Source organism: Larus michahellis, chromosome 2, assembly GCF_964199755.1.
Source record: "Larus michahellis chromosome 2, bLarMic1.1, whole genome shotgun sequence".
Taxonomy (NCBI): Eukaryota; Metazoa; Chordata; class Aves; order Charadriiformes; family Laridae; genus Larus; species Larus michahellis.
In genome coordinates, this window is record NC_133897.1 from 81441684 (window position 1) to 81585862 (window position 144179).

General features: G+C 39.6%; 1 long non-coding RNA gene across 1 annotated transcript; it reads left to right on the forward strand.

The window, feature by feature from the left end:
- The first annotated feature begins 48919 nt into the window (after positions 1-48919).
- Positions 48920-94230, forward strand: LOC141738316 (uncharacterized). The gene is made up of 3 exons (XR_012585370.1): positions 48920-49560; positions 92134-92307; positions 94043-94230. It is a non-coding gene; the product is annotated as an uncharacterized LOC141738316 (long non-coding RNA).
- Positions 94231-144179: the final 49949 nt, after the last annotated feature.

Below are 144179 nucleotides of genomic sequence, written 5' to 3' on the forward strand. Positions count from 1 at the left end.
CTTTCCAACAGTCTCGGCAAAAACAGGGACCCTTTTGGATGTACATATTCTTAGATTTGTTTTTCTACCTTTCCCCCAGGTATTAGATATATATGGTTTGAATTCTGCCAGCCACAAGCAAAGGCTGAGGAGAGGAAAAAAAAAAAAAGGAAAAGAAAATACTATGGTTCTCTACTTTGAAATTCTGGGCAAAGGAGGAAGAAAATGATATTCATATAATTGGAGAGTATGCGAGAAGGTTCCTTTAACAAGGTGCATTGAAAGAGTTTTGAATAGAGGAGGATTTTAAAGAGGGGATAGAAGATTCTTGTTGATTTTTGTCTGTATACCAACTACACTTATTCCAGCACTCTTGATCATGGTAAGATTTGTTGTTGTTGTTGTTGTTTTTTGTGCATGTGGAAATTACTTCTTCTAAACATTAAACTCAAATTATTTTTCTCTCTCTCTCTTTTTTTTTTTTTTTTTAAATTTCTCATCAGGAGTTTTTTTTTCCTTTCTTTAGGTCACCAGGGATGCAGAAAAGTGCCCAGGTTGCTAGACCCAGTCTTGTAACAGCAAACCTTGTAATTGATCCTGGCAGAATGGAAGGACGAGCCCGAAAGTTCAGAGCAAACACACACGGTGCCTTGGCAACGCCCACGAGCTGAAAGCTGACCTGGAAACTGTAAGATACGTGGTATAGCTGTAACAGCTTTTCTACAGCCTACACCTAGAAACCATTCATACGCATGGGAAGAGAGCAGAAGTACAGAGACGATTAAACAGAAAAAAAATAATTATAAAATCAGCAGTAACAACGCTAGTAAAGCAGGGAAAAATGGCTAGTACAGACTTGCTTTTTTGAACTTTTCAAATTGCTTCCCTTTGGCTTAAGTGAAAGTATACATTTTCGCTTAACATATATTGTTTTCGGACGCGGCAACAATATAATTAGTCTTCAACTCAAGACCAATACATAGCCGAGTGTAAAAAGAAATGCCTCCCCTCCCCACTGCCCCAACCCCCCCCAAAACCACAATAGCAATCAGTCACCTCCATACAATTAGTGCACCGGCTCCTTACCTCTGAGGGCTAGAGCTAAAATCCTTTGTTATGACCCCAGTAAAAATGAATTTGGTGATCTAGTGCATGTCATAAAAGTACAACACTATCTTCAGTTTCTACTGGCTGAAAGCTCCATCAGGGAAAGGGTGGGGTTTTTTTTCTATCTGAGAGTCCTTGAACCAAATACGGAGAGTGTATAAATAAGTGTAACCCACTGACCCTCTGTCCCACACTGTGTCCTACATATTTGAGCTTTGCTGTGCTGAAAGGAAGGAATTACATTCCCAGAGGGATGTGCAGGAAGATTACTGCCTTTTTTTTTTTTTTCTTTTTTTTTTCCTTTTGTCCTTCATAAGATAGCATGGCATTGCCTTTCAAAGGATCCTCCTTCATGTTACCTTTGTGTAATCTCATGCATAGTCTAATTATTGACTATCCCCAGTGGTAATCTGGCTAGTAGCTGAGCTGTCTGTACTGCAGTGCAGCTGGATCTGCATCACAGGTAGGTGCCGTTGAACAAGATTACAAGTGGCTAACATGGATTTCAGCGGGAACAAGATTTTAAGTGGCTAACATGGATTTCAGTGGGAACATAGACATGAAAGCACAATTTTTACCTCAGTCTTTGTAAGCCATGAGTAATTATTTCAATAACCAAACCCCACATGGATGCCATTGTGCTGTTGCCTAATTACAATTTAGTGTTAACTTGGGTTTACCCAACAAGCTACAAGCAGTCTCCTGGCTGTCAAAGTGGGGACAATGTAAAGGATGATGTACAAAAACCCTACAGATGTTTTTGTAGTATCTGGTGATGAGGGAATGCAAAGGTGAAAACTTGCTTTAGTTGGGTGAGAGGCACAGTGTCCCCAGGCTCAAAGTGATTTCTTCTCCCCACCTTCCCTTAAGGGCTGGCAGTTTATAACTGCCAGCCTGCCCGAGATGTGGTTTTGCTGAGCACAACTCTGGGATCTTAGTTTGATGTACGATATTTGCCAGTCACAGGTTTTTAATGCCTGTATTTTTCAGACACTTGAAAAATACAGAGCGAAAAGCACTCAGTTGAACCCATTGCCAAGTGATAGTTGCTCTCAGTTTGGATCAGTGCCCTGGTTTACAGCTGTCGTGATCTTCATGGGGAAAGACTGTGGAAATAAATTGACCTTATGGCACACCTGGAAGGCCAAGAGACTGTCTTTGCCAAGCTATACATAGTCAGGAGGGTTAAGTTATACAGCCAGGTAAATGGTAATGCTAGCTGTTGTCATACTTTATTTAGCTGACTCTGGCTGTTAAGGCAGTCCTTTAGGGACATTCCTTTGAAGCTGGCAACCTCTGCATACTAAAAATAATCAGTGCTGAACAGAGTCAGCGACCAAGGGAAACAGTAATCCTAAAACATTGAAGCCTCCTATCTTCAAGATTTAACTTGTGTGGTTAGGGCTGGACCTGTCAAAATCTACATGAGATGGGTGCTTGGTGGGTGATCTCTCCTAGAAAGGTAGGATTTTCAAGTTGCTGTTTTTTTCCTCCTCTATGCAGTCACTCAAAATGCAGGGCTCTGAGTTATAAAGCTGGTGATTCAACAGAAGCAATACAGAAAATAGTTGCCAATCAGTCATTCCTTACAGACATCCCCTCTAGCGTATGCATGCTGGCCTTTTTAGGAGGTAAACGTCATTAACCTTTCTTTTTTTAGTTTGGATTCCAAGGTGGTTTTTTTTATTTAAATTCAGTTCACACTTGCAACATGCTCTCCTTTTGTAAATGCTGTGCAGTATGCAGATCACTCCATCTTCTTCTGCTCCTTGTTGCTCGCCGGCTGCAGAGCCAGAACTTTCCAGCCAGAAACTACTGCAGTGATTTGCCTCCAAGGGCTCTGATGGAAAAAGCCATCAGTGAGGATGGTTCTTGCTGGATATGTCCTTCAAGGAGAAATGCCTAGTGATCCTCCTGAGCACAGTATCAGCCAAAACGCCTCTCTGCCTACTTGCTCCCGAAGTGGGAAATATGCGGTGGGCTTTAGACTGAGGCCAGGGTTTCAATGCAATTTCAGTCCCTGTCTTTTCTACTTATTTTAATAGTACAGAGAAAGCTGCTATTTGGCCAATGATATAGGTGTGCTCTCTTCCCAGCAGTGAATTTCGTGACACTGTCCTGTTTTAAATGCTGTGGGAAGGTTGGACGTCTGTTTAACCCCCTGCCTCCTGAGTCACCACTTCCAGTTCACTGGTTAAAGGACTGGGAGTAAAAAGAAGAGAAAATCATAGTGGTCACAGGAAAGTCAGGGATTATGGGTAAGAAGGCGTGTTTGGTAGAAATTTGAACCTTATTTCTCCCTGTAAACATTTTGCAAAAAATCTAGTGTGGAAGAGGAGAAGTATTATGCAAAAAACTACCAAAATTGCTGATGTGTCTACAGACTTGATGTGACTTTCCAACTTGAAGTTTAACAGAAGTCAAATTTAATAGAAGTCAACTTCAATGTCTTGATGATTGGGTATTCAGTCTTTCTTTCACTGAACTCAGTCCTAAAGCTCCCATGGCCATCAGCATGGACAGAATTGAGCTGGAGGGTTAAAAATCACAATCCCAAATATACAGAAATGACACTATGTATGAAGTATACAAAACTGAAATGAATCCAGTGCAATCTCAGTGAGGTTCTTGCCAACTTTTGTACCAGGGACTACTCTTGCTCTCTAACATTTGTAACTTTTCAGATTGTTTTTAGCTGGCAGAGTAGTAAGCTTCCCACAGAAAACACTAGCATCCATGACTTCATTATATTGATAATTGTCATTTACCAGTCACAAGGGAAACCTTGAAGCTTTTCTTGGCTCTGTCTCTTACAATGAGCAGGAGAACCTCCGTGAGAGGCTATTTCTTGCAGTGTTTCACCCAAATTGCTTCTCTGTGAGACCAGAGAGTGGAGTTCACTACCCTGGAGAGATTTTTCCAATCGCTTGCTCCATCAAGGATCCTTCATGTCCTGACATTAAGTGTAAGAGAGAGAGCCATCCCTGAAGGGACTCTAAGCCATCTCTTTGCCAAATAAAACCAGGCTTTCAAGCTCTTTGGATAATTTGACAACCTACCCTTTTTCAAAATACAGTTTCTCCCAGCTATTGATTCCATAAATCAGAAGCAAAGCCTCATGCTGTATAGATGAATTACATTAATAGCTAGAACATCTCTTCCCTCATGAAATCATGTGACCTTCCCCTGGAAAATCTTGCAGATTTGGATTGTGTGGGTGAGAAGAAGAAAGTGATGATAATTTTCTGAAGATGCTCTACAAAATTCTCTGCCCCTGAGTTCTCTTAGTTCCTTAAATCCTGTTCCCTAAAGGAACGTAAAGTTGTATTCTCTGTTTTGATTGTATCTATTTTTGTGTCCCTTCTGCATTTTTTCTCTAGTCCCTTTTCTGCCTACTACACTGAACTACTTATATACATTGATATAAAAGCAACTACTTCTGCATCTTCAGTTAGCTAGCTATGGGCAAGTCTTTAGATAGCAGATTTGCTGCTCCCCCTCAAGATATTTTTTCCCAAGTGGGATTGGAACATCTGAAAAAGACCCAGTGTAGTTGGGTAACACCAAAGAGGGATGTCTCAAATGCGAGAGGTCTCAGTACCCATTGGCCAGCTGCTACACTGACGACGTTACTACAATTCGGGACCGTGATGGCCTGAACCATTCCCGGACTTCTCTGTCCTGGAGGACAGCTGAAATTCATGATAACTTCTCACTTCTTTTGAAAAGGTCTTTGTACTAGCAGCAAGAGAGAATGATAATTCTCTAAACCACGAATGGTCACTGGTTTTGTAAGTTGTCTGTGCCAGTTTCTTGTCAAGCTGCCAGAGAATTCTTTCTGCTCATTGAGCCTTGAATTGTTCTACAAGGTTGATGTGACTTGCAAGGTCTCGGTTCTGAGTAGATTCACTGAGATTGCTTGTAAATACATACTGATCACTGAATTTCGTATTAATAATAAATAATAATACTGAAGTGATAATAATTGTGAGTGAACCTGACTTACCACTTGATTGCTTCCACTTTTCTTTGGGAGCATTAAGAATGGGAGTTAATTTAAATTGTATGTATTATTCAAGGCATGTCTTTTAAGCATCTGATGGCATCATTAATATACATGTAGAGGGCAATTTTGGAGACACGTGTTTGATATAGAAGGATTTGGAATGTGTAACAAGTAATGATTCTTTCTTTTGTGAAGTTGTAATTAAGTTATTAAAAATTCATCCTTCAAAATACGAAAATACATTTCTGAATGCATCAATTTGTTTTAAATATGATGCATATTTTAAAATTTGCATAAAAGATACTGTAGCTTGCTTTATGGATCCTACCAGTCACTGTGTTGATATGGTGAACAGAAGAGCCATGGAATTTTAGGAAGTAACCAAATTTATGATGAGCTAGATACCATTGCCAGGGATTATCTGATGCTCTGCCTCTCTCTGACTCTGGCAATGCTGTGGCTGAGCTCACATATTTCATAAAATAGTAAAGGTATTTCAGCCTCCAGCAAAGGTGTAGACCCTGATGTCTCTGGTACTTGTACCTCTCACACTGAACTGCTAAACACTGGAGAGGACGGGGCCGATCTGGGCAAAGAATTCTGGGCAGAGTCTCTCATGGAAAGAGACTTATGTCTCTCAACACCCTGTTGTTGAGTGTACTGCGTAAAGATGAAATATATGTTGCCTCTCCAGCAAGTTCAGGCCCCTGGAGGGCGTTTAGCATTATACTTAAGAGTGTAAAGGAAAGAGAAAATGCAGCCAATGCCCACGATGCAAACTGTAGCTTCTCTCATTCCCACCTGGTATTTCCCAGCCAGGCAGCTAGTCACTGACGTTGAGCGAGGTCCCTGCATTAACTGCGCTTTGTTTCCTAGCGACTCATGGGAATAGTTTTGGTTGAGTGGTTTGATTTGCATGGCTTCACATTCGTTGAGTTTTGTTTTGAATTCTGGACTTGAGTTTATTTAAATTCTCCAAAGTGACGTTCATTGAAGTTGCCAAGTTTCACTTGGTTTTGTGTTGAAAGTGACGGTATTCTGGCAATTTTTCCGGATTAGTAAAAGGATTAAGGTCTGATAACTCATCAGTATTAGAGGCAGGCGCTTCATACTGTTAAAAAGCTGCAAAGACTACTTTTTCCTCTGTCCAATGGGAGGAGGCTTCTGTTTCTAGACATGATAGGTCCTATGACATCAAGTATTAATCCTGGAATACTATTCAATATGGAAAAGTTATTTCTGGTAGTCTTTAGACCTTTCCAAAATGCATAAGCTTTTATCTCTCCTTCTGAGGTTTTTAAAATGGGACTTAAGAGTATTAAGGAAACCCTGTTTCTTTGTCAGCAATAGATGACATGCAACACCAATAACATTTCTCAGCTTTCAAATGCTGTTAAAAGAATGTGCCTGTGACATGTGTGGTCTTTCATTGCACAGAAATATACTCTGGCATGACATAAAGCTTTTACCTAAACTATATGAAATAATTTGCCTAATGCGATTGTGGTTTTGCTACTCATGGGTAGTGGAGCTATCTCAAAGTCATATTTGTGAAAGACTTACTTATTTTCCATCTCTGAAGTGGGGCGGCTGAGCAGCAGGAACCTCTGCAGAGGTTCTTTCTGACTCAGCCATTTCCAGTGGAGATTTCTGCTGGAGAAGCTTCCTGCATGATCCTTATTGAATGGGATAGAGTTGGGAAGCAAACTTTCTGGGCAGCTAAACTAAAAACAACTTTGCAGTCAGTATTACTGTTTAGAAAATGCATCTGCTAGAATCTTGTTGCTGAACAAACAAAGAATAATAATAGGGTGACAGTTGGAATAAATCTGTTTAAAATTGCAAATGAATTTGCATGGGAAGGGAAATATTTACCTCCTCTCTCTGTCACTTCTCTGTTTCTACCAGGACTCCTGATGTCATTGGCCTTTAAGCATCGATGGTGGATGCCTTTAATAAAAATAAGTCATCGCCTACAAATATTTTGCATTTATCCTCTTAACTGGGAAGCTTCCTCACAAAATTGCCTGTTAGTCTGCTGCCTACCACTGAACCAGATGTAATGTCCAATAATCAGTGAAAGCACTGGAATTAGAGATGCTTGTTTTGTAAGCAGAGATTTCCCATGCTTTCTGTTGGTCCCATTATGTTGTGAGACCACAGGTTATAAGAACTCTTTTTCTTTTTTTTTTTTAAAAAAAGGCTTACTTAGCTCAATTTCCATTAAATCTAATAATTTCCTGCAAAATAATATATTAGAGCATTTTAGATTTATATAAAATGTGGCATTTATAATTTTCTTCCCTCAAAGAAATTGAAAATGTTTCTGTAAGACCTCTACTTTAGAGACAGAAGATGAGCAATTGCTGTGTTGGAAACAACACAGACAACAGATAAAATTCACAAGGCATAAGTGGATTATCAATGCATTTCATTGCAGTGATAATCTCCGAAAGTGTTATTGGTTTGGTTGAGATCATCTCCACAACACACGCACACACGCAAAAGGATTTGTCACCAATGAGCATCCCAAACGTTTGAAAACCATGTTTGTAATGCATACCCTTTTTATATCATGTCAGAATACATTCTTCCTACTTTCTAGATCTCTCTTCACTTAGAGACAGCACAGTCATCTGTTCCAGGTCAGTTTCTGATGGCTTCTCTCAATTAAGCAGCACGCCTGTGCATATGTTCAGGGCTGCATGACATGGGAAAATTGTGTCTAAGATAAGTAAGGCTACTAAAAGCTGGTTTCAAGTAGAGAGTATATTTGAGATTTGACTTTTTTAAAATACAAATTCAGAGGCGTTTTGGGTGCTCACAACAAGGAGTCTTTGTCTAATGACAATTTATACTGAATGTTACTTCGAACACAGTATTATGAATATTTCAGCGAGGTCTGCAGTCAAATATCCTAAAACACGTTCCATGACCCAATATGCAAATCAGCTGTGGGATATGAGAGGGCTGTTGGGGCTTACTCTACATAGATTTAGACTGTTTTAACAAAGGTTATTTATTAAACATTATCGACATTGGTTTTTTCACCACTTTCAAAATTCAGGAGGGTATTTTATTTTCTTTAGGGAAACAGCTAAAAAGTAGGTCGGGAACCATGACTGAGAAGATGCCACTCCAGGGAAGGGAAAGGTTAAGTTCAGTTCCAATAAGTAAAATAAAAAGTTTGGGAGGCTGCTGTCATTTGTGAAAGAAGAACCTCTTCTGACTTATTATTATACATTGAACTGTTTAATATGTCTAAGTTGTTGTTCTTTGACAATATTAAGGTTAACGAAGGGAATTCCTACCACTACATGATTCAGGGAGTTAAAGTGAGGGCTATTGGAAGAATTATTATTTATATTACAGAGACAAGTCTGGAAGCATATTCCATGGATAAAAAAATATCATGTAACAGAATCAATATAACCAAAATTGTATGATGCAAATTTGGTGACTTTGTGCAATCACAAAATCCACATAATACGTTAAGTAATTTTGGCAATTGCCCCAATGAAAAAACGGATACAGATTACTGGACCGTATTCTATCCTGCTTTGTACTTTGTGAAATTCCTGCTGGATATAAGAAATATATGAGATTAAAATTGAACAAAACCATATTGCAAACCTAAACAGAATTTAAAGGCTTAGGCTCCTCCTGGCAGCAACTCATATTCGCAAAAAGTAAGGATGTGTACGCAAACATGTGCCAGTTTGTCAGGAGAGAAGGGCAGAGTTTGGGACGTTTTGATTTTTTCCTTTCTGCCTCAAATATCATTGAACTCCCACAGAGATGGGGAAATCCCCATTGACTTAAAATAAAGCAATGGACAAATTGATCAACGATGCACACCCACACCCAAAAAAAAAGTGGTGATGTTGCTTACTTAAGTCTTTAGCCAGCAGGCTCTGAGAGAACCTGGGAGCTGCCGGTCCCCATGACTGAGGACAGAGACCACGAGATACCACAGTTGCAGCACGTCGTCTCATGTGGTCAATGCGTGTGGGAAGAGGCTAGCTTGAAAAACCTCTCTCTTTTTGCAAAGGGAAGAGGGACTAGTGAAGCCAGAGTGCTCCCTCCATCTCAAGGGCTGTCTCTGCTCCGCAGGGTCATGAGCTGTGGCTGTGTGCATGAAGGGAATATACTCTTACGGGAGTGCAGGAGTCAGCATGTTTCCTCTGCAAAAGCTGGAGAATTGCAGAGGAACGGTTTGGGCCAATGAAGCAGTGTCATTTTACATCGGTAGAAAATTGGCACCTCTCTCTCTTTCTCTGAAATGCAGCACTTTAGTGCTGACCTCTGCTCAAAATGAAGTGTGGTGAACCTGTAATTAGGAGAAGTTCAAGTGACTTGCACAACAGAAAAATTAGAGTTATGGGGTTCACTTACACAGTATTCTTGTAGGCTGCTGTTGAAGCCTCCTGGAATTTCTGTCTTCCTGCCCATCTCCTCATCTTTTGCCCTTAAAGTCCTGGCGCTCAAAGTCATAGGTTTATTTTGACCTTCAGTTTTTACTAAGAAAAAAAAGTGAGTCCCTAGTCCTAAAGCTGCAGAGATAGATAAGCTTGAAAGTGTGTTCTTTGAAGCCTCATGAATAAGAAAACTCCTGATTTTAAAATATTTGGGGATAGCAGGGCTACTCCAGACAAGAAGCTACCAGATGCCTGTATCAGCATGCTTCTGAATTAGGCAGTAAGCCTGTTCAAAATATAACTATTTCACAATAGTATTAAATATGCTTCCTCCTGTTGCTACCTTATTCTTTTCTGTGTAAACAAGTTCTAACAGCTTCTTTTCCATCCCTATTCAAACAAATGCTAGCTTTTGTAACCTAAAAGAAAATGAGTAGCAGGTGAAGACTTATTTTTAATGATGCTGAGAACAAATGATTATTTAACTAAAGATCTCAGCAATTGTTTTCTACTAATCCCTATAACTCCTCACAAGTATTAACAACAGTTTATGAAATCTAGAACTTTGAAATGCTCATTTTTCTGAAAAAGTGACCCTTTGTCATCTTTATTTATTATTAATATCTTATTACATGTACATGTGAGTCTGGGAAACATATGCATATAAGTACACGTCCAAATGTGCCTGCATGTATTAATTACCAAATCATATTTGTTACCCATATAAGACGTTTCATGCAATACATAGAGCAAGCAAACTGATGTTTGAATATACATTAAGTCTACAAGGTACGCTCTGGCTAGCCAGATGACACAGCACAATTCATATCATTTTCTCAGAAAATTCTGCGGTTGAGCCTTGTAACATCTATTTCAACTGAAGCGTCTCTTTCACAAGGAGATCCAGGCAATTCTGAAGCACAGAGTAGTGCACTGAGTTTGGGTTTTTCAAGCTGTACTTGTTCATTTCCTTTAAGAAACACGGTGACATGATTTGTTGTGAAAGAGGTGCTGGGACCATGGGCTGCTGCGAACCATAGTCTTGGGGGAGGAGAGACCTCCAGAAGACCTGTGCCCATTCTGGTGAGCAGCTAACAGTGTGGTCAGAGCACGGTGGTGGAAAAACTCTGTCTTGCGACACTGCTGACCTGACTGGAGGAATGAGCCAGCATGGGTGAGGAGCTAATTCTGGAGTGATTTAGGCAAGAAAAAGGAGCACAAAGAATTATAATGTTGAGGCAAGTAATGCTATCCTATCAGTAGTTCCTGGAATGAGATCCTACTTTGGGATAGATGTTAAACTGACAAGAAAGACCTTGTTCGGTGTTTATTGTCTTTCAGGTATTTATTTCTGCAGATGCCTTCTTGCTTCTTCAGTTGTGTGCAAGGTTTTTTTCTAGATAATGTTTGAGCTTTAATACCAACTAGCTTTCAAACACAAATCATTCAGTAGTGTGGCTTCCAGTCCATTTCCTGGAAGCCATTGCAAACAATATGCTTTTCAGGCATTCAACATTTTCACAAATGGTTTTGTTATTCTTGTCTGGTTTCACAAGTAAATCAGACTGACAGGGTCGAGAATACCCACGATACAAACCACTCTCTGTAATAAGCAGGCCCTCTCAGAGGAAATCCGAAGTCTGGTGAATGCCAAGAAGAGCGTATGCCAACGGTTTAACTCTCTGTTCAGCTAAATGGCCGATCACTGCGGCGACACTGGAGTGCGGTGGGTGAGGTATGACTTGAGTCATCTTTCTTCTCCTAGATCAAAGCACAGCAGTTACGCGTGTTACACCTCTCTGCCTTGTCTGCCTTGCGGCTTTGTAAAGCTTCGGCTTTGTGGAGCACCCGAAGACAAACATCCGTACTTGGTGGGCTCGGAGCTGTGGGGGATGCTGTGGTCATGGAAGGAGATAGGAGATGGGGACAGTGTGAGGAGGCTCTTGAACAGGTCAAACATGTTTATTTTTGCTAGGAGCTGGAACTGGGGCTTGCCTTCCCCCCCTCCCCCCCCTCTGTATTTTAACAAATTTGAGAAAAAATTGTTTTTCAGAAATTTTTCAGGGACAAACTTTTTGACAGTTTATTTGCAATTACTTTTTTGTTTAATAAGATCAAACTTGAAAACAGACATTAGGTATTAGTGTATAAAACAAATTAATTTTCATTATTTTGCATCCGCTGTCATCTAATTTTATACCTTAATTTTGATATTAGAAGAAGCAGAGGGTTCTTTTCAACTCATCTTCTCTATATCTTTCCTCGTTTTATAGTTCTGCAATATGTAACCTTTTCTTTAATCTATTAATTCTGTTATTTGTTGGTTGGTTGTTTTTTTTTTCTCTATCAGTTTGTCCTGAATGAAAGCCAAAACTGGATCGTCCTGAGATTTACATAACCAGATGGTACTCTGTTTGGCATCTTTCATTCCTATGATACCAAGGCTGATCACACGCTACTCTTAGTAGTTCATCAATTTCAGATCTGAACAGTGTTCTTTAGAAATCCTGAGAGAATATCGCTCTGTCCTTGTAATTTGTTATTGCTCATTTATTAATATATTCTAAAAGCTTTCCTACCGATACTTCAGTTAGAGACACTTCTAGGACTTTCCTCTGTAAATAAGGACTCTGGTATGAAAACATCCTTTCCTCCAGTGTTAGCTTTATGCAAAACATGTGTTTAGTTCTTCTGCTATTACCACTCCAAAGGAGATCCCTGTCTTTTTCATCTCTCATTTGGGAGCATGTTAGCTCTGCATTCTACAAGTCTCTCTCAAAAAATTTCACAAGCGCTGGTTCTTGAATAGACACAAATGAATGCTTAATGAAACACATTAGTGTATAAAAGATGGTCCAGTGAGTGTACAGACTGCTTTTACTGACAAGCTGTCTATTTGGGAAATATCACATTAGGCTTGTTCATTGATAACGCAAAACTCCATGCTATTTCCCTGTGTGCAAAATGTGGTACTGATTAACGGTACCTTTTTGTGGCATGGTTAATTCTGCTTTAAGTGAGTCTTCTCTGAAGATACTTGCAGCACATGAGGCCGTGTGTATAATACTTACACAGCAACGAAAGACTACGTTTGATTTCAAACACAGAACTTGGGAGTAGGCTGGGCTACAAAAATCCCTTCTCAATATATGGTAAGAATATCCATGAGGAAGCCTGGGGTATAGTAACTTGTGAGCTGTGAACTCCTCTGCTAGTTTGAAATGGACTGACTTCTCTGGGTACCCAAGCCTGGAACAGGCTGAAGCTGATAGAAAGTTTGAAATTAGTAGCATTTTTTCTTAAAAAAAACTTGTAATATGAGTCAAAGTGTTGGAAAATGCCTTGTAGGGGGCAAGTGATACAAACATGGCCCGGAGCGGGGGGGGAACTACCTGTAAGCCTCATGAGGTTTTGTAAAAATGCCATTTAGATATCTCTCAGTAATGCTGATGCTGAGATGTCATTTCACCATTTTTCTGCTGGCTGCATCAGCAAGGCATTGGGACACTTACAATGAAAGTGTTTCAGCATATTTCTTCAGCTAGCATCTCCTTTTTATTCCAGTCAGGACAGAAGAAAACTCATCTGAAAAATCCAAGAGGGGGATGGAAATGCTGACACTTCAAATGCCCAGTTCAAAAAATCTGATGCCCACGCTACTTTTCATTCCCACAGCTCCTGAATAGATTACACATGTTCCCTTTAAGGACAGCTTGTGTCATTGCAAACCGCGTTCTTGATGTCTAGTTGCACCGTGCCTGTGTTTGTGTAGGGTTTTAATCATGGATAGTATACCTGAGCATTCATCACTTTCTTGTTATTCCTGATGGTTGCTTTTTTTCTGTTGCTATTGGTAAAAATGTTTAAAATGGTTTCTGCTGTGTCCATATTTGCTCTTGAATCAAAAGGGAGTAGTTGCTGAAAATATAATTCAGGGAATGTGTTTTAATTTTTTTCAGTCAAGCTCAACACTTTTTGCAGGATTTTTATCCAGTAGAGAAGGGCTACCGCTGAGTAGATTATTACATTCCATTGTTCGCCTGGAAAGAGAAAACACAGTCTATGAATAAAGGAATAAATTAATTTAAGTGGCACAAAGTGCAATAAATTTTATTTTAATTCTAAATGGAATTGTTGTCATTTAACCCTGTGCATGATTTGTATTCAGAAGTGGTATCATTGCCCCGGTATGTCTGTTAATACTGTAGCAGTTTGGTTTTCTTTCCTTCTTTCTTTCATCTCTCTGAGTCTTTTACCAATCCTTTGTTTATTTTCTTTTTTATTTTCCTTTTTATTTTCTTTTTTTTTATTTATTTTTCATTAGGATAGGAACAACAACAGATCCTTTACCTCTTCTAGTGACTGATCTTCTCCTTTTCCAGAAACTGCCATCCTGCAATGTATGACTCTGAAATTACCATGTTTTGAAGCAAATAATGCAATCCCTTGGAGAAATTTGAGTCTCCCTTTCCTAGTGCTATAAAACTCCCTTTTCTCCTGGCTAGAAAATGAGAAACCAGGCTGTGAAACCTGATCTGTTTTCTTTCCTGAGCCCTCTGCTAATTTACTAGCAAGTTGCATGTTCAGGACAGAATAAATATTTCTTTGGAAAGCTGTACAGAGACTGACGGCTATTCAAAGCTGCTCAGAATTTTAGAACATTAGGAAATACCCTGTCTGCTGCAGAGTTAGTGGGCAAGGGTTAAGGCAACTTATTGTTTTACTATCCAGCTGTACTAAACGTGTTAATATTTCAAATGTTCCAGGAAGACAAGATGCACATCTGGTTTGCTACCAGAGTGCACTAAATAAATATTCATAGTGTAAATACGAAGCATTTAAGAATGTCTTTGTTCCAAAATATACACCTGTCTCATTCATATAATTAATTCAGATAGGCAGAAGACTTTTTTAAAACATTATCTAGACTTATGAAGGGTTAACTCTCAACCAATTTAATTTCTGTTTTGATGAAAAAAAATTCTCTTCAACTAGTAACTCTGAAAAAAAAAAATTGCGCACATGGAAACCTTAGAAACGGGCTGACTGTTAGCGAAATGATTGTCACCAGGAGTATTCAGTAAGACTTAAGCGGAGAGTAGCCTTTCTCTGGTCTAGAGTAGATATTTGTTACCTTTACCTTTACTTCTTAATGTTAATCCTGGGGAATAAATGATTGCTGCTCAAGGCAAGAAATAAAAAGCTATGAGCTCAGCTGGATGCAAAATGACAAAGAGGCGGTGGAGTCAGTAAAACAGTACTGATTTAAACCAGTGGAGGATATATAACTAACCTAAATCACCTAAATGAAATCAGCCACTTACAAAATCTTGCAACGACAGGTCTGAATAATTTTCAGAGATGGTAGTAGTCATAGGTTCTCATGCTATCTAAAGCTGATTTCTTATTTCAGACTTGAGGATTCAAGACCTAATTGATTAACTTTCTCTCAAAGGAAATGTCAGTGGCTGATGTGTGGAGGGGAAGATTGTGAGGGCATACAGAAGAGGCCAAGGATGCCTCCAAAAGGAATTTTAAATGCTGTTACTAAACACAATTTCTTGTCTTACCATTTTTTCATTAAAAATAACGTGTTAGAAGAGAAGAAAGAGACAGAGCAACTGTTTAACTAAGCTGCTTTCACGAGTGAGACTTGTGGAAGGGCCAGACCTCTGCAGCGTGCTGTCTCACACAAGCATTGCTGTCAGAGGCTGGAGCATCACTTTCCATTGAAGTGCCTGTGGCAGGCAGGATGGTCCATCTTCTGTGAAATGTTTTTGGTTTTTTTTTATTGACTCTTTTTCTTACATTTGTTTTTATGGAAATTTAGAACATCTCCTGTCCTTTTCCATATTAACAGAACGTAACTCCAGGAGAGCACTTAAATACAAACCCACTTATTCTTGTCTCAAAACCCTTCTCACTCCCCTCCCATTTTTTTTTTTTTCCTGAGCAAGACATAAGACAATCTCAGAAACATGGCATTAAAACAGCCTGTTAAATTCTGATACATCCCAGCACGTGCCATTTCCTCCTCCTTCATTTTAAAGATAATTTTGGAGGTTAATGAACTTAAACGTAATACTTTAAAATAATCACTAGAGATAACAGAAAAAAAATCAAGCAGTTCCCCAGACTAGAAGGAAATGTTTGATCCTAGACTCACAGGCTCATTTAAATTCACTACTATAAGTCCATCACTTTCAACTATTGATCTATGATAAGACATTTTTATTAATTTTTCCTTAGAAAAATTCACTAGCATTGAAGAAGATTCAGCATGCAGGGGGGAAGAGCTCCTTAATTTGACTGATTAGGCCAATTTACTTAGGCTTTCCTAAAAAGTGAAAGGATGCACTGTAAATCTTGGACTTCATCTCTGAAATGTTTAGTCAATCCCCAGCAATTAATCCATACCTCGCTTTCTCAGACTGACATATATCATGCAGCGCCCTTTACAAGAACCACTTGTATCTGTGCATTTTGTTTTCTCATCCAGCTGGGACAAATTCAATTAGCTAATATCTCCTTTACTCCCTTGCTGCAGCTACACAGACCGTGAGCATATTGGTAGGAGGAGCGGTCCCTGTGTATTTCTTACCCCTCTGGCACATGGGTGAGATGGGACAAGGTCTGGGTGGAGCTTGGCCTGAGGAGGTTTCCTGTCACTTTGTGTCCTCCTGTGCAGCCTATTAGGATGGCAGTACATACACACTGCCCGACGTCTAACAAATATATCCCAGAGCAGTAAGGGTTGAGGAGATGATCTCTTCCTTTTTGAGGAAAGACCTGTATTCCGGTTTGCTTTTTTAGCTGGACATACAGGGGACATACGGCAAAGCCAAGATTTAGCTTTTTCTTTGCCATCTTCTTGTAAAAAAGGACCTTTTTGTAGCCTTTCTCAATTACCTTAGACTGTAAAGAGAGTTTTCTTTGAAAAATTGTTACAAGATCAGCCAGGCTGAAGTTGATTATGACTGTCAAGACATCAGGACACAAGGATACAACAGATTTTCTCCCCTCATGTAGTTTCAAGACAAAATTGAACATATTCTGAGGTTTTAATTAATTAACTAATTAATTCCATTTTTGAAATGTGGGCTCATTAGGGTTCAAATTTTTGAACTCTGGGATTCCCTCAGGTCCCAGAACACCAAAAAATAACAATCCCAAAGTTCTTGAAAGTTGCTTGAGAAGGGCGGGTCATGCCACATATGCGTTCTCTTGTCTTTGCTTTTATTAACTATTATGATTGCTTTGAAATAACTGATGAAAGTGCTATGTGGATGTTATTATATGAAATGATTTTACACCTGTGTCTGTTCCTTGAACAACAGGACCAAATACCTGTTCTTGCAGGTAGGCAAGCAGCACAATGTGTTTCAGTGGAGTTCCTACTTTTTCTTTCTGTACCCAAATTATTACCCAAATGTAACAAGTTCCATGGCCTAATGCATACTTGTTATGGGAGGTTTTTTCACCACTTCTTAATTTTGTTAGACAGCAGAGAAAGAAATAACTTGTTTGGATTTGAAGATTCAGTTGCTGTGTCTTGAATATTACTGCAGAGCTTTGTATAGTAGAGTTTTATTGTAATTTTTCTTACTGATGTTCATTTGCTGCAGTAACTGAGACGCAGCTGAAATGCAGGAGATGGATTTCAGTATACCTGAATTCTGCTTTTCTTGCTGTGAATTTTTTGAAATCAAACTTTGTGTGTCACCCCAGTCACTGCTCCCAGCCTCTGATCTTGTCCTTGTGATTCAAACGTTTGAATTTTACCCGTAACAGAGATGTCTACAAATCTTACAGGTTTCCCACTGTTGAAATAGAAAATAGCCTCCACCAACGACTAAAGCTGAGAAAAAATGAAGTGTTAGGAAGATGTTAGTTGCACTTGTATTTTATTTGGTTTTTTGGGTTTTTTTAATCTTTTCAGAACATACCTAGTAGGCTGTTGAATGACTGTGCTTCACAAATTGCTTGCCCAGCTGTATAAATTGTGGAGAAAATAATAAGAATTAAGAACATTGAATAATTTATCATAAAAAGTGAAATTTGTCAAATAAATTATTCAGTGATATTATCTGACAGCTGTAACTGTGCAGCTTAATTAATGAATGTATGCAAAGCACTTTAATCTTCAGTTTATGAAAGGGATTAGTTGACAAAGTTGCATTCAGGAAGAGGGGCCTGAATCTAAGGGATATAAGAAATCTAAGATGTTCCTTCCAGTACAATCACATAAAAAATTGTTGTCTACAATGCATTATAGTAAGTGTCAGAAGTTGCCCGCGCATTGGGTATGGTGGTGTTCTATTATTCTTATTACAAAGAAAAACCTTAAAGCTATTAGATACCATTGATTGTACTGTTCTTGGTGGGCACGAGATTTTGGAAAGTCTACCAAATACACATAATCTGGTCAGAAAGGCTTTGGATTTTGCTGAACTGTCTAAGGAGGAGTTTGCTTTATCCCCCAGCCCTGTTTTTGTATACATTGGTCACATCCTTGAGAAGATTACAATTAACTACATTTGTTCACTTCCAGTTTCCCTCTAGCTAGTGCAGATACCTCACAATTCACGTACATCCTCTTCAAAACAAATCCTATAGCTGCTATTCACCTGGAGAAGCACAAGAAAAATTGCCTGCAGAATTCCCTGAATTCAACCGAAAGCCTCTCAAAAACTTCCCGGTGTTTTTAGACCAAACTCTGAAATAGTTTTTCCTTCGCATGGGATTCTGCTCCTTGTCCACCCTGGCATTAATGGTTCCTTTTGTTGGAGGCCCCAGTGGAAAGGACAAAGCCTGAACTAATATGGATTTCAGTTTATTTTTCCAACTTATGTTCAGTATAAACCTCTCACCAATTCAGAATCAGTACACAACCCTAGGCCTAGGCTGTTTGTCACTGAATATTACTCACTTGGATAAAACCTGGAAACTTTGATCCTAATTCTTGTGGCATCCTTGTAAGTGCTGTGTTCCACCTAGAAACTCTAAAATAAGTTATGTTTCTATGAATTTACTGGCAAGGCTTTTGGTTTGCATTTTTCTTTGCAAAATGTGCCAATTGTTTCTGAAGCTGCGTATATATGCAATGCAAAAATTACTCTGGCAATCACAGATTTTAATTAACAGAAGAATAAACAGGTGTATAAGAACTCTGAAACGTCTTCATCCATTAGCAGTTATTGTTCTGATCACATCAATAACTTACACAGTCTTTGGAAAGTCTGGAACGCTTTTTGCCAAAGTTACTATTTTTTTTTATTTTTTGGCATTCATTACGCCAATGTATCTTAGCAGTGCCAGAGAAATAATCACCTTTTTACATTTTTATTTCCTCCAAGCTGCTTCCTTGAACTGTGTTTCTCAGGGAAAACTAAGGTTGTAGTACTATTTATACAGAAACCTACTATTGCTAAACAAGCTAACATTTTCATTGAAATGGCTCCCAGTTAATTATGAATATGTATGACCCATAAATGGTCATTTGGCTTAAACGCAAAAAAGTATTCCTATGGTCCAGAAAAGAAGCCTGGTATCTGTTTTTCTTACAAAATATGGGCTCATAGCTTTTGGAAATTGTTAGAGCCCATATATCTGCCCCAAATAGTATGAATACCATTTTGTGTGTGTTTTCAGCTTGCAGCAATCAGGTAAATATATAAAGTAGCACTTGTTCTCCTTATCCAGTTGGTCTTAATTTTGAACTTCATTTGAAGAAACTAAAAGCTCCTGGGACAGACCTCTTCCCTCCCTCCCCTCGTCTCCCCCTCCAAGGACAATAAAAGTGCAGCCTGAGGTCGGGAAAAATTTGATTCTCAGCAGCCACGTCCAGTCAAGATATTCTGACACCAATGGCTTGCTGCATAAAAAGGGCACTGGAGCAGCCTGCGGCCTCTGGTATGCAGCAGTGTTCAGCCAGTTACATAGCCCTGGGGGAGTCTATTCACTTTACTGGTGAAATAGCACGGGGACGTTGTCTGCAGTGCAACAGAGAAAGAAATAACAGAAGGATTATGTAGAGTGATTTTTAAAAAAAAAAAAAAAAAAAAGAAACCAAACAACAAAATAAACCCCACCAATCTATTAAAAACAGAAAACATGGCAGAAAAAAACCAGAAAACAGAAAGAAGCATATGGATTAATCTCATTAAGGAGAAGCAGACTGCTTGAAGCCCCTTTGTCATTTCTTCTTTTTTCCTCTGCTTCTATTTTATCCTTGTCCTTTTCACCGATTTCCTTGAGCTTTTTTCTGCTTCTGGAGTAGTTTTCAAAGACCGTTGGCAGCACAGAGGCTGTATTCTTTAGAAGTCATGTGCAACTTTATCTGTAATAATATATGATAGATGAAGTGATAATGTACAATATGTCTTAAGCATGGCAAAATGAGAGCTATGAAAAATTTGAAAACTTAGTAAGATAGATAGCCTTTCTCGAATTACACAAAATAACTGGTTCATTCTTAATTTAAAACTTTCTGCCTGATGCATTAATATTTAAAGTGTTTTAAACTCATATGTTTTTAACAGGAGAGAGACTGCTATATCCCCAAAGAATGATATTCAAGCCCCTCTTAGTTCTCAGTCAACTAGGATGAGGTTTATTCTAAGGAGAAACATATATTTTGCTGTTATATCAAGTCCATTTACCATAACTGATAGTGTTGGGTTTGCTTTATTCTTTTTTTCAAATATAAAATGCTACACAAGACATTGAGACACAACCTCACTGATTTCTTAAGTGTTTCTGTGAGGCAGAGTAAGATTACGTATTTTGAAGGTATTCTATAAATGTAAATTATAACTGACACAAATCAACGGGAACTAGATTATCTAATCAGTTCTCAGCTCATAACCTCCCTCTAAATTTAACTGAAGTGGTAGGGACTATTTTCTTCTGGAGTCTGAACGAGGTGTCATTTTCAATCCACACTTCTTTTTGTTTATGTATTTTTGAATGTCTGATATCATCTCTTCTTCTGTCAGTGCTGAACTGTAAGTTGGTGTTAAAGGTCTAGCAAACTGTTCTGGGTAATCTAATCATTGCCCAATATGATAACAGTGCCGTGGCTTATCCATTTTGATGGTCATTTTCAGTTGCAGGTCTGCATGCAATAGGAAATAGAGTAAGACACACGATATATTTTATACTAGCTGTAAAAGAATGAAGACCTTCTAGCTTCAGCTTCAGAAAGAATTTTAGCAACTGCATATTAATGAAGCCATAGAACATAATCATGAGCTTAGTCTTATGCCAAACGTGGTGAATTGGTGAATTGAGGCCTCAGTCTCCTTGACCTTCACAGGAAATAATCTGGTCAGCCAAAGGTGAAAGTGTCCATAATCAAATCACAAAAATCTTGATAATTCCAATCCCCTTTTAGACACTTCTCTCGTTTCAATTAGCAATCCATCAGAACTGAAAAGTAAAGCAGGGGAAGAGATTTGTTTAGCTCCTTCCTGGGTCTGGGAAGCTAGCTGCTGAATATGTTACTTTAATAAAACCCATGGGAAACTTGGAAGGCTTGGATTTGTTCTGTTGTTATTAAAAGAATGTTTTAGTAAAATGCATAATTTGATTTTGTTCTGTTTGCCATTTGATCAAGTAAACTTGATTTCCATGTATTCAAGTTCCTTTGCCTGCAAAGCTGCTTCGCTTCTTTAAATAATAATTTCATTTTGGCTCAGTTTTTACAGAGAACATTGGATTCCTTTTGAATTTGAAATCATGGACTAAGCAAAACGTAAGGCTTACATTGCTGGGCCTGGTTTCCATTGCCATTATGGCCTATTGACGTTAATCAAATTTTGTAACAGGACCATGTAGTTGATGTGAATAAAGTTAAGGTCCAGCCTTGGGCTCCTTTGCTATTCCAGAGCACAGTAGAAGGGCATGGTGCAAACTAGAATCAGGTCCCTGTGATACATTTTTGTCTGAATATACTAGACATATATAGACATATAGACACTGAATATACTAGAACAATACTAGAAACAGCTGAATATTTGAAAGGAGTAGTTTTAAATTACTGTAGCACTGGCATGCAAGGCAGATGACATCGAACAGCTGGATGATCCCAAAAGTTTTCTAAATCAGACAGATTTCATAGTGAAGGGATAGGGCAAAATCACTATTTTCTATATATTTAAGCACTAATTGTTCAGATCACTATGTGGGCTATTTTGCTACTGTTTACTGAAAGCAATATAAGAATGAAAAACATTTGAGAATAAATTAATCTGGGAGTCATCCATCACTGCATATTTTATGTATTTGGTACTGTGAACACAGCAAAATGGGGCACATCCGATGTATTTATTCACTGAGCTCCTAACAAAATGCAATACTTGACCTTTAGCTTTACTGCCTCTCCTAAAAGCAGAAAGCAGAGGCTGCTAGTCAGCACTCTTGAGTATCAGCTCAGCTCTGCTCCTATTAGTCTGGCTTGGGGCATGGTGATTGGGAAAAATTCCATAAGAAGAAGATCTCTCTTGTGTTTTCCCACTGAGATACCAAAATTTACATCACACATGCAAAAAGTCCCAGGGTTAATGACTACCTCTATGGAGCCTTGAGGTTCATAAGAACATAAGAACTTCCAATTTTTTTTAATGTGTTTTCCCTGTGGCTTATGGTCCTGCTGCCATCATTTAGAATATACCTCCGTTGCAATTTTCTCCCAGATTCTCCTGTCTTAGTTCCTACACCTTTTTAGCTTTTTTTTGTTTTTTGAAGACAGAGAGCTCTTTCCAGGTGGCTCTTAGTTTTACAACACTCATCCCAAACAGCTCCTGCCTGACTTCGTTTCCCTTTCTCTGTGTTTCTTTTTGAACAGCCTTTGTCCATTCTTGCAACTTCTGTTGCACTGTTGGTCTGGCATGAATGCTACCAATGGTGCAAACACTTGTGTAAATCGAGCACACATATTTCCACCTTCATCCTCTAAGTCTATATAATGGAGTAAAGTTAATAGAAAAATTATGGAAAGATCTAGGGAAAATGCATGTCATGAAACAACGCCTTTTTAAGGGCAGTTTAATTGAATGAAATATCCACATTTATAACTTGATCTTTAAACTTGTATCCCAACTTTAGGTATACAAAAAATAACACATGCAATTTGTATTTTTTTTTTTTTAACTACAAGAGAACCAGGCATCCCAATTTGCTTGGGGAACACAGTCTCTGCTGTTTTGGAAGCAAATGCTCATATGTGATAAAACATGGGTACAAATTAAAAGCGTTTATTTTAAAAACTGGAACCCAGAATGCTTTTTCACATGGGAAGCATAGAATATAGTCTTGTGAAATGACATTGAAAAGACTAGTGATAAGAGAGGGCACTATTAGTTCTACATAAAATAATGACTAATTTTAACACATGCTCTGTCACTTATCAGAGAGGAACAAAAGGAGATTCAATGAATTTGAAAGGAAACAAATTTTAAACCAATAAAATGAATTTCCCTTTAGTACAATGACTAACTGGCATACTTAAGTCATTACCACAAGATACAGTATCAGAAATAAACATTTCTGTGAATAAGGAGAACAGCTATATTAGGCTGGATAGAAAATTTATGTGGGATATAAACCCTCATGATTCAGGACATAAACCAGCTACTAAATAACAGGGGTTGGCAAGACATGTTCCCTAAGGGCAGAATAATCTTATATGGTGCTTCTCATACTTTGCTGTGACACATTTTGAGGTACTAGAAAGTCTTGAAAAAAAGGTACCAGATTAGGTGGAACAGTGATATAATTAAACATAGCAATTCTTTTGCTCAAAGATACTGTTCCTGAGCATGAGTTTTCACAGAAAGTGGCAGATATCTCTAAACTTTAGATTATGCTGAACATAAAAGAAACTTCAAAGCTTTTACCTTAATGTTCTTTTTTAAAAGAAGATAATATGTATTTTGACATGCAGCCCTCTACCCTAGTGTTCCTAGTTTCCTATCTGATGAATCGGCTCACTTCAGATAGCCCTGGTAATTTCCAGCATTAAACCATGTCTCTCTTTGCACTTCCTTTTCCTTACTTAACTTCACACCCTGAATATGAAGCAGTGCTCAAGGCAACTGCTTGTGGTTTGTCCTGTCAGTTCCTAAATGGGGAAACATGTGATGTGGCAAACTTCTTGTCCTACTTATCTTCATTCAAAACGTTTTACCCTTTTAATCCCACAGGGACATTTTGCAGAAACTTCACACCTTCATGTCACTTTCTGTTTAGTTTCAAGGCTGCCTGAATTGCAATTAATCGACATCTGGACTTTCATTTGAGACAATGTCACTTCCTGAGAACATTTCCGGATGACACAAAGTTATCTCTTATGCTCTGCTGTTTAATTAGACATTCTAATTAACTATTCTTCATGTCCCTTCATATTTCTTGTGCTCTCCAGGGGAAAGTTCTCCTTACCCTAAGGGTTCTGAGGAGAGTTTTGTCAGGATTTGCTGCCTTCTTCCAACTAGGAGGAAAACTGGCCTAGATTAAGTAAACTGCTATCAGTATCATGTTTGTTTCCTTTCATACTGTGAGAGGATTTAATTACAAAAATTGGTGTAGAGTATTTGAATTGTCTTATTTGATATGCGTAGGTGGTCTTAGAAAGATCTAGCTGAAGGAAAAGATGTGGTCTTGAAACTAGACCAAAAGGTAGGATCAGGAGTCTCCTATGCTGTCATGCTCTCTACTGTTGTTATGTTTTCTACTTTATCTATACGTGACTCCCTTTAATTCAGCATTCTTTTGCCTCACCTCAGAAAGCACTTGTTCAGTCTTACCGTATTTCACAGGTTGGTGGTGTGAACATCAGATAAAAGGAACTGCATATTGAGCAGTAGAAAAGAATCTCTCATGTCTTTTCTTGTCTGTGGGAAGAAGAGAAGAAGAAAAGGTAGAGAGTTGTATTACTACCACTTGATGTTAATGAAACAATAACAAAAAAGGTAGGACTCAGAAGGTTATATGTAGCCCACCCCCTTACTTTAGAGTGAAATCATCCATAAGCTTGTCTTTCATAGTAGGTGATTGTGTAAGTTGCTTTTAAAGCCCTCCAGTGATGAAGGATCCTTAGCTCTCATGGGCATGCTATTCCAGTATTTCGGGGATTTTCTTTGTCCTACTGGTTCTCCTAGGGGCTTACCAACATCTTCATTGTTGCTGTTCATGCTCCATAGTTCTTATGCCAGCAACGAACATGAAAAGCAGCTGATACCTTTCTGCTTTGCTTTTGGCTTTTGCACAGTTGAAGTCTGTTCTAATGTCACTCCTTCTGCTTGTCTCCTCAACCCTGTGAGCCTTCACTTTATTTTCTTTAGCCTAACGATGTCAATTCTTGCAGCTTTTCCTGGGTAATGTTTTCTAGATCATTGCAGTTTGAGTCTTCTCTGTTGATTTTGACAGATCTGCCTCTTTCTTGATGTGTAGTTCCCAAACAGGACACAGTTTACTTTCTGAACTGAATGAAAGGGACTACTGGGTTAGCTAAATATCGCACAATAGAAAACAATACCAACCCCCACTTTGGTTGCAAGAAAGGTTCTTGTTTTGCAAGGACTTTTTGACTTGTGTGATGGTCCCCTGCAGGCCCTGAATTCTTATCAGAAGGAGCGCTTCACAGCGAGCTCTTCCCCACCTTGAATTGCTGTGGCGCTTCCCTCACTTAGTTTCATATTTTTCTTCTTCAGACCATTTCTCCAGTTTGGCAAAATCATTTAGAATTAAAATCGTGGTCTCTGCTACACTCACTGTTCCCGCTAGCTGCGTGTCGTCTGGAAGTGAAACAGGCATGCTCCCTATTCCCTCATCCCGGCCGTTAATAAATATGTTTCACTGAACCAGAACAAGGGCAGACCCCTTCTGTACCCTGCCTGACGCATCCTTCCATTTTGACAATTTCCTAGCCATTAAGATTTTTTTACAGCTGTTCAACTGAGCTTTATCTACAAAGTCTCCCCTATTTTCCTAGCGTGGCTCTGGGGATGTCACATATGACTATGTCAAAAGCCTAAGTGATACCAAGATATGACTCCTAATGCTTCTCCTTTATTTACAAACCTAATTACCTGTTGTATAGCAAAATGAGACTTGTTTGACACGATACGATACGTTCTTGACAAATCCGTGTTGGCTGCCACCCGTTCCCTTATTATCTTTCAGCAGTTTCAGGACCCGTCTCATGCCAGTGACGGGTGCGGGTGTCCCGGTGCCGGCGGCGGGTGCTGCGGGGCGGCCCCTGTGTTGCCGGGCCGGGGCTGCCCCGTGCCGGACACAGCCGGTTCCAGCCGGCTCCAACGGCCCCAGCGCAGGGCACAGCTGAGCCCCTCAGCCACGGGCGGGCGCCGCGGGGAAAGCCTGGCTCAGAAAGGGCAAAATGCTGCCCGGCAGCCAGGGCTGAGGGAAACCGGGTGAGAAACAGCCCTGCGAGCCCCGAGGGGAGAGCGGGAGGAGGGGAGGAGGGGCTCCGGGCGCCCCCGCGGAGATGCCCCCGCGGCCCCGGCAGAGACCCGGGTCAAGAATGAAGGCGTGAAGCTGAGCATGGGAAAAGGGGTGGAATGGGGGGATGGTTGTGTTCATTTTGTCTTTGTTTCTCAATGTCCAAATCTATTTTTATTGGCAATAAATTAAATTAGTTTTTCCCAAGTTGAGTCAGTTTTTCCCATGATGGTAACTGGTGAGTGACCACCTTGTCTTTATCTTGACTCATGAGACTCACCATCTTATTTTCTCCCGCTGCCCTGTTCAAGAGGGGGCGTGAGAGAGTGGCTGGGTGGGCATCTGGCTGATGGCCAAGGTCAACCCATCGCAGCAGTCTACAAATCTTAGATTTTTTCAAGAATTGCAGTTTATCTGATTAGTCCATAATTTCCTTGTTCCTTTTCCCTAATCTTCACTTTTCTCTTTTGTAAAGATAGCCACCATGTTTACATGTTTCATTCTTCTGGTGCCTTACCCACCCTCCACAGATTCTCAGAAATAAGTATCAAGTGCCCTGAAATTATTTTTTTCAAAGGATTCTAGGACAGAATTGAGTTTATTTGAAAGCATCTGATTTACACATAGACCGTTAAGCTTAGTTCTTCCCTTAGTCTAAACTGACATTTGACCAATTTTGCTACTGATACTGTGGTAGCTATCTTAAATGACCCGCTGGACACTTGGACCCTCATCCAATGCTATTACTATGAACCAGTTCAGAATAGTGGGATGTAGATGGGCAGACTACTTTTTTAGTTTTAAATATACTTGGTTTACCAAGGCTGCATATCTGAAAGATTTGATGCTCGCTTTCCACAGTTGATATAAAAAAATCTTATCATGAAGACTTGAAATTTCAGTTCTAAATTGCTTCTTTGGGTTGCACGTTATTTAAGAGTCTGAGCTAAAGGGACAGAATCTGACATTTATATTTTTTTGTCATCTATATGCCTCTTGTCATTGGCTGCACAAGCAGCTACTCAGAGGGTGATGAAGGAGCCAATACGCTGTGTCAGTGCTACTGAGGGATTTCCGTGTGCATGCAGAATGCTCAACACCTAAGCCTTTTTCTGTTCCATTTTTTTCCTGCAAAGTAACACAAAGTATTTGTAAATGAATGGCAGGATCTAGATGTTTGTATAAGTTAGGAGAGCATTATCTCTTCCTTTCTTAAGACATTTTGATCCATGAAGAGCAAGAGAGAGTATAGCTGCAGGCTGTAAGAATATCCTGATACCTCTAAACTGTGCAACGTACAAGGCCTTTGCTAGAGAAATCACCATGTGTTCCATGGTTATACAGCATAAGTTATTGTCTATGGCATTGTTGGAGATTGCAAAATAACACCTCCTGATTGAAACTGTGCAGCCTGATAACTCCATTCCATTCGGGCTAAACAAGATCAAGTCCTGTGCTTCGTGTAAGCCTCCAAAAAAATTTCTTGCAAATCAGACCTTTGTGTCTCAAGGGATTGGATCTTCCGGACTCCTCTGACAGGCACTGAGGTGGAGGATCAATTTCATTTTAGTTTTGGGTCAAGCCCTGCTAGGAGGTTTAGAACTAAACAATGGAACTATCTGGGGAGAAGGAAGTTTTTTACATATTAATTATCAATAAGCAGTGCTTGTGACAAAAGACTACCTTACTCCATTATTCTTAGGAAAGACCACTGACAAGACTAATTTGGGCGTCTAATTTTGCCCCAAAATGTAGCTCTATGTATGGATGTGCATAAGTCAGCACAGATTCTACATAAATGTATAAAATATACACATACAGTAAAAGCATTAGTCAGATAGAAACAGCAGATGAGACAGAGCAAGCACAGTATGAAACTATTTCAGCAAAGCAAATTCAAAGCAAACACTGAAACAAATGAGGTGGCAGACAACAGTATGAATGTTAATGAACCAAAAGCAGTACAGCAGAAAACTATTAAATGCAGTTGTGGTGCATGAACGATATATTGCTTTAAAATATGCTTTCCTGTATTGGTGGAATGTAAAGATGTAAAATTTCATGCAATATTTCTGAAAAGTTCAGTCCAAATATCTCATTGCTCATCAGTGCTATAGGACTGTGTTTGGGATAGCCGTGAAAATCTGTAAATCTTTAACTAGAATTTCAGGAATTGTTCAGATGAATTTAGAAAAAAAACTATCTGGAAACATCAGTAGTGATTGTGAATTCTCCCTAGGTTTTGCACCGTTACTATTTCAGTACTCTGGTAATAACATCCATCAAGATCTTTCTTAAACTGGAACTGTAAAGCACTGTTAATTTCATAGGAGATGGCAGTCACAGCATGTCTTCAACTAGAGGAGTTTGTTCGCAGGAGTGTCAGATTTTCAAGCCACCAGCAGAATTTTGGAGTCCACAGAGCTCCCAGTACTTCCTCTATGACTCCTATATGACATCCCATTCTTATGTAAACTGGTGCTTTGCTTTGAAATATTTCCCAGAAGCTCTATTTCTGCAGCTATTTTGTCTCAGCCAGTTATTCTGACTCAGCTTTTAGCTGGTATCTATTTCTAGTTGCCTACGTGTACCTCGCTGACCAGCCCTCAGCAGGCTGTTGCCTTAGACAGCCTTTGGGCCATCAGACTTTTGGGTGTCCAAGCCCAATTTACAGCTCCCTTTCCCAATGCAGAGTACTCAAGCACTTGATCAGCTCCTTTGGGAAGGGAGATCTCACAGTTTTGTCTCTTCTGAGCGTCCTCCCTTCCTGCCTGGATTTGGCTCACAAGTGAAATGCCTGGAAATAAGCCACCTCACAGGGTAAAAACCTCAATATGAGCAGGCTGTGTTCAGCTGAGCAAAGTGAAAAAAGTGGACAGCTTTATTCCTGGTGACCCAGTACATTTGTGAAGCATTTACAGCAGTCTAATTCTGTGTCATCACTTGCACATTTTACTAGACACCCAATTTGCTTTGAAAACAGCACCGTTGTGCCATAAAAGTGATATACGCACCTCTTTTGTACATCTTCCTATTTTTATGTTCATGAAACTTGAAAGAAGTTGAAACGCATGCACTTCTAGCTTTCAGTTATCCCTGTTAAATGTGTTAACCAGAAGCTAAATAAAATAAGCTGGCTCTCAGAGTGCTAAAACCAATTCAGACATGTAGAGCACAAATCATGGATCGGCAATATATGGATCAGGTTTGCAGAACTTCTGCATTACATAATTGCTTTATCTCAGCAGATTTCAGCCGAATAGGTGCTATTCTCTTAATAAAATTAAACTAGTGACATCTGGGGAAGAAATACTGTCCAAAATGATATGATTCCAGCATAAAATCATGAAGTAAAAGCAAAACCTTTTACTATTACTTCTTGTAACCTAGCCAGCACTATTGCTCAGGAGAACAGAAGCTACCATCCATCTGAGGTACTGTGAGAAGGACTTTGGCATATGCAAGGGCTACTGCACCTTCCCTTATGTTACCTTCTTAAAGGTGTGCAGTGTGTATCTATACAAAGTAGTTTGTTATGGTGCTAAGCAATATTTCTAAGGTGGCCATGGTCCGTCCCCCCTCAGCCTTGAGGGGGTTCTGGAGCTGGTGGCACTTTGTACCACATTTGCACTAACTGTGGGCATTTTTTAAAAATTGTGCAAGACATCAGGCAGTAGAGAGTCAGGATTCATCCTCAGAGCTCTTTCATGTGATCCAGGAAGGCTTTTCTGTCACAACAGCTGAGCATCTCTCTGTCCTACAGCAGCAGAGTTTCTTGCTGTTTGCTTATGACAAGCTGTCTCTGATGGCTGCGTCTTGTCTTGCTTTGGTGAAAATCCATCTGTCACCTACTTGGAAGATAAAGCCATGGAGGAAAGAGTGGCAGAAACACAGGAAAACAGAGCTAAGCCAGGAAATAACTGAAACTGATTATAGCAATAGGCTCTGCAGACAACAATAGGTTATTTGATAATAATAAAACTATATTGTAAACTCATAGACCAGAAGCAGTCCATATTTCAAAATGGGGAATGCTTAAAACAAATGTACCCATTCCTAGAAGGAAAGCAAGAAAGCAAGAAAGAAAAGAAAGGAGAGAAAGCAAGAAAGCAAGAAAGCAAGAAAGAAAGAAAGAAAGGAAGAAAGAAAGGAAGAAAGAAAGAAAGGAAGAAAGGAAGAAAGAAAAAGAAAGAAAAAGAGAAAGAAAGAAAGAAAATTCTTGTCACTTTAACTGCTTCAAGAAAGATTTGGGTTTAAAAGCATGGGTTAGAATATTTTGCATTTGAAAACCTCTCTCTTAGCAGGTATCATGATCTACAATCTGAATGAAAAAGAATCTGAGAATGGTTGGACTCCACAGGCATTATGTAAAACCAAATTCTAGGGTTTCTTCAACACTGACTCCAGGGAAAACCATTTGTCATTATGCAAACAAATATACACAGATGTAAGTGCACGCTTTGATTTAAAGCTGCTACAAATTCTGTTGCATTCCTTTTACCGAGATTAGAAATTGCTGGTGTAATCTGTAGCCCTTATTCAACCAAAACTTCCAGTGAATTTTACAGAATTAAAAGATAAATCGAGGTTGTCCCCAATCATTTTCTCACATAAAGCTTCTTGAGGGCTGTTCTTAGTCACAAAACTGTCATTACAAAATTACCATAGCTGAGCATCTCTTCTCAATGTGGATATTTTGAAGGTTTTTGGCTCGTAACTCCTATGCTTCTAACGACTTTACTCTCAATACTCTAATTGACTCAGACTCAGGGCATGACAATAATCAGAGTGTACCTCCTGACAAGGTAAAAATAGGGCCAAAATGCCTAGTAACTTTTCCAGGCTTTCAAAAGAGAAATAGATTTGTTGATTTTGAGCATAAGGCACTTTAAAGATGAATGAACCTAAGAAATCAAAGGACTTTCTCTCACTTTCTCTTTCTTTCATGCAAGTTTAATATCTATCCTTAATTGGTAGTTGTTGGTTGTGGAGGTTTTTTTGTTTGTTTGTTTGTTTAAAATTAAAGCCACATAGCTTGAAATCACCTACTTTAATCGCAGTGTCCGGAAAACATAATTGTTTGAATAAAACAAGGGTTGTTTTATGATACCACTAGAAACCTACATGACATTATTTGCATGTTATTCTCTGAATCTAATTTGCTGTAGGTTTTAAATATGGATTCAGTTCTTTGGTTTTTCAGACAATTTATTAGGCAACATCTACCATCCAATAGGAACTCTCAAAGCTCTGTTATAATGGTAAAACAGGCCAAACCCTAAAACTTGCCTCAAAGCCAGAATAAAACAATTTTGCCAAGAGAAGGCTGTAAAAATTGTATTAACCTCAACTGCAGTTTATGGCCAGACTGTAGGATGAGAGAGGGATAAATTGGTGGCTGATTATTCTTAGTCTCTTCTGGAGTACAAGGGGTATTGAGGGCTGCAGCTGCGTTGACCTGTTATACGTGGGGCATCGCTGTGGTTTTTGCAGGGCTACAGATGTGGGGGAAAGGGAGGGACCGGTCTGTTCCATCAGTCTTGCTCTCTGCAAGCAACTCTCCCTGCACTGCTTTAGAGCGAATCACATGTTTTGGTCCTCCTCTGTGGGTACGCAAACACTGCATTTCAATGTAATTCAGTGGATAATGTACAGAAGAAAATACCTAATTTAATGAAAACAAACAGGAAACATTACTGGAATTTAACAGGCAGAATGAGAATCTAATTAAGTAACAGCAACAACTGGCTCTAGTGTAACTGTTCTTGTCTCAGTGGCATTTCTTCCCACAGATATCAGTGCCAGAAATGATAAAAGTATGTGGCACAATAAGGAACCATCCCCCTCTACAAGAGCAGTGATCAGTCCTTTTACATTTGCAAAGGAAAACTTCCTGCCAGCAAGCTGGATAAATACACTGTGTGGGACCCAGCAGTTTGTCCCATGCATCTGTCAAGTGCTAGCGTGCTTCTGGTGGTTTTATGCTCACTCAAGTTATCAAACAAGGACCGTTTAGGCTGGCACAAAGGAGTCTATGCACTTTGTAAGTATGAGGTGCTAAGACAATGAAAAAAGGTGATAATGTAAAGACCTTCCTGACAAATTACAGGCCAGGAATAAGGCTGATGTGACTGCTGTTGCATAGGCTTTTTTAGATGGTATCTTCGATAACACCTATAATAAAAGTTAATGTAAACGCCTTTGGGGAAAAAATATTGTTCCACAACAGAGGGACATTCTTCCCAAATTGAATTCTTGCAGCAGGCTGCCATATCGTTTAAATCCACGTAAGCCCAGATTTAAGGATCAGTGCTAGATATGGGTGATATGCAGGTACAGTTGTAAGATCTCTGCAAAATGTAGGATCCACAAAAAAGCACAACAATGACAAACTGCTCTTTCTGCCTGCCAGGGAATGTTACTAATGCCAGGATACTCTGCCAGGCAGAAATTCCATGCTTATTCTTTGCGTTTTTTGATGTAATTCCAGAGCTACATTTCCAGGGAGGCCATCTCAGGTGGACTCATAGACCGTTTGTCCCAACCTACCAATGCACAGGCAAAGTAGCTCTCAAGGGGCTGCCTATCTGGTCACACCCATTTCACTCCATATCTTTGTAAATCTCCAGGTCACCCTAGGAGCATCACCTGGTTATTTTCTATGTATACGCATAGTTGCATGTATACTAATTTATATGCTAAGTATGTATATCTGAGTAGCTTCTGTCCATTCTATAGCATAATAAAAAGAGCTTCATAACATCTGGAATATCAAAATGTAGTAAAAGCGTATGGTCTACAAGTAAAACAAAATAAGTTCCAGGCATTTGTAAAGGCTTCCGTAGAAATGACTTGAGACACGTTTCAGCCACTATATTGTACATATCAGACATGATAGGTAGTCATTGCTGTCACAGCTGAAGAATTGGGAAGGGTGAAAGCAGACAGCGAGGGAGTCAGAATGGAACAATTACAGAAAACTGTCAAAAATATATGCAAAAAATAGATTAAGAGCTACCACAGACGTGTGTGACATGCTGAAATGAGTGAAAAATCACCACAGTGACCTAAAAAGGATACATGATCCTATTTTACTATTCTAAATGGCTTTGTGAAGCAATGCCCAAAATTTCAGCACAACCTGGTCGCAAACATCATTGATTTCCAAACGTGAAAAATGAGATCATTAGTCCTCTGGAAGCTGTGGAGGAAACGTACAACAGAGTTGGAGACCTTTATGCAAATATTTCTGAAAGCCTGTTCTATCCTATATTTGGGTGTGTGGGGTTTAATTATGAGTAGGATCAAAGACGTCTTGAAAAGAACTATTCCTGTTTTATGTGTATGCAAGTCCATCTATATTAATTAAATCTCAAGATCACAGAACTTGGTTACAAGCAGTAATGACAGTGTTGCAAATTATATTGTGGCATTGGTAGGACATTTCACCTCCAGCGGAGGAAGAATGGTTTACCTTTCTCTGTGGCCTTTAATTAGGGTATATAGCCTTCTAGAGGCCCTCTTCTGTGACATAAATGTAGAACTTTCTCAATTAAAAAAAGCTTGTTGTCAAAATATTGCTTTCATATTCATAATGGGACTCTAATGCAAATATATTTGGGGTTAAATTCTCCGCATTGAACATCAGCGTTGTTCTATCTGCTTCAGTAAAGGATGTGTAACAGAGAATTTGGTCTTCATAGGAGCACCATTTTAAATTATGTGTTGTCAGATTTCCAAAGGATTTCACTGCATTTTTTGTAGGTAATGCAACTGGTTATTTCTCTTCTGGGTGACATTCAGTTCTGCTTGGAGTTTTCTTTCATTCTGGATTGGTCAAAAGCAGCATTTCCAAAAGTTCCTGGGAAAATCTTTTCCCAGTCTTTCAGTCTTTTGACCCCTTTTTTATTCAAACATTTCCAATAGATTTTGTGAGGTTTGTCTCATTTTTGTAATTTCTTTTTTCCTGAAGTTACATAATGCTATTTTTGAAAATTGTTTGATGTTACTGTAATATTTCCTGTTTCCAAAGTTTAAAATGCTCCTCATCAGCTTCTCTACTGCATTTATTACAGTCCTGATAAGAAGCACGCATTTACCTTAGCCATAGAGAGCAATATATTCTCTTAAGGGAAGTTAATTTTGGTAGAAAAAGAAGTTTGCTGAGTGTAACCCTTGCTTTGTATTTTCCAAGCTTATTCCTTTCATGTATGCTTTTCCAAATGTAGATAAAGAAGATTTTGTGAAAAGGAAAAGTGCGCAAATACTTAAACAGAAGGAACTTTGAATGTGAGGGAAGGTAAAAATCTCAGTAGGTAGGAGACCTCCAGAGTGAAAGGATAACTATGGGGAAAAGGAGCAAATGGTCATCTTTCCCTATGCCTTCTTCTAATCCCTGAGGCAGAAGGATCTACCTGCCTTTGTCACACAGTAGGATTGATAACGCAAAGGACAAATATCCTTTTCTGCTGTTATGTCTTTATAGGTCTCTTCCTGCTGCGCTTAAGCGGCGCTAACTCCCACAGAGTTTTCTTTTGTAAGGATGAAATAATCAGTCCCTGGCAAGGTAGAATCAAGAGTCAGGGCAGGTAAGGTAGCATTTACCTCACACCTCCCGAAATACATATGGATCTTCTTCCAGGCAAAGAAATAAAAGTACTTTCTAAAATCTTAAATCTGTAGCAGGTTGCTACTGGTTTATATAAAGATAGTCAAAGGGTTAGTAGGTGGTTCTTGCTGCAAATCTGATGAGAAGAAATCCATTTAAAGGATGCCTACTGTCTTGCAACAACTGTGTAGACAAGCTTAAGTGAACCACAGGAAATGCATGTAGAACCACAAGGTTGGTGATTGTTTAAAGGGGGAAAAATCCCCAAACATATGCAAGACTGTCATACTCGTCTGAATACAGTGCAGTCTGCCAAGAAAGAAATAACAAGCTATATGACCTGCGTTGCAGAGGAAGAGAAATCAGAAATTCACAATAAAAATAGAATAATATTAAGTTAGAATACTCGTTTAATGGTGGTAAGAGTTATTATAAAAGGATGTGATAAGCCAGAACAGCCATGGGCCAAATCAATCATTTTCCATCCACATCCAGCTTGTTTGAATGTAGTAGGGTTGCATATCCACATATTCAGGCCGAACTTAATCTTATATCCTTCAGAGTTGACGATGAGTAGGAGGTGGAAGAAAGAAAAGAAGTGAAAGCCCATCTGCAGTTATGTAATGACACATTAACATGATCTCACATCTGTCCAATGGTATACTGAGGAAGTGTATTTACATGTACTCAGATGACCTTTTGAAGAGGATCCAAATTCTGAATTAACGTGAAGATACTCTGAACTGTCTTCTCGTTGGTCTCACAGAAATTATCTGTCAAAATGGTGAGGCATCAAATGAAGAGTCATTTGATCATCAATATTAGAAAATAATTCATGGCTACTGCAACAATACTTAATGCTAGTGAAAAAAAAACTTTGTACTAGCTGTACCTTGGAAGAAAAGAACTTAGACAACTGTTTTATTAAATTGTGTGTCATTTCTAGTAGACCGTGGTCTTAAAATACATTTTGATGAACTCAAGTGAAGAAATATTTTATTTCTCTTTCAATTTAGTCTCACTAGCCTTTTATTTAGATTAGACCTTTTTTTCTAAAAACATTTTTTTTCTTCCTAATTTTATCCCTATTGTAAAAAAAAACCCAAAAGTTTGTTGTTTCAAATAAGTGTATACAGTGTATCCATACCAATATTTTTAAATATGGTAAATAATGGAAAACTGCCAACTCAAGAGGCAAAAGTTTGACACTAAATATCTGCAGGTTTTAATTATGAAATTCTGAAACCTGATAAGCAGATAGCAAGAGTTAAACTCATCTTGCCTTCTTTATGTTAGCCTCAAATAGGCTTATTAGCTGGACCTCATATTACAGGTGAAATTCATTCAGGCTCCTCATTTTAGTCTGTTTTGTAAAGAGATTAATATTTTGTATTTTGGTTGGGCTTTATTAAGACTAATATGAAAGTGAGGCTTCTGCTGACCCTTTGTGCAGATCTGAACTTTGTCTTAGAGATAGACACGGGAAGGCACTGGTTTCTGGATAGCATTTGTCTTTCTGGTCTGTGAGGACTGCCAAGGTGCTGAACCTTCAGATGATCTGCTTCCAGGCCTTCCCTCACGACAGTTTGGAAAGGATGTGAAAAGGACCTCACAGCACTATTTGTTTCTTTTATGGATGTTAATACGACTGAAGACATTTTTGTGAGGTAGTTACATTTGAAGGTGCATTAGGTGCTCTGTTGCCTCTTTTTATGCATCTACTGTTCATTTTAATATTTTCTAAGACCATCTGTAGTATTTGATAGGTGTTAATATCACTTATAAAATTAAATTAACTAGGATGTTCTGAAATTGTCTTTAAAGGTCAAATTATAATAATCTTACCCACAGTAGTACTTTTACTCAGGGGTAGGTCTAGGTAAATCGGTAGCACTATAGAAGAAATAAGGTTAGATACATAAAAGGACTTCGGTACCACATTCCCTCCAAATTGTACTTATCAGTACCTGAATTCACAGATTTAGATTCTGAGAATTCTTGTTTGTTTCCTGACAAACTTGAAGATATTAAAAATTTTACTCCTAAACTATCTATCTAAAATTTTTTGCTAATATAATTTCACAGCAAGATGGAGATCTGCTTCTGACTGGTTAGAAGACTTGGTAATATGGAACATACAGGTCTCTCCTTTCCTGTATTTCCCCAGATACATAAACTACATGCTCCTATGTTTACGTCACAAAACTGGATCCCAAAGATATTCCTAAAATATCTGGAGCAGAAGCAAGTGCTCCAGTCATCAGCCCTATGAGTACCCTGAACTATGGCTCACCCAGTCTTTCCTATCAACTGTTGTCTTTGACATAAGCCTCTAAACTTGCTCAAAGTAATGACTGAAACCTCAGTGCTGCTCTGCAGAGATAATAACCATGACCTATGGTGCCATATTTCACTGACATAATGTTTGCGTACCTCTTTTTTAGGCAAAGTAGAAAGCTATCAATAGAAGAATTGAGAAAGACCCACACCAACACATCTGAGAGTTCAGACCACTCAGCTGAAAGATGTATATATATATAAGGAAGAACAGAAGGGAATTTTGGAACTAGTTGCTTCTTACTCCAAGCAGCTGCTATAACCATTGAGCTCCTGAGTGTTATGGGGCTGCTGTAGGAATGGAATAATCCACCATACAAACGACATTGTGACTGAGTCACAAATATGGAGTTGGACAGCTGCAAGCAATCTAACATTAGATATTTGCTTTTGATAATAGTCTTAATGGTAAATCCCTGATCACTCTACACTCTTTCTTCAATGCTTAATTCCCCCCAAGAACTGTGTTGGAAGAGAACTGGTTTATGGATGGGAAACCTCTAGGCAGCAGTGGCCCTTAAAGTTTGGCTGATTTTGCAGAGAAGTTCTTGGAACAGCAGCGATAGCATCAGTAAGCAAATGTCAAAACTACATATGATAGGGTTAGCACACCTACTGGAAGCCATAAAGATCACTGTTGACTGTAATACGCTCTAGTAAAAAGCAGGACATGTAAAGCTTAGGCAGAAAAGCAGGAAGGGTTCCAAGCTAAGAGGGTTACTCTGAGCTTAGTGCAGGAGTTTAGCTGTCCAATTCACTTCTGAAAGCGAATCTGAGATTTTGAAGTCACCTGCTGCTTTTGGAAATACTACTGGGAATGTCTCTCTCTCTCTTTAGTGCACTCCTGAGCACACCATGATTTTGATCCAAACAGCCTCTGATACATCTTGTAGCATACTCAGTGGTGAATTTTGTTGCACTGCCTCGTGCATTGCACACACATGGCAGCATGGAGCTTCTGCCTTGGCAGCTCATCCCAAGGGTGGTAGAGGGAACCCATGGGCATATAGTGTGGATGATCACAGCTGGGGAAATCCTAGCAGCCTTCTTTTTTCCTTTCTGATACAGAAATAGCATCGTGAAAACAAGCTGGAAGGCTTTCCAGTAAAACTGTCTCAGGCAGGTTTTTAATCATGCATTTGAGCATGCATTGTTGCTCAACCATGACTGAAGCTATCAGCATACCACTCACCGATGTTGGGTGGCTTCCACTCTTAGTTGTTTGTTTCAGTAGCTTTTTTAATTCTAAACAGAGAGAAAGGCAAGTGCTTGCGTGTGAGGACACAATGTATTAAGGTAGTCATTTTTCATTTTTAATGACTGTCATGACTACCCTTCAGCTGCCGGGTGCATCATTTAGCTCTTTGTTCTTGATGTCATTCATTGAACTGTCAGCATTTGTCATTTGCTGCGCACACAATCCTGTTGCAGATGCTAGTGTTTCTGTTAATGCCCATCTTTGATACTTGAAAAGGATGGCTTGTTCCTGCCTTCATATCCCTCTGCATGATCAGAGAGGTAAACCCTCAGGGCACCAAGTGTATACAGGGTTACCATAGAGGTAATTGAATAAAACGTCTTATACAAATATTTCCAAGATTGGGAAGAGTCTAGACCAAGACTCTTTCTTAAGCGTCCTTTTTGTAAATGTCCACAGCCAATCCGTTTTCTCTCAATGCACTGAAGCTTTAAGCCATCTCTCTAAGAGCCCAGTTGGCCTTCATTTTCCTATTCTTGTAGGAATACAGAAGTTTCGTACTGAGGTGAACGGGAAGGGAAGTATTCCACAGGGCACTTGCAGATTTGTTTAGGTAACACTTTAAACAAGTTGCCTGTGGGTACCAGAAGTGTGTATGGCTAGTAGGCTTTCCAGGCACAATTTTCTTATCCTTTCCATGTCAAATTACTAGTCTGATTTATGTACTTGATGCAACAGCAGTATTTGGCCCTCACAAGGTAATTTAGGACATAGGCAAGCTGTTTTCCATAGTCTCACCCACTACGAGAGTGGGTAAGAAAGGCAGTGGGAGTGGGAGAGAAATGCAGCCGGGCGCCTGTACATCTATAGCACTGCTATGTGGAAAGCATGTCCTCTGTGTGCTCATTCTCATTCCAGAGCCCCTTCTGCAGTAGAACAGGGGATAGGATATACTGCCCTTTGGTCTGCTCCTCAAAGTGAAGAGGACAACTGAGTGAGAGGAGGTAAAATTAAGACTTTCTCATTTATGAAAAAAACCCCAAACAAACCAAGAACAAACCAAAGGAAAAGCAATACGAAGGATACTTGGTGAAATATGCAACGTTCCTGACTACGCTGTCATGTCACTGTGAGTCCTCAGGCAAGCCACATACTTTCTTTTCCCAACATAAAAAAGCTGTGAATGGTGATGATGTCTGTGAAGCTCCTTGAGACCTGTGGGTGAAAAATGCTAACCGTATGCTGACTACTCTTTTTTATTTTTTTTTTTCCTATTGTAAAAAGATGGAACGGAACAGTGTCCAAGAAAACTTTGGCAAACCATTTGTTCCCTGCTGCATTCCCTGTCTCTGGTTGTTCCTGCTATATAATTACTTTCGAAGTCTTAAGTCTCTGGATATACTTTGCTACTCACTGTTGTGTATCATATTCATTTTATATCAAGCCCAGTGGAGTCCTCATCCCTCCTAGGTGTTGTGGTGAGCCGGATGAGATGGAGAAGAACAAGCCACCTTCTGGCAAAAAGGTTATAGGAAGAAAAAAAAGTTATTGCACAGCAGCTTCTGGTTTGTATTTAATCTAAAATTTCTGGAACACTTCATCTAGCTACTTTCTTCTGCCCTGCTATTAGCCAGTGACATTATAAAACCTTCTGCTGTCATGAGATTGGCCTGTAAAGTGCTCTCTGTCATTTACTGGAAAGGTTTTATGAAGAAAGGAATCAGGACTGTTTAGTTAGGTAATAGTTCAGGGCAGTCTAAATAGACAAGGAGAATGACAACTGCTACCTACTATTCAATATAAACTGTTCTGTTTGCATCTGCTGTTTCTCCTCCAACTGCTGTTTATTTCCCTGCATTCTTTATGGATGGTTTAAATGGAGGGAAATAATTCTAATCATCCCATGAAGGAGAGCACAGGGAAGCTGTTTGCACTTAGTAGATTCATATCTGTGTGCCAATATACCATGTACTTCCTGATATTCAGAAAGTTCACTACAGATCTTAACCCCAAGGGTTTTTTTGGTTTGGTTTTTTTGTTTGTTTGTTTTGTTTTGTTTTTTAAAGGTGTTGGTCAGAAATCTACTGTAACAAACAGTTAAAAACTCATGAAATGTTAACTTTTTTTTAATGTGTTCTACCCAGACCTAGTACTCACAGACTTCTGGTTGCATTTCCCAAAGCTAGTATTGAAGATAGAACCCAACTATTAAGTTATCTGACTGGTATATTTGGATTATAATATGATCAACAGCAGGGATGTGAAGGAGGAAACTAATTACTCATTTCATTAAAGAACAATGTTGCAGATTCCAGTAAATGAAAGAATCGCAATCACCCTCACTAGTGCAAAAGAGTGGCCAGTGTCAACAAAATGAGCGGGATTCTATCCTTTCCTTCTGCTGCCTATTGTCCCCAGAAGGGTTTCTTGTCATTTCAGCAATGGCTGACAGGAGTCAGTTGAGTGCTGACACATATTGTGGCACCTGTAAGCATTTTTGACATAATTGACATAGTCCTGCAGGGTTTTGACAAGTTTGTCAACCTAATGAATGGGCAACTGAGCTTTAAAACCTAGACTAAAGGTCGTGTAAGTTGTTCAATGAAGGATGAAAAATTCTAGTAACCAAATAATAGTTTCTGACTTAATCTCAGAAACAACGAGGGTGGGGGGCACTTTGCAACCTCTCTCCTCCAATATTGCTTATGACACTTAATGGGAACGGGAGGGGGAACCTCTGAAGAACGTTTTTTTCTGATTTTTTTTTTAATAAGCAAAATTTGAGAAACCTTCATGTATGGTAATATATTTAGCAGGAATGGCCCTTCTTAGTCTAGTGCAACCGCAGTTATCTTATAAAAGCAAAGTAGATCTTGTTTATGAAAGAAAATGACTCACCATAGCAATAAAGCACCTTTAGTTTGTGATAGCCACATATATAATGTTGGGGATATAAAGGGGTAAGAATTTTAAAAATAATTTTAAAAATTCATCTACCTTTAATAAAAAAAGTTTTACTTTGCAGACAATGTGTAGACCAAGCCAAACGGCTTGAGCTAACGGTTAGGTTATAGCAAGTAGACAAAGTATGCATAAATCAGCTGAGCTTTTGTAAAGGTATTAACAACTAAATTTCACCTCAGAGTTTGAGCAGACTGAAAATCTACCCATGGAGACTCACCACTGCTCAGCTGACAAGCAGTAGCCTCTTAGAATCCTGCAACTCGATCATGATTCACATCATGGTGGAGCAGTAAGACCTATCAGAATACTCAGGATTTTTTTGTAAAAGTCCTGTTTTCCTTGCCCATAAGTAGATCTTAGAATATTTGAAATAAACATAACTTTGTCTTACATAAGAATTCCATAATGGCACCTTTAACAGTGCCTTCCAAAGCTCATAACGGCCAGGGACGACACATATTAACACTACTTTAGGGAAATAATAGCGATTCTTCAATTGCAGTTCCACACTCTTGTTTAAGTAGTCCGAAGCACAGAGGACTACATTTAACTGATATTTCTCCTTCTTGACAAGACAATGAGTCTACAGACTGACCTCACTGAGACTAGGATATTGACTGTGGTGGGGTTTTGTACTCAAATGGCAAAATAAACATCCAATCAATAATATGTTTTCAGAGCAAACCACGGAGTCTTACACTAATTTTAGTAGAGTCGTCAGATCAGTAGCAATAACAAACTGACTAATTTTTAGAGGATTAGAATTGCTTAATTGCAGTTAATGACCATTTAGCAAGCACGTATTATTATGGACTATACTTTAGCAATGGAGCTTTAGCAATGGAGAGGGAAAAGGGAGTAGAAAAGGAGAACCTAAAACTAATAGTTTGTGACTAGATTTCTGGGTTTACTTAACTGCTTTCCCAGCTGCATAAAACTGATGTATTTTCCTGTCAGGGAAAGGTAATACTTGTGATGCAGAAGGCAATTTTCAAGCTGTCTGTGAGGAACTCTGGCCTCCTATTAAGATATCTAAGCAAAATGTCTTGCTTTGTATACACTACCCCGTACCGCACTTCTCTCTGGCTCCGTGGTCATCTGGGGGTCATCGCACTGGTGGTTTACTTACTGCATTCCTGCAGCCTGGATTCTGCTTTAAACTAAGACAGATGTTAATGAGCCGTTATTGACTCTTCACCAGCAGGAGATAGCAAGAGAATTTTGTTCTCTGTTTCTGAATAGAACTGGCAAATAGGAGGTTTGGGGAGATTCAGCTGCTGAAAGAAGAGAGAAGGGCTGAGATATATGTAGCACATTTTAATGTAAAATGCCAATAGTGATGGAAGAAAATCAGCTAGCCTTGAAGATACTTGCAATTAGCCAAGTACTTAAATTAACTCATTGTGAGTTTTTCCTGTGCGTTTGGAAATTCAACGCTGTATCGATGTTCCCCAGAAAGATTGCATGTTTGTAATGTATCAAACCAGAACCATTGATCCATGCAAGGCTGAACGCACTGGTATCTAAAAACCAGATGAGACCAGAATTTTTGGGGGCCTTAGCTTGTTTCTGTATATGTAAAAATGAGGAAAAAACCCCCACAAAAGCACAACTTTTATATTTATTTGTTGAAGTATTTAGTACCAAGTTTTTAAATATCAGTTCTCTCAGGTATTATGAAAATTTTCTCTTGCTTGTTCAGTTTGAGGTGGAAATATTATGCATGTGTCTTTATATCCAATATTGAGTTTATTGCTGTTTGAGGGCTTTGGAATCTCAGAGGTACAAACCAGACCTTCTGAAGTGCAGTAACTCTAGTAATTTTCATGCACTTTAATAGCTGTAAACTAGAAACTACTTTTGCTGTTCTCTTTCCCTTTCACTTTTATGTTTTTAATCGCATTTTCCACTCATGCCACTCCAGGCGATATGACTCATGTTTCATCTGTTAGATTTGAACAAAATATTTGCTTTTTTATTGTTATGCAGATCATTGATATCATTCTACCATATCTCCACTGATAATTCAGAAGACATTAGGGGACTGAATGTAAGGATAAACTAACATTTACTTTACATCAGCTCCCCATGAAGACAATCAATCGGGCAGTGAATGAGAAATTGTTTGTTAGTCTGCGGCAGTCTTAGAAGTAAATATACTGATTCTTTTAAAATGTTATGAACATTGCATGTATAACCTCTCAGGGCAAAAACCTTTAAAAAATTGATAACTGCAATGATATTTTTTCTTTCCACGTGTTGTAAATGTTCAAGAGGTCTGTAACATTAGGATATTAGTAAGGAATTTCACCTGAATATCACTGAACTTCAACTTGCCACGTTTAAAATTGAGTGCTGTGGAAACAAAATAAAAAATTGTGAATACTTTCAGCTTCTTCAAATACTACAGTGCAGACATCTATAAAACCTCTAGCTGGAACTAGAATATTGTGTATTCAGTCTTGTGTTTGTAAAGTCTACTGGGAGCGTGAATGGTTGTGATAAAAACACAGATTAAATAGCTGTATATTTAGTAAGCACCTTCCACCTTACAGGCTGAATGTAAGGTGGGGTTTGCTTGGAAAAAAACACGAAGTTATAATGTAATTAAAGATATATTCAGGAAAGAACGTAATGAATGTTGAAAATGTGAGCTTAATTCTGCCATTTTCTAACTCCTGAGTATTTGACTTTGCAATCCTTATATAGTTTTCTTTGTATGAAGCACAGGAGTTCTCATGGCAACTACTTTCTCAAGTGTCTGTTTCAAAACTAAACAAAATTATTCATTTGCTCCTCACAGGTATCATTTCAGCTAAGCCTTTTCTGTCTTTCCAATGCAGACACTAAGTTTGAGAGACCCAAACTGCCATCAGTATTCCAAGTGCAGCTCTAGTAACCGAGGGTACAGAAGAAATATGACCTGATTTGCCCTGTTAGAGGTGCCTGTGTAGCTTCTATCCTCCAAAACTTAACTTGTCTTTAGCAACAGAAATGAATTGAAAATTCACGTTTAGTTCCTAGCCAATGATTTCCAAATCTTACATAATTTGTGTAGGTATGCAGTGTGCAGGAGAGTGGAAGGCACACATGGAACAGAGGTACTGATTTGCTCTCTGACTTCATTACAAACCAACAAGCTAACAAATAATAATTAAAAAAACCCCAAAGCAACGTTAAAATTCTCCATGGGAAGACACTGAATGACTTCTAAAATATCATTTCTATTACAACCTCCACACTAAATATTACCTACACATTTTAGGAGAGTACCAGGTATTGAAAGGAAGGTGTAGGAATCCTCAGAGTAGACAGTTACACGATCATTTTATCACAAGAGAATGTTTCTTTTTAATTGCCAATGGTTGATAGCTGGCTGAGGTCCAGAAACATGGAGAAGAAACAGAAACATTCTGTATTGTTTTTATGCTAATGTAGCTGTCAGTGATCTTGACAACTCTATTATTGTAGGTAATGGAGGTCTGGGGAATCTCTCATGTTAGAAAAAACGTGGAATATGAGCAATAGGGAACATAGCATGGGGACATTTGAGGGGCTTTTGTGAGGCCAGCCTAGAGCTCATAAGCATTTTCAGACCAAGTCTTTCAGACCAGAAGTTCTTGCAGAACTTCTCTCATGCCCATTTACTTGGGCTGAGATGTTCTGTGCAATGAGCTTTTTGAGATCTCAGAGGATGGGGGACCGTGAAATGAAGATCCAAGACTCTGGTTGGCTTTATGAGTCCAGCTTTTGTTCTAGCCACAGCTGGCGGTGAGCAGAGTTGGTTGCTTTCTGTGGATCCCATCTCCTCTGCTCTGGGGTAGAGCGGGTTGGTGCTGAAGCATTCAGGGTAGCTCCAAATGCCCTCTCGCTCGTATGGTTCTCTGCTTCTGCTAGTGCTCCTAGGTATTATTAATGCCTGGAGACAGCCAGTGTAATTTTCTGGGAACCTGTGACACAGGCTGTATATACCATCCACAGATAACTGACGCTTGTCTCCAGCTTGCTTTCCAGCTTGTACCTGAACGCCCATAAATTCCCTCTATGAGTGAACAGAAACGCAACAGGAAAGTAGTTGGATCCCCTGTCATGGCAAACTATGTTAAAAAGCACCACCCTACTCTGCAAGGGTGTGTTGAATGAATTTCACGTACAACTTTGTACTTTGGACTGATGGTATTTGAGCTCACATGTGAAGGAAAACAAGCATAAACGGGGAAATCGCTAACTCTGGAGACGCAGATGGACAGATGCAAGCCCAGCTCCGCTGACTGGCTGCTTTTTTACACTGTTCATTGACCTGCTGTCTCTTCCCCTGTTCCCCCTCACACACAGGACGCTGCCTAGGATAACTTTTATCTGTGCAACACTGAGAAATTAAGCGATCCACTAACTTCAGTGGGAGCAAGCCTTATTTTCTTATTGTCTAACCTAGCTATGCTCTTCCCTCTCCTACTCGCTTTCCCGTGGAGGGAGACGCCTGCTGTTATTCCCAGTTGACCTATATGTCTGCGACAGCCTGAGCTCATTTGACTTGATGTAGCTACCACAAGATATCCATAAGCTCTTCATTGTGTTGCAAAGGGCAGAACACGATACAGGGCAAATATGCGTCCTTCCAAAAACAGTTATCACCAGGAGAGAGTTGTTTGTTCAATCAAAATCTAGGAAGTAGCGTGCTGCCTTAGCCTCTTATTTCTGCTTCTGCATCTTTGAATATTTTCCTCTCCACTTTTTTTCCCATGCAAATACGTTCCTCTATAGTCATGACAACTAAAGGAAAAGCTATGTTTAAAACAAACAAACAATTAATATTAATCAAATATTTATGAGCATGCATGATGAATATTTATGAAAAATATCAGTGTCTGCTGAAGACGTAAAATAAGAATCAGCTGTAAACTCTTTGTATGAAAATGAAAATATACAGTACCTGTTAATTATGTGGCTACTATTATTAGGTACTATTACAGCTGAGTAAACGTTTCAAATGATATATTCACTTGCAGAGAGGCTGACTGAAATAATTCCTAAGTTTGGTAGGCTGTTTTGGCCAAGAGCAAACTAGAAATTTCATTTTGAAATTTTATTCCGAAGTTTTCAGAAAAAAATATGGTGGTTTTTTTTAATTTTCAAATCAGTTCTTTACATAAGATGTGACAAAATGTAATTAAAAATATATATTTGACCCAGGTTCTTTTTCGACACACACCCAAACTAATTTCTGGTTGATACAGAATGCACATTCCTAATATTCTTTTGTTTGCTTATGACACTGAAAAATTATTAGTGGAACTGAATGTAGTTCACCAAATCGTAATGCTTTATATAAGACTCTGTTGGTGGTATGGAACGATTCTAGTGTTTCTGTGGGAAAAGGGGGATTTCTTTTTGTCTTGTGTTTCTTTGTACTTCAAGATGCATCAAGAGCTCTTGAATACAGCATATCAACTTTTAATGACAGTAGGCTAGCCTAGTTAAATCCAGACTTGAATTCAAGAACATGTTTTTAATAGCAAAGGTAATTAACTTTGAAACAATTTACCTAAGCACGAAACAGATTCTTTCTATTTTGAATGCTATTAATTGATATGGGATGGCTTTCTAAAAATACGCTTATGGTTACCCAGAGCTTATGGGTGGAATACAAAACTTTTTTGCCCATGATATGTAGGAGGTCAGGCTAGACAAATGTGTGTGGTTTCTTTTTTTTTTTTACACCTGACATTAAAATCTAGGAGTCTACGAATAGGAACAATTTAATCTTTGATCTAAACTCTCCTCTTTTGATTTTTTCCCTGGCTAGATAGTAAAGCTGTCAATGAAGGACAGCCTATTTTATAATTTATCAAACTGACATACAATCAGTTTGGGAAGATAATCCACACACACACTGATATCGGTGTTTGGTTACAAGTTTAAGTGCCCAGTTCTGGAACATTTTCTGAGGTAGATATTGTCATGTGCCAAGTAACCTCAATGCAATTGATGGTGCTGTTTATGAACCTGAAGCAAAAATCTTTGACATCTATAGAAAGACAACTGCTGAATTTATGGAGTTTCAGGTCATACTACAAATGGACTCTGATCAGGCCTTAATAACCTGGACTCAGGTGGGTTATCCCAGCCCCTTTTATGCCCTCTGGTAATGCGCTAGTGTATGGTAGCACTGCGGGGGGGGTCAATGCTGCATGTGCACTCTGAACCTGGCAGCAGACAAAACCTGCTGGACTCCTGAGACCTGCTGCATTTGTGGGTGTCCTGGGCCAGCAAGAGCCTGCCTTTGCACTGGGACATGCCACAGCGTTCGGGAGGAACACGAACTGTCTAGCCTACCCAGAACTTCCCCTGGGACAGAGCCGGGAGGACAGAGGCAGGGACATATGCTGGGCCAGGCACGGAGCCCAGGCACAGTCAGAGCAGAAGGACCTGGGTACTCTGCAAGGAAATCCTTGTATGTTGGCGTGTTGTTGGGAGTGAAGAGCGTGACCTCATCCTCAGCCTAGCCTTGAGGAGGCACTTCTTGACATGCCAATGGACTTCTGTTTCTTCTGAGTTCCCATGGACTGCATAGGGGAGGTGACTTGCCAGCTGCTCTGAGCAGCTAACGAATGGGGAAAGACAGCAGAGTCAAGGCTGCATCCACCTCCCACCCCTCCACATCCCTCCTTGCCCTGCTGTTTGCAGGGGGCTGCCCAGGCTTCCCTCTGTGAGCTGGGGAGCTTCTACTCAGCCAAGTAATGGTGTGGTCTGCTTGGAAAGTCAGGTACTCGTAACCGTAAATACACTACTCGGATAAGCAATGCAACAACAGTTAATGGGTTTGCAGCTGGGTTGTATTAAAAACTGATTAATTTTGCTAGTATCTTCTGTATTGGCTTTTTTTTTCCCTTCACTAATTGCTAGGGAGCTACCATTCATCAGCTGTCTCATAGTCTGCACAGTTTAGCACTTAATTGGGAAGTTGATTCACTCGTATGGTCCATACTGAGATTAAGAAGAGTGTCTTGGTAGATGTATACTCATTATATAGTGTATGAGCACTACTTGTATATGTCAAAACCAGCTCTTTGGTGTCCTCAGAAAATGGTCTCAAACACTAATAAAAAGTTTTCATGTTACCTTTCAACATCAGTTCAAAGACGTCATTGTTGTCTGCATAAAAATAAGTCTCGTTGGAGAGTGATTGAATTTTAATAATCTCTTAGATATTTAGGACTTCAGTTCCAGTTTATTCCTGTCTTGTTTTCTTTCTCTCCCTCCCTCTTTCAGCACTTTCCCCCTTAATCTCTTTCTCAGTAGGAGAAAACCTGCCTCTAGGGTACAAGTAGGAGGAGCAGAGAGCATGAAGGATCAACCTAAATTAGGATGTCTTGAAACACAGAAGGTCACAACCCCACATTTTTCTGAGAGCAAATTTCCTGCTATTGACTCTGTAACACTAAGGAGGATTCAAACGGATTTAATTTTCAACCCCCTCCCCCCGGCTCACTCCCCCCTACATTTTTCTTTTACTCTCTAGACAACAGATGTCAATGTCTTTTTAAGTTGTTGATGATTAACTGCGAACACTGTACTGTTAAAAACTCCCAGTCACATTTTTCAGAATCTTCAGAAGTGTAACTGATAAAGTGCGCAACACAGCAATGAACATGATCTTATTGCAGGCTTTTTGAAGTGAGAAACTTATTTTCCCCCTTTCCCTTCCTGCCTCATTTCAAATACATTTAAATTGCTCCTAAAAGGTCTGCATCCGTTTATTAGAGTAGCATATGTAAAGATTTATCAAATGACTGGGTTTTTTTGTTTGCTTGTTTGTTTTCTTGGGGGGAGAGGCTGTGCGTGTGAACTTGCAGCACAACGGCCTTTGAAGCAATGGCTTTTGTTGTGAGGCTGAGATCTAGCCTTGTTACTAACTTAACTTATTCAGACCAAAGGCATAAATTCTTCGCAGTAAATCTGCACAAGGCCTGCCAAGGTGGATATCCTCCTGTAGGTGGAAAGGCTAACAGAAATGTGAAAGACTAGTTAACCGTGCTTTCTTCTCATTCTGAGCTTTTCTGAATACTTCCCTCTACTGAAACTTTTTCTATTGCTGGGGTTTTATTTATTTCTTTAAACGGGAAACAAAATGAAGACCCCACAGGAAGGATAATAATTTATTTCCTTTCCATTCACATGCATCATATAATACAGGGAATATGAGTGGGGATGTTCCTATGTAAAGTCATAAAATCTTGGGTTTGCACAATTTTTTGCTATTAGTGTGAAAAATGCATTATTTTCAGGGGTGAGGGGAATGATATTTTTTTTTCCTGATTCTAGTGTGTCAATAACCTCATCTCCTTTGCTTTTCTTGTTTGGTTGTGGGTTTTTTTGTTTGGTTGGTTTTGGGGTTTTTTTTGTGCCTTTTTTTTAATTGCTGTCTTGTGTTTTTTAACCTTCCTCCACAGCAGACAAAGAAGGATTGCTGCTCCCTGCTAAGGTAAGGCAAGAGCAATTATATTTCCTCCCCTGTTTGATTCAGAAATAATCTAGGTGTTGGAGCTGTCAGAAATCTCCTGACAAGGCTGTCATGGGGCCCGTGGCAGATCAGTTAGAGCTAATGAAAAGAATTATGGGTGTGGTAATCTGTCGCAAAAGCTGAGGGACTATGGTTAATGCCACTGAAAAAGGCTGGGAGATCTGGTTGGAGTGTGGTCTGTCCAAACTGAGATCTTAATCTGGCAAATTCTTAAAACCTAAACTTAACTTTATGCACTTGTGGAAGTCAGTAGGCGTGCTTGCACAGCGTGCAGGGATAAGCATTTGCGTACAGCTTTGCAGGTTGGTGGTGTTACAACGTAAAGTCTACAAAGCCGTTTGGTTTTGGTTTTTTTTTTCCTTTCCTGTCCGCAGTGCTAGTAAGCTTTGACTGGCATACGCTCCTGAAAGAGCTGTTCGAAATAGTCATCATCATTGTCTAGGTGAGAATATTGACTTTTCAAAGCTGCTGTTGGACTGATTAGTTGGGCCTTCTTTGTGGGCAGGTGAACTTGCTTTCCACTCCCAGTGCTCTGCCCCGATATCTTGCTGTTCACTAATGGTCTGAGAAATTCCCATGCCCATTGACGGGTATTTTTTTGAGGATAATACAGAAAGCGATGGGACCACGTGTGCCAGTGAATCACTTCTTCTGCAGCCAGAGGCATTTCATCTAAAAGGATCCACCAGGATACCTGCAGGGCTGCTGCTTCTCCTGCCCACCGTCACTCCCCAGCGGTCCCTTACACAGCTCAAGACACAAAAAAGTATCAGTGGGATGAGGACATTAATGTGGCAGAAGACTACATAGGTGCTCGAGAGAAGGCAGAGTTTTGAGTAGGACAGGGAAAATGACAGCCCTTTTTTACAGTGCTCTCTTGCTATTTCAGCAGCAGGTTCTGAGTTTTCAGCTACTTCAAGCTTTTTTGCAGGATTTTTGGTGGGTTTTTTATTGCCTAACACCAGAAATGGCTCAGTAGTAAAAGTTTAGTCTCATTTTAACAGAGGAAAATAAATTAAAATTTATTGTTGAGGCCAGTAACTATGGCTAAAAAGGCTACTAGCTCAATGGGAATAGATAGAAGAGAATAAGAATTTTAGGAAATTTTAAGCAAATTAGCAAATATTTATTTGCAATGACACAGAAGGAAGTATGTATAATCTGTCAATTCTTATTTTCTTGACATCTCCTTGCTGAGACCCACTTTTTAGAGTAGAAAAGCACTCTGGGGGAAGAAAAAAAAAAAGCCGTACAACTCTGTTTTTTAAAAAAAGCTTAAAAGAACAAAATTAATAGTTTGTTGGGCTTTTTTTTTAAATAATACCACTATACCAGTAATTAGCCTCCTCAGGATATGTGTTATTAAGCTGGCTGCATGCTTCTTAGGTGGCCAAAAGGGAAGGCGCTGTGCTTTCATCCCCTTACCTAATGCAACAAATCCAAGGTATGCACCAGTCCCTTATTCATGCACACCATGTTGAGGCTTAATGCTATTGTACTTGTTCTTTTTCAAGTTCCAGGCTGGTTGTACAAGGAAATGCTGCAGAACAGCCTTGGGAGCAAAAGTCACAGTTAGGGATTATGTTCAAGCATTGAAGAAATTGTAAAAACTCTTTTGTTGTTTTCCTGTTTTTTGTTAATAAAGGAGTGTTTTATTGGTTATACACTTTCAAGTAAATTTCTCAGTCATCTTAAGAAAAGCTGGTTTCAGCCACCTACACACCTCAGACGGAAAAATAAATTAGGCTGAATTTTACCTGCTTTTCATATATCACTGTGATGTCAAAGTAGCTGTTTATTCCTTAATGTGCCCTTCATTTTCCTATTGAAACAGCTTAAAGCAATCTAATATTTTTTTTTTTTAGAAGCTGGAAGCTTCCTAACACAGCAGATAGTTCACTCCTGAATAAAGCGTAGAATAGCATCTCTGATGTTTTCATGATCTTGTACATCAAGAACGGCCATTAAACACAGTCAGTGCTTCCAAAATGGAGGGAGGAGGGGAGGAAACCTCTAGTGTAAAGGTTAGAGAGGGACAGAAAATATATTTTCCATTGTGTCAATGGATACAAACAAAAAAGCGAAGACTGAAAAATAAGAGCTCACTCAAAACTGGAATATTTCAAAACAATATTTTCTCCTTTACAAACTGTTTCACTTTTGGAAAAAGACTGCCTTTCTTAAAGGCCATTTTACCCTACTCTTTCAACCAGCTCTGGAAAAGATGCACTTCTCCAGTTTTGTGTGTGTGTGAAAATGTGAAGGCTTCTGGTTTGAACATTTAGTATTCATTTGGGCAGAGAAGAGAGACTGGATAAGGAACAGGGTATTTGTTGTTCCTGACACAGCGGTTGGTCCGTCTCCTGTTTGGCACAGAAACAGTCCTTGGCTGAGAGAACGCACAAAAGCACATTACTGGGCACCTCTGTGGTGGCTGGCTGGGAGCCCGTTCACAATCCGTAGGCAAGGACTGCGGCTGAATAGAAATGGGGAAGTGGGGAGGTTCCTCCATTGGGCGGAGAGCTCCGCGGCGCTGACCCTTCCTCTTCCTCGGCTTGCACCAGGCTCAAGGTACGGCAGTTCCGTCACTCCTGGCAGCTGCTCTTCACTGTTTTTTAACCAGTTGTCTCTGTCCTGCCAAAAATTGGAGGTAGGGCGATTAGGAGAATCAAAATGGATGGTCTGTAATATCAAGAGCTTGGGCTTTTGTTCTGTCGTACAGCCCTGGGTAATACTGGCTGTATCTCCGGAGAGCGGTGTAACAAACAAACCTGGTATGGTACTGGGCACATTTTTATGCCATTCCTTAATGACTTATTGTTATCATCATGCTATTGTTATATCATAAGAGTCAGTAAATTAAATCAGCTCCAAAATACCTGTTAATTCGACTGAAACCATGCTGCAAACATGCTTTAAAGTTGTACCCCTGCAAATGCCTATGTCTGATCATCACCTCAGAAAAGCCCATGGGGAGAAAGATTGCAGCATTATGCTCTAAGAGATGACAAATAAAAAAACCCCAACAATGGCCCCACTGGTGTGTTTTACTCTGCACAATATATTTTTTACTGTATTAAACTTTAAATGAAATAGATTAGGAGGCCATGTTGACAGATTCACCTGGGTGGTTTTGAAGAAATGTGTATTAATTCACCTTTTGAGACTTGGGGTTTAGGGTGGTGCTTAGATAGTTGTCTTTCCCCCACCTCCATTCATTCCTATCGAAGCACAGTTTTCCAATTACAGGAAGACCTTAAGATAGATGTGTGTGTGCGTGTGTGTGTGTGACTACCTTTTGCGGACACATAAAATTGATGAGTATTTATGCTTGCCTAAATGAAACCAGATTCAAGGAAGAATTATCTGCTACACATGTCTTTTCCATGGGACAAATAACATATCAGCATTCCCATATAAATGTTAATAATGTTTCTGATATGATTGCTATCAAGCAATTTTTGTCCTGTGCCACAGACCTTCACTACAAGAGTCTGCTAAATGAAGTCTTATCTGCCTTCTTTTTTTCCAGGTTCCAGTTATTATTATTTACTTTTTTTGGCTAGGAAATGACAAAAAAGTTGAGACTTTTTGAACTATGGTGAATATCTCTATTTCATAGGCTCATAATTCATGAACTCCTTGTCTGATTTACTGCAAATTTGGTAGAAAAACCCTACCTCAGCTTGAGACCTAGACTACAAATCTTGAGGCCAATATGATTTGTGAATCTGGAATTTAGAGCTGGGGATAGGGGCCAAATTTTATCTCGTAATGGAAATCCATGTTGTAGCCTTAATGAAGGGGACTGTTGCTGTTCCTTAATATATCTTTCCCAGCCCTTCATGCCTCAAAATACAGACATGTGAGTAATGAATATTCCTTTTGGTATCTGGTGGCTATTTAAAGACCCTCAAGTGAAGTAAAGCAGCAGAGCTCCATAGAGATCAGCACACATGATTTATGCTATCTTCACCGTGCACTCCTTGTTGAGGAATACTGTATACTCATGTGTGCTACCACTCCATCTTTTGCAGCAGTCAAATGTTTACAGCAAACAGAATGCCTTTATTTAAAAAACAAAACCAAAACCAAAAACAAAACACCAAAACCAAACTATCAATATACCCCAAGTTTTTGCTTGCATAAAGCCATGTGAAAGCCCTCGGTAGAAATATTTTTCTTGCACTTTCTGTTGAAGCAGAGCTGTAGGGGGGAAGCTGATGAGGAGAGATTCATCATGAATCTTTCCACTGTTTCATAGGAAATGGTTTCTTCCTTGCTGGGTTACAGCCATTTTGTTCAAATCTTGCAGTTCTTATTCCGTCATTTCATCAGCCTTCCTTGAGTATGTTAGCATCCACTTTAACACAGTGGCTTTTATAAGTGAGATGAATAGTTTACTGCTTGGTTGTTGTGTCCTGGGGCATCTTCCAAATATAATTATCAAATGCGAATGTAATGGCTTTCTGTTTTTTCTGCACCAGGTCCGTAGAATGATTATTTCAGCACAGGGTACTGTATCAGTTTATTACAATGTCAGATGCAAGTCTTTTGTTTGAGACCTGGAACCACTTATTTTTCTAATAAAATATTGTACACTATTTGCAACTCCAATATTCTCAGCTTTAGTAATGAATGAAAAACACAATCAAAGCAAGAGTGTTTCAATATATCAAACTCATTCCAGTCATTATCAGAATATGGTGAGATGGGGAAGGACAATTTCACCCTGGAGAAATCACTGTAACCTATACACAGCATAGAATTAAGTAATAAAGCGAAAGAAGATGTACATGATATTTGATTTCTAGATAGATGGTGAATGTGTTCAGCTCTCCCATCTGTCCAGAAATGCAATGCTTTAACAGTGAGTGGTGTTTTACTGCTATTCCAATATGGCTTTTCTGCATGATTCTTCCTTCACATAAAATAAATGTCCTTTATGGAATTTAAAACTTTCCCCCCAGATATATTAGAATCTTACTTTATCTTCTTCTTTTTTTTTTTTTTTTTTTTGTAAGCTTGCTGATTGTTCACCATAGTGAGTCTTCCAGAAGTGTCAGATAAATCCAAGGGAGTTAGGCACTTCAATCCTACTGATTTTCAGTAAAAATGTGGTATTGATGTCTGTAATCTTCTTTGAAAGTAGGAGTTTCTCTCATTATTTAATTCACAATGAGAATTATAATACTGAGAATATGCAACCGTTACTCACAATATTCCCTTGATAGGGAAAGTCATATGCAGGGAGCTAGTCATGGTAGGAATGATATTTCATCCATTCCAGTTTGGTGTTCAGATCCACATATAGTTGATCAGCAAATCCACCTAGTGGAAATTCATAGTCCTGAAATTAAACCAACCACTAAAGGATGTATGAAGGAGAAGAGACTTAAAATAGATTGCTTCTTTCCTCCCACTTATAAGATACCTGCTTAGTTTGTTTTCCCTGTTCAAGAGGTAGAGAGAATGGTTTGGTTTCTATGCTGCGAAGAACCACTTTCACAGCAACTGCCTATGACTAAGATACTTTATTTTCAGTGGCATGTTTAACTCGCCCTATTGTTCATTTTTAAGGAATGTGCCTAGTTCCTTAAATGGCACAGTAAAAGCCTCTGTGTTGACAGGAAGACTTTTCCAAAGGTTAATTATTTTATGAGAAAAGAAATTACTCCTATATTGCCTGTTAACCTTTGTTTTTTCCTTTTTTTTTTTTAATTATTTCCTTCAGTTATGTGACTTCTTGGGAGTCACAAGAGCTTTTTTCACTTTCTAATTTAGCTTATCTCTTAAATATTTTTCTCAAATCTGAACCTTATCTTGTTAATCTTGTTTGTTCTAGAGAGAATAGATTAAATTCCTTTAACTGTCCACTTTATTAAATTCCTGGTATAATTTATTAGTCTAACAAAATCAGACAAGTAGGAAATTTAATTGCTTAAAAGTGCATAACCCTTTGCTACTGCAGACTTTCTCATAAATGCGTGTTACAGTTATGAAAGATAATTAAAATGAAAATTGTTTTCTTTTAATTAAACTTTCATAATGAGCATTTTTCACTACAAAATAATTAAGTTTCCAAATGATACACTTTTATTTAAAAATACTACCTATATAAGGTCCTTACCTTTTCCCCAGAAAAGGAATATCTGGTTTTGTTTCAATTTAATGTGCTTCCATTTTCACTAACCTTGGTAAGGTAGAAAAGCACACTGATTCCCATTCTACAGGTGAGAGATGGAGGCAGGGTGACATTCCAGGTGTTTCACTCAGATCCAAACTGCCTGAAATTTGGAGGTAGATTGTCTCAATAGCTACTGAAATAGGTTCTTGCGGCTCTTGCAGCGTCCCAAATGGGCGTCCCAGTTACCTGGGATACCTAAGCAGAGTGAATATCCTCGTTGTCCAGGATAGCACACAAAGTCGTTAGTTGATCAAAAAAATACTTCGACAGGTTTGATCAACAGGCTTTTTGTGGCACTTCAGTCTGGTATGATGTTGGCAGTTCTCAGTGGTTTCTCTAGAAGGTTACAACCACGGGCTTTCAAGAGCATTAGTCACACTCCATTATAAAGAGCTGGAAAGCACCTCCAGGTACCTGACTAGAGTTTTGAAGGCAGCCATTGTGCCAATTTCAAAGGCATATTCTGTCCCTTTTTTTACACGGAGCCAAAAACGTGCTGGGATCTGACTTCAGGGTGTTGAGTTTACAGATGTGATTAAGAAACCTGACTGTACTGAATCTCTGTATATGACTCAAGGAGATCCCGATAATTGGAAACACTCATCCTGTCATCAGCTTTATTAATTCAAGTGTTTAGTGTTCCATGGTTCACCACCTTCTCCAGCACAGGTTATTTTTATAGTTGTTGTCCATCGTAATAAGACAGCAGCAGAATTCCTGGTGAACAAACTGTACAATCAAGGGCTAATCTTCAGTTATACACAAAAGCTGGAGCTCTGTTGTAAAACAGACCTTGTTGCAAATGATTTAGGTTAGAGGGATTTGTATAGGCCTTGCATTTTCTGCACTTTATGCCATATCGTGGTGGTGGTCTTTTATTGGCTTTTATTTGACTATTCCATACCCAAGTGTATTTTCAATGGTATGTTTTTTCTTTTTGATTTTTTTTTAAATTTTTATACTCTTACCGTTCAGTGAATATTAAAAGATGCATTTTGACTTTAATTATTTACCTCTTGTTACTAATGATGAGGGAAACTTTCTGATAAACACGCTGAATTTTCTTAAGCCAGCATAGCTCTGGAAAGCTAAGAGATGCAGGTGAATATTGACCAAAAGAAACAAACAAAAAAAATGTAACAGAGCACATAAGCACAGCCCTGAAACTGTTTATGTCCTGGTTATGAGTTAAATGCCATTATCATTAGCTTGCTATTATTAATAACGAAGCAGTGATATTGCAGGTCTTGGTTTTATAACGGATGAGGCTGAAGGATGAATGACTCTAAACACCAAAGAAGCATTGTAACTGAATTTTCTGAGAGGAAAATTTGTATGATTCTATGGTAAAATTCGCTATGAAATATATGGTTTACACTGTGTAAACCTCAAATTAAGAGATTATGTACAATTCACTCAGTAGTGAATTAATTCAGTAAAATGCATACAGAGGGTGCCTAAGTTTCAGTATTTAACCTTTGAATCTAATCAAACTAAATGTATTGGACTTTTAATTGGCTTTTGACATCGCAGTATTTTTTATGTAGTGATGGGCCGCAAAACCTGTAGACAGGATATTCACAAATGTGTTCAGATGCTCAAGATGAAATTTACCTGGGTTTTTGTGAACTTATACAAGAACAGATACTGCTTTAAGAGTTTTCTTTCTTGTTTCTGATACCTCCACGTTACAGTGGAGTTGTTCTGTGTTCTTACATGTTCTTACAAGGAAAAGAATAACCATTTAAGGAGGTGAAGAGGTGAAGGAGCCTTCTTCAGTCTTAGATTTTGAAAAATCTTCTCATCTTGAGCCCCAAAATAGAAATTCTTCCTCCTACATGCCTCATTTTTCTGCACGTGCAGGTTCCTTGCATATCGTGTCTGTTCATCCCAAGTTTGGGTACAACTGTTGCCTATTTTCTTTCTCTCTTCTAGAAAAACATTCTTAAGATCTGTACTATTGCCCATTTTTTCCACAACTAAGTATTTGTGTGGCTACACTTGGCAAAGTCCTTATGATTAGGATCCCCACTCCCTGCATTGTGGTGGTGTCTGTTGTTGCTTTCCAGCTGATATGCTTGTTGTTCCTGTTTGCTATTGTGATCTTCCCCTAAACACAATGCAAAAGTACTTTGCAAAACTCACCCCCATCCAGAAAGGACAGAGCAGACCTTTATTCTGCGAGACCATATGCCTCTTGCAGAAAAGATAACTGTTGGGAATGATTTTTGCAAGACCTGGTGCTTTCAGAAGCCTATTAGAGCAGAAGAACCCAAACGCCCGATTCATTCCTCTTTTTCAGATTTTGTTTTCAGAGAAAAAGCTTTTAATATAACTGCCTGAGACAGCACAGCATCTTCTAAAGGATCAAGGTCTCATAAAAGTACAGTAACAGCTGTCAGAAAACTGAGTTTGCTACTCAGTAGAATGCTGTGCAGTCCAGTACATAATTAGCAAAATATTCCCCATCTGAGAAAGAGAGATGAATAAAACAGGTTGCCACATTTTCAAAAGAGTTTCAACTCAGCTTGTGATATACTGCTTACAGTTTTGCACAAGCAGTTATTCTAGCCAGGAATTTTCTCCTTGGCAGAATTTGTGCCTGGGAATTGAAGAATTGCAGCTATCATCAGAGTTGCTTCTTATGAATCCTCTTTGTATGGTCCAATTTGGGCTTTCTACAAATGATATCAGCTTTATGTGACCAAGAGCATTTTTTCTTTCTAACCTCAGGCTAATGTGTTGTATTTGAGAGACATGTGGAATTGCTCAGCAGCTCTTAACAATGGTTAGAGAATTGATGAACACCCAGGATTTACTCTGGCTGTGAACATTAGCTGCAGGTGCTCACAAAGTTTTCAAACCCAGCTTCTAATTCATGAAACTCCTTGGTTAGAGGTGTTCTCATGATAATACTGCTTAGTAGGAAGTCAGAGCAAAACAGTCAGTTTTAATATTACTGCAAGGGAAAGTAGCTTCCAAGGCACCGTGCCTATCAATTATTCTGTTCCATACATTGTGAAAATTTCCTGATAAACTTTCCTGGTTTGATACATAAACATATCTTTGTTTTTGCCTGCCCAGCTTACTCCAGTCTCAGCAAGTTCTTGGGTTACAGGTTTCAATGAATAAGTGACAAAATGCAGGTGGAGGGTTTTTTTGAGCCACAAATTCTATGGACACTTCTATATTTCAGTTAATATTAAAGCTTTCTGCCTCATAGGCAAAGTCTCTGGGAGGTACTTGCTTCTTTTCCACAAATGCCACCAGAAATGACTGTTCTTCACTAACTTTTACACCAGGTGGGAACAAAGAAAGGCCAGTAGTTTGGAAGGAAGCATGTCTACTGCTCACAGCTCCAGCGACTCGCCTAACAAACTTCCTCAGAAAGTGGAATTACAGTGATTTTGCCTCTTGTTTTAACCAAGTCTAACAAATGGATTATCTACAATGTGTAATGCTTGATTTTCTCATTTTTTTGTACTTGTATTTTATGTATTTCAGTTTCTTTTTCTTTTCTGTTGGGATAGTTTTTCTTTTCCAGTTTTACAGACACAGCCAGGTAGGAGCCTGGAAGACCAGAACAAAAAGTTCAAGGGAGGCGCTGGGGGCCAAATTCTCCCCTGACCTGAGCTGTACCTGACTCCATTGAACTCAGTCAAATGGCACAAGGAATCAAGCCGGCTAGAAGCTGGCTCTTAGTAATGCTATTGACTCCTACTAACTCTTAGCTTTGCTAAATCTTTATGGCACTGTAGGAAAGCTCATTTCATCCTCTTTTTAACTGAGCCTTTGATGTAGCCATTTTTCAATGGCACTTACACACCTACGGGTGTACGGAGGGGTCTGCAAGGCTTTTTTTGCTATTGAAAAGGGATTGCTACAGAGTTAGAGCCTCGCCTTGGGGAGAGCAGCAGTCTTTCCTTAGTGCCAACACTGAGCTAGAGTTGTCCAGGGAATTTTGGAAAGTGCTTTCTGGACTTTCCTGCTTTAAGAGAACTCTCAGTCTTTTTGACTGTACCTTTCTTTGATTTCTTGGAAATGATCCATTTTATTTGCTGAATGGCAGGCTCCCCACCGTTCCTCTTCTCCCCAGTTAGAGACTCCTGTACGCCTTCCATCGTCCGTAGTTTTCTCTGAGCATTTGCTATTTTTGTCTGCATGTGTGATCACTCAGGTTACACCAAAGTTACCGGAGCTCTAGAGAACACACATACAACTGCATCAAAAGGCTCTTTGAGGAGAGTGAGTCCATTGGTGCACACTCAACTGTAACACCTGGAAACATGTTCTTGCTGTCATTCTTCTGCATTGTGTCATTTTGGTTCTGTCTGCCCTCTGATAATGAACTGTGTTCTATTACTGTACCCATCCCTTAACCTGGGACGCTGTCCCTTCAACCTTACTTAGAAGATTGATTGAGTTTGGACAGGGAATTGGAAGATGTGTTCCTAACATTTCCTGTTGTTTAGGTCTGCTACACTGGCGTAATTTCGTATCACTACACAGCTTGTTATCCCCTCTCTACAGTTAAGGAGTAGAAAGTTAAATAAAGGTTGGGGAGTTAGGGGGGACATGAGGAATTTAAAATGGTTAGATAGTCACTTATTCAATGTCAGAATAATGCCACATCAGAGAAAGGGCCTCAGACCGCAATATGGTATCCTGTTTTAGATTCTGTACTCACAGAAAGAAGTGTTCCAATGTGAGAGGCTCCAGAGACTGAAGGGCATGTTGCGTGATCGAGGACAGAACACATAGGAGTAGTTCAGTCAAGAGAAGAAAGGGCTGGGATGGAAAGCACCTGCTTATATGACACAAAACATGAAAAAAAGATCAATATAAATGGAAATGGAATAAACAGTTTTCTGTGCCCAGTGTGTCAGGAATAAGGTGTTTGTTTCCAAGAAGGAGACTAAGGTTATGTATCAATCAAGGCTTGTAGATGGTCTGGATAGTTAAGCATCAAAATAAATTTTCTGGAAAGAGCGGCAAAACTTCACTGATGGTCTTTGCAAGCAGATTAGACAAACATTTGGTGATAAAGAAATAGTTTATAATTTATTTTGTTGTGGGGTAGGAGGGTGAGGTAATAAAGGACACTATGAGGTGTATTTCAGCCTATTTTATATAATTTTTCATGCTCAGAGCAGAAGATGGTGGTGAGACAGGCTGTATGCATCCAGGGAAATAATTTTCTCTCCAAGACCTATGAAATGTTAGCTGTCCCTCAATCTCTTTGCACACAAATAATGGATTTTAATTTGCAGGTACTACATGTACAGTGTGTCATGTAGTGGACAGTGTCTCAGAATACTTCAAAGAACGATGAACACTTTTCCATGCCAATAAGCTACAGACACTGCTTGTCGCACCACTTGCAACACATTCCAACTTTGAACTGCTGAGGTCCACATAAATTCAGGTCATCCATAGAGCCGTGCGGAAAATCTCCAAGATGAGTTCTGTATTAATAGCAAGAAAGGGTGAGTCAGTCAGCTAACTTAATGATCTGGCCCATAATTTGAATCCATTGAAAGTTGTCTGTAAGCACCTCTGGGAACAGAGATCGAGCATGACCTTGACTTTTAGTAGTATGAATTAAATCAGCTTGTAATATTTCTGACGCTCACTGTTGTCACACAAACAGTTCAGATTAGCAGAATAGACCAGTCATCATCTTGTAGCACACTCAAGGTTCCTTTCAGTGTAGTCTTTCATTTCTTTCAAAGGATGCTCTTACGACTGCTTTTGATTTCCTGCATTAAAGAACTTAGAGGACCTCTTAACAATGTTAAAGCTCACACAAGGACAATGCATTTCAGATGTATTACTGTACTAGCATGAGGACTTTCCTTTTTATTCTGTTACATAAAGATGATTTCTGGTTATAATGGATAACATGTAGCCTTGACACTAAGGGGGTAGGCAGTACCCATCCCGTATTCAAATACAGTCAGTTCCCCAGTCCTGTATTCAAATACAAAGGAAAAAACCCAACTTGTTTCTTTCTCCACATCATAGCATTTGTTATTTATCCCCTGGACCCTGGTCACTATGGACATTTATCTATGTGATATGTTGCTCCTGTGGCTAGTTAGGTTAAATCCAACCTCCCTGCTTCCCACTGCCAGTTCTTTCATGTAACTTATTTTTGTCAAGACAGTAATATTTCTTTCTCTATATATTTTTTTTTCCATTAGTTGGAAGGTAGCTTGCAATGTTCTTTGCTCTTTTATTGATAGTCCTTTATCCATTCACTTTCAGAGCAAAGAAGTGAAAACAAATAGAAATAAGAAGCAGAGCCTACTCCTCCCTTTAGAAGACAGGGCTATTTCCTCTTTGTGAAAGAAAAGGGCAGAGAATTAGGAAAGGTAAAGTTTATAGACATTGAATGCATCCCATTTTTTGAGAATCATCTTCCATTTTGCCTTTTTGAGTAGTGTTTTTGCCATCTTGCTTGAACTGGTAGAAGATCTCAACAAAAGGGAATGAATTACTATATATTATGACATCATCATATTTTATTGTATCAGAAGCCAGCATAACCTAATGAATCACAAATGGAAGAGGTTTAGCCAATCAGTTAAAACAAACCCAGAAAATTTTTCCATAAGCTGCTTGAGATAGTCAGGGGAACTGTATATATGGTGTAAGCAGGTAATTTCAGTCAATGTAAGCATGTAATTTAAATTAATTATGATTTCTTTCTGTCTGCAAACATCTCATAACCTACACATTTCAACCAATACTTTCACTTGGCTCCACACAGCATACAGTGATTTAATTTTATTGTAGTGCCTCTCTTTTTATAGATGCTTAAGAATGGAAGCGATATGAGTTTTGAATGTTGTGTAGTACGGAATGATATTAAAATATTTGACTGTTTCTTAACTATAGGACATTTTCAGTCTTCCAAACTGAAATTGCTGTGCTATTCTTAGGAATTGAAAAGACTCTCTAATTTTTAACATTTTCTTCAAGTCAAAAGTTCAGGACTGTGATTTGGGGAAATATATTCCCTCCCTCCATTTTCATGGGTTAGGAAATGATGTCTCAAATTGCTGAGGAGCAATGCGGTACAGTATTGTCACCCATGGCACACAGTAATTTGCAGAGAATATGTCTTCCATGCACTGTTTGCAAAGAGAAAGGGGAAAGAGTAAAACCACAGTGCCTATATTTCAACAGACTTCAGGGAACATCAAGCCAAACCTCACTGTAAGTTGACAGCACCTCAGTGAAGAAATCTAGCTTCATGTTACTGTCAATAGGTACTGTAGCACACTTGATGTCAGCTTCTTCATGGAACAGAGGATTTTATTTGCCTCTTTCTCCCATTGTAGCATTTATTATTTATTCCCTGCACCCTGGCTGCTGTGGACATTTATCTGCATGATATGCTGTTTCTGTGGCATGTTAGGTTAAACCCAGCCTGTTGTATTATAGCATACTTGCTGTCAGCCTCCTAGCACAATAGGAGGCTTTGCTTGTATGAGTTTTTATGTGCACGCATGCACAGACACGCACAAGCAAGTACTAAAGCGTAGGGGATGTATCGTGCACCTGTCAAATGTGTAAACACAGAGTAGATACAGCTATCTGAAAGAGGTAGTGTCAATCAGATCTATTGGGGGGGGGGGCCATTGTAGTAGATAGCATATCTGCTGAAAGCAGGTAATTTTAATTATCTAAGATAGTTTGAAGCTATGAATAATTTATTACCCATAGAAGTCTTTTTTAAGGCTTCTAATCCTGGTGAGCCTCTGATATTCAGATCACAGTCCCTGATGCTTCCCTGTTTGAACTGTTACTCTGGAGGCACTGGATGGAAACTATATGTTTCTCTGTAGCTAGTCAGCATAGATTGAGTTGTTTTGACAGCCCAGCATGAGACTGTAATCGTCCAGCTAAAGATCTGAAAAATGCAACACACAGTGGAAAATAAAACATTTCCTTGGACCACACTGAACAATACAACACACTCCAGAGCAAATAAGGGAAAGTTTGGGGGTCAGCTTTTGTTGGTTGGGCAGGCTCTCTCATGGCTATGAACACAGCAATATTTTTCTACAGGCTGATAACAATTCAGAGGTGAAATACGATTAGACTACACCAGTTACGAGTTCAGCCACACCATCGCTCTGTTTGAACTCTTTTGAAGCCTGCAGTTTGTGTGTTTCCTGCAGATTTGCTGGAATTTAGCAGCTAATTTTCCCCCCAAGCCCCTCTGTCTCTATAGGCCTCCCATGCTGAGTGGGACAGGATCCCAGCGTTGGCACGGGGGCAGGCCAAAAGCTTGAAAGCAGAGATACCCGCTCTCCCATACACTTAATCCACTTTTTTTTTTTTTTTTTTTAACAGTTGCCTAAGCAGCAAAGAAAGTGGGGAGAATAAATAAGAATGAGGAGCAGGTTCTTGGAGGAAGAGGTGGGAAGTGAAAGACAGAAAAGCATCCAAGAGGTGGGAAATGTGCGCAGCTTGTAGAGCACGTGTTTGCTGTGAGGTGGGCAGGATGGATGGGGAAAGAGAGTAGCTGAGGGAGCAGAAGAGGCTGACTTCATCGGGGTGGTTAAAAATGGGCAGGACTCCCTAGAGCTGCTGAGATGTCTCTTATGCTCAAGTCTTAAGTTCACAGTGAAGGGCCAGGGGCTCCATTAAACAAAGGCACTCAAGCAAAAGCCTAACACTGGTGACATACCGAGGGATCTTAGTGAACCATGTCTGAAGGTGAACCATGGCTTAAGTTCATCTGTAAGCCTCTACTACATTCTGAGAGGCTGATGCATATGACAGAACAGGATTTTCTGCCTGCATATGTCCTTTCGAGGTGATGAATCTGGAGGCCTGGAAGAAGGTATTCAGATACGGGGTTCAAGAGCTTAGAGGAAACCAGTGTGGCATGGAAGGAGACTGAGGAAACCCTAAAGTCTTTGCCAGATTCTCTTCTCTACCTCAAGACCCCAGCCCAGCCACGAACAGATTCAGGAGATAGTGAAGGTCTCACATCAAACGAGCAGTTCTTAGTTCAGAAACAAGCAGAGGATAAAGCTAGCCCGCAAAAGACAGAGAATGATAATACGTGGAGCATGGAGGTTAGGTGGAGAAGCTAAAGGAAATCTGTCCTATGTAATGCAGCACAATCTACCACTGCTTTCCTTCTTAGATATTTCTATCCCTTGTTAACTGTATTACTTTACTTTGTTGTCTAATGCGTATTGTAAAATGTGCAGGATTCACAAAGTGGCTGAGGTAGGAACTCTAATTGCAGAATCGTTCGATTTTTGCATGCTGTATTTCTCTAAAGCAGTAATGCAATGTTGCTGAATTGTACAGGAAACATGTATGCAAAAAAAAGACAGAGAAGCATGTATGTATGTAAACACCCCCCCTGCACAACCCCAGAGAGGATTTTGCTGAATTTCCAGTTTATAATCTGATTTCAGTGCCAGCCTTGACACCAAATTATTTTCAAATGAGTTGTAGAGAAAAGCCTCTTGAGGCAGTGAAACAGCAGGTGGCCTGCTTAGTTTGTTGTGGTGGCACCTTATGAATAACTCAATTGATCTCCATATGCTTCCATTCACTCTTGCTTACAGCAATACTACCTTAAACATTGAGTACTCCAGCATCTGATAGCAAAGGTTTTATTCACACAAAAAATGACATACTGGAAGGAAAACATGTTTTGCTGCAGACATTGCTTTGTCATCCAAACCCATTTTCAGTGCCAAAAGCTGATGCAAAGCTCAGGTACTGGAGCAGTGAAAAATGAAAACTGTATGACTTGTTTTTCAATGTTGTATTAAAATAGGCTCTAAGATCACATAAGAGGTGTCTGGTAGAAAGATTTGAAATTCACCTGTACAGAATGCTTTGCTCCAGTTAGTTGTGAAGTTTCCGAGGCTAATCTTTTGGCGTTGGAAAATCAGCCTGGAAGTTTGTACGTGGTGGGTGCCCGAATAGTGTCCCTGTCCACCCGCTGTCAGTTAGGTATTAGGAGAGTAGGATCTTGTATTACCTCCGCACTGGAGTGTGATCTAGGTTTCAAAGCTGATGCTGATAGGAACAAACATGTTCACGTGTCAGGGTGATACTAATGTGGTTCTGGCCTCAGTTTCTGATGCCTGTGCAGCAGCAGCTTGTCCTCCTGAGTGATGTGCCTTCCCCTTTGCAGGGTGTGTTTCCTTCAGTGCAGCGCCACACTAGTGCACCTCTACCTCCTCCAGTTCAGGGCTAATATGACCATCACTCATTCAAGTCTAGCATAGACCTGGTGTACTGAGATGGCTGTGTGTCAAAGGAAAAGTGTAAATTGAAAGATTAAACAAAGCAAGATGTACATCCTGCTCTGAGAGGCAAGCATACAAGGACAGCATATAAAGCTATATGTCTTACTAAGTTTTAGCTGCTACCTGCCTATGGAATAGGATCATAATAAAAGCTTGATGTACAAAAGGAGAGGTAGAGATTTATATTTCCTAGGTTTGAGGTAATTAGATACTTAATTTAGAAGGTTAGTTGTCTTAATCTCCCTAGGTAATTAGATGAGAAAGAAACTTCCCCAAGAACTGAGGCTTAAGTTTCTGTCTGAAATAATTCAGACATAATATGCCTTTCTCTTTCTCCGTTGTTAAAATTGTCTGAATACTTTCCACTCTCATGGGGTGAGCCCTCCAGACTGTATCCAGCAGTGGCTGCGAACAGCATGACAGTCCAAAAAGTGGCAAGAGAATCTCAAGTGACGTGCATGGGAAGTATCTATACATCAGTAGGTAAGGACATAGCACAGTGGAATCAGGATAATTCTTTTTTATTTCATAGCACTGTGCACAAGTAAGATAGTTCACACCGAAGAAAACTAAAAATGTGTGCGCAATGCTTTTGCACCAAGCAGATAAACCTCAACAAAGCCACATGGTGCTGTAGCTGAGATGCTTCTGGTATCAGGGATGATCCTGGGCTGTCAATGCCTGGTAGTGGAAGATGCCTGTTGGTTGCACAGAATAGGGCACTGAGCATTGGAAATAGGTGATATTGAAGGTGCAGCCTTGTTCCTGTTGTTTCCCTGTTGGCCAGTTTAGCCAAGAGTCTTGTCTAATGTCTGATTTACATATCATCTTTTTCTTCTCACAAGCTTAGCATTAACAACGTAGTAAGTGTGCTGGCACAATGGGTGTGACAATAAATTGGACTCTGTCAAGTCCAGTAATTAAATTTCTTGAATAACTCAGTTTGGATCACTGAGTGTCTGTACTTTTGTTTTCATGGTGTAGCTTGTCATTGAGAAGCCCTCTCCAGTGCAGCCTCCCTTAGTGAATGTAGTCACAGGATTATTGCATTGCTGTCTTCCGCATGCTACCCTGCTGACTCAAATTAATTCTAGATACGCTTAGAACACTGAATTAAGTCTGAAAATATGGTTTTAAGATGAACAGTCATCACTAGATCATTCTAATGATCAGTTTATCTTTTAAAATAATCTGCTTAAGTTATTTTTGTCTAGCTATGAAGTGGCTGAGTGATGCACTGAGTCAAGTCGGGGCAGTTATTGCTACATATTGCATCTCAGTCTGATTTGTTGATGGATATGAAAGATGACAGTTTTTAAAGGGAATGTGATATAGATATTTAATGGGATTTATATATTTTAGTTTTAGTACATACTTTGGTTTCATGGCGTTTTCTGTATTTATGACATGACTTTTTGTTTCATCTAAAATACTGATATTGGCTTGCAGTTCAGCTGTGATTCATGGTAGCAAAAATATCTATTTTCAGAAGCAAATGTTCTCTAGTAGTAGTAGAATGCGCTACAGACTATATAACAACATTAGAAGAAAATTTTTCAGTATGTATTTAATTGTTCAATTGAGGCTCCTTAGCATGCATACCCTTTTTTTTTTTTAATACTGTGCTATATTTTTCTGATATTATCCTCAAACTATTTCCAATCCAGCCTTCTTAATGAATCTAGCCTTAGGATTATTGTACTGTGTTCTCTGGGGAGACGTCTTTCTAGTTTGAATACATACAAGATTACAGTTAGAAAACTGTGCTAGGTATAGAAATGTCTTTAAGAGATCTCGTTGGGTTTATATCTGTATCTGTCTGTACCTGTATCTCTACTAGAAAACAATTAATTCCTTCAATGTCGCTTATAGAATAAGTGCTATGAAAATATTGAAAAAAACCCAAACATTATTACAAAGAATAACTAATGAAGGATAGAATATTAACAATAATAAGTCAATTTACTCCAAATAATTCAGTGTTTGGCTCCTGGATTCAGAAAAGGCATATCAAGGACAACTTCTCTGTCTTGATGTCGTCTTTTGCATTGCCAAGGTACACGAGCAGCAGGAATTTCACTTCCAGCCTTAATCTGTGTGATGAGACCCGGTTGTGAGGAGCAAGTAATGTTGCTACTGCTTCCCTTCAGATTCTGCAATGAAAGCCACTTTAAAACTTTGCAGCCCATCTTACAAATACCACTAGCAGTTGTGCTGAATTGCTATGATGGTTCAAAGCACATACTTTCCTGGCCTGTCTCAGCAGTTTGCTTTCTTATCCACTTTAGCTACGTCAGGGTAATTTATGTGTCGCTTTTACATATGATTCAGTTTGCAAAATTTAGTTGTGTCAATGCAGGGATTTTGCATGTTATTATAATTTTTTTTTCCCTGTAGCCTGGATGAGTAGGTTATAGGACTATATGTTAATGGTGTGCGTGCATGAATCACTAACTGTGTCTGCATGTAGGAGAGGAGAAATTTCTGAGTCCCACCACTTCTGGAGACACATGAATAAGGAGTCTACATTATCTATGTCACCTTGATTCCCCAGTACACTCAGTCACAGCTTCAGTCAGTTATTGCAGTCAACAGTAAAGTGCAGTAGAAATCCCACAAAATCGATAAAAATCATTAACACTTTTATGAACAAAGAAGAACTTTAGATTCTAGGTATTTTTACTTTTCTACGTATTTGGGGTGGGGGAGAAGGGGTGTGTGCAAATCTCAAAATTACCAGATCCTCTAATAGCTGTTAACCCTCTATTTCGCCAAAACACAGATGTGTTGTGAAGCTTCCCATGGGAATATGTTACTCTGTATTATTCCAGGTATTTCAAAGTCCCAATGAAACAGAAAACTAGTGTTGAGCTCCTTCCAGACATCACTATCTCCTGCCTGTCCCACTGCCACAAGCCTGCACCTTTTTCAAAGGTAGTCAGAGCAACAGTAACCACTGGTAGCCCGAGGCTATATTCCCCCATATAACGCCCATTTTTTCCTGGGCTTGAGTCAAATACAAAGAAGTGTCTTCTGTTATTTCCTTTCTTGCTTTAACCTCGGATTCAGTCAAGGTGGCTGTAAGTCCAGTACTAGTTCTCCCATCACCTCTTCAGTTGGCTAAAAGACGCAGTTCCTGTAATTGCTGTGAGCTGGGACCACAGTTCACAGGCTCATTGTCCCTCTCCCCCTCAGTGCCCGAATAATGAGCTGTGCACCTTTATGTTTGCATATAATCTTGCAGAGGTTGATGGTCTATACACACTTAGCCCGGCAAGCAGCTTCCATTCTAACACACTATTTTATCTCTACATATAGCTTTGTCTTGGAAAATTAGACAGTGAAAGCACTGAAGCACAAGCTTAAATCTGTCTCTGTGGAGGAAAGCACTCAGACTTGTGCTTAAATGTAAATATGTGCTTAGATCCTATCATTAAGTCAAAGAGACTCAAGTGCATGCTTCAAGTTAAGCATATGCTTACATCCTTTTTGAATAGTGATGCTTTCCTGAATTGGCACCTTAACTTGGCCAGAAAATTGCCACATTTCCTATGAAAAAAAGGAAATATTTCTGCAAAGTCTAAAGGCAAGTTGTCAGATTTTTTGAGTTATAGGTCATTTAAAAATATGCTGATTTGAAATTTGAATTTCTGTCTTAGCTTTTATTTTCACCTACCTAGCATAAAAATGATTTGTTAGCACTTAAGCTTTTGAGACTGGTCATTTACAAGGCTACAGTTAATACCTTGAACTGTTATAATGAATGATAAGTAAGTTTCTGGAAGAGCTCTAAAATCTGATTTTCGTGTTTGATACCAGTTGCTGACTCTTAAAGATCATGTGTGAACTCAATGTGGAGGCACAGTTTATCTGACATTTCCTTGCCAGGAGGTACTCATGCATTTAACTAGTGGTGCTCTTTGACAGAGGCATAAGAGTGGACTAGGCAGAGCTCTTAGCACATCAGATATAACATATTCTGAGTTCCCAGTTCCTTCGAAATAAATTAATTATCTATACTTGGAGGAAGTAGATGCTGATGAGGTTACAACCACATTAGTGCAGATATCTGGGAACAGATCCAATTCATATGGCGCTATGCTGTTGATATTCATGTTGTTTAATCACTCCTACAAACTTGTAACTGTCAAAAGAGTGTTTTCTTCTTTAGCACTGAGTTTTAATGAGGATCAAAAAATGTGCTGTAGGTATGAATGAATATGTTGGCTTCTGCTAATGGTTAGTATTAGAAGTACTAGAAGGATACTTTTATAGTTAAGAGCAAAGAAAGCTTAGTTTGCGTTGAGCAGGCTGGAACAAGGTGAGCATGACACATACGTAAGGACCGGTTTTGTATTGGAGATATCTCTGTGCAAGAAGAAGTCAATGATATATGTAGCCTTCATCGCTACATTTCCCTAGTGAATTTAACGATTCTGGGAAAGTTCTGGACTAATGAGCCAAACCAGTATAGAAAGCTTTGCTTCCACATAAGGAAACTCTCCTAGTCTCCAAAGTCAGGTAGCTACATGTAAACTGCATTTTACGAATGGTCCTTGCCGCGTGTAACTCCTGAACTGTAACTGGGTATCATTTAGAAAAGTATTAGGTAGCATAGACCAGATGTGTGCCAGGCACTCCTCTAAGTGTTTAACAGCACAATCATATTTCAGTGACTGGGAGTACTGCCTAGCATGTTTACTAGCATGTTTGTAGTCATAGCAATGCGGGAGATAATCCTTGTACTTTCTCGGATTACATTGAGCAGACATTAGACCCTTGGAATGAAGACATGGGAACAAAATTTATTTGAAGTCCTACAGACTCCATAAGGCTGAAGGGTCTTCCTCTGTGGAGGAAGGGAAGTCATGGCAGCTGATAAAACATTTCTGTTCCAGAGAAACATTTGCTCCTTTTGACAAAGGGGAAAAATGCAGAAGTTTTGAGTGTTAGAGCTCAGGATCTTCTATAGGTTCTTCAGGCATGGCAGGCTTCCTGCAATCTAGCTCTTGGTTTGGTACAACAGCTGAACAGCAAGGGCAAAATGGAGAATGAGGTTTACATAGTCAGCGGGCTTTCTCTCTTTTTGAGGTCGCATAGTATCCTGCCTGGCCATCTTTTCAGTCCTCTAATTTATGCTCAGACTGCAGTGATTGACTTTCAGCCCTCTCAGCCCCAAATGACTGGGCTTCAGAGAACTTCTCCCACATTCCCCATTCTCTGCATCCCCAGCATTTTCTCTTTAGCTGGGGCTCCAAGAGGGAAGTAGGTTTCACTTACATTGAAGGTGTTCAGCTCTGAGGAGTATATCCCTGACACTAGGGGAGCCACAAAAGGACAGAAATTTGGATCAGAGGTGGTGGAATAAGACAATAATTCGATTGCTGATTTGAGCTGAAGAGTTAAAAATTGCTTCTCTGAACTCACAGCGAATCAGGAATACTGCTGCTTTGCTAATTCAGAGACTGTATATGAGATCAAGTTCATTAATGCATGAGGTGTTTAGACAACACTGTGGTGAGTGGCAATATGTGAAGTCAATGCCTCTATCAATAGTACCTTGTGAACTGTTTTACAGTCTCTACTATAGTGTTTTCTGTCTCAAATAATGTCATTTTTTTTCTTTTAGAGAGATATCATCAGCAGGAGGCTCAGAAATGTCAACTGTAATTAAAAATGTAATTTTCAAAGGCATTTTGCAGTTTATTCACATGGTAAATGGTTTCCTACCCTCTGAACTTTCAGCCTGCTGAGCTGAGCTGGAGAGTTAGACATTTTCTTTAAATCCTTACATTCTCTCACAAGCGTAACAAGGCACTTGTCAGCTGAACAGGTTGACAATGAAGAGTTCAGCTAATGGTGTGGAGCTTGAAAACATAAAAAAGGGGTTTGTTTGTTTGTTCACCAGAGTTTTCATCCCTGTCAAATTACTTATTGAAACTTCCATTCTGCTCTATTTTAATATTTTAGTCCTTTGTTTCGTCTCTCGTTCCTTTTCTACTTCAGACGTGACTTTCTTGTTTCTCTATCCAAATGAAAATATAATCCTATTAACCTCTAGTCCCTTCTAAATCTGTCTTTTCTCTGGTCTCTGATGCCCTAGGCCTGTTGGATAGCTGATTATATTTTAGATGGTTTCCTTTGCCTGGTATCTGAGCACCTAACAATCTAAAATATTTTTTCCTCGTGACATCTCTGTGAGGAACGGAAGTGCTATTATTAAATATTCATTAAACAAGAGAGAGGCTGATTCAATAGCCCAGTGATTAGGGCAGCCACCAGGTTCGTGGTAGCCTCAAGTCACTCATCTGTCATTACTCGTGCAAAGTAATAGAGCAGCTGGGGGAACTGCCCTACTCAAAGACAATAGCTTGTTTTCAGCTCTTCTGTGGGATGTGGAAGGTCCCAGTTCCAGTTTCGGACCCACATCAGGTTGTGAATCCTTATTAAGAACCTCTCATTTAGGGCTACCTCCATCCCTACCTATTTTCCCTGTGTGCCTAGCTGTCTGCTTGTACGTCCAGTTAGACTCTGCTCCGTGGTGCTGGCCTGTCTTAGCCCTGCTGCCTAGACTGACAGATGACAAGTTTTAGAATATTCTCCTGACCATTGTCAGAATCCCTCTGTGAAGCTTTATTCTGAGCCAAAACCTTGAGCTGCTTAGGAGTTGTTGGGTGGTGTCAGTGGTTAGGGGGATTTGTCCATGCAGACTGGCAGCAATGCAGAGGTTTATGAGATTAGGTGGGGGCTAAGCAATGGTTTTGAGACCTGCCAGGGATTTGCATGATAGATGGAGGTGCCTGCTACCTTGGAAGAGCAAAGCAAGCCTATCAGGCTAAATCTCTTACCTATCCTGAGGATTTCTCTCATGGATGAATTGTACAGAGAGAGGGAGTGTAACACGCGGGGAAGAGGGAAATAAATGCAGTGCTTTGTAAATTGGACTAGCTGTTAAAGACAGTGAATTTAGTGCATTGATTGAATTAACAAATTTTTTAAAAAAAGGAGGGTGGAGGGAGAAAGTCTGTAATTAGCAAGACCTACTTGCTATTACCATTAAGATTATTTGTTTATTGTTCCTCTTTTCCACACTGCAATTTATCTTTGTCTTTTTAGACTTTACATTCTAGAGCAAAGATTGTCTTCCTTGTTCTTAGAAAATATGCCACTGTAATGTAAACGAGTTTCTGTAAAACACAGACAATACATCTCCCCCCTATCCTTAGCTTGTAATGTGAAAGTTTAACTAATACTCAAACCTCAGATGTACAGTTGAGCATTCCCTTCTTTACAGAATTGTTGCCAAAATTGTAACAAGTTATTCTCACATCTAGTAGAAAGTTTGATGTTTCTTACGCATGAAGCTCAGACTTTATGTGGGAAGACAACCCTAAAATGTGCTACAGGTATATAGAGTTTTGTACCTGAAATCACGTGCTGGTTGACCCTGGCTGGATCCCAGGTGTCCACCAAGCTACTCTATCACTCTCCTCCGCAGCTGGACGAGGGAGAGGGTTGAGATAAGGACAGGGAGATCTCACCAATTACTGTCATGGGCAAAACAGACTCAACTTGGGGAAATTAATATAATTTATTACCAATCAAAATCAGACTAGGATAATGAGAAAATAAAAATTAAATCTTAAAACACCTTCCCCCCACCCCTCCTTTCTTCCAGGCTTAACTTTATTCATGATTTTCTCTACCTTCTCCCTGCGTGGCACAGTGGGGCTGGCAATGGAGGTTGCAATCAGTTCATCACACATTGTTTCTGCTGCGCCTTCCTCCTCAGGGGGAGGACTCCTCACACTCTTTGACAGCTCCAGATCAGGGTCCCTCCCACGGGAGACAGTTCTCCATGAACTTCTTCAAAGTGAGTCCTTCCCCCAGGCTGCAGTTCTTCAGGAACAGACTGCTCCAGCATGGATTCCCCATGGATTCACAAGTCCTGCCAGCAAATCTCTCCAGTGAGGGCTCTCCACAGGGTCACAGCCTCCTTCAGGCATCCACCTGCTCCAGCATGGGGTCCTCCATAGGCTGCAGGTGGATATCTGCTCCACCATTAACCTCCATAGGCTGCAGGGGCACAGCCTGCCTCACCATGGACTTCACCACTGGCTGCAGGGGAATCTCTGCTCCAGTCCCTGGAGAACCTCCTCCCCCTCCTTCTTCGCTGACCTTGGTGTCTGCAGAATTGTTACTCTCCCCTCTCTCTGGATGTAGTTGCTGTTGCACAGCAATTTTTTTCCCCCTTTTTTAATACGTTCTCACAGAGGCGCTACCACCATCACCAATGGGCTCCGCCTTGGCCGGCAGTGGGAGCTAGGTGGCATTAGCTCTATCAGACACAGAGGAAACTTGTAGCAGCTTCTCACAGAAGCCACCCCTGTAACCCACCCGCTGCCAAAACCTTTCCAAGCAAACCCAATACCAGTCACTAGGGCTGCCCACACATACTGGAATGTGCACTAAAGGCAACAGCATCACTGGAGCCTAAAAGACAAGTTCCTTCAGAAATTTAGTATCATGAGTTTTTCATATACATGTGCTCAACTGCCCTCTGGAAGAGTGCAGTGCTTCAGGTTCACATCAATCACAGACTTTGCAGAGTGATTCAGATTTGCTCTGTTGCTATCAATCACTGTGGAGGTACCACTGGGCAGGGGTGGTGCAACAGGTCGGTCAATGAACAGCCTCAGTTCATTAACGTACTATGTTAATATACTAAGAACAAATACTGGCTACCACTATATTGTCTACTACCTCAAAGGTCTGAAATGTAGCAGGTCAGCAAATTCTACTTGTTCCTTTTCTCTGGCAGACTTCCTGCTACCCTCCAGAGTAGTTCTGCACAAGAATGCACTCTTGAGTATTGCCCTTAGGAACAAACAATATATCAGCCCGATTTCATGACAGTGTATATTCTAGGTGTCCCACTTTCACTTGCAGTAGCAATAAACTAGGTTAAAGAAAATGTTGACAGACCATTTTGCCTTGGAAAATACCTTTCCTTCAAATTATTGTGTCTAATTATGTTTATTTTCCCAAAGATTAGAGAAAAAAAATAGTGGTGGGTATCTTCATAATACTGCAGCTTTTTCTTTTAAGTACAGCATTTTAATTTTTATTTTTGAAATTACTTCTGATTCTAAATGAGAATATAGAACTGAGAAAAAGCAAATTCCTGACAGATTTTTTTTTAGGAGAGAATTCCACAATGTCTGGAGCTTTTTTCCTTGTCAGGATGAGTCTAACTTTTAAAATCTTTATATCATCCCCAAATTGAATTTGAATTCTCTGTGCAGCTCTCATTAGCAATAGATAATTGCCTAAAGCCACAAAAGGCGCAAGAGGAATCGCGGTATTTACTAATTGCATCTCAGACACTTCCCCCCCGCCCCAGTTGGCAATGGCAGAGTTCTGCTTCCCCTTCATCTGTAATTTTTCTTACTCCTCTGCCCAGCTCCTTTACCTGCTGCTTGTATTCATACATTACAAACTGTTCTTTTGAATTGCTGAGACTATGACAACAAAGCTGAGAAAAAATGCAGTAAATATAAGAACTGGCTACAAAAAGGGAACATAGAGGAAAATGGTGCCATATATTTAGCAGTTGTCAATGCAGTTTTAAAGAGCACTGAGACTGATGTAGATTTTGCGTTGTTTTTGCACTTTAGTGTTTTATTCTTTATTTACATCAACGTAACAGAGAGAAGAATCCATTCGAGTCTTTCTCCTCATCTGTCTCATCGTAATGACTAGGTAAGAAGACCTTTGAGGGCTTATTTTACCTCCTGCCATACTTTATATTTGATGGTTCAGAGGTCATGAAATTATTAAAAATTCAGCCAAATCTGTTGATTCAATGACACCCTCTGGCAGGCTGACTAAAGTGCTATGGAAATATTTTATTAATTTTAAGTGAAGCAGCAATTAATTAAATGAGTAGAGCCCTTTTAGTACTGTGTGATAACCCAGAGGCTGGACCAGATAGTTTTCCCATAGAACTTCCTAACTTGAGGTATATTAGTTGAGTCTCTGTAACACCTCTCTCCGGGAGAAACAGTGCTCTGTCTCTCAGTAACCTTGACTCCGAGTATCCATAGCTGTCCTCATTTGGACACACCAGCAAAGAGTTTGGAGGTTTCCCGTCAAGCACAGGAATCATTCGTGATGGCTATGCTCACTAGCTGGATTGAACTGCTTGATCTCTTTCATGATATTCCGTCTCAATGCATTTACTGCTCAGCAGGAGTCCTCTAATTCCAGTGTAGATAGACTGCAATAAACTTCCAGAGGAGAAAGTAATATACTGACTTTTAAAAACAGTATTGATGTTTAAAATCTCATAACTGCAAGGCATTTAGCAGTGTTTGAACAATGAGATTGCTTAATCGACTGATCGTACTGAAATGTGTATTTCTATAGATCTCTCATTCACATTTCAGCTTTAGCAACAGTACAGTCCGTTCACTTTCACTCGTGCAAGGCTCATTTAAGAGTCTAATCTAATGACCACCGCATTCCACTGGGAAGTTTTTTTGTCCAGAGCTTCTTGTTTTTTAAATAAGTAAATAAATAAATAAATAAACTAAACAAAAAAAATCTGTGCTACAGGATGAAAGTCTGGTTGGATTTACAAAGTGTGAACACTTAATTTATCAAATCCTGTGTAAAGAGGCATTTCCTCTGTAGATATGAAAAGTCTGGCTCAACATACTGCATATAAATGACAGAATCTGTCCTATATTGTTTCACATTGGTGAGCACTCTGAATGGCTCAAAATTTTCCTGAGAGGGTAAGAAAATCAAAATAAAACTAAATTTAATTGCATAATTTCTGTTAGTTTGTCAAGTCTGCAATTGTAAAGACTTTTATACCATGCTCCAAGGGAGCTTTGTTTTTTTAATGTGTGTCTTCATAGTCTATGCTGATTTTCTTTTATTTATTTATTTTTTTTAATGTGATCCTCTTGCCCAAACAGCTCTTCAGTCCCTGTTTAATTAAAAGAGAGACACCCTTAGGACATCATACAAATTTGTCAGCATTGTATTGTCACTAAAATGCTTCAGCGTTAATCATGCAGTCTTTGTGTTGGGTTCGTTCGAATCTAAAAATAATGAGAAGAAAGGTGAGAGTTGTGCTTTTAGTGGCCCTTCAGTGCTGTGGCAAATTGCAGTCTGGCATGTTTCCCCTCACAGGTCACATTCCTCCTTTAAAAATGTCCTCATCACTGACATTTTGGGAAATCTTTGAACGTCTCGGCACAGCGTGCCTGTCACTGCAGTACTTTGCTAGAAACATTAATTCCCTGAAGAACAGTCAATGATAAATTCAAGCATTTGATGTGGGAAAGGATGAACAAGAGGGACGGAGTTGAGGAAAGGAGGGAGGCTGCTTTGCTCTGAGAAAATACAGAAATTGTGCCTGGGTATTAGTTCATATTCTTTACATCTTGAGGATGTCATTCTACATCAGCACGAAGGTTTGTTTACAGCGATTTTCAGTGAAGCATGGCTGTCTTTAACAGAGTGCTGAGGCTGAGAGGTAGTTTGGAAACTGGAATAGTACCAATGCAATGAAAGGACTGGTTAAGGGTATCGATAGGGGTTCTTGCATCATGGTCATGACGAAATAGCCATGTTGGTGTCCCACTGTGGAGTTCAGTGACCACAGCTTGGCAGTTTGCCGGAGGAGGAGCTGAAGGGGCAGTCCTTAACACGAGATTGAGTGAATATCACTGACACAACAGCTTCTCCTCCTCAAGACCCTATGGGCTAACGTACCAAACCCCTGGGGCTCAGACTGGCCTGGCAAGAAGAGCACAGCCCCTCCAGCTAGGTTAGATTGTACAGCTACTGCTGAGGTCACAACCTATGCCTTGCACAGAAAGGGATCAGTGAGAGGCAGTGTCTGGTAGCACTGTGTAAGTGTATGCCTGTGAACGCTCTAGCTCGTTCGTCTATCCTTACAACAACGATTAGCAATGCCTTTGGAGCTGAGCCTCACTTTAAAAAGTTGTAGTTTTGCATGTCTTTCCAAGCTCATCAGCAGCTGAAAACTGCTTCTGCTGTGACATTCCCTTTAGCCTTTGCTTCACTCACCACCCGTTGGATATCTCACTGTTTCATTCTGCAGCACCCCAAGCTCCTGGCACATGGTGCGGGGAGCCATGAGCTGTCTGGGCAAAGAGCAAGCCCAGGGACAGAGGAGCTGATTCATGTGGGTCCTGTGTCATCCTTTGGTCCCATAGTGAGACTCATTTATCTTCCACGAGTGAATGATTTGGTGTAATGGCTTTCAAACACAGTACTTGTGGGTACCACTCCACTCTACCTGTCGCAACGGTCTCTATTTCTGTCCAGGTGTCCTTGCAAAGTTGGAAGTGGGAATTAACTGCTGTAGCTTCTCATGTCTCACTTTTCCCGGGAGAGCAGCTGAATGCACAAGGTCTCTTTCCTGAAAAGCTACTTCTTCTTCTTCTACCATAGAAATGCTGAGACTGTGAACTGTAAATTCTTGTATCTCTGCTGATTGTAAGTGCAGAAAGTTGGTTGAGTATGAGGTACTGGGTCTCCTAAAACACAACTAAAAATATGCTTTCCCATGGGAGGAATATCTGGAGGGTAACTGCCATTATCTGACTGGGAGCTGAAGGGCAAGTGATCCCTGGGGAGAACAGAGGAGAACAGCGGGGCCTTTTCTGAGATGGCCAGCCTGACAAGAGATGGTTCATTCGAAGAAAAAAGTTTTTGTCCAGTTTTATATGGATATGTGTTATTTGCTTTTAATATCCTGCCTCTGAATCCAGACTGCATACTTCCTTGCCTGCAGTTCCTTTTCTGCATTGCTTTTGCATAAGAAATATTCTTGTAGTTGAAACTTGAATCTCTAACTTGAATAAACAAAAGCCACTAAATCATGTTGCCTTCACTTTAAAATATGGCTTCAAAAAATATGTGGCATCTCTCTTTGCAGCTTGCTATTGTAATCTGGATGTCAAAATCTGTCTGAAATTGTTGTCTCAGATTTGCCAGAAAACTGCAATGCTAAACAGAGCTTAGGATTTCTGTCACTCATCTGAAGAGAAAGCCTTGTCCCAGATGCAGTACATATCCATCTCACTATCTATGGTGAAGTGACGTGTGTTTATGCTAGACAGAGAAAGAGAAAGAAAGTGCAAGGGACTTGTAGATCTTCAGTTATAAAAGTTTTAAAACATATCCATATTTTTTCACATATCATATTTACTACTTAAAACTGCTCCACTGCATATCAGCACTAAGTTTTACACCTGAATTTCAAATATGCACAGATGTTCAGCCAGTAAACGATGTAGCTTTTTGATTTCAAAGGAACTGTGCTGATAAATACAAGCAGAGGGTTGCCTTCATAGTGTAATATTAAAAAAGTCTCTTGTCTTGATTCCTGTATGAACAGTAAAATGCAATGTGTATCACTTTACACAGAAAGTGTGCTGAACAATTAGGAGAAGTAGAGTCAGGGATGCTGGACGGCTTAGGCAAAGTGAAAGTGTGAAATGTAATTCTGAAGCACCCTGGAAGAAATGTGGGAAAGAAAGCCTGTGTGGATGCCTTTCCGCACTCTCAGCTGGCCTTCTTTCATGTCGCAGTGGTGTCTTTTATGCGGGCCTGGAACACCAAGCCCCTCAGTGATTCTCTAAATCTGTGTCCCTATGTGTGTGGCAGGTATTTTTGCCTTCTGCTACTGGCACTGACCTATTCATTCTGTCCCTGACTGGATGATAAAATGATGGGCATTGAATACTGCATCCTTCTCATAGTAGTGTTGTCTGCTTGTCCAAACAGCAGGATAGAATAAAATGCTCTTTTAGGATGGATTTCTTGATGTTAACCGGTAGAAACTGGGGGGGCATAAGGGGGTGGGGAGGGCTGTGGAGTACTCAAGCAATCATCCTCTGTGTGACTGTGTGTGTGTACACGTGTGTGTGTGTATGTAGGTATTCATTCTATCATTCTCCATTATTTTGTCCTATAAGGAGAAAGAGCCTTCTAGAGTGCCTCCCTTGTTAGCAGAGCAACTTCTGTCATGTCAGTCCAAGGGCTGGGGCTCTGCGGAAATACAGGGGACTGAAAGAAAACTACTTTTCATTTTAGGAATGAGATACAGTATTATCTCGTAACTTCCCCTGCTGGAGGAGCTTAGGTCTGTAATTATTCCAATGAACCACACAGGCTTCTGGGGGTCTTGGCGATTTACGAGGCTGGATCTCTTTCTACAAGCATGGCTTTTGCTGTGTTTTCTGGGTCAGTTTTAGGTGTTGGGCCACTGGTGCTTCCTCAGGAGCTCTCCCATGAAAGCCAAGAAATTACATGGCCCCTGGGCCAACCCTTCTGGGCCTCAAATTAATTCCTGTAATGGAGGAAGGTAAGAAAAATAATAGGGTAGACGAGAGTGATGTGGGCACTGCCTTTGGCAGAAACATCTCCGCTAGTTTTGATGTGCATTTTCTTCAACAGGACTGATTTTTCTCTTGCTGAATTTATTCTATTGTTGTAGCTCTTTCAAATTAAAAGAAAAGAGAAAAAATGAAGCCTTTGATTAATATCTGATTTGATTTGAGCTTTGTCAGTGATGGATGCATTTAAATATTCCTGTCAGGGTGAGCAAGAGTGAGGTATTTCTATTAGGAGCACAGCATGTAGCCTTCTAAGGAAGCACAAACCTTGCATCTTGAGTTTTGGAGCTGCTAAACCAACAGTAAGGCTGGACATGAAAGTTTCCATCAGCTGGGAACTGTAAAATGAAGTAAAAAGCAGAAAGAAAATGTTCAGCCTCTGACCAACCAAAATTGTATACACTGGGGTTATTGCAATAACCTTACCCTACTTAATGTTGCTACTTTTTTTCTTTTATGATGGAAAAACAAGATTGAACCTAAAACACAAGCAGAACATTACAGAGATACGTTCTTGGATATGGCTCTTTAAAACTTATGTATTGTAAACAGGATCCCAGATCTACAGGTAGGAAAATTGAAACCATTCCTCTGAAGGCAAAATCTCTGATAAAAACTTAAGTCAGCTGAGTTACACCGGTGAACTCAATCTGAAGACCTGGCCTAAGGCTTCAGCGGACATTTTAAAATCTATCTTTCGTACTAAAGTAGGTTTTCTTTTTCTTTGTTATTTTTTTCCTACACATAATACTTTTTTTTTTTTAGGCTTCACAGGATTTGCTCACCATAAATACAAATCAACCGTTTACCCATTCCCAATTTACTTATCCACACACCAGGACAGCAAGTTAATTGCAAGAGTTCCCCGTGGGGAATGGTGAACTTAAATATGCCTGGTGTATATTGTTTAAGCAGCAGAGTGAAGAAAGGCAGAAGTCCTGAAGAAAGGCAGAAGAGTGGAGCTGGGGATGAAAAAGAATATAAAAAAAATCTTCCCTGTCACGGGCCAATTGACTTCGTAAATAATTGCCTTGTCCCCCAGGGAGCCTCAGGGGTAGGAAGGAATTTAAAGACTATTTATTGCTTTAGGGCAGGATCCACAGAGGGACTCTGGTTTTTTAGCACTTTTTAGTGGAATCTGCAGTCACTTGGGGATGACTCATAAATGGTCTTTATCTCCTAAAATGCCATGCTAGGCTACCAGATCCAAAATCCATATTCTCATAAAGGATTGCAGCTGCTCCAGCCTTGGAGGTATCTAAAGAACATAGAAACCATAATTCCTGCCAGCAAAACTCACATTTGCTCCACAGTCTATGCATAAGTGCTTTGGTCTTGACATCACTGAGTGGCCTGGTACTTTTCTCAGGCCTGGTTAGTGTCTTGTCATCTCCAAAGCACAGAGCTTTGATTTCACAGATGCTCTCAAAAACAGCCTGTGCATAAAACATGGCTAACAGAACAGGAGCAGCATGTCCTTTTTAGGCAATGGCATGCCAAGAGGTGTAGTCTCTTTAAGTGCCAAAGACCAACATTTAGCTTCTCCCACCACCTGAGGGGATTTGAACCCAGCAAAATAATCCTGCTAGTAGGAGTGTGATGCTAAGGAATCAAAACTCTCAGTCTGTCCTACCAACACACTTCAGCATGATATGGAGCAATAATGTTGTTGATCTAGACAGTACCAGCCCTAGTGACAGGGGCACTCAGCACAAGGGGAGAGCTTTTTTCCAGTGTCTGTTCTGGGACTTTTATATTAAGTGCTCAGTGCATCAAGGCCTGGAGATTCACATCTTCTTTTGCTTTCCCCCTTCCTTTCTGTTAAACACACAGTTATCCCATGCAAGGGACAAGTCTCTTACATTCTTGTACACATTGAATGGTCTTTGTTCTAGCAGCTAGGACACTGTGGAGGAGATGGGTGGTCAAATCTCTTTAGCCAGAGGGTGAAAGTCATCTCCGTCCTCCACCTGCTGGACACCAGCTGTGGAGCAGTCAGGATGCAGTGATCGTATTTGGATCCAAAATTAATCTCGGCATGTGATATAAGGCGAACCTATGTCAGTAGCATAGGCTGAGCGTTGGGATGCTCTTGATGTATTTGAGATGTGTCTCGCTGCAGACACCTACGGGTCTATATCAATAATAAATTAGACGGTTTTGAACTGTAGCTAGTTCTAGGGATAGCTGGAAAATAAATAAGTATTTTCAAGATTTCTGTTCTGACTTTGAAAGCTTAAAGTCATGCTTGGCAGCAGGTGTCATTTCATGCATCTCTCCTTTACTATATGTCAGCTCTTGAGCAGTACCCAAATTGTTGGCCTGAACAGGAGATACATCTTCGTACGATGCCAGGATATGAAGTAGTAATCATTAACTGTCTTATTGGTATCAGAGCACGGGAAGCTGGATCCTCCTTTTGTCAGACAACAGTCAGTAAGGGAACAGCCACCTATGCTGATTGTTGGTAGAGTTTGTTAGCTGTTATCAAAGCGTTAATGGCATACACACAACCTGTTAATAGAAAGATACGAGGAATTAGCGATGCAATTAACTAGTCAGTTTCTAAACAAATCCAGGGTTTGTTTTAACAGTCAGTTGTATAAAGGTCCGTATCATCTTACAAAAATCCTTTGGGATCTGTGTTTGCGTGATTACCTCCACAACCACGGGGGTGCAACACCTAAGGTGTTGTATAAGAAGGATTCATTGTGCACCCAGAAGCCTGTAACATCAAATATCAAGAGGCTTTCAATGAAACTACTGAAGTTGATAACACGTAAGGCAAAAAACCCGCTTCTCCTTCTTGTGCACTCAGTGGTTTCCTATCTGCTACCCTTCGCATCGCCTCAGGATCAGGGCATCACAGCATTAACTTATTCCCTGCCTCAGGCTACTGAGATCCCGAGTCCAAAAGTCACGATCAGGGAATTGTTTTTACCTCCTCTGTGTAGGGCAGCCTGCAATGAAGGGATGGTCCGCTGCTTTCTGCCCCTGTGCCACAGCTGAGCTGCTCCAGGGGCCACTGCTCAGACTGTCCGTGTTGAGAGCAGACACTCTGCCTGCCCGGGGTGCCTCCTCCGGCGATGGGAATAACAGTGGCATGAGGACTTTTATGATAAGGTGGAAATCAAGTGGGCACTGTGGGGTGGTGGAGAGTTTTAGTTGCTGAAATTATTAATGGTTCTTATCCTGTATAGCTTGGTTTCATGTCTGTAAACCATGGAAAGTGACACTTCTGTGGCTCATCAGGGGTCTGTGAGGATAGGCAGACTCTGTGGCTGTGCTCGGTGAGACTGGTAATAAGACAAATGCACCTAAGATATATAGAGTGTTGCATCACTAGAGTACATTTAGCCTCTTCCATTGATCATGATCTAATCTGGCATTTTTAACTTGTCTTCATAAGTAAGTTATGCAAGGAGCACTTTTTTAAAAGGAAATTTTATTGGCCAATTACAGATTTTCTTGGTGTTTTCCTCTGCTCAGGATTTGAGTAGATTCTGAAATTGTCCAGGACAGTCAATGCCATTCTGCAACAGCTATGACTGCCCATAGACAGTACCCTTTTTTTTCCCCCACACTTTTATTTCATGTCTAAATATGGATTTACATGACAAATTGTAATGGTGCACTGCAAGCTGTTATAGCCTGTTGGGTAAATGATTAACATTTCAAATATATTTATAATTTAATTTCTAAATACTTACTCTAAGGACTATAATGGCTCTATTCTAATTTATCTTATACTCAATCCAATTTTTGTAACATTTATTAATTCCTTTTATTCCTGATTCACAAGTATAACATGCCAATTAGAAACAGATTAAAAAGTCTATTTACTCTAAACCATTGCATGCCATCAAGTAAATAAAACATTGTAAAAAAATCCTTGATTATGCATAGTGTAATAAGCATGCTTACGATTACAGATTTCTGTAGTAGACCACAATATTTAGCACATTCTCAGCTGGATTAATCACTCACTGGCTTCAACCATGTATTTATGTTCTTTTATGCAACTCAAACTTTCTCAGGTGTTTCTACCTTAGCTTCCCACAGGCTTTCTTGTGACATAGAGCAGCTATAATTTGTGCTGCCAGGCTGCAGGTAAGGAAATGGGTTGAACAGCATTTTTTGGCTGCTCTGTCAAGACACTTGGCTGCTGTAGCTGCATGGACTTTTTCAGATCAAGAGCTCTCAGCATATTAAAGGGCATAGAGTTCTAATTTTGGTAACATCCATAAACTCTACTGCCAGTCAGATTTCCATATCTTGTTTTTTATCTTAAAATACAAGAGAGGGATAAATAGCTCTTTGGTTTCACCAGAGAACAATAGCAGAAAATAGAGGCCTTTAAATCTCTTTTCTATTCTGCTAAGCCAACAGCTGGAAAAGGATGACTCTCTCTCTATGGGTTAATTTACAGCAGTCATGGATGCTCCAGTGAAGTTACACATGGCTGGGAATGATCCTGTTCTAACTTACAGCAATCAAATTCCAACAATAAGTTCCAGTCATCTCTGTTTCATCACCCAAGAGTCCATGCTCTGCTAGGATCTAGGGAGCTTGTGGTAATTCTGCTTATCATGATTCCAGGATTATAACTCCATTTTTACTGAAGTTAAGAGAAGAAATAGCTGCAACCTTTCCTTTTCCCATAGCATAGCAGTTGTTGGCAAATGCTGCCTTTTCCATGTGAACTAAGGCCTATGGACTCTATTGCAGGATTATATTGCATTTCAAGGCTTATGTTGAAAAAGTAAGAACATGCAAACTTGTAGAACAGACACGATCCTCTTAGGGAAAGGAAGGACCATGCTTAGATAAACATTTTTTGACTGTTATCTGTAGTAACTAAGAAGGCAAAAATAAACCTCTGTGTTTTTGACCAGGCGTATCAGAGGCTTCTCTCATGACTCCACACAATCATCAAGCCAGGCGACATCTTCTGCTATGACACACCATAGGATAGTAACCAAGTGGAAACATGCAGTGTTATGACAATACAGGAATATGCGATAAAGTTGGCTGCCAGAAGCACTGGGCAACCCTGTGACCTAAATCAACTCAACCAGAATCCATTAAATGATTTAATTTTTGTCCATCCAGCTATTGATTGTACTTACAGCGCAAGAACAGCAGTGACAGCAGCAATGCTGAGAGTCTGAATAGAATTATTAAAAGACACTGCTTGGCAAAGTGAATGGATGTCTGATAGGAAGAACTTAAAACAATAAATCTTTGACAGCGCTGATTCAGTCTTTGTGAAATGAATAACTGATTGCCAGGGACTTTTAATGTCAAAACATCAGATTGTGCAAGTGCCTGAAAATAAGCATGCATTGTAATACTGGCGTCTTTTATTTTTTCCCGGCAGTAAAGAAATGCTTTCAGGTGTTACAAAAGAGGATGTGTGATATGAAAAATGGGGATAACACAGACTACTGCTCAAAGGGGAATGCTAATGTGTTATTACGGGAATGATGATATACTCACTGTGCATTTGTGGTGCAGTGGGTTTCTATACCCAGGTAGATGGCTAATTTATCTCTCTAACACATGACCTGTATCAACAGTACAACAGCCTCCTAGCCATTGAGGTTGCTGGATAAAGGGACACAAATCTCTTTTCAGGAGTTTGGGGCCTGGAAGGTGCATATATTTAGAGGTGGATGACTTCACTTTTGTCCTGCAGACTTTGTAGAGCATGAGGGCAAGAGAGAGTTAGTTTGCCCCCTCCTGGTGTGCCAATGGCATCCTAGGGTTTGCAGATACGGTTCAACTACCTGTAAGTAAAGCCTTGCTGCTACGCAGAAGCAATGAGGTGAATAAAGCACATAGTTATGCCTAATTTCAGTCTAGACATGTAGATAAGCAAGTTCGTGTGGCTGTCTTCATGAATCAGAGTGTAGGTGAAGAGGGAAGAGGAATGGATGGAAAATCTGAACCGATCAGAGACTCTCTGTATGGCCAGCGCAGCTCAACCGGCACAAAGCAAAGCTGAAATCCACAGGTGGATTTCCCATGGGTAGGAAAGGGTTAGGAGGACTGACCCACAGAGAACCAGAGCACTTTGTCGTGGTCCTGAGGGCACCACCACCCTGGCTGCTGGCCCTGACCTGCCTGCCTCAGTGCCTCCCCCAGCCCTGCCCATGGCCACCGGTCCTGGTCAATATCCCCAGGTGCTCAGGCAGCGCAGGAGGGTGTCCTGGCAGGAATGGCACTGCCTGTGCTGTGGCTGCCCTCAGCTCCTGGATTGTCCTCCCTTGCAGAGCAGCACTGCTCCTTCTGCTCCTTGGCACAGTTGTTGGAGCAGCCTAATCATCTGGCGGCTGCAGGACTTGCACGTGGGCAATACCTCAAATCTGGCTGGTGCGGACTGTTCAGAAAAGGAGCTCAGGGCTGTACACACCTGACTTTCTAAGCATGCAGTAAACTGCCAAAAGTTGCCACAGCACTAAGACTATCAGATCTTAAGACCCCAGATGCCCGTGAGGTTTTCAAGAGTCCTCTAGAAATATTGTAAAGCAGGCTTGCAAAAGGCAGGAGAAAAAACAGCTGAAAGCTAATTTCCAGCTTTTGTTAGGCTATAAACAGGGGAATAAAACCAATCACATTACTGTACAATGTGCCTTTGTCCTTAATGCTCTGTACCAATGCATAAGAAACATGTGCTGCAGCATCTTGAGATGGATTCGTTGTGCTAGACATTAATGAATTTCATTATAGGCTTACATGAAGAGCAGCACTAGAGGTGGCCTGAGAGTTAGAAGTGGGAGTGGGGAAGTCCAAGAAGGCATGGGGCAAGAGAGGGAAGCAATTTGGGAAACGATGAGAAGGTAGCTAGTTTTCCAAAGAGGCTCTTCATCAAGCTGAGAAAGACAGAATAGTAAGGGTAAAGTATGGTGAATACCAGTAGTAAAACTAATAGGATTGTTTATGAGCATACTTGGATTGCCCTCTGTGCCAGCTTTCACTGCTCCTTAGTAGGCAGACTAAAGAACACAAGCCTGTCTGTCTCTGTGGGACCATGGAGGGTCTGCTTACATCCTGATTTGCTACAAGAATGTGGGGGAAAATTGCCAGCTGCATTCCTCAGAGGCAGAGGAGTGCAGCAGAGCAAAGAGACAAAGGCAAGTTCACAGCTGACAGTGTCCCTCTGGACATCAGTAGCAATGCCGATGCAGTCTTGATTGTTAGTCTTTAAAGGACTCTTGTGGTAGTGGGGAAACCACAAGACAGACCTCTCTCTATTCCCCTACGTGCTGCAGTAGTAGAGGTGGAGGAAGGAGCATGTTCTTCCTTTTTTGGATCCCTTTTACTGCATTCCAGAAACCATTAACAGAAGAGATGTAGACCCTTCTCTTATCAATAACAGCCCTGTTGCATCAGATTGTGATGCAGTAAGGATCGTCTCTCTCTTGATCCTTGCTAGGTTCAAAGACTGTAAACAAAGGCTGATATTCCTTTTCTACCAAAAGGAAGTCCCGTGTGGGCAGAGTACATTTTAGTATATAAACCATAGTTACAGCACTAATGACTGCTTATTTGCAGCAGCGTTGTTTTTGCAAGAGGTTTGAAAGGTTCTGCTCTGTATTTAGCATGCACAGTTGCCATGTAAAACATTGCTAGTGCTATTTTTTATTCTTCTCCTTCGGAAGTGTGGCTTTACAATTTTGAATGCAGAAAGAAAATAAATGTTTCACCACAAGTTGTGGTGTACATTTTGCCTAACATCTTCTTGACAAATTTCCTAAGACACGTTTATGGAAAAAAAAAAAAAGAAATCAAATGTCATGAGCACTCCAAGGGAAATGCATAGTACTTATACATTACCTTAATAACAATTTATTTAAGGAAATATACAGGAAACAAATTTCTGTCACTTAAAGTTCTTTGCTCAGATGTTTCATTATCCACTCCCTCCACTTTACATAAATAATCCTTGCTGCTGGCTCTTGTTGCATTTGCCCAGTTATAGCAGTGTGTAACGCTGGACCCAGGCATCACAGGTGCTGCTGAAATCCAGGTAGTTAGACTAAGGGGAAAAAACCTTCTTTTTTCATGTTACAATACATAAAAGAAAATTCTTTGTTAAAGCAGAAAACAAATATGAAAATGAGAATTAAGATTGTGTTTAAAATGCAGGATTTAATGTGTCTAAGAGTTATTACTGAAACTCCTGCTGAAATCAATAGCAAGATGTAGCCCTAACTATCTGCAGCATTTATGTTTGATCACATGCTGAAGTGGAGCTGTGCCTATTGCAAATTGTTCCTTTTATGCTCTGAAATCCAAGAAGATAAACTCTGTGACACAGAATAATATATGAATCTCTGTTTTCTTCCATTGTTGGGGGGCTTCAAAGCAGCACAATACCGCACTGTCTAATCTTGAAATCCTTGTTTTAATGAAAACTGTTCTGCCTTCTCAAAGATGTGCTCTTGTTAAAAGGACAGAAGAGAATCACAGCCATGAGCTTACACATATATATACACACATGTATATGTATGTATGTATGTATATGGTTATCTATATGAGGGGACATTGGCTCTGATGGCAAACATACAATTTTAATCTATTTCAACTTAGTTTTCATTATATAAAAATTCCAATAGCATGATAATGAGTGCCATCTGTGTTCTTTGCAAGATAAAAACTCACCGTTTTACAGTGCTGATGTTCTTTAATGGCAATTGCCTGTGATTTAGAGGAAATGAGCAATTCTACCAAACTTGCCATTTAAAATGTTGAAGGTAGTGTGCAGTCCCTGTCTCAGACGTAAGCATGATGAAAAGGCTATGACAAGTTATGTGGAAAGGTTGATGGAGAAAAGGTGAACTTGTCTTGGTCCCTATCTGCAAAAACCAAACCCTTATATCTTCATAGAGTGATCCTCTAGGTATACTGTCAACCCATGGAGAAAAACATGCCCTGCTCTTGTAGCATATTCATATCTGGCACTTAGGAGGACATTAGGCCACAAAAGCTAATAAATGGAATCATTTAATAGAGGAAATATAACATGTTTTTCTGTCAAATGTCACTTTAGCATTTAGAAACATAGGGATGGTAACCCCAGGTCAGATGGACAGTCCATCTGGTCTGGTTACCATGAGAAAGCTCAAAAAATCAGTGAAGCAAAAATACCTGCTTCTGGAGAAGTTCCTCCTTAATTCCTTACTACCTTTTGCCCTTATTAGTACTTACTCCTGTTCCTTCCAAAATCCTCTGTGTGTGCTTGCTGCAGCTGCTTCGTGAAGGCAGACCCAAGTACACCCTGTGGATGAGACCGACAGGGGACAGACTGAGCTGGCACGTGTCCTGGGGGTGAGGGTGCTAGGGGTCTTCTTCAGCATGACAGGTACTAGGACACCAAATATGACCAGCAGATTTGATGCCAATTGACATTTTCAAATAGACTGTTGAAAGGCAGTGGAGTAGTCTGCAAAGCAGGCATGTGCATGGGCCATGGCTAGAGGGGAGGATATGCTGGGCTCACAGATGCTCCAGGCTCTGTTCTTTCACTGTATTGGAACTGCAAGTGTTGACATTGTCCGTGGGAAAGCATAATCCCTCCCCAAATCTCGATTTATTCTTGGTCTCCAGTGATGTCCTTTAGCAATAAGTTCCATAGGTTATTCATGGATTTTGTTATCTGTTGTCTTTGATATCTGTGTATCTGGTGTATTTCTGAACCTGGCTTTGAATGTCCCTTGGTTCCTCTTTTAAGGAGGATAAATAAGAACTCTTCTTTCTTCACTCCTACTATTATTTTTTATGCACTTACCTAGTCCCTTCTGTAAGACTATTCCAGTCTGTAGAATTCAGTGACAGACTCCCAACAATGCAAATAATGTGAACTTGAAGGAAAGATCAAGTAGGGAATATTGTGAATAAAGGCTGAACATCAACCTAAAACACCCACAGCAGCTTTTGTAAAGCTAAACAGGATCACTAAGGATGTGTAATATGTTCCTCCTCCTTTTTTCTTCTCCACCTCCACTAAGAAGAACTTCGTGAGGAATGAGAATCATTGAACAGCCAAAACCACCAAACACTGTTGAGGCTCAGGATATCACCAGCTGCCTGTGAAATTCTCTCTGAAAGAAATTCCATTTCTGAATCACCAGTTGGGAAGAAGCCAAAGTGATAGAATTTATCACTAATGTTTAACTAAAAGATATCTCCATGCTCAAATAGTTAGAAGTGGCAGTATTTATGTCCTTAATGTATCAGTGTGAAATTAATATATTAACTGAAAAGTGGTGCTTTGTAAAAAACAAAACAAAACAAAACAAAACAACAAAAAAACCCAAAACCACAAGAAAGAAAAAAAGTCTGCATGTTCTCAGGATGGACTTTGGTTTCAGAATCAGAATTGAGCTTTATGCCTCATTTTCCCCCTGGTCTGGCTAGCATCCTAGGCTCAGTCATTCTACATCTCTGTGGCTCATTTCCTCAGCCTACCCTTCTCGCACTGTCAGTGTGTGCAGTGGCAAGGTGTGGTAGCTTTCACGAATGTGTATATATAAAGTCAGAGCTTGACACTGGCATAAAACAGTGTATATATTGTCTGAATGTTCTGAACATCCCAAATCTTCAGGCGATGAGTTTGCTGCTAGGAAACAACAAGGGTTTCTGTGGACTACTCTAAATAGTTTTTGAAGTTCTTTTTTCTTCTGAGTTCCAAGACTTTAGGGTGTGTTTACTTCAGAGTTTTTTTTTTTTGGCCTCTCCTCAAATGATGAGGATTGGAAAAATACTTAAGAAAATCCGGGATACCCACAGATGTAGTTGGTAAGGATGTAACATAAATCCCAAATATCACAATAAAATTGTGAGAGTTGCAAACACTGCAAAAAATTAAAATCATACTGAATAGTAGGAATTCCGAAAGTCATGGCATTAAGGGAACGATCATGAACAAACACACACTTGCTTTCCAGATGGTTCACCAACACTTTAACTAGGTAATCCTCATCCCCTCCCCTGTGATATGTTTAAGTTTTCACAGTGGTTTGAAGAAAAGTGCTAATTAACTTTAAATCTTTATTATTTTATTATGAAGTCCTCCAAATCTCATCTAGTTTGGGCCTTCATGACGAACTCTAAGTTCAGCCTAGTTTCAGTGAACGGTTGATATACCTTTCAAGTGCTACTAGGTAATTTGCAGTTAGCAAATAATAGAAACTTTGTTAAGAATTTGCTGTGAATCCAATTAGGAGTAAATCACAGGAATTGTGATTTGCAAGATACTCAGGTTGGTCTTTTGCATGTGCGTCTGTTGATTGCACTCAACCAAACTTAATCTTTCTTTCAATTTCTCATTAAATGGAAATTTCAGCAAATATGTTTTGGAAACAGAATAAAAATGAATTAAAATAAAATATGCTCCCTGAGGCCTTAAAGTTGCCGTGTAAAACAGAGGCATTCTCTGTTCTGCCTCTGATAGCAGGTTCTTTCAGCAGTTGGTGGGATCTCTGGATATGGGAGACTCATGCCTTTCTGAGGGCACTGTCCCAAGCCAGGGACTCAGATTCTCCACAGTGCCCTTGACTCACTCTGTCCTGGTCAGGACTAATGCTATTTTTTTTTTTTTTTTTTAAAGGATTCAGAGATGCCTCTTTCCTCATCCCATTGCAAAAAGGAAAAAAAGATGAAGAGTGAGGAAAAGCCTGTGTCAGCTAAAATGTTTAATTTTTGTAGACTCTGAGGCCAGAAGAGACCATTCGAAGGAGTCAGCGTGACCTCTTGCATAACATAGGGCAAAAAACCTCCACAAGTAATTTCTGCATTAAGCCTATTATTTCTGCTTGAACTGCAGCATGCTCTGCACTCTCATTAGTGGTGTCTCTTCCTAATTATTATAAGAAATACTTTTATACTAATAATGTTATTTGTATAGGTTGTAAATATTCAGTATTTAGCAGGATATAAAATATTATGCCAGCTTTGAACAATTTATAGACTAACCTTTCTTTGCTATGTTGCCTGACATTCTCTGGACTTTTCTGCAATGTAATACCTTTTATTTAATGAATAACATTTGGCAACAGATTGTGTCTCTTTTTCCTCATTTTTCTTGCTTGTTTTTTTCATTTTTCCACCTGTCTGGACTCATCTAGTGGGGTTTTATTGTGTTTTGGGTTCTGGGGTTTTTTTGGGGGGGGTTGTGGGTTGGTTGGTTGGTTTGGTTTGGTTTTTTACTATACCTATATATATTTCTATTACTTATAAGCCGCTTATCTCTTCCTTAACTTTTAAAATGATCCTTTGCCTTATAATAAGACTCACCTGGGACAGCAAGCCAAACAACTCAGAGCTCTTTCACTTAAAAAGAGAAGAAAAGCTCAGCATTTACTCTCTAGACAGATTTCCTGGAGCTTGTCCAGCTCTAGTTTAAATTATCTTCATGAGGCTGTTCTTAGCAGTTGCACTGTTGCATTATGCATGATTCCTGACTGCTCCTAGTATGAACAAACCACACAGTGTTTGGTTAGTGGTTTTCAATTTTATGCTAAGCTGTACAATTTGTTGGTGTTATTTAGGTTAATATGCTATTATTTTGCATATTTATAACTCTCCCATTACATTTTTGTTAATAATGATGTCATGTTTGGTAGCAAGGATCAATAAGACTTCTAGTGTGTAATGTTTACATATTTATATTATTACAGTATAATAAGTCTCTTAGGCAGCTCTCTGCATTGGAATCACTTTGTAGATACGTCTTTCAGGTAATTTCATGCCTACAGTGCCTGCTTGAATAGCAGTGATACACTGTGCTGAGATGAAATCTAGCCCGCAACTAGCATACAGGTATAAGAACAGGCAATTTATCTTCAGTGTCTGCATCAGAAAATAAATGGTGATGCATTACATCCATTTCCACTTCCACTGGATGGATTCTCTTTTACCTATTGTGTTGCTTTTCCACTTCCACACGTGGTATTTTCTTTAGCATAACTCTGAAGAGCACTTCTGCACTCTCTCCCCAAGTCATCCCTTCCAGAGAGATATATTGAGTTTATGGGTGCGTACGGCACCTCTTGGAGGAAGAACTTCAGGTTCTTCCTTATAAAATTCCCTTTCTGCTCCCCAGATGCTTTATTTACTTCCTTTTGTGCTGGCAGAAGGTTTCTTTAGTTACTGCTGCACCCTGCAAAACAGCAGCAATACCATGAAGAAAATAAATGTTGCCCCTGTTAGTGAGTAAACCACTTGCCTAATGCTTTTGCGCACCAGAAGGCTCATCAGTGCCCCTGACCCAGTCGTTGAAGTGATGGGGTGCACACAGGCAGCTGGCTCTTATGACCGAGACCCTGGGGGCAAAAAGGTTTGCTTGCCGATCTCCCACTATGCTGCTTATTCTGCCTAATAATAGTGATCACTGTAGTGTGAATGAGTATCACTGACTAATTATAGAGGGCTAGATTATGTCCTCTTAATTCCTTAATGGGCGCAAGAAGCACTAAGCGCTCCCTCTCGCCTGTTCGCCTGTCTGTGTGTTTGTGCAGGAGCACGCAAATGTCCAGTGGTGCATCAGAGCGTGCAGAGACTTTTCCTGCGGTGCTGGCTAGCTGAAACTCGATGGCAAAAGCTGAAGTCACCTCTTCTTTGACGGTTCTCTACCCTGCCCTTTCCCCAGAGGCACATTCTGACTCCTCTGACCCGAACTAGAGCCTCCTGAACGAGAGTCCAGCAGGTATGCGCTTTCAGGTTTTGGAGAGGATACACACTGGTATGCTGTGAAGTCTGCAATGGTGTCAAAAGATCACGCAATATAGATGACCAGCGTTGCCAAATCAAGTGTCAGAAAGTGGCAGAATATCACAGGAAGCAGAGCAAGGTTGCAAAAAAAACCAAACCAAACAACTCAAATGTGATTGAAAAAAGCGAAATGGAAATAAGTTTTTTATTTAATATTGCAGAATAAGAAACAAGTCAATAAGGATAGCATTTCACAAAATTTCACTCTTGTATTCCTTCCAAAGGCATCTTGCTGGCTTACAAGAGACTCCTGTCCCTCTGTGAAAATGCTCCTGTTTTAAGTTGTTTTACCTCAAAGGAGGAAATGTTATACGGGATGTTCTTACTCAGATCCCAGAGCAGAGTGAAAAGCTGGAGCATGGACAATTTGTCTAACCAGATAGACTCTCCTCTTTTCACTCATCATTCTTTAAGTGCTTCCCTTTACTGCACTTAAATTTAAGATCGCATGGCTTGAAAATTATGAGAATGAAAAATAACCATTTTTTCCCCCTTTATGATTTTAAGCACTTAGTACTAGCAGTTTCTAGGTTTTTCCCTATTACCAGAAACTTACTTTTCCTTTCTTTAATAAAGGTAGAAACTGTTCCTTGATTACGAAAGACATGTCATAGCACAAGACTTATAACACAAGTCTGAGCAAAGCTGAACATAGTTCGGTGATCTGGTCCATGGTGAACAGCCTGAGCCATGTCCAACACAAATGCTGATCAAAAGACCTCCACCACCAGAAAAAGTCTATCAGGAGTTGTACCTACAAATACATCAATGCCTCCTCGAGCAATAACCTGAGCATATGCATCCGTCTGCTCTCTTTCCTTTACCCTTCCTCCTACCAAAAATCATCCTCCAATCAAAGCCATGCCCTCTTGCAGAGATTTCACAGGAAGCCAGCGGTACAGAAGCTCTCTGGAAGGCCTGGGTGTACATCCTGATCTAGTAAATGTCAGTTCAGTGTCTGAGGTAATTTTTCAATTTCAGAAGAAAAATCAAACTTACATGGTGTTTTTAACTTTTGTAACTCTAGAGGGAAGAACAGCGTACAAATAAACTATTACTGCAGGCTTTTTTTTATGATATGTTAGTAATGAGTCAAACACTAGTGACAAATTCCTGCAAAGTTTTAAAAAATGCTAGAATGTTGGCTTGCATAAAGCTGTCCATTCACATGACAAACTCTGAGTTTGGGTCTAAACTTCATTTCTCCCTTTCATTCCTGAAAAAGACAATGCTGGTTGTAGTCACTTCTTTCAAACTGTGTTGGCATCTCCTGGTCCCAAGGCTTTAGGCTGGGCCCTTGACTCTTTCCCATGGTACTTCACAATGACATAGTTCCTTTGGTTTGGTGTGGACACTCGCATTTCCCTCATTTTCTATTAAAAACTGAGGTTTGTTCTTATGGCCTTGGGCTAAGGTTTGGCCACCATTCCCCACCAATGGCGTTTCAAAGTGTTGCACACATATCGTTTATGAAATGCTGTGGTGTCCTTCGGGCTTCAAATACATAAAAACAGGCTACGAATTTTTAGCTCCATTTGCTGCTGCTGAGGAGCAAATAAATTTATAATTTGTCTCTGCACCTTTCTGCTTTTAATTACTGTACTGTTGGTTTATTTTTCTGCTGTTAGTCTGATTTAGGTAGCACAGCACCTGTATTCATACCAGTATCCTAAATATAAGGGTCTTTACAGGTAACATTTGAATCTGTTGTGTGAATCTTGTCTTGAGTTTTAGCTTCATTAGAACAGACAAAGATTCAGCTGGTTTCACCCTTGCTGAAGACGCCTGTTCCATAAGTCTTGTGAACTAATTGTTACAACACTAAAGTCATATGAAGAACTTGGATAAACAGTGTTCTTCCAGTAATCATGCCTATGTGTGAAGTCTCTGTTTAAGGATTTTCAGTGCTGTATTTCTACTGTGGCTAGTATGCCTCGCTCACAAAAGAATACCTACACATAAGCAGCCATGACATGCTTTAGTGGATAAAAATAATGCATATTGTTTTGCATTCAGATGGTCAAAGAGAATGCAAAAAGCCTTAGATTGTGCACAGAGATGAAAAACCCTGCTCTCTACATTCTCCACAGTTCAGAAGTATACTTGCAATGCTCAGGAGACGTGTACAAGTGAGCACAGGCACCAGAGGCACATACAGAGCTAGTTTCTTATTCTGATGAGGCCAAATGTCATTCTTCAGTATTGAGCCTCTGAGACTGGCTATAAAAACAGCAGACATTGATTCTGTTCTTATTTTGTTTACAGACCATAAGAGAGGCTTATGAAAATGTCAAGTTTAGATCACTGAAAAATGAATTCCTCTGTTTATTCTAATTTTGGCCTCATCCACACGCTTTTACTCTGCCTATATCTCCATCTATATGGAAATGTTTTCCCCTCATATTGCTATAGAGTGGAATTCAAAATGGAAAGGATATCTAGAATACTATTTAAAAACTCATGAAGAGAAAGTTACATACAAAAATTCACACCTGTTTTAGCATCCATATTATAACCTCAGAGATTGTATACTAGTTACCTTACTCTCAAAAAATCAGTATACATGTTTGATTCTCCTATCTTTTACACCAGATCTGTTTTGCTTTCTCTCATTTGTCTTGACTAGGATATGACTGATGTAGCAGAGAGTGAAATACAGTCAGTCAAACACCTAAATACCTACTTTGGAAAGCCATTGTAGCAGCTGGGTGTTAAAGCTAGGATCATAAGTACTGTGACATTTTTTGTGTGAGCAATTGGATGACTGACCTTTTAAAAATGTGAGGTTCAGTTTAGCCCATCGCCTTCATCCTGCTTGTGAGACAGAGGTTACTGCTTAAAGTGTATCTATGAATGTCTTGAAATACTCACTTTTCTCATCCTTCTTACTGTTGCCAAACCCTGCTGTACTCAGCTGTCCGTCACAATCAGTGCAAGCCAGTATCACAGTGCATCCTGGGGGCTTGGGTTCCCAAAGACTCATCCTCTGGGGTTTCCACTATATGGGAAAGCATACTCTGCTGTCTGGATGACAGTGTTTACACAGCTTACTGGTGTCCCATTTATCCTAATTAAGGCCCCCATGGTAATTATGTTCACACTGGGACATTTGGATAAAATTACACGTTTGTTTTGAGTCGTGGTTTAGTCTCCTCCTCCAAGTCTTGCTTTTAAGCTGGGCTTCTTCACAACTTTACTTTGGAACCCGTAAAAATACTACAAATAGTTGTTTATATTTTAATACTATATCCACACACAAATTTATATGTTACATATATACACACATCTATATATTTACAGTATCTTTTATACATAAAATATATGTAGTTGCTAGTTCAAGTTCTTAGTTGCTGCACTCTTAAGATTCTGATTAGCAACACAAAATCTAGAGTGATATAATTTCATTCTGCTGTTTCAGAAAAAACTTCAAGACCATAATTTCTAATCTCCTCTTCTTTTTTGGGGGTGGGGTGAAATGGGGTGTTTTATTACACTGTATGCAAGGAAAGACCTCCTGGTTTAGCCAGATTAACAAAACTGAGGCCACAGTATCTCACAGGAAGATATTAAACGAAGATATTATTGGACATAATGGGAGAAGAATAAGAATCAAAGTTAATCCCATGAAGTTCAGAGAGTCGTATATTTTTTTTTTCTTTTTTTTTTTTTTAACAGGACCCATTTTTATTAAAATACGTTGCTAGTTTTAGAGGCACAGAGATAATTTCTGATGGATGGCACAGTGGTGTTTGACAGAAGAATCCTACGTGGGTGTTGAACTCTTCCCTCACCTTTCTCAATCACCAGAAAACAAACTGGAAAAGTGGAAATAGCAGGGTCAGGTCAGGTGAGCGCATACTTAAACATTTCACAGGGAGCAAGGTGCAGAGCAGTGATCTGCCCTCATGTTCCATTAATTCAGAGACAGCTGTCATTTATCTTTTGATGGAAGATAGAGGTTGAAATGCTTGACACAACATATCAGGCCTAATATGGAAAGATATGAGCAATGTGGGCTCAGTTCTGTAAAAGTGAGTTACTGTGCAAAGAGGTTTCATAATTCCCCCACTGACGTTTAACAGAGAACTTTGGCCACATTTCAGCAAATACAAATTGCCCAGTTATAGTTTTGAAAAAAAAAAAAAAAAAGTCCAAGGATTGCATGGGGAATTAACCACATAATTTCTATTAGAGGCTATATGAATTGCATGGCTAAATCCTTGTGAAGCTTCTTAAATGCTTAAGAGAGTCTTAAAGATAGCTTTTGAAATGCAGGTAGGTAGGGAAAAAGTTAAATAAATTGGTGGGGAAGCACTCCTTTTTGCTTCTGGAAAAACTGACTGCAAGATGACAACTCAGACATACCAGCTTCTTTAGTTGTCAAAGTATTAGCATCTGCAAGTCAATTTGGTGGGAAATACCATTAAAAAGATAAAAGAGAGCAAAACCAAAAACCATTTCAGTAAAGACTCACTCAATAGTGCTGTAGATCCAAGAGAATAAAAGTGATTTTTATAAAAACCGAAGTGTGTGGGGGGGTTGACAGTAAGACACAAAAGCGAACCTCTAAACAACATTTAATGCAAGAAACTACACTATATGCAATAGAAATAGCAGAGAAAATCAGCACAGCACACTACTGACTCAGTAAGAGACCTTATATGTGGTAAGGGGTTTAGGAGCTAATGAGCTGCTGTTGGTACAGCTCTATATCTTACCCTTCCCTTGTTTTAGGAATGAAAAGGACTTTCCCCCACCTCTCGCAATTCAGATGGGACTACTAAAGGTACTGGGGCTAGGCAGGTTCTTCGTGCTTCTGGATACTCAAACTTCACAGGTCACAACTTTATGAGGACATTATCTTGCTGACCCCTCTACCCTTCTATTTACAATTGTGTGCATTTTACCTTTCCTCACATGTATGAACTGATAATATTAACAACTTAGAAAAGAGGTGCTGGGAAGCATGTGCTTGCGCTTTTGCACAACATCTGGATAATAGCAAACAGGCCAAAGCATCATACTGTGTTTCATGGAGGAAAGCTCCAGAGACAGCCTGTCCTTGTTCCAACACCGTCCGGTCTCACTGATCCAATTTTGGGAACCACAACTTTAAATTTACAGGGTGACATTTTGTTCTTGGTAATCTGTAGTAAAACAGAGAATAGGTGAGTCCAGGCTTTCAGTAATTCATAGGTTATGAATTACTGGTCCTAACTCCTCCTGCTGGTGACTCACGCTTGTAGTTTGCCCAGCCTCATGTGGGGCACGTCATCCTGATGAAGGTCTGAATTTGAATTCGTAATTGCTGCCTCCTGAACTGAAAAGTTCTCAAGGTCTAGGTATTTTCATCCAGTCCTGTCTCTGACAGGAGAACAGGAGCAGCAGAAATTGCTGACGTACCTTCAGTTCAGCTTTTCATGACTTTTAGAAACTTATTCTGTCATAGGGGAAAAAGTTTTGTGCTTGTCATTGCCTAAATTTTGTGTGGTTATTTTTTTTTTTATCTTTGCTTGAATGTAACCGTTTTTGAGTCTGAAGAAAACAGAAGTAAAACATTTTTCCCTTGATAAAGAAAAATTGCTTAAAATATTTTGCTGCCAAAGCAAGAAAGAAATGAGAGTTGAAAACAAAAGAAAAGCTCTGTGTCAAGAATTGGCTTTGACTGCAATAGAGAAAAGTGGTTTTAATTGGTTCAATATGCCTATCTTTTCTCTTTTTTTCCTTTTTTTTTTTCTTTTTTTAAAATCCCATACTGAGAATTAATAGTTTGGTTGGCTTTCTGAGAAATTCTTCCCCTTTGGGGTTTGCTTTTTTTTTTGTTTGGTTGGGTTTTCTTGTTTGGTTTTTTTCGTTTGGTTTTTTTCTGTATTTTGAAATACATTGTTTCAAAATACTGGGGACATCCAGTGCTGTGGGAAAGTCTCCTGTGACTCTTGTAAGATGTCAAAGAGGTGTTAAGAGAGCTTTGGTATACTTGTAGGAAAAAACCCTCCCCTATGATTCAATATCATGTTATTAAAGGAATGTCTTACTGGGCTATTTTGATGCTACTCAATGAAGTACAATGTTACTTGGAGTAAGCAAGATAAATGAATCTTCCCATAACAGCTATTTCCCTTCAGCTGAAAAAAAAAAAAAAATATCCTGGGCGGGGAATTCAGATTTTATGAGCTGTTTTCGGGTAGAAAACTAATGGAAGGTGCTGAGAGGGAGGCGAAGGGTGAAGAGCCTCCTTCTCTCTGGGCTCTGCCCCTCGTGTAAATGCTGTTATTCTACTCACGCAAAAGGAAGGAATATGTGTTTATATGTTCCAAAGACACAGGCAGCACCCTAAAACAATTAAGAAGGGAGAAACGAGAGAGGCTCTTTTTATTCATTGCCATGGTTAAGCCACGCTAGGCTGCAGCACAGTGTCCCAGTGTGTTTGAGGGATGTAGCAGCAGGCACGGTGTTTTGTGCCTGGAAAGGGTCAGACAGACTGCTGCCGGGTACCCTGCCAGGACGTCTGTTCCTCTGTGCAACAGCGATGCCTTGGTGGCATCGCTGAACCCCCCCTGTCAGCCTGACACCCCCCACGCAGCTGCTGCCAGAGGTGCGCGGCGTTTCCCAGCATGGTCTACTCTGCCATTCTGCGTTCACATGCCTCTGCGAAGCAAACGTGTCCCTCCTCTAGACATCGCTCCAGCTTATGGAGTCAGTGTTGCAGTTTGAAGTGCTGAGCCAACCCCGTGTTTTAATTCAAATTTCATCTGAGATTTCTTTGATCCTTCTGTTCTTAAGGAAAATAATCACCATCTTTAGGGTTCCTTTACGTTTCCTGAGAATATAGATCAAAGCTAGGGAGGTAACAGTTTTCTTGAATAAAAATTAAAGTAAAAAGCTGAAAAATGTAGATTTTCTCAGAACAATCTTAAGCCCTTTATGTAGGTCAAGGTCACGATGTCTAAATAAATGGAATACAAAGTTTCCTGTGCTATTGTATGCCCTCCTTAGATCTTTCTTAAGTTCACTCCATAGAAGAAAGCAGGAGCTTCCCACCCCGACTGTGAGCGGGAAGGGACTGCGGTGAGTAGGAAGTTACCAAGTGCTAACAACCGAGCTGCTGCAGAGGAGGTGGCACGCATCCCACATTGTAAGGCTGGAGCAGATTGTGGCCTTCCTCTTCTAGGGGAACAGTAATTCCTTCACAACTATATTTGCTGGATAGTAGCAAGACCTTTATCTAGAGGCATAATCTGTTCCTTAGGGCTTCTGCTGAATTCAATTAGAGATGGGTTGTAGTTTCTTTCTTTCTATTTTTCTAACACAAGCACTAAATAATGATCTATGATCACCTCTAGACTGGGGGTTTGACAACATTCCCGTACTCCACTTTGGTGAAATAGGACTGGCACCTAGCATAGGGTATATACAATAGCTTTGAAATGTTTATAGTCATAATATGACTACATATTGGGTAAAGGGGATATGACCTTGCCCTCCTCTTCCCCATACTTCTCTATTTGTCTCACTGCAAGAACACTTATTTTTGTTTCAGACTGTTCAGGTTTAAGGAAGCCACTAATTTATATAGGGCATGCTCAGAGGCTTAGCATAATCATTCCCAGAGTAACATGACTGTTTCCATTAGCATAATTATGCCCATATTCATTACATGATTCGTATTCTTATAATTTTTTTTTAGGAGTCACAATTCCCCACTTTATTAGATTTTTCTTTTCTGAAGAATTGTTATATTTTTTTAATCATCCCTTATTTTTCAATTTAACTTTCAGAGGTGAAATAGGAAATTTGGTTCCTTTCTGAGTAACTTCCCCTAGCTGAGGTTGTGACCTGAGTCACTATAAGTGACGCGAGGAGAAACTAGAACTAAAGCGTATGGCTCTCAAAAGCTGCGCCCACATGATTTTCCGATCACACTTGCCTTTCAATTTTAGTTCGTAAGACATAGGGCTAGAGTTGCATTCTGACCTGTACTCTGTATTCTCACCATTTCCTTCTAGTTCTTAAAGGATCATATCACCCCTACACCTTCCTTACTGAATCAGGAAATACATATTGTTCCAGTTTCAAATGCTACAATGTGGGTGAGTGCATATAGACCTAAACAGAAGCTGAATGGACCATTTAGCAGACAGCAGTTTCCTGCTTGCTTACATGCAGAAACCCAATAAGGCTTAGCTGACACAAACTATGATGGGTTTCTTCGGGCTTAAAGAGGTTGCCATATCCTGTTTTAGAACAGCTGCTACATAATTCTTGGTCATATGGTAGCCTTTAGGAAACTGTCCTGTAAGGAAAAAACCCTGTATTTTAGAAGTCTTTTGCGCACGTGTGTGTGTATATATATATATACACATACATATATATATATTTATATATAAAACCCCAATTTTTTTAATATATTTTTTTTACAACATGTGAGCTTTCAGGATGATTTCTCCAAACAAAGTGTCTTGATTTGCATGCCATTGAAAATCCTGTGTCCCAAGAAACAAAGTTAAATGACATGATTATATTTCCTATACCCAGGATTGGATTTTTAAGGGGGAGGGAAATAGTAGAAATGCAAACTTGCAATATTTCTTTAATTACTTCTTACTTGTGGGGAACTGATCCCAGGAAAACAATGCCCCACCTTCTATATTCATATGCAAAATACTATTATGTTTGCAGCTTTGTGTCAGTCAAATATGAGCGATCTTTTCCCCAGTGCTAGCACATATCTGTGTGTTGCTCTCATTTTAACACGGACAGAGATGTGACAGAGTTTTCACCTTCCCAGTTAGAATAGTGCATGTTTTCTGACAGCTCCCTGGTTAGGAGAAGGGGCTGGGAGCTGGATTCCTCGGCTCAGTGCGACTCTCCGAGTGCGTTTTTTGGTCAGAATCACCAGGTGACTTGAACATGATCTAGAGGACTGGCCTCTGCTTGGCCTCAGGAAGTCCTGATTAATACTCACGGCTGCTGAATGACTGACAACCCTCAACTACAAGGAGAGAATGATGATTCACAGTGCCTAACTTCAGACATCTAAATTAGGTTGGAAATCTATACTCCATACAAAGGGATTCCTTCATCTGGAACTCTGAATTAACTAACTAAAAGGAGTAGACTTAGGTGGAGCAATTACTCTCCTTTGCCAAAACAATCGGTACCTCTGCCTTGGTTGGTGAAACTCCAAATAGTTCCGCTGAAGTCGATTGTTCCTCACTCCATCTTCACCATTGCACAACTTCTCATGTCCCTTTTTCAAACAGGTTCAAGAATCAGCAATGCACCTACAAGGGCAAGAAGTGGCTTTTAACAGAAAGGTTGCTGTTTATTCCAACTCAGCGCGGCAAATTGCTGTGCAGATGTATTTGAAGAGTTGGGCTTGGAGCTTCACACTGTTTCATCATCCAGCCATTTACTTATTTTTTGCTCAGAATTTTTTGAAATTTGAGAATGTATAATTTATCATGCTTCCCTCTGTCTTGTGACAATGAAGGCCAATGGGTTTCTTGAAGCAGAAGTGTATCCTTTGAGAAGCACTGAACTGAAGAGCTCATTTAAACTGCAGTCATCGTCCATTCTACCTTCAGGATCCACAAACTCGATGGTTTCAAGCACCTGCAAAAATTTCCCTCATAGTGAAATTTTGATGAAATACAATCCTAGTGAAGCTGCTGATCTCTCTTTGAGTCCTTAAACTTTCTCAGTATATGAGATACTTCCTCCTGGCAATACCATTCTGCTGATGCTATGTGTTCAGGCTGGGTACTGTTCTTACACATTAGAGCTAAACAGAGTTCATACACTGCAGCTGAGGTAACAATGCCTGGTTTTGTTCTTTGTTTCATTTCTTTCTGACACCAGCACATAATTCTGTAGGATCTTTCCATTCTTATGGGAAGGCCCTTCCCATGTAAAAAATGGGGGTGAGAATGTCCCTATATAGGGACATCAATGGTTTTAAAAAACATTGCATTGGGAATGAGGTGACTACTACACCATGAGAAATTGCTCAAAGGTATGGCCTTGTTAAGTCCTTTGTTTCACCTGAGCTTAACCAATGTAGTTGTGAGAATGTAGTCCTTTTCAGGTCCCTTCTACTGTCAGTTGAATAGAAACACACTGTTCAATAATGATGCAGTCCACCTAAAGTCTGGGGTTACACCTCTGTTCCTCCATTGATGATAAGAGAGAATACAATTGTTTCAAGTAAGTGAGATGGCTCCAGGTCTGAGTACTGAGAACAGAATAAAAACTTGCTGAAGAACTAATATCCATCACTGACACATACTGCTTCTCAGAAAGGGCATTCAAAGTCTGTATGCTTGTTTCTTCTCTTTTTTTTTTCTTCAGTCGTTTTTTTTTCAAATAAACCCAAGCGTGCAACGGATTATGCATTATTCTCCCTTTGGAAAAAGAAATAATTACTGCTTTATTTATCTTCATTTACAGTTATATGTATGTTAAGGCCCAGATATAGTTTGAATTTCAAATGTTCTTTATGCTGAGGAAAATATTAGGAGTGGAGGTCCTCACAGAGTCAAAGAATGACTTAGGTTGGACTAGAGGTCACTTATCCCAAATACTTGCTCAATGCAGCTGCAGTCAGATCAGGTGCTCAGGGCGTTGTCTAATCAGGTTTAGAACATCTACAAGGGTGTAAATTACACATCCTCTCTGTGCGACCTGTTCCAGAGTTTGACCACCCTCTTGGTGGTTTGGGTTTTTTCCCATACCAAATTGGTTTTTTTCCTATACCAAATTAGAATTTCCCATGTTCCAGCTTATGTCTGTTGCCTTTCATCCTGTCCAGAGAATTTGTGGATGTCATTGGAAGTGTCAAGGTTAGATTGGATGGGGCTTTGAGCAACCTGACCTAGTGAAAGATGTCCCTGCCCATGGCAGGGAGTGGTGGACTAGATGATCCTTAAAGGTCCTTTCCAACCCTTCCAAACCATTCTGTGATTCTACGATTCTATGATCCTTCCTCTGTGCACCTCTGAGAAGAGCCCGGCTTAGTCTTCTCTAGCCCTACTCATAACATTTTGTATGTAGTAGTAAGGTGTTTCCCCAGCCTTCCCTTTTTCAGGCTGGACAAACTCAGACCTCCTAGCCTCTCTTTGCATACTGTGGGATCCAGCCTCCTACCACCTTGGTGGTCCTCTGATGGACTTGCTCCAAGTCTGTGGATAAGTGTCTGTCTTGTACTGTGGAGCTCAAAAGTAGACACAGCAGGCCAGTACTCCCAGGCCCTTTTTTGAAAAGCTGCTTTTCAGCTGCTTGGACCTCTGGCTGTGCTGATGCATGGGGTTATATCTCCCCAATAGAAGGACTTGGCATTTGCTTTTGGTCATCTTCATGAGGTTCCATCAGACCCTTTTTCCAGCCTGCTTACATCCCTTTGAATAGCAACCCTGTCCTTCAGGGACTGACCAGTTTGATATTGTCCAGAAACTTGCTGAGAGTGCACTCTGTCCCATGATCCAATGACGTTAATAAAGACACTGAACAATACTGGGGCTTACATTAATACCAGAAGGACACCGCTAGTAACTGACTGGCAGTTGGACTTTGTACTGCTTTGTACCATATTTTGAGCCCAATGATCCATCCGTCAGTGATGTCTCCCTGGGAGCTTGATATGGTTTTGTATATATTTGTACATATTGTATCTTTTTCATTAGATCCTTTTTTATTTTATTATTAGTATTTCATTAGTTTAGTTTTTTATAAACTTATAAATCTCATCTCTCTTCTTCCTCTCCTTGGAGCGAGAGGTGGGGGAGAGCATCTGTCGTCTTGTATTGGCCAACTTGTCCCAAACCATGACACATGGAGACCCACAAAGAGAAGTGGATAAAGTTGAAAACTACATGGGTTAAGCTTATATTATTTTAAAGCTATTTTTTTTACTGATGTCTTGTAATAACATGTGCCATCTCCAGGGTTAAACATATTTGAGATCATTGGATGAAAAGAACTCAGTAGAAGCAATAACCTGTTGCCAGCACAATGAAGAAAATGTTGGGGTTTTTTTCCTATGTTATTCTAATATTTCTTTAACAGAGAGGAAAGAAAAAAAATAAATAAATAGCTGGACTCCTGAAAGGTTGCCTCTGCTCTCATAAACTGAAAATATCTTATTTTTCTGTGACAAGTGCACCTTAAAGAAACAAGAGAACATGAGCTACTTTCCCATCCATTTATCTGTGAGCGAGTGCCATGACAAATGAATACCCTAGGGTGACTCTGGAGTTAGTCACCAGAGCCCCCTCTGTGACTTCCCTGATGACTTCACTTTTATTATTGCATAGCAGGACTATAGTGCCAGAGTGACTGAGTAAAGCACACAACAAATTCTTTACTCCCCCTGCATACCGAGACAAGGTGTGGTATAACTCTGTTATGTATGAGATATCGCTTGCTTGTGGTAATGCTGAGATGCCTCCTTGGACTCCAGGCCTCTTAACCTTACAGTGCAAGTAACCCTTTTTTTGGTCAGTGAAATGAATCAGTGAAATTCAGCCTACGCGTAAGTAAGTGCTTGCAGCATTGGGGTCTGACTCCACCGTATTTGCAAAGCAGCACTTGTTGAAAAAGGTACAGCTCATCTGATACCTGGCTAGGTCAAGGCTAAGCAGTGCTTTTATTTGAGAACATTTTGATCACTGCCACGTGCACAGGAAAATATGTGGTGGCGGTGTGTGCATGTTTATCATAACCTAACAGAAAGACACCCATTAATCAGCAAAATAGAGAATGCCATACTGAAACAGTTCAGGTGTCCTTCTTCCATGCCCATCTCTTGTGTGTGCTAATACCGTCTGCTTTGGAGGAAAGCAAAAGTAACCTTGCAGAACAATTATACTGCACATTGGCCTAGGAAATGTTCCCTCTTGGCGACCACTATATAACTACATTATGCCTTGAAACATGGGGGATTAAATCCTAGAAAGCTGAATTTAGTCTTAAAAATGTGGATTTGAGTACTGAGCATCTTTGCTGCCAACACATTTGTGTAGCTTTTTCTGAATAACCTGCCTTGATGTTGTAACACGCTGATAATGAAAAATGTGGAGGGAGCAGAAGGAGGAGAGAGAGGGAATATTCACATCACTTACCTTCTAACTAGGTAATGGAGCTGTATTGGTTAAGAGGCTTGTTTCCCTGGGCTCCCTGTATTGCTAATGGAGACAAATGGATTCCTCCAGAGAGGGGCTCAGGGCGGAAGCGCCACTTTAGTTCTCTGACTCCTTCCAGGGTGTAGTTGTCCTTTCTCTCTCTGCTGATTGCACAGCCAGCACAGAAACATTAACCTGCTGCCTGAAGCTGTCACTCCCTCAGGTGGCAACAGCTTCCACTGTGCAATATCCCTTTCCACTTTCCTGTGTGCATGTTTAAGAATGAGGGCTATAGTCTGAATTTTTTCTGTAGCCACAAAGGGCCTTTGGAGGATGAAGAGTAAGAGAAGCAAGGTGAAGGGTAAATGCTAAGAAACAATATCTGTAAGTGAAGCCACGTTGTACCTATTTGACTTGACTGCTTACATTACCTTGCAACTCTGTTTTCCAGGTTTCAGTAACAATCCCGCATGGCTGTGGCTGAACTTGCCACATCTCACGCTACTTTTACGGACTTTTTAATATCTAACAAAATGCTTTGAATCAATATATCCAATAGGGTGTCTCTGTGATGTTGTAATGTGAAGTAATGAATGATTAAATAAACCTACAGCTAAAAACTGATTTTTAAATAATTTTTAATCTTATTCTCTTTCTGTTGCTAGATTTGTGCTGTTACAGTTAAAGCAGCTAGTGGCCATTTAGAAGTACAGTGCATACAAGTCTGTTACGGTCATAGCCGGGCCCACAGATGCTCAGTTTTGTGTGTTGGCTTAGTATGACTAATTACAGCACAGAGTACTTTCACAGTCGGAATCCTATGGAGAACCGTGGCTGATTGCGTACCTGCCTTAACCTGGTGAAAATGACTGCAGAAAATGTGAGGTAATGGGCTTGTGAGCCCACAGTATTTTGATTCATTTTAATAGTCGGATGTAGAGGGATTGCTAAAAATGAGCTAAGTACAGAAATAAAGTAAGCCATTCTGGGGCAGAGCCAGTATTTAACGGTCCTTATCTGTATGACCACATAATCATTGGTGCCAATCTTAGCTTCTGCCTTAAGTCAAAGTGAGCTGTCAGTATTTTTCCAGAGGAAGTAGCCCTTGAACCATTTACCCATTGCTGGGGGTGAAACTGCTACAGGTTCATCAATGGTGTGCTCATACCTGCTTGTATGCAGACTGATGAAATGTGAAAACCCTAGCTGCAGCTCCTGTGAGAATTGGAGGCAGCCAGGGGACGTCAAAGAACCTAAAAGGATGTGTGGTTCCTAACAAATGTCTTTCCCCATCACACTTGTTTTCATGTTTCCTGCTCCTTCAACATATTTACATTCCCTCACTCAGGGAAATTTGCCTGTTCTAGAGAAGGTAAAACCAACCCTACTTGGTCATTTGGAAAAGTGCTGTTTTGATGGGGAAGTGCAGCCCACCAGTTAAATCAGAACCTCCATATTAAGCTCTGTTTTTCTGGATAGCCTTCTGCTCAGTTTCAACCAACGCCAACCTGGTTACGCTAAACCCCTTAGTGAATCCAGTGGTCGATCATTTTGTTTTCTCTTTCTACATGTGTCATACCTAACTAGTGGGTGTAGAGAAGTCCCCATATTTCTTTGAATGTCTGCTCTTGCAGCACATGGTGGCCTCTACTCCTTTTTCTGAACTCCAGAGCCCTCTGCTTCCATCACCTTTCCCAGTCCTGCTGCCCTTTTGGAGTGTCTTGCCTAACCAGCCGCCTTCTATAGCACCAGAATCCCCAGGGTTATCCATGTCATTAGGAAGAAGGCACTCTCAACTTTTTGTCAGCAAAAAGGGGAACCTCTCCATACCCAAGCTTTTCCTAAGGTCCAAAGGCATCCCACAAAAGCAGCGGCACAGAGGGGTTCAGTGGCTATGGTGCCTTCTGTCTGCAGCCATCGAATTCCAACCTCCATTTCACCCCGTATCTCTGCTCTCAAACCTCTGTAAGTTAGTTTGGATAGCATTGTCTGTGAATACGACTACAAATGGCAGCATTTATGCATTTCTGGTTGAACTGTAAGTATATTTGACTGAATCAGAAACATCCTGAGAAAAATGGAGAAATATTTATTCTCAAAGATACACATGAAAGTTCTGCTCTATAGAGTATTTTATGACTCATTCAGAGAGATGTTTTGGTTTTTTTTTTATCACACATCGCATCATTCTCTAACTTCCGAAGATGTTTGCAGCCTTCTTGTTTTTCAGAAGATTTTCCTCTCTGTATTGCCATCAGGTTCCTCATCATCATCAGGGCGAGAATCCAGTAGTAGTGATGGAATTTTGCACAAACACAGATTTCCATCTGAACCTTCCCATTGTCTATGTTGCGTTCAATTTTTTTGAATGAAGAGAAAGGATTTTCTTAAAAGTTTCTTTGGCTTTATAGTTGGGAACCTTACCAACGTTACTGCTTCCTGTTATACCAAAAAGAGTAGTCTAGCGCAAAGACCTATAAAGAAAGTTGCTCTGGTAACTGATGATTTCTTCACTTCAAATTGCCTTGCATTGTATTACAGTGTTTGCTCCTACAAATACAAATTCAAAGTTGTAGGACTATTTTCAAATATAATACTCCAGCACAGTAAGTGTTTACTAGAAACTTTCTACTGGTGAAATGAGGTGAAGAATGAATACCATTTGCCAAAAGTCAGCAGAGGGATTTGGTGATGGAGCAAAGTTCATAAATTTGCAACTTCTAACTTGGATGACTGTGCTTACACCACACCTAGGTCTTAAGTTATGATAATAATAATGCTTTATTTTTTTCAACATTTTTGCTTTTGAGTAATTGCCAGGAATCTCACTCTGCAGTCTGGAGACAGCAGAGACTGTGTTCTGCGATTAAAAGTTAGGGAGTTTTTAATGAGAGCTCCAAGGCTGATTCATAGTTCAAAGTTATGCAGAAGGTTTCTTTTCCTTTTTCTTTCTTTCCTTTTTTTTTTTTTTAATCAAAAGCAGATCATTTTTATCTCAGACAAAAATATGATAATGGCTAATTCATTGGGCGGGGAGAAGGAACGCAGGGAGTTACTGATAGAATTTAAATAAAAAAATTTAGAGGTCTAATATTTTATTTCATTTCAGAAATGTAATAAATCTTATAAAAGGCCTTACACAATTTCTCCTTGAAGATACTGCACTATGATAATGATGCCGTGCCCTTGCCAGCCAATTTCATGATTTGTTCAGGTTATTCCAATAATATCTACATTTCACGGGAGAGTATTTACATTCAAATCTTCCCTGAGATTTGTCATGCCCTGTTGTCATCGTGTTTTCTCCTGTGTCACCTTCAAGGACTGATAGGGCATGAGAATCTGTTGGAATAAACAGGACTTGAAATCCCCAGTGAAAGAAGCTGTGCCTCAGCCCTGTGGGGAACTGAGCTCCTTCACTCCCACTGATATCATTACCACTCCAAGAGACTCAGCATTTTGGAGAGGATGCTCAGTGCCTGGCAGTATTAGGATGTAATTGCCAATTTCAAGCCTATGTACAGAACTGGGTCTCAAGCCAGGAGATGGGAAAGAAGTAGCAAGCTGATTACAGAAAATCATACGTAAACACCACCAGTTGCTTCTGTAGAAGCAGTTCTCCCTTTGGAGAGCAACTTTTTCATTTCTAAAGACTCCTACTCAGTAGTAATATACTGAAGGTTACTGAAAAAGAAGAACAGCTATGGTCCCAGAAATACGTATTCTCTCTCTCTAGCTAGCGTATTCGATTCCTGGAAACAGAAAGGAGGGCAGGGAATAAAAATGGCTGTGTTTAATCAGATTAAACGGATATCTTATTAGTTATTCTACATAATTGGAACCTTTCACAAATGGAAAGAATTGACCTCTGGTGTAGCAAGGGAAAAACTGGGAGTTTATTGCTGAGATTGGGGCTAATGTGTGAATTTTAGAGGGTAGAGACAGGCCTGGGACAGGTATGAGAGACTAAGAAGACAGTGCTTCAAAATTACAGTGCAATGGATCCACTAAAAAGGGATAAATAATTTAGGGTCTGTCTTTCTAGTCAGGGACAGTTACTTTCAGGACAGTTTTTCTCTGCTCATTAACCAGACAGATCAGACCATGGACTGACAAGATGTTTGAAATATCCTTTAAAGAAACTTTAAACTTAAGAAAACTTATTTTGCAACCTGAATACTCAATTTGTGGGGGTGGGGGATAGGTGTGTAGGTGTGGTAGGCTATGAAAGTGAAGAAGTACATCCTTAAAGCACTGGGTTTTTTCTGAGTTGTGGGGTTTTGTTTCAGAATCTTTAAAAATATTTAACAAGAAATGGTTTCGCTTCCAAATGTAAAAGCAAAACATGTGGAGATAAAGATATGTAGGATTTTCTCATTTCCTCAGGTAATCTTACGAACTTATGCTTTCAAGATAGCAATAGTATACAGACGGATGGGGTATGTGCCTAGTTTTGTGGTTAATTGGCATTTTGCATTAGTAATAGTGTAATGAATGTGCTAACTTTGTTTATATCTAATGCATGATAAATCACACCCCATCTATCACTGAACGAGTGTTGAAATAACTGTTAAAACATATAGTGTTTTAGAAACCTAGAAAGTGCTATCTTCAACTGCACTTGAGCTATTCATTAGAGCTATGCTATGGGTCACACATAGCACTGACTCCGTCCATGGCCATAACTCTCACTGGCATCACTCTGAGCATCACTGCATATTTAAGCATAACCTCACACTACGCGTGCATGGAGAATGCAAGTGTATTTTTATGATGAACGTCAGAGTCCATCAGGAAACAACAACATGGTCTTATATGAAATTGTGACAAGTGTAACTACGGGCAAGGAAAGATCTTGAGTTAGAGCCCTGTCAATTTTTCCATTCTTAGTTTGCAAGGCTGATTTCCCTGATGCTCCTCATAAACCGTGCTCAGTGCAAAGGGACTCAGTACCCACCAACATTCATCCCTTCCCAGCTGGCCCCATCCCAGAAAGAAAAGGGGTTGCCGCTGTAATGTCCTCATGGCAGTGACACACATTGTGGGTGCAAGTACAGCTATATGGGCTGTGCAAACTGCCTGCAGCTCTCTGAGCGCACAGTTGGGCACCAAGGCCGGTCTGTCCTGCTAAGTGACGTGCCAGTCCTGGACTGACCTGTGAACATTGAGTCCCTCGATATGCACATTTCCCTTCTTTCTAGACAGCGGGATGCAGTGTGGCTTGATCCAGAAGCATGCCAGAGGTCCTTGCAAAGGGGTGTCCTAAAACTCGAGCTTTCTACTGCAGGAGAGCTCAATGAGAGAGCCCCCCAGCTGTGTCGGAGCGGGCACCGGGGCACCTACACTGAGGGCAAGTGGGAGGCTGTCACTGCATGTACTTGAACCACACTCACTTCTTGATGCAGGCACCGTACAAGATGGTGTTTAAACGTAACCTATGGTCAGAATTAGCAAATGCGATTTACACAGCCCCAGCACGACTGCACGTCAAGTAATTCCCTCCGGTGGGCATTCCTTGCTCATTTTGTTCAAAGAGAAAGAGCCAGCCTTTGCCAGCTAGGCGGTGTTACACATCCCAACATTAGCATATTTCTATTAAAACATATGTTATTTTGTTCAATTATGACATGTTTCTTCGTTCTTAGCCTGAAGCGATATTTGAGATATCACCCCAATACTCTGTAATTATAAAGATATATCCTATACATTGCACTGAAAAATTATAAGGCTTGAAGAGCATACAGACTACTCAGGCATTCTATTCTTTGAGTACAGTATAGAGAATAATTATGGTTTCTCATATTCTCCGAGTAATTAATTTGAAGAATTTAATTATATTTTTCATATTAATTATTAATGTATTATTCACCCAGCATAGTCAGTTCATAATTCATAGATGTATTAGTCAAGTAATTTAGTTGATGAATTTCATAGTTTTGAATAAGTTATTCCATTTTTTTTAATTATTCACTCAGCTCTAGGAGTATCTGTTGATTCTTGAATATTAGCTGTAGTATGGTAACAACTTTTTTTTTGCAGAGTCCAATATTAAATCCAAAAGCTAGTGAAATGCTGTCCAGCCCTGAAATGTGCATTTATGTAAGGTTACTTTGCAAATAAATGGCAGTTTAATCTGATTAGCAAATTCAGTTTGGGATCTTTATGCCTATTTAAATGTAAACTTCTGTTTTCTTACAGTATGTTCTCATAAACTAAGGCGGGTTTTTTTGCTACATTTTCCCCTCATTTAAACTTATATATGAACCTATGGCAACATCCAGTCTTCATAGAATCATAAAATCATAGAACCATAGTGTTGGAAGGGACTTCTGGAGATCATCTAGTCCAACCCCCCTGCCAGAGCAGGGTCACCCAGAGCAGGTTGCACAGGAACGCGTCCAGGCGGGTTTTGAATGTCTCCAGAGACGGAGACTCCACCACCTCTCTGGGCAGCCTGTGCCAGTGCTCTGCCACCCTCAAAGTAAAGAAGTTCCTCCTCATGTTTAGGTGGAACTTCCTATGCTCATGTTTGCCCATTACCTCTTGTCCTGTCCCTAGGCACCACTGAAAAGAGCCTGGCCCCACCCTCCTGACACCCACCCTTTAAGTCTTTATAAGTGTTGATAAGATCCCCCCTCAGCCATCTTTTTTCCAGACTGAAGAGACCCAAATCCCTCAGCCTTTCTTCATGAGAGAGGTGTTCCAGTCCCCTAATCATCTTCATAGCCCTTTGCTGCACCCTCTCCAGCAGTTCCCTGTGCTTCTTGAACTGGGGAGCCCAGAACTGGACACAGTACTCCAGGTGCGGCCTCACCAAGGCAGAGTAGAGGGGGAGGATGACCTCCCTTGACCTGCTGGCCACAGTCTTCTTGATGCACCCCAGGATGCCATTGGCCTTCTTGGCCACAAGGGCACATTGCTGGCTCATGGTCATCCTGTTGTCCACCAGGACTCCCAGGTCTCTTTCCACCAAGGTGCTCTCCAGCAGGTCAGCCCCCAACCTGTACTGGTGCATGGGGTTATTCCTCCCCAGGTGCGGCACCCTACACTTGCCCTTGTTGAACTTCATAAGGTTCCTCTCTGCCCAACTCTCTAACCTGTCCGGGTCTCTCTGTATGGCGGCACAGCCTTCTGCTGTGTCAGCCACCCCTCCCAGCTTCGTGTCATCAGCGAACTTGCTGAGGGTGCACTCTGTCCCCTCATCCAGGTCATTGATGAATGTATTGAACAGGACTGGACCCAGTACTGACCCCTGAGGAACACCAGTCGTCACTGACCTCCAACTAGACTCTGTGCCCCTAATCATGACCCTCTGATCTCTGTCTTTCAATCAGTTTTCAATCCACCCCACCATCCATTCATCTAACCCACTCTTCCTAACCTTCCCTATGAGGATGCTGTGGGAGACCATGTCGAACCCCTTGCTTAAGTCAAGATAGACAACGTCCACCACCATCCCCTCATCTATCCATCCAGTCATGCCATCATAGAAGGCTATCAGATTAGTCAGACATGACTTTTACCTTTCACTAATTTCACATTTACCTTTCACTAATTTCACATTTACCTTTCACATTTACCTTTCACTAATGCTAGAATAATACCCATGATGACGTACCCATTCATTAGTCTATGAGTTTTGTCATCAGTTTTATGCTCAGAAAATTCTGTTTATATCAGGAAGCTTCTAACTAGGGTAGAAGAGAATAGAAATAAGATTTCTACAGTATGCTGCCAGTTCAGCAGGATATTTTAGCTTAGCCTAAACAATAAGTCTATAAGCGGCCTAGACAATTCCCAGGGAAAATAATCTATCACACTAGGAGCGGCATCTCTGCATGTGTATCAGGTAACAATTTTGTTGTGGCAGAGAAATAACACACAAAATGTATTATCAAATCTTTCTATATCTAGGTTTAGTGATTATATCACATAAGCGGAGTCCATAATGCTGGTGGAAAACCAGTGGAGAATGAATATACATGTGTGTGGGTTTATGTGTTTTTTTAGACAGAGTGTGCCTTGTGTGTGACTACATTACATAGTAGCCAATACAGGGAAATAACAGAGCAAGTGAAAAGCTCTGAGTGCTTTATTCATAATGTTTCTGGGTCCTTTATTCTGCTAAACAAAGTGGTTTCCATTAATTATTTTTTTTTACGATCACATCTTTTTGTTTAAGAAAAGTTTGTCCTGTATTCTAAAAATAGAATTGCAATAATTTCATTTACTTTCACATGATGCTTGGAAAGGTTTTGATGGTAAGCATAGCACTGTAACACTGATCTTCGGAATGCAATGCTTAGGTTGAGATTTTCTTCCCTGTACAAACCTCAGAAAGGCTTCTTTTTAACAGCTCTAAAAACAATCAAGCCACATTTTCAGAAGAACCCTGTATTTAGAATACATTGGTACCAAGTTCTTTGCATATTAGTGTTATCACTTTTACCATTTGTGTATTGCTGTTTCATACAACCTCAGTGTCTATGTTAAATCCCAAACAGAGAGGTATACGCCAAACCTTTCATGATTTCCAAATCCGTGATTATGATACAATATTCTAAAAGAAAAGTCTCCAGCTATATGTTGCTTCTTTCACTGAGGAAAGTGTTTATGTTTTGGGTTGTTACCTCACTAGCAGGCAGTCCATATGGTGCGAAATCCTGTAAACTAAGTATAACTAGGTATAAAATTCATAGGGAAAAAATTTAATTTATCACTAGTGCACAGCTGGTGTCTGCTTCTAAGTAGTTGTTTCCTAATCTGATACCAACCTGTTCACAGCCCTGGTATGTTATTGAGCTATAAAATCAATAACAAATAGCGTGCATGATCCCCCGAGAGATTAACCATTTATTCTAGCCGTGAAGAACAAATGAAGGTTAAAGAAAAGGTGCTGCTTTAAGAAAGGTGTGTGCATGTTTATAGATGAGCACATGAAATGAAACAAAGTAAGCCTCTTTTATATTAATTGATAGTAACTGCAATAACAACAATAGGGTGGGTTTGTTTGGCTTTAATTCTGTTTGTTTTTTTAAGCAACTGATTTTCAAGCTCAGATTTACATGCAGTTTGTTTTCTGTGTGCTCCCAAAAGTGCTTGATATGTGATTGATATTTGTTCTTTTCCCCAAATGTTTCAGTATTACTTTGCTCTTTTCTTTAATCGCAACTAATATCTCAGGGAGCACTGCCTGGGGCAGGCTGAGCATAAGCACCGAAAGCTGCAACGGTGAAAAAAATACAGCAGACGAAATTGTCATGCCCTTTCTTCCCGGCTCACAGCTGTAAAAGCTGTGGATGTTTTAATGTGTGCATGTGCAATGGGAAGGAAGTGAGAGATCAGAGCCGTGGTGAGCAGCAGCGAGGGTGAGAAATGAGTAGCGGGAGAGAAAGGAGGGGAGCGGACCAGCTCCGGGTGGGCAGAGGGGCACGGGGGAGGAGGTGGACCAAGGGACCTGGCAGAGCATCAGGGGAGAGATGCAGGTGGTGTGTGGGGCCAGGGGATCGGGGACGAGTGGGACTGCCACAGGATTTTGCCATATTCCTAGGGACTGATTGTGCTAGCAGCATCTAAAGCCTGAGTTTTTGAGCAAAATACAGGTCTTAGTTTTAGATGTGGCAGAACCGAACTGAAAGCAGCATTTTCAAAGGGGGAAAAAGGGATAAAACCCTCCTTCTGAGTCAAATTCTTTGCTGTTTGATGTGCAAAGATACCGATATGATCTTAACGCCAAGACTTTGTCTCCCTGCACAGCAGTTAGAAAGATGCTATTACCATTTTAATCAAATTAAGCATTCCACCTGTGATCCTTGGATTTTTTCAACCCTCTGCATGACAGTGCTTAGCCGCTTGTACCAGTTGCTTTGCCTCCTTCATCTCTGCGTTGGTTGCGGTTCATCGTTTTGTATTGTATATAGTTTGTAAAGCACTTTACAATGAAAGACACTTGCCGTGATCTGACTTTAGCCTAATTCCATCAACTGCAGAAGTGCTGTTCCTAGTTTTGCCAAAACAAGATCAAAATTTGACCTCAAAACGCCCCAGTGAGAACAGTATTATTTATACTTATTTTGTAGAAGGATAAATTGAAACACCGGGTTTAAGTGACTTGCCTGAAGGCATAAAGCTCTCAGTGCCACAGCAGAGACTCCAACACATGAATCCAGATGCCAATGTCCTTGCTCTAAATGACAAATGAACTCTGCAATCAGGATTGTGCTCAGATGGAAAAATCTACTAACATCCATGGACTTATAAAACCAATTTAAGCCAGGGAAGGGTCAGGCCTCTGCCTGCTTTCCAGGAGCAAAAAAGCAGGGCTGAACTGCTTCTTTTCCTGCAAGTGTGACAGCTGCTTACAGGATGCGGAAAATCTCTTTGAAGAAGTGAGTTCTGTATGTTTGGAGACTGTCTTGTAACAGAAAGCCAATTCTTTCCTTCTCACCTCTGTGGAGAGTACAGTTTAAAAAAAAAAAAAAAAAAAGAAAAAAAGAAGAACTTCCAAAGAAAAATATATGCCAACTTTAATTTCATAATTTTCTTTTTTTCCCTATTTGTAATTTAATGGTTTAATTATAAAGTTTTATTATAACATTGTAATTGTTTATTCATCGATCTGAGACACTCAGTGGAATTCCTTCACTGGGAGCATTGCAGTAAAATTACAACACACAGGAGACAGATCAAGCTTGTAACATTGGCAGTCTCGTGGGTACTAAATATCTTCAAAGTCAACACATTTGGTGATGGGCAATAAGAGAGAAGACAAAAAGTAACTTCTCCTCCCGTCCTCTGCTATTTTTAGTGCCTCTGTGGCTGTCTGTATACTTTTTTGTGTGTGTGTAGTCTGCTCTATCAGTCATGAAGCTAACTCAGCTCAGCTCCTGCCTTGGTGGCATTATCTCAGGCTGTCACAGGGATACACTGTCCTCAGAAATGCTGCATACCCATTGTGAATGATGGGCAGCAGAGACAGAGCAATGGGGGGAAGGCCACGTCTGAGTTTTACACTGCTTATTCCCTTTACAGATGTAACGTCAGAAGTTTGATGCACTTTAAAGATTATGCTGGATTTTGTGAACTGTTTTGCAGTAAGAAATTTGATGCAGAGGATACTGAGAAGAGCTGACAAAGAAATTATTTGATGTTCCTTTTAAGCCTGTGGAAAGCCTGCTCTCAGACTGTAATTTCCTGGAATTTATTATTCACAATTATTCACTGCATTTTGTTTTGGCAAATCTTTTTAACTCTGTTTTGATCATGCACAGTCTTCCATGAATAATCATCATTTCATACTGGAGCTGTTGTGATAGGTCAAAAGAGAGATATGGCACTGTCATGTTTGTGACTGGAAATGGAAGAAGCCACTTCTAGTGCAGCATTTGCAAATGTGGATATAAAATTTGGCACCTGTAAATATTCATGTACATACACTTGAAACTACGCTCTGGGCTTGATCCAAAGCCACTAGAGGTAACAGAAAGAATGAATATTCATCTTAGTAAAACTTAATTCCTAGATGGTTCACTGAAAGCAAACGTAAAGAGAAAGCAATATAGGCAAAAATGCATTAATGCCACTAAATATTCAAAGGAAAAAAGGTCCTACTTATTACATTCAAATACTGGTGGGATTTTTTTGCATATATGTTAATGAAATAACACACATGCACCAAACATGATTACGGTCTCCCTTTTAGCACCATTTTTCCAAACCACAGAAGCTCTGCCACTTACCAAAGAGAAGCTAGGAAAAAGCTAGAAGCTCAAAATATGTGAAATTGGTCTAGAGGAAAGAAAGCACCCCCTCCTCCCCCGCCCCCGCCGTATTTAACAGGAGACTGAAACAATTAGAAAGTTTCATTTGATTTAGCATACTTTTCCACAAAGCTCAATACACAATACAAGCAGGAGCTAGCAATTTCACTGTGGACTTGTGAAGCTTTTGTTTTCTCTTAAGACATCCACGTAATTTCCCACATATGTGAAATTACCTACATTAGTCCCTTAAATTGAGCAACAGAGCAGAGCAACACAACTAAAGAAGAGTGCATCTATAAGTTTGGGTCAGCTGTTACTATTTTTTTTATTTTTTAATACTTTTTTTCTCTAACAGAGAGGTAGGAAAATTATTTTAGGAGAGAAATTATCTTAAATGAGCCTGAAGAGGCAAATACACACCTAGAATGCGTAAATTTTCCAGTCAAGCAGAGGCTGAATTTGGGACAGTCAGTCATTTGAAGCTGAAGCTGACATCGGTTTTGCTTGAGTTGTGTTCATCTGGTGGTATGTAGTCAACTTCATGCAACACTGCTGCGAGGCAGCCGTCAGGTGTCAGCCTCCCAAACTCTACCTGTAAGTCAAGCTCAGGTCATTCATGAGAAAATGAGGTGTTAAGACAGAATATCACTCCTACTACACCACAGATCTTTATACTTTGCAAAAATCTATCACCACTGCAATTAGATAATTAGCAGAATTGGTGCTTATGGTGCTATACATCCTCATAATTTGCACAATATCAAGCTGAATGGAGGGTTTCATGTGTTTGCATTTGCCTGTCTAGCAAAACATCACTATGTACAGCCAGGACAATACATTTTTGATGCAGAATAACCTGTGATTCTGTAGTCCAAACATATGGTCTCTATTGTCAGCTGGTATAAATGTCCCACTGCCATTTAAAAAGCTGTGTTGTCTTGGACTGAGCTCTCATTTCTTTACAGGCTGCCTAGAGCATGAGAATAACCAGCAAGGTAAGTAACAGGGCACCATCCTTTCCTTTCAAAGTCCAAGAGTACTTAATGGCATGCTTGTATGTACAGGGAGGGTTTGCCCAATGTTATAAAAGAGACTGAACACCAAATACACCAACAAATTCTATCCCAAAAAAGAACAACCTCCTACGGTAAGGAAAGGAAGTACCCATGAATGAGGAAAAAATTATATACAAAACTAATTCTTCTGCCAGTGTTTGTACTGAGCACGGAGTATTCAGACTCTCTAAGTCAGACTCCCCAAGACTGAGCTTTGCACCTGAGCCACCCTGTTTCAACTTCTAGATGTGAAGAACGATGTCCAAATGTTGCCACAGGATTAGATGGCTGCGATCAGACAGACAGTGGGAGTAGCTCTGTAAGTTTGGAGGAACGGTCTCTTCATTTGCACTTCAGCTGCAGGGCTCTGGAAGTGTTTAGAGAAGAAAGCAGATTTTTTTTCCCCTGTCAGTACCTCCACCACTACCTTTGTAAATTGTGCGACAGCATTCTTTCATAATATTTTGGTAGCTTCTCTTCAAACAGGTGTTGTTTTGCCTTGGCAAATTCAAAGGTCATCACTGGGCAGGTGTGAAGCTGCAAGGGGAATAATTGCTGTAACTGGCAGCAAGGAAAGCAGCTATTCAGTATAATTCTGAAAGGAATATCTTGTATAAACCAAGGACAATTGTATTGCACTCTAAATAACACGGTGTGAATTTTTGGTTCTTCTGATGTCCTTGGAGCTTGAAGTGAGAGGAAGAACTACCTGGAATTCCTAGTCTTCATTCTAGTTCAGAAACACCTTTCAACTCAAATTGGGACAAATACATAAAATTTCTTACAAGATGCCATTTTCAAATCATTTCACTTAGAAATATCTAAGTAGTCTCATGGCTTGCTTCATTTTATTAAGAGTAAGGCATTTTGTTTTGACTTGTTCTGACTTTTCTATTATTAGCTACGGGATAATAAGGTTTTTGTTGGATATGATAAATGTTCATAAGATCACTAATCAAAACAGTTACAGAAACAAGGTTCTTTGACCTTGTCAAAATGAAGTATTTAAAAAAAAAACTTGTGCAGAAAATTTTTGTTTATCTTTACATTCCAGAAAATGTTTGAAGTAATTGAACCAGCATTCTCCAACTGAAAACTGTTGTATCTGTAAAAATCAGCTTTAATCACAAAGCAAAAGCAAACAAATAAGGAGATGGTAGAAAAACAGTGGTTGTGCAAGATTTTCAGAGGGCCTGAGAGATACAGGAGGTCAAACTATAATACCACTGAAGCTGGTGGGAATTCTGTCAATTACTTTAATGTGCCTAGTGTCCTACCCTGTATCTTACAAAAATTCAACGTTATCTATTTGAAGCCCCAGAGAACAGCAGATGTTTCTTGAGACTGTAACTTACATAATCCAGTCCCTTTGATTTCTTTGGTGCATAAATAGGGGTGTGTGTATACGTGTATATATATAAAAATGTACATAGTCAACTGGGGATGCCATACACCAAAGTGCAGCAGCTGAGATTGTGGATATTGGAGTTCAAATGCATAGTGAAGCTCCAGTATTTCTGTTTGATGCCCCTAGTGATAAACTATAAACTAAGTCTGATGGGCAATGCCCCTTTATGGGCACGGTGGGTGGATCAGAATGAGATGTTGACTTCATTTGGATTTCAGCTCTTACGTCCACAGGACTGCAGTTTTGTCATTGTGTGCCTGTTCATGGACAGGAGTCTATTTCTGCTTCTTTTATGGTACATCTATCGCTGTTTCACTGCTATACATTGCTTGTTTGCTTGCTGCTCCTGCTTGCTTTCTGCAACAGCTATGCTCTTTCTTCTCATGTCTGCTGTGCCAAACCCATATCTGCATATAGTCAGGCCTCTGCCTCAAGCATTTGATTTGTCCTAGCAAGGGACGGTCTTCATTTTGGTTCTAAATTAATCTGCTTCTCACACAGATCTGTTGTGATAATCCTACATTTTCTACTGTAATGTATTTAAACCCCAAATGCAGAACCAGAAAAATAAGGTAAGATGGAAGGTTACATACAATAAAATAAATTAATTTCTTAGAATTTTAAGATTTATTTTTTTTTTGGCAATCTGCTTCTGGGGAGAGGTAGGTTGAGGGAGGAACCACCATTTGGTGGTTTTAAGTATTTGTAAAGCTTTCTACAGGATTTAGCTGTATATCACAAATCCTACTTATAGGAATTACATAACCAAATTTTTGCACAAATGTTTGAAAATATAAGAACAAAATATCTATTTTTTAATGTAATTTTCCCTCTTTTTTACTGTTTTGGGGTTTTTTTTTATTATTTTTTTTAACTTGTTCATTTTGTGGTTAGAAATTATCTTCTACAGCTTCCAGATCAATATCACAGGACTAAGAGTCTTCCTGTAGCAAACTTTCTGTAAACTACTCAAAGACAACTTTTAAGTATTTCCAGAATACTTTCTCCAAGGTTTTGTTGCTAGAGAAGCTGTTTGTTACTGCAAGGTGCTATGGTGTGGAACAGGAAAGCTTTCATCCAGTACCAGATGCTTCAAGTGCACCTGCGGCTCTAAGTGCATCTGAGGTTAGCTCCAAGAGATGATAGAAGTGCACCAACCGCAGTCATCTCTTTCAACAGGCCCTGCTTGCAAAGGAAACTATCTGAGGTAACAAATCAGTGTCAGGGTTCATATTGTAAGCCAAAGAAATAGCCTTTTGGGTTGAAAGCTTCTTAGTCATGCAAAGGATGATGTTCAGATAAATTCCCAAGTCATCTGCTGACCTTATTTGTGCTAAAAAAAATGCTGGATTGTTGTGGCTACGTCTGTGCTAGTAAACTGAACAGTGCCTGGGCTTAGTTTTTTTATTCTCAGGTTAGCTGGCACAGTCTGAACCCCTTCCTATTGCTAAGTTCTCTTGTCTTCAAGGAGGCTGTTAAGAACTAAGATACCAAACGAGGACAAGCAGAGAACAGTCCTTGCTTTGCGTTGACTCCCAGTTTGTGCCCAAGAAATGTTTGGGAAGGCCCCCATTTGCTGGGCCAAAACTATGCTAGAGACAGTTCAATTGCGAAGAGAATATGAACAATCAAATTCCTAAGAGCACTATTTCGTTTACTAGTATATATGTTCCCTATGATTATATCTGAAAACAAAAGGTATGTTTTCAAGGAAGAAGGTGTTACTTCGCATAAGCACTCCATTCCAAAAATCAGCTTTTACAGTACCATTTTGCTCTTTATATGGTGTCTGTGGAGAACAAATAGCAATAAGTTCACTGTGAAGAACGTTGCACTTACTATTCCCTATAATACGCTATATGGAATGTGCAATTTTACCTACGCATCTTTAGAGGCTTCTGAAAAAGAAAAGCAGCCTGAAATCTATGCTGGGAATATGCTAATTAAGAGATGTGATGGAAATGTTAATCAAGATATTCTAAGGATGACAAAGGAAGGAGATGTCTTAATTCTCCACATTTCCATGAGGTATTCTATTGCCCAGTCATAGCAGAGAAAAAGAAAAAGAAATTGAGATGGAGCAAACCCTGCCCATTGTGGGCTAAGAGTCTGCTCTGTGTCTCTAATATTTGCAGTCAACAATGGCAGAAAGCTGAAACAGAGCTCTGAGCCTTCTCCTGAGCATGCCAGATCAGGGACAGGCTTTCAAGGCTAATTAGTGAACCTCAAACACTTGCAAAGATGAATTGTTAGCAGCAGCCTCAGTAATTTATTTTTCATTTAAGCTGTTTGTAGCTTTGTTCTGTTACTGCAGATCTCTGTTTTAAGTAAATATGCCATTTAAATCTTCTTTAGTAATAAAGCAGACGCTGAATAACCTGACAAGACATTGCACTTTTAAAAATACGTTGAAATCAAAACAGTCTAAAAGGATTGGACCTCTTTTGTGGTGTCCAGTACCTGAATGCGTTTATGCACAGCACTCAGATGGCAAAATAGATGCTCCTCCACTGAGTTACACGAGTTCAGGAGCTGGTAATGTGGTTTTGTGGTAGAGGATCTGCTTGGAATCAGTGCTAGCCAGGCAACTTTCTTTGGCAGCAGGATCCCAGTGAGAGCGTTTTCAGATGTATCGATGCCTTAAAAAATTCGCTTAAGTTAATTTGTCTGTGCAGCAGCTCTTCATGCAAATATTATGTATTGGGTTACTGTGGCTTTGGGAGGACTTGCCATTTTGCGTTCATGAAATTGGAGGAAGACAAAATTTTATTTGCTGTTGGTTAGCTCCTAAAATTGTTTTATTTTGCTTTTTTTTCTCCTCTGAGTCATGTCAACAAATAATTTCCTGTCCTAGCAGTTTTGAACTGCATCTAATGGATTGGATCTCTGAAGCGAACCTTTCAGTGTTGAGAATTCAAGGTCCATACTACATACATTTTCGAGGGAAGGAATGTTATTTCAGACTACACCTAGTGTGGTGCCATGGACTAAAAACCCACTAGCATTTGGACCAGGTTAGTCGTGCTCTTGGTGTTCATCTTTCAGTTTGATTTCATCCAAAAGGGATATTGTTCATGCAGTCTTAGACTGCTACATGGCGAGCAACAAATTATGTGGTATGTGGGAGTGATTGAGCTATTTGCTTCAAAAGCACACTCCTGATCTGGACTAAAACACCAATATGAACACACCCTGTTCTTAAAGAATGAAAATACAGTTTCAAAACTTATTTCAGTTATCAGGGTGATTTTGATGGTACTATTCATTGAAATGAACAAGAAGAGGGCACCTTGTTTAGGTGGGGCCCTCTTGCCCTCCCTTCTTTAGAAAATCATTCTGAACCATAATGTCCTTTGGGGTTTTAAATCTCTCTTTGGAACACTCCAAATATCGAGTAAAACTTGAACAGAAAAAAAAATCCAATGACGCAGTACCACAATTTCAGAAAAAAAATATTAAAAGCAAATACAGTCAAAATAGTATATCTGTTGTTTAAAATTAGTTGGCACTGGTATATATTTGTTTGGAGCATTGGTTCATTTAGTTGAGTGTAGATTTTTGTTGCACTTCTTTGCTTTTAATTCTTTATGTAGTTGACCTTTCTGGCACAGCAGTTTGGGACCACCACTGTTGAAATGTTATTAATATCTTAGCACAGCTACATTAATAATCCAAAGGAAACACAGCTAAACATGCTCTTTCCAACTTGCTCAGTGACTTAGCACCAATGGTGTGCACAGCTGGTGTAGGTGACCTGTTTTCAGCAGGAGCTCTGGATACCCTCATTCCCTGTGGTGAAGAGAAGGTGATCCTGTTGGCTGCATCATCTTGGACTGACACCATATTCAAGGCAGAAGCTGTTTCTCAGTACAACTTTTGTGAGCTCAGGGTAGCTGACTTTGCTGTCACATCAGTTGCAGTGGATGCTCAGTGCCTCTGAAAACTCGGTGTAAGATTTATTTGGACCCCAGGGCCAAAACACAGGCACCTGAGTGACTGGGCAGTTCAGCAGAGGCAATGAAAGAGATCTGCTTAAAAATTCGCACTGATTCTCTGGCAAGGCTGGGAAGAGAGCACTGAGCTTTCTGCCTTCCAGTCCTCTTTCCAGATCACAGGATGGATTGCTTCATCTGAACAGCTCATACGAACTGTTAATATTATTAACATTTATTAACCCCTCCTGCAGTCTGTTAATTAAATAATGCAAAGTCAAGCCTTAATTCCTTTGGTGCTGACTAGGTATCTCTTCCACTTGACACAATTTCATTTATCATTACCCCGTGTCCCTTGTGTTTAATTTTCAGACGAACTAAATGCCTGCATTTGGCATTTAAGAGACCACATTAAAAGTGGCTGCAAACATAGCAAACATAGGCAGTGTTACCAGAAGTTGGCACAATGAGGCCAATAAACAAGCCTGACTAGGAAATTGCATCCTCAAAAGTGTGAGGAAAGAACCTTGAGAAAGTCTGTCTTTTAATTTAAACTTATGAAGAATAGTAGTTAATAAGCCTTTGCTGAAATGTGGCAATGTTCTCCGCATGTGACAGGTTTAAGTTTACGCATAAATGCTGGAGGGAATGGATGAGCTGATTGCCCAAAATGTGATCTAAGTTATGGTAACCCTTTACCCCAGCTTGACTTTCTATTATATCATGCAGCTGTGAGCCATACCAGAGCTAAAGCAATGACTTGATGAATGTGCTTTTAAAGCAGTTAAGCTAACGGTCCCATAAAACTTGGGGAACTATGCAAATTAGTGTCCTCTTCTGGATGCTGATAAAAGGAGCTATTTTTAAATACAAAATAATTGTTTGGCAAGCAAGATAACTTTTATCACGGTTCGTGTTATACAATAAACAGCATCAGAGGTTTCAAAATTGTGGTAACAAGAGCACTGTGAGAGTGGTGCTTCTCCCACTGGAATTTTATATTGATTTGCAGAGCTGACTTTAAAAAGAGTCTGTGGTTAAGAAAGAGAAGACTGGTTCCAGGATAAATAAAATCTGCCTCCTAGCTTATCACCCTCACAGGTACTCTTTGGCAAGTCTGTATTTTTCATATCCATTTTGGCCCAGCAGTGATACCTGGGGCCATGATTTTCTGTACCGAGGGTGAAAGGGGTGGAGAGGAAACGTAGCGGGTAGTGCTCAACCAACAGGACAGAAGGCTGTCATGAAGCAAACATTTGCCAAATTTATTCTTTTCTTTCACGAGCATTACTGAGAAAAGCTTCCCCACCCCAAAAATAAAAATACCTGTAGCGAAATACTGAGAAAGGTACCTCACAAGAGCAGAGCTTGTTGTGTTGGTGTATCTCGCAATTCAAGATGGAAAAGGGCAGAGCAGACTTTCTTCATCTCTATAAATAACATATTGCTTTTTATCTGTCTTAAAAGATTCATAGAATCCTTTCTTTTGGCACTTGATCGCTGTAGCTGGCAGTATAAACACAGGGACTCCATGAACACAGAAAATCAGAGGAGAAAAAAACCTGTGCAATCCTACCGGGATTCCTTAAACGACGGTCATCGGGACTCTCATGCATAAGATATTGTTTCTTGGGTTTTTTTCCCCTTTACTACCAACACCAGCACAGTGAGGACAGAGTGCAGGAAAGGCAACCAAGTGTTCAGAAATTAAGGGGAAATGAATTTTTGACCCATGAGTTATCTAGACCTTGCCTTAGCAGTTTCTAGTCAATCCCAAAGTGCTCCAATTGTCTACACTAAAACTCTTACAGTTACTGAAGTGGTGGCAAAACAAAACAGATCCTGTGGGCAGAAGAACAAGTGCACTGCTACATGAATGGCCATATTTATTACCAAAGGCACAGATTTGATATTAGAGCCAATAGCAACATTTTAGAATAACTTTCCTATAAAATTTCAAAATGGATTTTGAAATTAAAAAATACCTTTCAGAAAAAATGCAGCAATAAAATCCAAAACATGTTTTAATTTTGCCTTTAATTTTTTAAATTTTGACTTCTTCCTTCCCTTTACTGAATCCCACACCCTTTTCATTAGCAGAACTTAATAAGGTATACAATGTCATGGGAAAAGAAGGGATGGGATGCTCAAAGGAAGAGTTTGAGCCATCATAAAGACTGAAAAAAACCGTATTATTAAAAAAAAAAAATTAAAGATAAATCCTGTAAACTTTTCCCAGTTACAACGATCCCAGAGTTTTATAAACTTCACTTGGTTCTGTGATCTAAACTGGCTATTTTGGTTATTCCCAGGCTATATCTTAACCAGATTTGATGCTAATAACAAGACTAAAATTTTAACGTTCCTTTACTCTCTGCCATAGCTGCTTTCTAACAAATTTCATTGGAAGTCATATTAGCAGACATCCTTTTCCAGTATGATTTTTTAAATTTAACTATTACATGACAAGCATGCTGGTTCATATGATTACATACACAGGAAAAGATATGAAAATGAATGAAAATGAAAATGTCTTTATCAATAACTGAAAAATATTTTTCTCTTACCCAGAATCAATACAGGGTATATATTACTCACATATTTTATAATTCACTATATTCAACTGAATGTTTTCTTATCAAAACCCAGTTGTGAAGGCTGTCCACAGAATACATGACTGATCCATGCTGACTGGACATGCCTGTAAATCTGGTGATACAGGGAAGAAATCTGTGCCTTAATTAAAACAGACAGTGAAATAATACCTCTTTACCTATAGTGAATGTAATCATGAGGTCTCCCTCTCTATTTTGCTTTCTTAGCTTTCTGAAATTGTCTTTTTCTATAGATTTTTGTATTTTCATAAAATAAACTTTATCTAATCTGCACATCAATTTATTGTACAATTTATTTTTCAGTCCTTGTACCCAAACACTCCATGTTAGATATGAAAAAAAAGAAAATCCCGTAGTTCTGTCAGTGCCTTTTCTAGGAATTCAGTAGGCACTGAGTGGCTTCCACACGGGCTGCTCAGCCCTTTACACCAGACAGCAAGCGTGTCCCTGCTGGTAAGTAACAACAGGGGACTTTGGTGGCTGCAGAAAAGGGACTCCCATCTTCACTGTGGACATAGTACTGCATCTTTTGCTGTTCCCTTAAATAGCTAACCTGGCAGCAGGAAAGATGTGTTCAGCAGGGCTAACATGGGAAATAAGGTTAAACAGAGCAGGAGGTATCAGCCAGCAAGCGTGCGTGGGAAGGGAGTAGGGTTGGGAGCGCTGGGAAATGGGAGACAGTTATGAGACAGTTTCTGTGTCACCAAATGAAATTATTTCAACTCTATTTGGGCAGAAAGACCGGGTCTTCTCTTTTGGAGAAAATATGGTTATCTTAATGGTTCCGTCTCACTTTCCAGCAAAACAAGGAGCTATTGGTTCAATATTACACAGCCAAAAATATATGCTTTTGAGAAATCATATATTTTTGGACGTGAAGTTTTGCTAAGACTGTCTGGTGTAAGCGTTAGAGCTGTGTTGATTTACACCAGCTAAGATCTTAGACTTTCTATCATTATTATTTCTATTTTTCAAACTAGCAGCACATTTAATTCAAGTATCCTGACAAGAAAACTGAACTTTATCCTTACAGTTCTTACTTTTGTAGTCACTGCTATTTCTTGGCTTTCTCTGCACTTGAAGAAACAATAACAAGGTTTCCATCACCAAAAATATGATGCTTTTATGCTTACTTTGCCAAGACAAGTTAGTCTTTATTGTAAACTTTTAAAATTAAATACCCTGGATTTCATATTTAAAAATGAACATTGCTTAATATAAGCAGATGACAATACAAGAGTTCAAAGGATTATTGTTAGCAAAAGTAGTAAACAGAATTTTTAAAATTATTAGAAAAATGTCCTTACAAATATTCTTTTCAAGTACTGTTAGTATACTAATGTCACTGGATACATTCCACTGTCTGGAACTAATTCTATTTAAGTCAATGAAGTATATACAACTTTTCCTTGATAAAAGTTAAGAGAAATTTACAGCTTGTTCAGGCGTTTCTGGTATGATTACTGACTTCTACTGTGTGTCTTGTTTAAGCACCTGCCGGTTTGATGACTATCTCATTGCCTACCTGCTAAAGTAATTTTTAATATTACTGTCTTGCATTCTGTAGGATCAAGTCCAATGCAGGATATTAGTTTTTGTTAACTTTGTCTTGCTGCCTACATTAAAGATAAGTAGAGTATGAAAACTGGCCATAACAACTTAAAAAAACCCAAACAAAAAAAGAGGAGAAAATGAAAAATAATAATAAAAATAAGTTCAGAAATTTGGTCGTAGGTATTGTTTCAGAATAAATGATGGATGAAACTCCACAGTTCAAAGATGAAACCACAATGTTGACACGTTACTGTTCTAGTAACTGTCTTGTGTCTATAAAATACCCCCACAATTAGAACAGAATTTTACACCATGGAATTAGAATAAGCCTGGATCTAGCTGTACAATGATGAGTCAAGTCCCACAAAATGCTGATCTGGAGCCATCCCTTTGCTGATCAGAATTTTGGCAAAACGCTTCTCTGTGGTTTCAAGCAGGCTACGGTTATTGTGAAAATAATCTTTCTTTTGCTACTTCATCATTTCTGTTCTTACAAATGGTAACGAAAATTTACAAGAAATTAACAAAAAAGAGAAGTAATTAAAAGCTTCCTCATCTTCCCTCCTTGATTCTGAAAGTTGGAAGAAATGAACAAATATTTGGAGATAACTTTATTTCTATCTATTTTCTATCAGCCGCCAAAATTCTTCTGAAAAAATGATGGAAAAGAATATAGAAAATGTTAATTTCAATCTAACAGACTGTGACATTTTTGTGTCACGCTTACCTAGGCAAGAAAGAGAAGGTAATTCTAAGTATTTTGTCTGTATTTTTAAAACAGGTTTTTGTGCTCTGTTTTTTGGAGATTTTCAATACAATTTGGTCACAAAACATAGCAGTATGATCAAGACCTCCATTTGGATGCAGTTAAGAGTGTAGTGTAAAGTTTTGAAAAAGTACAGAGGATATGCTTTCCAGAACACAAGTTTATGCAAATAGCTCTGTATGCATGCATTTTTAGATAATAAGGTCTGTAATTTTAGCAGCAGAAATAAGAACTGTATATCTGATGTTAAAAATGCTCGCATTCAGAGATGGTTTCCTTTGGTCCTGAACTCTGAACCTGAAATTGTGCATGTTAAGAACTTAACATTATGGTTTTAATTTTTTTATTTTTAAATTTTCTGGACAGTGCGCCTCAGGAGCATGTAACTTTGAAATGTTACATCAATTGTTTAGCATTAACACAAGTAAAAACACCAAACCTTGACATTTAAAAATATAAACAGAACTCTTGATTCCACTTAGCTCTCCATAGGTGGTATCTGAGGGATACCATATAGCCTACACAGCCAGGCCCTGGTGACAGCACTAGAAAAAAATCCCCAAAGCAGTTGGTGGGTTTGGAGTGGGGTGGGTTTCTTTTTTTTGGGAGGGGGGAAAAGCAAAAGTAAAACTTTTTTTCAGCAAAAGTGAAACTTTCCATGTTAAAATGCTGATAAAATTTGCCTTAACATCTACAGTTTTCCATCACAAAAGCCAAACCAAAAAGTTTTAAGAAAGGTAACATTAACATGGCCCTGAGATTTTTCAGCATCTTACAGGTGCTGCAGGTTTTTTATTTTATGCTCCCCTTTTCCTCTCTGACTCCTGCTTGTGGGTAAATCCATTTCCCCTTGTACAGCTCAGCCTCCTCCCAGGTTGAAGCTGATCCACACTGCAGGGCTGATGGTGGTGGAGACGACAGCAACCTCGTGGGAGTCGGTGACAGGTTGCACGCCGTAACATACTGGAAGCCAGTATTAGCTGCACCCAAGCCGGAAAGGTGAAGCTGAGCGGCTCTTAGATCCGCAGCCAGTGCAGTCACCAACGTGCAATGCATGTGCATCTCAAATCACTCCTGTCTGTGAGAGTTCAGGCTAAGGAAAATTACCACTGATCTTTTTAGAAATAAAACATAACAAATATTCAGCACTGGTTTTGGCTTTTTTTCTTATTTATGTGGCTAGCTGATTTTCGCATCAAAACGGAAGACGAAGATGAAGGTTGAAATATTTATAATTTCTCATGAAAAAGGCTTTGGGATTTTAAGACCTCTAGAACAACACATTGGTGCTACCACACCTTTCAAACTAGAGATGGGCAGGACAAGGATATACACTACTTTGCAGCCAGTGTAGGAACTCCTGTAGGGCTAAACTACAAGTCATAGAGATTTAGGGCACAGGTTTGAAAATCTGGAATCTCTTTTCTTTGCGCTGTTTTGGAGAAGGTCTAAGTCATTTACCTCAGATATATAAGGCCTATTTTTACATAGACTAAGCATTTTTAATACTTTCACATGAGTAAATAAGCTTTAAAAGAGCTCTAAATACAATTTGTTTTGTCATTAAAGACCTTTAATGGTGCCACAGTGAGAAAATGGGAGTGTGAATCAAAGCATTACTCTAGTCAATAGTTTTGACTTTTCTCCTACAAATTTTACCCTAAACTGTTAGCTTCTGACTCTTCAAAAACTTTCTGAGTCCCTTTTGTTGCTCTGTGACAAAAAGTGTCTTTTAGGCAGAAAATCCACTGCTTACGTAACTTGTGCATGTTTTTTCTTTTGGGACGTCAATAAAACATATCTGTGTATATTCTATTCAGCTTGCTTGGATATCACACTGAAATGTAAACTTTTACATCTATACAGAAGTCATAGACATGGATTTGGAGATAATTTTTGAATACTTTTTCAGAATTTTGTCTCTGACAGGAAGACCAAGAGTTTATATACACTTGTACTCTACTTTTCTGATATATTGCCATGTGATGTGTGTAAAGGTGACCAACATTTACTGAGAAAAAAAAAATGTTTAGTAGAGGAAAAACTGGTTTTATTTTTTTTATCATTTTACTCATATTCAGGTTCTCTTTATTTTTTTTTTATTTTATTTCCTTGATAGCGGTAAATGGGAAAAAAAATGAGGAGCGAGGAAAAATTAAAGGAGGGAGGAAAACTGCAAAACCAGGATGTTAATTTGTTTTGGTAACATTTTCAGGGAGAGAAGACAGAACTCTCTAAAATTTGCAGATTGAGAACAGCCTCTAACAAAGCATGTTCCCTCTCTTTTAAGCATCTCATTTGTGTTTGCCACAGTTGCGAGCATGCTGCTTCTGTACATGGTAATACAGAAGATAAAATGGAAGGTGCAGTGTTTGTCACAATGAGGTACCAGGATTTCCTCCCTCTCCTTGCCAAGCAGAAGTTAGCTGGTTGTAGCAGCTGTAGTAGCACTCCTCACTGTTTTGACTTTGTCTTCTCTGAGTGACTATTACGGTCTTCCTACTCTCTCAGTTGGGACTTAATGATTTCCTCAGTTAAGGCAGACAGAAGCGGGGATCAGTTCTGTTGTGAGTGTTTAAACACAGTGGGTGTGTGTATGTGGATGCAGGGCGTAAGGACTCCTTTTCTGGGTTTGCGAGAGATGCCACCTGGAAAGAGCTTAGAAAAAAGACAACAGTTTAAATTTCACATCAGGTTTCTGAATATAACTTTCCAATGTCTCTCTTCTGGCCTTCTGTTATCTCCTGTCAGCCTATTTTCTTATTTTCTCATCTGGCAGCCTCTTTGCACGCATGTGAATGATGATTCAAATGCTTCAGAAGCTGTTGTTTTCAACTTTTATTAATGTTTCCCAACTCATTCTCTTGTTTTCCTGCTGACAGGCTGCCAAAATCACCCTCTGGTGAATTCTAAAAGGGTCTGGGTAGCAGAAATTGGACCCAAAATTTGTTACAGATAATTACTCGATCAGATCTTTGTCACAGACGATGTTTGACAGCCCACACATCTCTATTTTTAAGCAGTCCGTAACATAAAACTATCAGAACTTTTCTTTCTTTAAGTGCAAGAAGCACATCATTAGATCAAAGGTACTTAATTTAACTGGGTAGCATACTTGATTCTGCATAATTTTTTGTTGATTCTGGACACTCAGATTAGGCTGGGATTTCATCCATGTCCAAGACTGTACACCATTCCCTCCTGCTTCTGGGAATAATACACTGTAGCGGTAATCAAATCTGAGTTGTTTCATCCCAGATGTCATTCAACATACCATTACCAGTAATAGTCTGCCAAGGGATATTTCTGCCAACTTCCAAACCTGGATCTTGAATGAAGCAAAGGAAAAAAAATGATTCCAAGAAACCAAGATAGAGATTGCGCTCTGATTACAATCTATTTTGGGATAGGATTTCAGGAATTTAATAACTGCTGTGTGAATACTCATACATATAGACATGATCAATAAAATTCATATTTTATGTTTCCCACTTGTGAAGCTTGGTTGAATTTGATTTATGATTTTTTCCTAGCAGCTTCGGACACAATATTACAAATTTATGATGGACAGTCAATTTATAGTATTCAATTTAAACACTGCTGCCACATTGTACAAAAGTTTGAGGCCACTAAAACAAATCTTAAGTCAATGTCAGAAAAAAGAATTTCTCTCTTAAAAAAATGACATAAGAAAAATACAAACAGAAAGAACAGGAGAAAAAGGAATAGTTGATTTTAAAAGTGTGTGAAAAAGAACTGGGTACGAAAGGGAATACACTGGTGCCTTGCAGGGGAGCATAGGGATAAGGAAAGAAGAGTGGGGATGAATGTCTGACTCTCTGATAACTTTTATACTTTTATAAGTAACACCTTACCAAGTTCCTCCAACATTCTTAGAATACAGGGATTTCACTTGGCTTGGCTGTTCAGTTAAAATTGGAAGCAAGAAAGAAAACCCCAAAACCGAAGAGAAATGAGAAGGGAAGAGAGAGAGGGCAGAAAAAGGGAGGGAAAACCCAGACAGAGTGATATTCTGCCGTGTGCATGGAAATAACCATCATTTCTTCTGGTGATTCTTGATCATGTTACAGCTGTGTTCCACCTGGTCTTTACTCACTTTGCTCACTAATCCATTTCATTCATTAATTGCTAGTTCTTGGGAAGGAAGGTCAGTTACACCAACTTGAAATAATTAATCTAATTTGCTTGCAAATTTATTGACCACAACTCTTTGCGTAAATGAACTTCAGCTACAGGCTGCAACAGTCTCACTGATATGCAGATTGACATCTATTACTTTTTTGAACTCATAAATTTTCTTGTACAAATACAAAATCACTCCTTGCAAGCCTGTCTGTCCTGATCTAGTACCCCCTGGTGTCTTTAATTAGACCCTCTATGTGTACATCTACTGGGTTATTCTTTTAAACCTTATTTGCGCATAGCAATGTATGAACCAGTTAAGGCTCAGTGTTTGAATGCAGGTTAAAGAGTACACTGTGTGATTACTTTCAGCAGCAACGCTAGAGGTCTTGCTGTGAAGGTGAAGAAATTGTGGGTGATTAAGTAGTATCGCATGCTCCAGAGGGCACGCATTTGCTGGAGAATGTCTTCTGTGAGATATCCCTTCATCTGTTAGTTATTCCATCAAGAGGAAATGCAGCACTGAAACCTAAACTCCAAAGTCACACATTTTTATAGGTTAATGCTAAATCATCAGCATGCCTGTCTTCAAACAGTAACTGATGAATCCTCACAGCAGCCCTGTTTGTGAAGTGCTTATTATCCTTGTTTTACAGGCTGGGAAGACAGGAAGGCTTAAACCAGTCATTTAGGACTCAGGCACTGTTGGGCCCCCCAGATAGAAGGATTTCTGACCAAACACAAAATCCACAGGTTAATCTCAAAATAAGTCTTATAGAAGGAAAAAATGATACTTGATGGTGGGGTAAACACTGTCAAAATGAATAAATAATCACTTCACTGGAAGGCAATGGAAGAATGATTTGCAAAAGGTTAAACAAAATGAAGAAACACTTTGTTTAGTTTATTAAGCAAACAAAGCCTTATATGTACATAAAATTGTTGTAACCCTGGGTTTAGAAACCTTATATGCACATAAAATTTTTGTAACCCTCGGTTTAGAAAGTAACCCCTGTATAGGTTTAGAAACTGCATGGTTCGTTGAAAAGAAGGAAATCAAAGGTATTTGCATGCCTGTTTGTCTTCTAATAAGTCGCTGTGTTTGAGAAAGACCTTGGTCCTAAACTTTAATATTGCATTTTAGGTCAAATTGCCTTCAATTAGACTGAAATCTAGCATTGATTAATAAAATCTGGTACTACACTGAATTCAAGGGGAAATTTTGTGTTCATAAGAGTCTAGAACAGAAAAAGAGAAGAGTACAAAATTATTGAACTAATCTGCTTATAAAGTAGGGAAAATAAGGCAGATGAATCAAAGAGAAAATAAGAAGAAAATTCACAAGATGCCACTCACACTACTCCAGTCTCAGAGCTTGCAGCAACTCTATTGATACAACAGGATAACTTAATTTTTCCAGGCTCTTGCAGTGATTTGTGGCTGTGTATGCCAGTGGGGATGCTCAGTCTACAAACAATTGACACTGCATCCTCCACAGATCAGAAGGGTTGAAGCCTTCATCTTGTCATTGAGAGACATGCCATGTATTTAGAGTACCATACTGTGTGTGCACAATAAGCCTCTGATTGTCTTTTGGAAAACTCTTCACCAGGCCTTCAACAACAGCTTGCTTTTAATCTTCATTATTTTCATCCCTTTATTTGTTTTAAAAGGCACAGTGGAAATTGGCTACATCTGTGCTCGAGGTTGCCAAAACATGTCACATACAAATTACAGTAATTTGTTTTTTAAAAAATCCCCCCAAACCTCCTCAAAATGTTCAGACTTACATTTCTGACATCTAGGATGAGTCAAAATGATTTAGAAATCTATGTGTGCAAGGTGGAAAGAGGAAAAAAGAAAAATAAATTACTGGTCCTCAAACACCATGTTTCAATCAGATTAATTCCTGGCACCATATTAGGTCAAAATGATACAACAGGGGAGCACAGCACAACAGAAGGATGCATCCAAGCATCCTTCTTTGCATGGGGTAGGTTTGTGTTGTCTTTGCCTAGATTATACAAGGTTCTTATTTCGCAGGACCACAATTTACAGCCATCCCAAATAACTTTTTAACATGTAGATCCTTAATTTATAACTCATAAGAAGGTTTGAGCATGAATAATATAATTCTAGCTGGGCAATAACACAGGAAATAAAATGTAAACCAAACTAATAACTGGTCATTTTTTCACCTAAGAAAAGTAGTGAGTTCTTTAGAAAAAATGCTTGGTTTTAATTTTGCTTCTCACATTTTGTTAGCTCTAGCTTTAAATGTGGTCAGAAGGCTAAGGCTTGACTTACCACTGCGAGCTTTGTAGACTGTAAAGCAGTGGGTTTGTCGCCAGTGGCAACATCCACAAAGACCTCTAGTATTAATGACGGTAGTTCCTGAAAAGCTGATGCAATGACTGTCTTAAGGTAGGCCAAGAAACTTTAGCATGAGTGGGAGAGGATTATCAGAGATCTGGTACTACCAGAGATGTGAGGGAAGTTGGCAGTTGAGCAAGGATTGCCAAAGACTGTGAACATAAAGAACACTTTATTATGGCAGAATTATAATTGCAGTGATTTTTCAAATATGAATAGCAAAACAACCACCTGTTAAATCATATTGATTTAAATCACAAAAGCTATTGAATTTTCCACAAGCAGCTGGATGTTCTGCTGTCATGTATTTTCTGAAAGAGAAAGTAAAATGAAACAGAGAGACAGAAACTGTGAGAAAAACAGTGGGAAAAGAAAGGTCTGGAGTTCCCATTATCTCTTGGGTAGATACGCCTTTGCTGGATAATTGCACTTTGGATTGATTTGCTGCCTCTGGCACTTTGTTTGGAAGATGACTTTTATTTGTCCCTTCTCCCCAGCTTCTTCCACCCTATTATTTAAAACCTAATTATCTTATGAAATACTAATTGCCAAGCTGGGCAACTTCATTTTCCAACCTGCAAAGTTTCCATTATTTCCACTTGCCATTTTTGACACAAGAACACTTGCAGGGAACAGTTTTATTTTTATGACTAGTTCTCCAACCCACCATAGACAGGAGTTCAGATTCGTCATAAAATCCCACATTTTTGCCTGAAGCAGATACCTACATTTTACATCCCTTTTTTCTTCTCCCAGGCTTTGATAGAACAAGAAACCTGATATCAGATGATGGTGGGGACTGGGAAAATGAGACAGCTCTAAAATCAGTGTGTGAAGTTTCTAGGCCTTGTTTGAATACAGCAGATGGAGCTGCCTGCCCTGATGGTAAACAGCAACCGCCTGGAACCAAGCAAGTACAACAGATCCTGTATCTCTCTAATTTCCAAGATTTGTGGGACTACATGATGCACAACTCGTGAAACATGAAACAAAACTGTGAGATTTTAATATCTCTGAGAAGTCAAAGATAGTTTGCTTGTAGGTTGTTTTTTCCCCTAGATGTTATCTCGTGTCTTTTTCTTCTCTTCTTCACTTCCCCTTCAGTGGAACAAACCGTAACCTTCTGAAGGCAGATAGCCCCTGTATCCTCTTTTGCCTTTTAAATAGCAGTGATATAGCCCACATCCCGCACATTTCCAAGATAAGGTTAGCAAGGTAAGACTTAAAAGCAACGCTATGTTTTTCGCTCACATTTACTTTGATGTTAATATTTTGGTGCTGCTAAGGAGTAATAAAAAAGAAGCCACAATAAAACCCCAGTGTGTGGCATGGTTCCCAAGTCTATTTATATTATGGGTGGACCTAAAAACAAAGATCAGATCAACACAAACATGTTTTTCTATCTATGCATAAATCTGGGCAGCTAAATATTATGAAGAGGGATTCATATTGAATTTCCAGACACCACCCCAGATGCAGTATGTATGAATCTTTTGTATATGTCTCTGCCAATATGTTATGCTTATTTGTTTTTAAACAGCTCCACAGTAAATCCCTTTCCAGCCCAAAAAAAATAACTTTTATCCAAGAAAAAATAAGCCAGCCTACCTAGGATTACTGAAACTCTACCACTGAGAAATCAAGAGTCAATGGCTTGGTAGGGTCAACGTTCTAATGCTGCGTTCCTGTGCTTATGGGCGAAGGGTGAAATACTGTTTCTTTTGAAAGCCTTATCCAGCACCAGTTATTCACACTCGTCTTTGCAGAGTGTATTCTCAAACAGACAATAGAGGGACTGAAAGGCAGAATGAAGGATGAATAATTCAAAAAGGGGAGCATGCCCTCATTGGCGTAAAGTAATTTTAAGGCGAGTCTTACCGGATCACACATGCTTAAGTTTTCACCTGCAGTATTATGTTAAATTATGTTACATAATATTGCATTACCTTGGGCAGTTTTTCAGTCAATGGGATTCTTCTTATTTACCTGTGGTTTAAACCTGTGTAGCTCTGTAAATTTCATTGGCATTGTTTTACACTGTGTAAATTAAGTTAGCATCCAGCATTTGCTTTCTCTGACCTGCTCAGTTATCATATTTCCTCCTTTATGAATCTCTGACTAATGTATTTACAGCAACAGTGCTCACAATGCCACATGCCTGGTGGTAGTCTGGTATTGGGTTAATCTGAGGGAGAGGAGGAGTTGACAGCACTGCAAAGTGCAGCAGCCAAAGAGGCTTATTAAAAAAAATAAGCTTATAACATTTGGGGGGCGCTTCACATTAACAGAGCAAAAGCTTTCACATTCAAAATGCAATTGTAAGCAAAGAAACTGAAAAACAGACAAACCCAAGTTCCTCGTGTATCTGCTCTACCTGACTCTATAGTGGATCTACCAATTGCCAGATGATCTTCCTAATGGACCTGCTTATAAGCTCAGCTAGAAATAGGAAATCCAAACTGCTCTAATGAGAATCAGTAAGAAATACGGCAGCTGAAACGTCTCCTTTTCCACTGGGATGTGGCAGTTTGTCACACTTAAAATGTTTCTCAGGAACACCACAGTTTTAACCAATTTTCCATGCAGATTTCTTGTTTGTCTTGCAAGCCATTTCTACTGACCAGAAACCCTGGCTCAAGCCCGCTGCTGTCAGGACTCCCAGTTTCCCAAAGGCTTCCCATAGCTGTCTTGGGGAGAACAGGTGGTTAGGCTACCTGTGCATCCAAATTCTTTACTTATTTATAGCTAGCCAAGTGAGCAGACAGATTTTGGTGCTGGTTGGGGAACCATGTTAGATTGTTTAGGGAAAACTGATGTGTAATGTCAGTGTTTGAACTTTCCTGTTAACTCTAGAGAAATGTAAATAACAAGCTAAAAAAGTAAGATTTTTTAGAATTTTATATTTAACAAATACAATTTGTTAAATTATTGTAATTATTTCAATTATCTTTGCAAATTTTCATTTTGTGTTTCATTTACTCTGACTTAACTAGTACTGACTGATATGCCATCAGAATGTAACCAGCAAGGTGGCAATTAACATGAAAGTCTATAATTTCCTAGACTTCTCCTCCTTCTCCCCAAACTTTTATCATTGTGCTCGATGCTTCAGTATTTTCCAGTTAGCCCCGATGAGACATGAAGCAGCCGTGGATGCAGTCTGCTATTCAGATCTCTGCTGCATTAACAGTGTTTCTAGTAATTTGGGGTGGGTTTTTTTTAGCAATTAGTTCTGTGTTGAAGATACCATGATCTGTCTTTGAGTGATTTAATCCTCAGCTAAATCCTGGTGTCCTACCACTTATTTTGCACGAAATTGAAGTACCCTTTGCTCCTTCCCTGTTTTTGACACTCAAAAATAGTGTCACTGGCTTTAAGTAAATACCTTGAACTTTCAGTAGCAGACCAGGTGCCATACTCCAAAGTGAAAGAAGCTTCTGATACAATTTTGAGTACGAGAGGCTGCCTTGACTACTTGTGTATTTTTGTGAGCTTTGTTACAGGAAGATTTTAACTTGGAAATAAACTGTGAGCTTTATTATACGAAGGTCTTACTTGGAAATACCCTAGAGACAGGGTATTTTTCTGGATTAATAAGCTTGCACAAACTTCTAGAGGTATAATTCTATCATGCTGTGCCTCATTGGTGAAGAAAGATAGATTCTTCCAAGGTGTGATCTCGGTGCGTCTCTTCTGATGTCCTATCTGCCCGAGCACAACGCTTTTATGCCTGGACGCGGCTTCTCACAGTCTCCAGCACTTGCACACAACAGCAATTTTATGAGCATTTTTGCCATGTTACACTTGATGAGATAAAGGACAGATCCTTCCAAACGGGAAAACTCCTTATTTTTCTCATTTATTTATTGCTAAGTAAAAGTTTACTAAAATTGATTTTAATCAAATGAAGTCACAATAAAAAAAAAAATAGGCAAAATACATTGAAGATTCACATTGCATGGTATTTTTCAATTTCAGATGCAATCCTTCAGTTTGGGATCAATGTATTGATTTATATTTACTGAAGACCTGGCCTGAAAAAATTAATATGTAAATATACCTGTCAAGAAGTGGTGATCTTGTAAGAAAATATTCTCTGCTGTTTATCAAGGCTGTAACTGCAGTAGTTTCTTAATGTTACACTTAGGAACCTTGTATTTAACATTTACTTTAATACTTAGGCGCCTTCTGTGCAATAAAACAGCTTGTCGGGGAAAAAAGGATCTGTTTAACATATTGGTGATATAATCCTTGTAAAGATAACTTCTGTTAGGCAGGAGCTGCTAATCACACAACAGGCAAGAAAAGAGGTAAAGAGAAAAGTTAGAAAATGTTGCCAAAATGACAGTAAATGTTAATGATCCGATCACAAAAATTGTCCTTCAAACTGGAGTGTGTAGTAAATAGTAATGAATAAATGTACTTGTCAGGAAGATTTGATTTGTCTGGCAAATCCTTACTGACATATACACTCATTTTCTACTATATAGCCTTTTGAAAATGCCATTCCAGCAGAGCATAAAAAAGGTTATTTAGATTAAGTATAGTAACAAGATGAGCAGCATACTGAGTCCATTGGACTACAGGCACACTCATTTAATATCCAGTGCTCCATTACTCTGAATGAAGCTGTTCCTGAAAAAAACAATAGGAAAGAAAACAGCATATAAACCCAAGCATAAAGGTTTAAAAGGAAAAATATGAGCTTCAGTGTAATGCTGTGCACCACCAGTATTTACATTCAGTCTGTGAATGATAATGCTGGAAATGGCAGAAAGGTGTTTACATGGTGCAGAAACCATCACCACCACCCTTGTCCCCTCCCTCCCCCTCACTACTTCCTGACAGCAAAATTATGAAAGCTAAAGGTTTGCCTTCATGAGTAACATTTGAAGTCAGAGACTCACATTAAAAGGAAAAAAAAGTCAAATCCAACTTTACATGGCACTTTTAGGTCTACCTTCATCGTTCAAGGGAATTACAGGAGAGGGCCACATTCTGCACTCAGCTGCACTTTGTCTTTCCTGAAAGGGTCCTTAGCTGGTAAAAAAGTCTCTACTTTTGGGTTCATTAAAGCAATGCTAATATCTCATGACGTATTTTTGGCTTTGGGTTTATTGCCCACATACCAGCTTGTATTTTTTCAACAACATCTCTTAATTTTATTGCCATCTCGAGCCAGCTTAGGTCTTTCTATATACAGTTTCTGCTGTTACAGGTTAACAGCTTCACATTCTCTTCCTTCAACCCAGCCTTTTGTCAGGAGCAGTTCAAGCATGACTGACAGGTCAGTCATTATTATGATTGCTTCCTTGCACACGGACAGTGCAGGTCAGACACAGGAAGAAACAAGGAACATCAAACTAAATCAAACGATAGAGCTGGAGGAACGCACGTGCATGTAGACACCTGCGCAGGCACTCACACACGTGTGCGTGCGCACACCCATATAGCTATGATATAAAGTATCAGCTCTTTCACGTTTGTAAGCAGTACAATTGTACATTGCGATACGAAATACATGCAGAATTCTCAGACAGCAACATGTAGATGATATACGGCTATGCCAGGGGTTTTCACTATTATTCTTTATACCAAGGAGTAGTATATAATCTAAGTATGCTTTACTGTGTTCCTTTCCTGGAAGTGTGTAACAGCGTCTTCATTTCTCCAGCGTGTGTAGAACAGAGAGAAAGCAAAAAGGGTATTGCATTGAACCGTATTATCTGATAAGTAATATATGATCTTGTTACTCAGACCCCTGGGGTCAGATGCCAAAAAAAAATCTCTTCTCCCATCCATAAGGCTGGGGGGGAAACGTTTGAAGCTATTTCGTTTGTGTGGTCCTTAATAATGTCTTCTGCCCCACTCTGCCCAGCAGAATTCCCAGGTGCTTACTGCGGGCCAGCCTTTTTGCCTAGGCAAACTAAGCATGAGTTTATGCTCAAAGACTTCCCAGAACACCTAGGTAATTGCAGCTGCATATTCTGCTTGTATCTAGGAGAAAAGTGTAATTGTTTGAGCACAGAATGTTTTCCAATTGGCTCATCATTATTGCCTGAACAGTGGAAAACAGAGAACAACTTTCTACTTCTGCCTTCACAAAAGGCAATTACTGGAATTATTTCGTGAGGATAAAAAGTGTTCCCTAGAAGTTTGAATGGGCTCATTAGCTCCACTCTCCTTTTTCTTCTATCTCTTTCCCCTGAGGTTTTTTCCATTTTTTTAATCCAGGCCCACCTTTTTCTCTTTTCTCTAGAAGGAACAGCGTTGGCATGCTTGTGGCAGAGCAGAATAATCAGATCAGTTGAAAGGGCAGGAGATGTAGAAGGGAGAGGAGGAACAGAAGGACATGCTTTTTCTTCCTCCAGCTTCCTTTCCCCAGGTCCTGCTCTGCTGTCATTCCAAGAATGAGGACCAAATAAATTGGCTTATGCTCCTATGAAGCCTTGAATTGGTACCATGCTGTGGCAGTAGGACAACATGCACGTAATCTTCAATTTATTTTAAAGAGTTTAGTGTGTCTGTAGTTTACCTGCTCACACATTCCCTGAAAAATAGAGACTGATTTCCTGTAGTGCTTTTTTTTTTTAACTGACTATGAGTTCAGTCATTTAACAACAAGCTGAAACTGAATAAAATTATGAAACACCAAATGTGTTAATTGTTGGGGGTTTTTTGGAGGGTCTAACAAAAATTATTTATTGAAGTGTTCTTTTTATTCAAAACCTCATTTCTACGGAGAAGGAAAAGGAAAAAAAAGTTGAAACAAAAGTACTTTGACTACTTAGAATCATAAACAGACTCATAGAAAGCTCTTTTATCTTGTGCATTTTTAAAAGCTAACAGCTAGGTGGGCTCAGATAAAGCCTTTCCTGGGTACCTGGGTATGTCTGCAGGGGCTGATACATGTCTCCATGCATACTAAATGATCCACAGCAGTGCCTCTGACTCTACCTGTGCCTCTTTCCTTTTTCTCTCCCTCCCTGTTCGTAGCAGTATGTTTTCCTTGGGTGCCTCACTGTAAAGCTGAATGATGTGCTTATGCACAGCACAGCATTCTAGGTTCGCAATCTGTGCTTAATTGAAGGAATGGAGGTTGGCTGACCACTCCTAGTATGAAACTTCCTGAAGATTCAAATACAACTTATTTTGGAC